This window comes from Tasmannia lanceolata, unplaced genomic scaffold (genome assembly GCF_043159265.1).
Source record: "Tasmannia lanceolata isolate RefF3 unplaced genomic scaffold, GAP_Taslan_0.1 ptg000015l, whole genome shotgun sequence".
Lineage (NCBI taxonomy): Eukaryota > Viridiplantae > Streptophyta > Magnoliopsida > Canellales > Winteraceae > Tasmannia > Tasmannia lanceolata.
Window position 1 is genome coordinate 25,916,399 of NW_027518692.1, and position 105,497 is coordinate 26,021,895.

Genomic DNA, 105,497 nt, shown 5'->3' on the forward strand with positions numbered 1-105,497 from the left:
ACCGTTTGGGTAACTGATGGGACATAAATACGGCGCTGCTCTCAAAATCTCGCCACGTGTCGCTCATGCACCAGTAGTGCCTAACCATCATGAAGAAAGGTGATGGGAAACGCCAAGACCGTACGAGCACGACACGTGTCACTTCTCGCCGCCCAAACATCATCATCACAAATCACTTTCGACCCCTCCCCACCTAATGAAAGGGAAGGGTCCGGAGGTGGGAAACCGAGCAGAGAAATCCAACCTCAATTTCACTAGAGGAAAAACGCGCCCCGGCCCAGAGCCCCGGTACGAGGCCACGACACACAAACACAACAGGCGGAGGAAACTAAACGCGCTAGGAAAAGGCTTGGAATCCCGCACAGGTTCGAACATAACGCCACAATTCCTCGCAACTAATTTATGCCAGACACAGTGGAAAAGCAACCAGACAGATGGAAAAAGCAACATAAGAAACACGGCACAAGTTCATAAAAACCGTCCATCCACATCCTCTTGGCCCACAGGCCTACAAAAGGGGGGGGGATAAGAAACCGAACGTAGGGCACGCAGGCTCCAAAAATCCCCGACAAAGAAGAAGAAAAAACAACAACCGGGAAACAGGTGAAACCAGAAACTAATCGGAAGAAGACTCCTCTCCCGAAGGATTCCCCTCCTCCTCCCAGGAACTCTCCAGCAAGGGGTTCATCTCGTACTCAAGCAGCTTCTCATTGAGAGAGTGAACCTTTCTCTGCAACGCCTCGTTCTCCCGCTTCAAATCCTCGATCTCCTTACCCATCTTCGAAACCCGGCCGTGCAGTTCCATCCCCTGGTGATAGGCCCGGGAGAAAAAAGACCATTCCCTGGCAACACTGGAACGAGACGACTTGTCCTTCCTAGGCAAGGAGGAAAGACGAAGGGGGGAAAAGCCCGAGAAAGGGCGCGAATCCATCCTAGCCCTTTTCCGGCGGGCCGTAAGGTCCTCCTCCGAGTCAGAAGATAGGTCAGGGTCACTCAACGATTCCTGGGAAAGAGGGGCTTTGCCCCTAACTCGCGAAGGGGAACCGGACATGTTGTTGAAAAAATGCGCGGAGAAACTCCTATCTCAGAAAAAAAAGAAGAGGCAATAACAGAGCGCCGGGGTAGTCCTCCTTTTCAAGCTCGAGGAAGAAAACTTTGTATCTCGAAACAAGACGACCCATAATAACGCTACCATTTCCCAGGGATAACCGCCGGATGAAACGTCACGTTTCCTCGTACTGCGGAGCCCTCATAAATGCCCTCACCAAGGCGTCGCTTGACCAGACATTACTCCCTTGGCCCATTAAATGGACCTTAATGGACCAAAGGCGTAAGGGGGTGTTATGATGGGACATAAATACGGCGCTGCTCTCATAATCTCGCCACGTGTCGCCCATGCGCCGATGTCATGAAGAAAGGCGTTGGAAAACGGCAAGACCGTACGATTACGACACGTGTCCCCTTCTCGCCGCGTAAACCTCATCATCACAAATCATGAAAGGGATTATCCAGCGAAACCACACGCGCCGTCCAGACAGGGGAGCGGCCCAATTCCGCCAAGGAAGATTTTCTCTCCATAATGATGAAAAGGTCCGTGCGCCGTCCAGGCAGGGGAGCGGCCCAATTCCGTCAAGGAAGATTTTCTCTCCATAATGATGAAAAGGTCCGCTCGCCGTCCAGGCAGGGGAACGTCTCAATCCCGCCAAGGAAGATTTTCTCTTCATAATGATGAAAAGGTCCGCGCGCCACCCTTTAAAAAGGAAGAGATGGGAAGAAGAGAAGGATCGATCATTTTTTCTCAGCTCCCGCAAAACAACCGGAAAAAAGAGGCAATGCAACAACAGAGGAGATTAGGAACTTAATCCCACTCTCCCTGTTAGTCTCCTCCGACCCATCCATCCGAACACCCAGAAAAGAACCTGCGCCTTGGCCCTAGTAAACCTGATCGAACCCTCTCCTCTTCTCGCTGTCCTTTATATTGATTGGTCGAAGGATCTGACTTGGGTGTCGAAGTGGTCGTCCGTGACCTACCCCGGACCCCCTTTGTTTGTGATTGCAGACCCCGCGGAGGCCCTCTACCGACCGCGCGATCGCAAACCCGGATTCAGACGCCATCAGTAACCACTCAAATTCACCCATGGTCTCCCGTTCGAGAGATAGGAGATAGGGAATATAAAGATACAATATTGGGATGAAAATCCTTGCAAGATCATCATCATCAAATCCAATATTGCACAAAAAGAAGAAGAGAGAAAGGAATATAAATCTATATACACCCATTTTTGGACACGTGTGATCATGGAGACCGAATGATGACTTAATTAGACCGAGTGCAAGAAGTTACGTGCCATGTCAGAATTCAATGGAACGAGGAGGATGTGCGAATAGTGGAGTCTAAAACTGGACACCTGTTAAGTTAAGGTTCCCTCCTATCTACACCTGCTTTTGAGTTCGATCGGTCAAGCCGGACTGAGTTATTAAATGATGACTCGGTTGGGCTGGGTCAGAGGAGTGACACGCCAGCTGCCACTTGATGAAACTCGGGGTGGCAACCATTTGGAAGAAAGGAGGACGTTCAAGTAATGGGTCCTAAAAGAGGAAGTTATGGGAGGAGTTCCCTCGAGAATGTGGGTAGCTTGGAGCTGTTACCCGAATATAGCTATACATGGAGATGTCTATCTCTGATAAAGGGCTTTTGGAATCAGAAAGAAGTAAGTCAGGTAGTGCGCATGGAGGAATGATTCCCTCTTCAGCAGCCCTTATCTATCTCAGACGGGGGACTGTAACGAGAGAAATTCCTTTCCCTTTAGAGACAGGTTCCTCCACGGCAGGTGATGGGTTCAAATGATCCCTAGCCTCTGACTTTTTATGCAAAGGACTCCCCTATCCATATTTGAGGGGGAGGGTAGCAGAGAATACAGGTAGCGCGGCCACTTCCAAAAGCAGGTAGGGAATCCACATAAAGAGATACGGGGCCATCTAATCCAAAGCATTGATATGCCAATATATAATCAAATATCTGACTCCCTTCTAACGTTTAAGTTTTATCATTTACATCTCCTATACCGTATTTTACTTTTCTTACTTGTAGCTTATCGGATTAAGGAAACAATAAATTCATTTCCCCGGTGAGTCTTTCTTTTTAATTCGATATCCCTCTCACTAGCGTATGCTTTTGTTGTTCTGTTGGTTAGGTAGGTCGAATGGTACGTTGACCTTTAGAGTCGTTTTGCATTATGCGTGCACCAACGACGGCGTTTGCGTGCATCGGTGACGGCGCTTTGATCAAACCTGCGTTTCGTTCAAGTTTCGCGCGTGTCGACATGCTGGCCATATTCTGCGTGTGTCAACATCCCCACATATGGCACCACGTTTGTACTGCAAAAATTCCTTTCCATCTGTGTAAGGGTAGAATATGAACAAGTCTTTTCCAAGGAAGAAGTGTTGTTCCCTCTTCTTCTCAATCGCGCGAAATCCAATCCTAAGGGCAAAAATGTTTCAGTTGTCAGCCCATCAAATTGAGTTTATGATCTTGCCTTTTAGGAGGCTTGCACCCCCGCACATTTCACTCACACGCACACACCTGCCTGCATGGTGGGGGTGGCAAACTGACAGACTGCATTGCAACATTTTAGACCGAACAAGAACTCAGTGCGCATGTACTCGCCATTGTTAGTATGATCCTAGCCCCTTGATTCATGGAGACACATGTACTCTCCATTTTTAAACCTTTTGAGCCTTCCATTTTGGCCAAATGTATTTGAGGGCTAGGATCATCCTATGAAGAAGATTTTTGGGGTACAATGTATCTACGCCGGCTAACTACAAATGCACGAGTAGATCATCTAGATATATGGCCCCACCTCACTTTTTGTTCCCCTTAAATGGAAAAATGCCGATAACGACTACCTGATTTGATTTTGAGAGAAATTACATGGTGCCTGACCATCAAGTGGTACGTCAGACACATCACCCTTGACATTTGATCTCAAGGCAGCCTCTTAAAAAAGTGTGATGCTGTTGGATCAAATATCAATGGTGGTACCGCCTGCTCACGGTACTTGATGGGCCAGTCACCATATAAAATCTCTGGTTTCGACTGTGAATAAAGAAGAAAAATACAGTATTCTTAAAAGACTTATCAGCATATATTTTTCAAACCATAGACTAATCGGCAAAATTCCTACTAGACAATGACTTCAAACTAAATGTAGCATTGTCATTTTGGAAAATTTAACAACAAAATGTAACTATAGTTTATGCTAAAGATCATTTGGTAAGTCTTTTAAAAAAAGAGGGATTAAGTGATCAACGCACCCTGGTGATTTTCACCTAACAGGAGCGCCTGTGAGTTTAGAATACCTCTTTTAGAAATAATACTTTTTGGACAATAGAGATTCACTGAAGATTTGGCATATGTTTTTGGAGAGATTTCTTAGCAAAAATCCCTAAAAGCAAAGAAGATTCACGTGTGGCACGTGTACCAATATCAAACCACATTGACAAGGGGGCCCCGGGCCCGTCCGAATCATTCTTGCAAAATGGACGATTAAAAAAGGGTAACGATATGTTATCCTTATTTCTACTTGACACACCCCCTGTAGTGTAACAGAGGAGTCATGAATACAATACAGGGGGGTGTCCCATGCAAGAAAAGGAGACAAATATATCACTTTCCAGTAATTGTACGGGTGGAAATGGAAAAGAAAGTAGGACTTGCTAGGAAATTTCGGGGAAAGCAAATTTTCCACACGTTTCCTTGGAAATATCGACCTAGAATTATAGAAAAGGCCAACTAATAAGAGGTGATTTTTGGTCTACAGAGGTTTGGTCAAGTGAAAAAGCCAAAGATCGGCCTCTATTTAAGAAGCAGAAAAAGGAGAGAAGAAGAGGAAGGAGAGGAGAACAAATTAGTTGCAGGAGAAAAATGGCTGCTGTTAGAACAGAGGTCGAGATCTTGAAACCCCGTACGGACAAGAGGCAATATCGGAGACTCGTCCTTCCCAACTCTCTCGAGGTTCTCCTCATTAGCGATCCCGAAACTGACAAGGTAAATCAAAAACCCTCTCGCTGAGTAATTCGTGTTTTTAGGGTTTTGTTTTTGATGGATTAATTTGTTTCTATGTGGACTGAAAAATCTCCGAACGAATTTTCATTTCCTGATTTTTCAAGAGGATCCTAAAAAATTATTTTTTTGATTTAGGCGGCTGCTTCCATGGATGTTAGCGTAGGTTCATTTTGCGATCCAGATGGTCTGGAAGGTCTTGCTCACTTTCTTGGTAAGTGGTTGTTCTCATATTGAAGCTTTTTAATGTCTCAAGATTTAGTATATGCGTTTCCAATTCCATGTGTTATTCAGTGACTTTATCACGCTTGAAATGTTAGTAATATTCGTATCACTCGAGCATTGCTACAATAATTATGGCATTGTTGATGAACTAATTGATAAAGCCCCGTTCGTTTAAGATTATGAAAACCGATTTGTGAGTGCCAAACCGATTATTGGAATCAAAATTACATTTAAATTTGAGTCCGATAATTGGTTTAGCACTTACAATTGGTTTTCATAATCTTAAACGACCAGGGCCTAAATTTGCAAAGGTAGAATTGTTCCCCTATCGTGTTGCTAGAAAATCTCTTATACTTGTGAGCTTCAGCTACCTGAATTATTATTGCATGTTAGCACTCTTTCTCTGGTAAGTTTAAATCTTCATTGAGTCTGATTTTAACTCCCAAGGTCTTTGTTTTAGTTTACATCCATTTTTTATATAATTTAAGACCGGTCTCATGGGACCGAATCATTGGCTAGTTATTAATCCGTCAGCATTATGTCAGTTATTCACCAAAGGTCATTTTCTCTATAGAATACGAATATGCACAATTATTCTCAAACGGATTGAAGTTTGAAATTCAAAATGGAAGTTGAGAGTTATGATAGGTTTCCTCACATAGATCAGGAGTAGTTGTGGACAGTTGCATTTGACATCTATATAAAGAGACGGCTGCAACCAAGGAAGAGGTCTCAGAACCAACACAAAACATGTCATACTTTACATTTACCTATACCTCTCTGCACTGTCTTTTACCTTTCCTTAGTTGTAATTTTACTCAAGAACTTGAAGTCTAGAAGGAAAGAATTCAACCACAATGCTGAGTATTTTCTCCTAATTTCTGTTCTATATCCATGCACCGGTTCTGCATGTGTTCATCTTGTCGCTGACTGGCTGAATGCCTATCTGCTTCATCATTGTTTTTTTGCATTTCTGCTATGCGTATTGGGTTGGAACTTTTTTTTTTGGAATGGTATTGGGTTGGAACTTAGAACCTGGAGTTTGAAAAGAGAAAACTACATAAAGAAATACAAGTGTCACGAGTTATTGTACCACTAGCTTAAGCTTGGGTACCAATGGGCTATTTTGTTTTAAAGATTTTAATGAGGTAGCTGCATTCGGATTTGGTGGGCTCAATGTACCCTAATTGTGGAAAGAGATAAGGTGGGTTAGTAATGTTAGAAAGAGATTAGATGGGTTAGTAATGTTGGAAAAATACACAAAAAGTAGCTGGTATATTTGAAGCATTTCATATTTTTGTATGTTTGTTAGATAAGGGGCCATTTGGGTATCACTTTTTTTATCTTTCTATGAAAGAAATTTTTTGCAGAGTATTTATTTTTGCACGGTTTGGGTCCTGCAAAAACCATGTTCAAGGATGCTAAATTTGACATGAAACTCAATGATAATGTTATCCACCCACCCACCCTCCATCCTCCTACAATTACAATTATAATTGTTGTGCTGATGTCTTGTATTCTGGCACTGTAAAGAACCTTGACGGATTAATGTGCACGATTCACACATGGGTCATCATTGCTTATCTGTGAAGATATTTGATGTCTTTTGACGATGACAATGAAATTCCTTGTCAAGATGGTTCCCATTCAAAAGATTTCACTAACCTTTTCTTAACATGACAGAAAAAATTTGCCAACCTTTATAGTTGCCTTATTATGCAAATTGCCTTTGTTTCCTCATATTTGCACATTGGAGACTTACTTTTGATATGCTCACAATTTTCAATGTTTTGCTGCAGAGCACATGCTGTTTTATGCTAGCGAAAAATATCCATTGGAGGACAGTTATTCAAAATACATTATAGAGGTATAGCTTGCTTACCTTTGTAGAGATGCCTACTCTTCTACTTCTTTCACAATTGTTGCTGCTACAACTCAACTAAGCCTCTGTCCCAAACTAGTTGGAGTCGGCTAATGAATCCTTTAGAAAATTTTCATGAAGAAGGTGAAAGGGTCTACCCGGCTCAAATTGACTAAGTCTAATCCTGACACTAGTTGGGTTCGTCTACATGGATCATTTTCTTCCATTCTCTCCTATCCAAGGTCATGTTCTCTGTTATGTTCCTAACCCTCAAGTCTTTCCTCATTGTTTCTACCCAAGTTGTTTTCGGTTTGCCCCTACCTCGTTTTACTCCATCAACTTGGCACGAGTCACTTCTTCTCACGGGAGCATCCAAAGGCCTACGTTGGATATGCCCAAACCATCTTAAGTGGTGCTCTCTCATATTCTCCTCAATTGGTGCCACCTCCACTTTTTTACGGATGTCTTCATTCTTAATTCGATCTAACCTTGTGTGGCCGCACTCATCTAAGCATTTGCATCCCCGTTACACTCATCTTATGCACATCTGCTTCTTGGTGGCCCAACATTATGAGCCGTACAGCATGGCTGGCCTCATAGCTGTCTTATAAAACTTTCCCTTCAACTTGGTATGTATTTTACGGTCGTACAAAACTCTTGAAGCATGCTTCCACTCCAACTAATCTGCTCTTATTCCGTGGTTAACATCCTCTTCAATCTCTCCTTCCTTATGTAAGATTGAACCAAGATAGCGAAAGACAATTGTTGTTGCTAGTTTTTTTTTTTTTTAATGGTACAATTGTTGCTGCTAGTTGTTCTCTATGTTAAATATGTTCCGCAAATGTTGGTTGAACCTCATGCTTTTAAGCTAGAATTGATTTCACGTCCAATGACTCTCAATAATGTCATATCTCGGAGTTCCTTATTGCATCTGAAATCCGAACTAAGTAACCTTAGTTCGATTTAGGTGCTCTGTACTATCGACTTAGTAACCTTATCCAAGATTCTAAATTTCGGTTTCAGTTTCGATTTCACTCACTATGGAAATGGAAAATGTTACTTTTTCAGTTGGAATTTCGGTGGAGATCCTGTAAAAGTACAGAAACATATGAAAACAAATGCAAATGATAGAATCTTAAGATGGAACTTGAAGAAATGCTAGACTGAGCACATATACACACTCTGAAACCACCACATAAGCAAGACAACGATCAATAATGGCCTAACAACATCGCACACCTAGTGATATACGCTGTAGTGCATGTCTTAGAATTCAGTACAAACCATGTAATTCGTATAAATATTAATACATAATAGTAATACATGCATCACATTTCACATGCAATTCATATGAATATAATTATGTAAGCCATGCTGTTATAATGTACCACTATTACACTTACAGTTTTAATTTTGGCATGTGTTTCGATTTCGGTATGTGTTTTGGTTGGCATGAAAACTGAAACATTTCATTTGTTTTGTGTTGATTTTGGTGGAAAATTTAAAACCATGACACTTTATCCATAGAAAGAGCAACCTAATTGGTGTTTGAACCATCTTTTCACTTTAGGCGTTATAATGATGTTATAAAGCACTCTTTCATCTTGCTCTTTACTTGTCAATTTATTTTATTGCACAGCGATGTTAAATGATACTTAGCTTGTTTTCATAACCCTTGATGTGCTGCTTGATAAGAACATCAAATCTTTAGGGGTGCATTCAGCTTTTATTTTTCCGTGAAATAAATTTCTTCTAATGAAATCCTAACTGATTGTTCTGCTTGTTTCCTTTCGACCATGTTATCCATATAAGATACCTCATTTATGGTGTTAATTTTCTTTCTCTATATGGTGTCTCGGACGGTGCTCAGCATGGTGGCAGCACAAATGCTTTTACATCTTCTGAGCATACCAACTACTATTTTGATGTTAACACTGATTATTTTGAAGAGGCATTGGATAGGTATGATATTGTTTTACCCTTTCTATTTATTACTTATTCTTTATCTCTTCTTTTCTTTTATGCGCGTCAATGCTTTCACGTGGTTCACCATCCAGGTTTGCACAGTTCTTTATTAAGCCATTGATGTCTCCTGATGCTACCTTGAGGGAAATAAAAGCTGTTGACTCTGGTATAGTATTCTGTTTTGGACATTTTATCAGCAATGAATTTCCAAAATATTTTAAATTATCATTGTTAAGCAACTAGTCTGATTTTTGTTCTTGTCCTTATCCAGAGAATAAAAAAAATTTATTGTCAGATGGCTGGCGTATGTCTCAGGTATTGGTTATTTCAACATTTACTGCTTTCAAACCTTGCTTATAAAGGTTGCAATTTAATTTATTATAGTGCTACAAATTTTTGTAAAGATCCCAGTATTATGAAATGTAATTAATCTTAAACAATTGTTCATGGTCAGACATTCAATACCTACCAAAAAAAAAAAGACATTCAATGCTGTCTTGTGTATTATAGTAGCAATACAAAACGAATGGCTATTAATTTGTCATTCTACTATGGATTTAGTTTAGAATAAATTGTGTACCATGTACTGTTATGTTCTCACTCGAATTATTCAAGTCGCATTGGTAGGCTGTCATGCAGAAGTATTATCAATCTATCATGGACCATTGTGGTAATGTGATATGTTATAATTTTCTATTAAAAAGTAGTTAGTGTGGTGCTCCCACTCTACTTTAGATAAGTGTTATTAAATACTTAAAGGGGTATATTTGTAAATATGATAATTTATTAATTTAAGAGGTGTTGGTCCACCATGGGTGTCATTATCTAATTTTCTCCATTATGTCTTCTTCTCGTCCCTCCTCTCCTCTTCTCTTTTCTCTAACCCCAATACCATATTCTAACATGGTATCAGAGCACTAAACCATTGATTTGTACTCTTGAGTTCATTTCTCTTTCTTTTCTATTCTCACCTATCTCCTTTGTTCTTTCCCTTTTCCTTGTTTGGACCTAATAAAACCCTAGAGGACTGATCAAGCCCACAACCCTTGTTTTTTTTCTTTTCTTGTGTACCTTCCGTGCAACTACTTTTTTCTTTCCTTCTGTTTTGAATGGTGAGAATTTGGATTAAAGAAGGGAGAAGAAATCCCAAAGACCGAGGTGGTCAAGAACAAGGGAGGAAAACAGCCATGCAGCTACCTTTCTGGTTAGCTTTGTGATCCTTGTGGTGTGTTTCTCTTCACGAGGAATATATGAGGGGCTGCTATGTGCATCGTGCTGCTGGTTTTGTGCACTGTGTTGGCTATCGGACGGTGTTAGTCCGTGTTGCAAGGATTCGGATTCTTGTGTCAGGATCCAACACTTGAGGTGTCAGATTCGGCAAACCACAAAAAGTAGGATTCGTAGATTCAGTAATTTTTATTAAATAAAATAAAAAAATTTAAATTTAAATAAATACTCATGTACACACACACACACACACACACATATATACATATGAGGAAAATGATTGTGAGCTTGAAGCTCATATAGCTTATATGAGCTTGAGGGCCCAAACACATGGGTCCCACATTTTTTGTGGTGATCCAAACCATTCATTTGCAAGGCCCCATCATAGATAGGGTGTGTACCAAAAGTCAGCTCCATTGGATCATCCTAACCCCTTGAAAAGCAGAGGGCAAAAATGGGCAGATTTGTGGCAAACGGCGTCTGTCCATTTTGCCATCCACTTTTTGATGGGTCAGGATGATCCAATGGAGCTGATTTTTCGTACACACCCTATCTATGTAAGGGCCTGTCAAATGAATGCTTTGGATCATCATAACAATGTGGGCCCACATGTATTTGGCCCTCAAGCTCATATAAGCTATATGAGCTTCAAGCTCACAATCATTTTCCTCTATATATATATATATTTATGAAAATTTTGAGGGTGGAGGGTTGAGACCATGGTTTCAAATTTCGGTTTTGGAACGAGTTTCGTTCCTTACCGAAATTTCTGAAATTTCGAAATTTCAGACGAAATCTAACGAAATCAAATAAAATAATATTTTATCTCGTACAAAATTTCGAACGAAATTACCGAAATTTCGCCGTAATTTCGGCTGAAATTTTGGGAAAATATTAAATAAAGAATAAAATCCAGATTTTTTGGAGATTTTCCTTAAATTTCAGGAAAAACGAAATTTCGACCAAAAATTCGGTCGAAATTTCGTAACGTTTCGAGTTTCCCAGTTTTGGTTTCGGGGTTGACCGAAACCAGAAATTTCGATCGAAATTTAAAACCTTGGCCGAGACTAGTGTTTAAAAACTTGTTGACTCGACTCGGAACTCGCCTGCGTCGACTCCCTTTTACCTTAGCCGCGTTCTGTGTTGCACCGCATCTACATTCCGCGTTTTGCTTTACAGTCAATAAAAACTCCTTTGACTCTCCCGAGTTATGACCGCATCAAAGGTGTTCTTGGCCGCGTCTGCGCCGAGTCGACAAGGATTTTTCTTGGCCGCGTTCCGTGTTTTTTAAACAGTGGTCGAGACGTTAGGGTTTTCATTGAGAGTTGACGAAGAAAGGAGAATAGGGTCGATGTTCGAGGGTGGAAGGTCGAGGCTCTAGGTTTTTTATTCAGAGAATGGGCTGTGCTTTTATAAAAAAAGTTAAGACAGAAGCGTGTTTAAAGGAATAATATATATGATTCACATTTTTAAAAGAGACAATGATGTGTCGACTTCACTTGAAAGAATAGGTTTCATGTGGGACACAGCTACAACAAGAATCTGGACGTGTCCCGCCCGAATCCATGTCCGATTCACGCGTTGAACATGTCGACACGGATTCGGCATAGGGTGCACATTTTTAAAAGAGACAATGATGTGTCGACTTCACTTGAAAGAACAGGTTTCATGTGGGACACAGCTACAACAAGAATCTGGACGTGTCCCACGCGAATCCATGTCCGATTCACGCGTTGAACATGTCGACACGGATTCGGCATAGGGGGCAAATAATCGATGCAACACAGGTGTTAGTGCTGTGTTGATCGTGCTGGCAATGTGTGATATGTTGTTGCATGTGTTAGAAATGGAGGATAAGGTAAGAGAGGAAGAAGAAGAGGAATGGAGAAGATGGTGAGTCTCCACTAAGGAGCTCCCTGATGTATATATAGGCCCAACTAGGGCAACATGTGTACACAGCTTCCAGATAGGAACTGGCCAATCCATGGGTATACCATGAAGTTACAAAAGTTGTACCTGTGAACCAAGCCCCACTACATTACGCCTAACAATACAAGTAATGACTAAACTACCCTACAACACTCTTCAACAGCATGTAGATGCGCTGTGTGATGTGTTGGTGCAGTAGAAGTGTTCGTTGAAATGCTTGTTTGATGAGCTGCTGCAGTAGAAGTGTTTGTAGAAATGCTTGTGTGATATGCTGCTGCCATACAAGTGTTCGTGAAAATGCTGGTGTGATATGCCGATGCCATAGAACTGTTCTTGTGTGTACAAAGCATAGTTTAAAACACCCCACCCCCCAACGTCATCGTGGACTTGCCACTTCTCATAGCTGGGATACAAATTGATTCATTTCTTTTATGCATCCAATTATATATCCCATTTTTCCTTTTCCATCAATGAAAATCCGGGCAGATTGTGCCCATTCGAAATAGTTAATTCCGTGAAAAATCACCATTTTAATATGCAGCCCTGGGTTTTTCTCTCCATGACTTCCCATATGTGATGCGCTAACCACTACACTGGAGACAGCGGGAGATTCTCCAACAACACTACTATCAAACATATTGCTGATTTACTAGAGCCAAAACTCTCGTTACTAAGAATGAATAAAAACTATACAGCTTATATTGCTTATAATGGTTTGATTTCTTCTAATGTTTCTTTTTGTATATACATTTTTCATGTTGTTTGGTACATAGTACTACTAATTGTAAGCATGGATTTAAATTTCGGTTTCGGCCTTGGCCGAAACCGAAATTTCGGCTGAAATCCGGTAAAAAAAGAAATAATTAATTATTTCGGTAATTTTGGCCAAAATTACTGAAAATACTAAATTTTTGGAAAAAAATTTGTATTTCTCGAAATTTCGGATTTTTTGAAATTTCTGTTTCGGTCCCAACTGAAATCTGAAATTTCGGATTTCAAACGAAATTTAAAACCATGGTTGTAAGCATGGTTTTAAATTTCGGCCAAAACAAAACTAAATGACTGAAATATTTCGGTTTCAGCCATTGCCGAAACGAAATTTACATGAAGTTGTTTCTTTACAAGATTTCAGTGAAATTTCACCGAGATTTGACTGAAATTTCGCCAAAATGTCGCAGAAATTTCAGTTGAAATTCCGTTTTTAGCCATTTTTACAAAATTTCCAACGAAATTTATGAAATTTCCACCAAAATAGCCGAAATTTTAGACATTTCGGCCGAAAAAAAATGCAATCATTATCATAATTTTTACATGATTTCAGTCGAAACCGAAATATTTCGGTTTCAGTGGTGGCCAAAACCGACACCAAAACCGAAATTTAAAACCTTGGTTGTAAGTACTAGCTGTAAAGTTGTAACTGTGAGGAAAAAGTTATTTTTTTTGTTCATTTTTTATTTTATTACCTTACAGAAGTATTTCTTATCATAACTTACCCAAAATAAGGTCATTCTTATCTCTGAGTTGTAACTTTTGCTGCTGTTTCAAATTGGTTATGCTTTTCAGCTTCAGAAACATTTATGTGCAAAAGGTCACCCATTTCACAAGTTCAGTACGGGTGAGAATTTTGAAATTCTAATTGTTGTTTTGGGGATTTTGGTTGCTGGATTAATTGACATGGCTATTAACGGTTCAGTAAAATTGAAGAGTTTTTGCATCCTTATCCTATGATGGGGTCCATTGAGGGCACATTATCTTGACATGAAATAATTTTTCATTATTCGCTCTGGGCCTGATAGTCTGACCATAATAATATAACATATGAAAGCATTAATTCAATTATTCACTTTCTGGATAATCATTGCCTTTTGAATTATTCACTTATGATTGTAAGAGACTACATTATATCGATGTTTGACTTCATAATTACGGTTAGGACAGAAAAGTTGTTCACAACATATAGTTAGGAAGAAAAGTTGCTCACATTGGGCCTTATTTTAGTAAGTTTGTTTCACTAGTTTAAGAAAAGAAAATGAACAGAAGTGGTCATTTGAATGGTGAAGTTACTTATGTTTCCTTAGTTTCTAATCCACTGACCTATCTGCCGTGACAGAAAAGTAAAAAAGGAAACCAAGGATTTTTGTTAGGCAATCCATAACTGTAATGAAAACTTATGTTTCCCTACTTACTGATCCACTGACCTATCTTCCATGAACCAAGTGATGCAGATCATAAGCTAATAAGTGGCATATTTGCCCATTAGGATTTCTAGGCATTTATTTTCCATGTTATTTAGTTTTTAGGCTTTTATTTTTCATGTTATTAGAATTAGGAAGTTTAGTCTTTTAGGAATTCATATTTTAGTAGGTTTCTATCTTTTGTTGTTAATTGCCTATTTATAGGCCTCTTTACAACTTATTTTGTAACTTTTGATGATTATTGATATTGAATAAAGATTCTTCTCCCTCTAATTCTGGTCTTCTTCTTCTCTCTTCTGATTTCTTCTCCTCTCCCTAAATTCGTCTATTCTTCTGGTTATTTTTGTCTCTTCTTCCCCTATTCTTCTAATTCTATCCCCTTTCGTCTATTTCTCTCCCATTTCTTCAAATTTTCTTCACGGTGCTACATCAATTTGGTATCAAAGCCAAAGATCTAAGAGCTCTCCGACAAAATCCATCGTTCGCAACCACTAATTTCCAAAGCCACTTGCAACCAAATCCATCTCCCAGCCACCATCTCCACTAAAACCGGTCCCAAACCAATATCTTTCAGATCTGTCACCAGCATCCAACCCATAACACCCGAGAGTCCCTCTTTATTTTCAAAATCTAAACAGGCAATCACTTTAATCCCTGTTTTCTATTCCTAAACCAGTTCCTAGACCTGCACCAACAGCGGATTGAAGACCATCTTTGCAAGCATGCAACTTTCCGAAAATAGATACGAATAAAAAAGAGGAAAGATCAGAAGTTTCGGCAATTCAAGATCTGGTTTTTGGGTAGCTGATTGCCATCTTTTGCACTCAGATTTCATCCTCGTAGGAGTTTCAGACGTACTCTAGGTCCAACATGAAGGAAGCCCCAAGATAGTGCCCAAATACCCTTAAATCCATCTTTGTCTCAGCCATAAACCTACAATTCTCGCTAATCCCAACCATTCCCTTAATCTAGCCCTTAAACCCCCTTTTCTGCACCTTGTTTTCAAGCTTCTTTAAAACCTTCAAATCAGCCCTTGCTTTCACCCACCCAAACCGAGCCCAACCTTCAAATCACCCTGCTGATTGCAGCCCTTTGAACCCTAATTAAACCCTAAACTACCCACTCACAGCCACCTCTAGAAGCCCTAACCTTCCCTGTACTTCAGCCATATTTCACCCAGGTTTCAGCCAACCCAAAATAACTTAGTCATTAACCACCTTTTGATGGCCCAAAGTTGCAGCCTTGTTTTTTTTCCAACAAACCCAACCAAAGAATGCAGCCAACCTCAAGCCAATCCATTCAGTTCCAACACCCGAAGTCTCCGGCTGTGGCCTTGCTGTATGAAACTAATCCGAAAATTCCCGTACGTTACCCTATCTTCTGTGTTGTATTGGAGAATCGTATTGGAGGAGATTTTTTTTTCACATAAGGTAAGTTTGCACTATTTAGGCAACAGATAAGTATCAGCCATACAATTCCTTTTTGAAAGGGAAGTTGTAGTGCTGTGACTTGCAGGAGAAGTTATCACACAGTAAAAAAAAGGCAAGTCACGTGTCCACCCAATCAGTATAATTTTGGGTTGACAAAGTTGCACAGTGAGTTTCCAAGGCAAGTGATATAAAGGGAAAGTTGCAGTTACTTGGTTAGCAAGCTATCTTTGCCTAGCACCTTATCTTATTAGGTAACCTGCTATATCCTCTTCTTTCAAAAAGTAACCTGCTTTTTATATCCACTATATCCACTTCTTTCAAAAAGTAACCTGCTTTTTATTTACATTATAATATAGAGAAATTATACAAGTCTCTGCCAAAAAGTAAGTTGTTATCTTTATTCAACACCCCTCCTTTTTCACCTTGGACACCCCCCTATTTACTTTAAGTTTCACGTGACAATCTGTCCCGTGAGTTAAAAAAAGGGGACCTTTCACACAACCCCTTTCTTCCTTTCGGCACCCCCCTCATAGTAGTACCACAAGATTTAACCCCCTCCTGTTTCCTTCAGGCACCCCTCCCCCACCCCCCCAAAAAAAAAAAAAGAAAAGAAAAGGAGAGAAAATTCCCTCTCTATCTCATCACATTTTCTCCTCACCCGAGCTATTTCTGCTCAAAATTGGCCCTCGACCTCAACACGAAAGTTGTTCGTGATAACTTTTAGAGCGCATTCAACCTATTTTCAGCAGCGGACAACAGTCTTCAACACAGTTTCAGGAGCCATCTCAGCCGTTGATCGCGCCCCTTCTTCCGATCATCAGCTTTCACTCATCCGATTTCAGATCCGCGACAGACATTGTGCTTCTTTCGATATGCCAGACAGATCAGACAGTTGATTTCCGTTTTCGACATCGATCCCTATGCCTCCACCATTTATTCCATATTTTGATAGGTACGTCGAAAGCTATTGGAATGGACGCACTCTCTTTAGCTATTATGACGATGCATGTTTGCAGTGGATTGATGCTCTAGACGCATATCATGAGTACAATGGCCATGATCACCAAGCGACAATCTACTGGGCTAAATAAACTGTGCGATGACAAGCCCGATGCTCATGGGACCACATGGAAACGTACCGTCGTAGAAGCAGCGAGCTTCCTATCTGTCGTTGGAAGGATGTTCGTGATTTTTTATGACTCTTTATACGCTCCACTATTTACGGAGATTGAAGCGTGAAGAAACCGCTCGACGAGAAGAAGCAGCTTGCCGTGAACAAGAAGCAGCAGCCCGTCGTGCACGCGAAGCTAAAATTGAAGCTGAGAATTTAGAGCGTCGCATGCGTGAGTCGGATTTGCAGAGCTGCTTCACTACTTCATCCGTCTTACCCGTTACTGATATTCTTACGGGTCCAGATGCTAGTATTGATGAGATCATTAATGTTGAGCCTTTGATTCCATCAGATTCAGACTCTGAGATGGACGATCCAGAGTTAGAGACTCAATTGATTGCTGATATCGACATCATTGCGCATGATGCTTCTGAGATTTCTGCTGCACCGATTGCCGATCATTTAGAGAGTGACCTTTACTCTTCTGAGGCAGATATTGTGACAGATCCACGTGAGGCTGATCCATTACCTGAGTCCGAGCCGAGTTACCAAATCGTTGAGGCATTACCAGAGCATACACAACACAACTGATCATTGAGGATGCCGATTCCATATCATTACATGAGCACACTGATAGCATTGCTTCTCTTGTAGATGCCCTGATCGAGATGATTATGGAGGTTGAGCCCACCGATTTCAGTGCACAAGATGACCATCTTGATGCTGATCATGGATTAATACTGCCCATAGCTGTTTGGCCGATCTAGGAGGAGTACGTTGCGATCTTCCCAGCTAGTTTACTTCATCGTCACAGATTCTGTTCGCATGAGTCTACATGGGCACTTTCTTCCCTCTTCTTCCACCTACCTTGCAGATGCTTCTCCCGATTGTCTCGCGCGTTAGACATCATGATTGCTTCTGCCGGATTACGCGTTCTACTACTACAGTGGATTGTTTACATCTTTGACCCAGGTGGACTAAAACTCGAGGGCGAATTCTTTTTCAACCGGGGGAGAATGATGCAGATCGTAGGCCAATAACTGGCATATTTGCCCATTAGGATTTCTAGGCTTTTATTTTTCATGTTATTTAGAATTAGGAAGTTTAGTTTTTTAGGAATTCTTATTTTAGTAGGTTTCTATCTTTTAGGTTGTTAATTGCCTATTTATAGGCCTCTTTACAGCTTATTTTGTAACTTTTGATGATTATTGATATTGAATAAAGATTCTTCTCCCTCTAATTCTGGTCTTCTTCTTTTCTCTTCCGATTTCTTCTCTTCTCTCCCTAAATTCGTCTATTCTTCTGGTTATTTTCGTCTCTTCTTCCCATATTCTTCTAATTCTATCCATTTTCGTCTATTTCTCTGCCCTTTCCTTGATTTTTCTTCACGGTGCTGCATCACCGAGGATTTGTGTTAGGCAATCCGTAACTGTCGTGAATCGTTCTTTTTCCCATGAAGGGAAATTTGAGATTCAAATAGGTCTTATTTCTCCGCAGTATGTTTTACATGGAATTAAATGCTTATAACCTCCAAAGGCTGGTGTATACCACAAAGTAAGCCAAAATTTTACTCATTATATAAGTTTAGTAATTGGAAGAATAAACCCAATGTGGTTATGTTACACCCACGCGCACAAAAATCTGAAAAAACACAAGACAGACATACACACACTTAGTCTAAATCGCTAAGGTTCTGTTCTCGTGGGATGAAATCCCTCCGGAATGACATGCCAATAAGAAAAAGAAAAGGAAAATAATATAAAAAGTGTTATTTGCAAAACGAAAAAAACAAGACAATGAAAAGAGGGCTATTCATCGATAGGGGGAGGAGAAGAGAGGGAACAACGGGTGGGCTAGGGTGGCGGGCAGGCTAGGGGTAGCAACGGCGGGTGAGGCGGCGAGTCGAGCTTTCCGTGGGAGAGAGTGCTTTCTGTTTTCTGTTTTCCACCAATTCTCCGCTTGCAAAAGATGGAAAACCGACAGAAGCGACGTCAGACGATTCGGAAAACGGTCAGAATCCACGCTGGCATGCGGAAGACATCTGGACATGCAGTCAATAGAGGTTTGGTGGATTTTAACCCCCCTTTCCCGACCTTTTCCGTGGCAAGTGCCACAACCAAATGGGCCGTAATGGAACTTCTCATAAGTCATTTTGATTGGCTTCCATGCTTCGAGCATGCCCCTCTAGATAATGGAACCCTAAACTCTCATCTCCCTCAAACTGTCTTGTACTTACAAAGGACGATTTTGTGTTAATGGACCTCCTCCACACTTCCAAAATCATATGGGAGCCTTATTCATCATCCTCAACCTTGCATGATCTAAGGCACTGCTATTCGTCGATTTACACTCTTTCAAATCCATACGATGCTTAATCTTTTTTCCCTCTCTCTCCCTTCCCAAAGAAAAATATCCCGCTATTCGTTGATTTACACTCTCCAATCCATACGATGCTTAATCTTTTTTCCCTCTTCTCTCCCTTCCTAAAGAAAACATCCCAATCTTTTATCTATCTTGCTGAGGATCTTATAATATAGTATAAAGAAAGAGTAAAAATTTGCAAGAGATGCCTGGCTAGTGTGATTCTACTTCCCAAACACCTTAACTTTTCTTTCAATGCCAGGTTCTTTCCAACCATTCCAATACACACATACCCCCTCCCTATTGTCAATTACTTTTGGAGGCTTGCTGAATAGATGAAGGCATACAATCTGCTTTGCACTTCATAAGGCTAGCTAGTTCTTCCCCCCTATGGTCGTCCATATTGATACCTATCAACGAGCTTCAACAATGTTCTCTGTAACATTGGAAACCACTTGAAAAGATTAGCCATTTGATCCACTATCTGGATCATGGTGAAAAAGAATCCCATCAAGGGTTTAAGGAGAAGCCCACATTTTACCACAGCTGGAGATGTAGTAGATCGATGGATGACCCATTTCATCGATCAATGCAATTATTCATATGTCGAGGGTTTTGACCATCAACAAACAAACCTAGCCATTGAATGAGAGTCTACGCATAACAGTTTTAGAATTTTTTTTAGCATATTTTTGTTTTGTTTTGTTTTTCTGTACAAATTTGAGTCGGTTTAGGCTTCATGTTACGCATAGGTGCTGCTACTATAAAAGCATGCATGAATTTGGGTTTTGGGATTAGTTTTGTTATGATTTTTTTTATTCCTAGATCCAATTTCATGCCTGATCAACTCCACTGCATCAAATTTTCTCCAGTTGCAAATGTTCATGTTCCTGTATGGAACTAATTGTTGCATTATATTTTCCTCCATCTCGTGCTATCTGTCAATTTTTCCTTGGACGACACTGCTATTTGAGATTGTTTTGATTTCCAAGATGCTTTTCTATGTCTAATGAGTGATCTGTGAAGACCCTAAATGGTGAATGTGGAAACTGCACAAGCCAGTAGTCTATATTGGAACTTCCTTTTCTGGCAAGATGTTTAATCTTCTCCTTAAACCTTCTCCCACCAAACGATAGGCCAACACACATATTTTGGAACCCTATAGTTTCTCTAGTTGTTTTTGGTTATTATGCTGGATGTCTCTCATTTCTTGTTCTTATATACTACAAATGTGTCAATTTTAGGAAATTGGGATACTCTGGAGGTTTGTCCTAAAAGAAATGGGTTGGATACACGGCAGGAACTGATTAAATTCTATGAAGAGAACTATTCTGCAAACCTTATGCATCTTGTTGTTTATGGGAAAGGTACTGGAAGTTTCTGCACTGTTGTTCATTCTTATCTGATGGTCCATGTATGGAAATTAGTCACTGTTAGAACTATCTCATCTTGGTTAATTGCAGAGAGCCTTGATGAAATTCAAAAACTGGTGCAACATAAGTTCCATGAAATTCGAAATACTGAACGAAGCTGTTTTCGTTTTCTGGGTCAGCCTTGTACATCTGAACATCTTCAGGTATTTCTGGATACTAATGGTATACTCCATGTTACATGGATTCTTCTAAATGGGCGAAGAATCCGTGTTGGAAACGTCACGGATTCCAATACTTAGGATTCTCTGAGACACTTCTATATCTCTTTTATCTGTTTTTTCTGCATACCACTACCACAACTTTACAATTACCTCATGTTTTGAGTTTTTCCTATCCTACTAGTAAGTTTCGTAAATATAAATAAAATATTATATTTACTTAAACGATTAAATTTTTCAATATATTTCTTGTTATAACCATATTATTAAGTAAGAAAACAAAACTTGAAACTCAAAGCATGAGGTAATTATAATGGTATTTCTGGATACTAATAATATACTGACCTATGGCTCAATAAAACCTAGATGCAGGTGTTGTTCCTCCGGAATGCCTCTTGAAACTTCTCTATTTATTGGCATATGAATCATTTTTTATAGTAAAAAAGTACGGAGTTTTAAAGACTTCATTCTTATTTATTTCTTATTGCAGATTCTTGTCAAAGCTTTGCCAATTAAGCAAGGTGACAAATTGAGGATTATATGGCCCATCACTCCAGGCATACGCCATTACAAAGAAGGACCATGTAGGTATCTTGGTCACCTTATTGGGCATGAAGGAGAGGGCTCTCTGTTTTCCATTTTGAAAACATTAGGTGAGTTACACATACATGCCCCATTTTTAGATTTTCTTTTGAGGCACCCATGGTTAGAAACATTAGGTGAGTTCTGCATACATATCTCATTTTAAGATTTTCCTTGAGGCATCCACGGTATTAAAATTAGAGAAATGTGCTTCATGTTTTATAACTTTGAATTTCCTTTTTATTGATACTCATGCTTGAAATCAATGAATTGAGTTGGCAACTAAATATTGTTTAAGTGATGCCAGATCTGCTCCTAATGTTCATGGTGACATCTTGTTTTTCTGCGGTGTTTTGAGTGTCTTATATTGGTCGAAGCACGGGGCATATAGTCATGTTTATTCTTCTTCATCTTTTTATCTGAATTTTTTTTATTTGCCTTTTTATTTGAATATTATGTGATTTTCTTCACAACATGGGTCCTACTTCCCTAACCTTCTGTAGCACTTGGGAAACATTTTTCTCTAATTTGTGGCAAGATTTGCAAAATTGTTTACTCGAATCGATATTTTTAACTGAGTATTTTGGAAATAGATTGCTTGTGTTAATCATGTATCATATGTTGGGGAAAGTATTTTGGATCTGGGAATTAAAAAAAATGAATCCTTAACGTTCCCTCTCTTACACGAAACAACTTGATTTTGACTCATTTGAGGATGTTGAAAACACTCAATGATTCCAGTGCATGTCCTACACCTTTTACTTCATTTTAGTTAAGTTGGTTCTAGTTAGTGTTCTTCAAGGTTTTAAATGTCAGTTTCGGCCACAACCACCGAAATTTCGCTGTAAATCTTAAAATTTCGTTGTTGGTCCCGACCGAAATCCGAAATTTCGGTATTTCGGCAGAAATTTAAAACCATGGCATTCTTTTTGTAACCTTTTTTTTTCTTCGAAGCTGGCATCAAATCTTTGACCTCAAGGTTGAAGGCCAAAGCCTTTACCATTGAGCTAGAGGCTCGATCCCATTCTTGTTGTAACCTATCCCTAGGCTAGCTCAATCTTATTATCTCTTTATTAATGCCCATTTATATATTATACCCTTTTCTTGTATTCTAGGAATTATTGCAATCTCTTCTATTGTTTGGCTGAACATGTTCGATTTCTTTTTTATCAGTTATTTATTTAAACCATTAAAAAAGCAGTTATTTATCCAACAACAGACCCTTTGTTGCATGTTATCAAAAGTTCATATGTATTACTATGTTCTTATGTATTACTGTCGTGTCTCCAGTTTCCACATGGTAAATATATAGCCATGTTCATATAAAACATTTACAGGCCTCTGTACAAACAAAAGGTTAAATCTTATCACATTGCTTTATACTTGAAAAATGTTGCTAATATGAAATTGGTTTGATGTATTTGTCTTCGTATATGGCTCCTTCAGCAACATGAGATTAGATTAATTTTATGTTCATCTTTTTCATACTGTTGGCATTATTACTGTAATTTTCACCCGCCTTATTTGTTTACAATGCAAAGGTCTCCTAATGTTGACGGTTAGTAAAACATTGCAGGGTGGGCTACAAGTTTGGGTGCTGGTGAGGGGGATTGGACCTATGAGTTTTCTTTCTTTACAGTAGTTATTGATCTCACTGATGCGGGTCACGGTTAGTTCTGTTTCTAATGCTTTGCTTGTATTTCATGGTCCTTATCAAGTTCTTCCAGTGTTCTTTTCATTTGTGATCAAACTCTGTGTCAAGCAACATTTTTGTTCTTGTCTTGGGAATGAGGTGTCTGATTGCTTTCAGATTCTTTTGTTCTAGAATCTGACTAGATTACTTGAAATGTATTGCAGAACACATGGAAGATATTGTCGGATTGTTATTCAAATACATTCTCCTCTTACAGAAATCCGGGGTCCACCAATGGATTTTTGATGAGGTATGGGGATTTTGTTTTATTTTTATCCTGAAAAGTAGCATTATTAATGAAAAGAGGAATAAAATAGGGGGAATGCCAAGATGCCACTTCATCCCTACCATTATAAGAAAGGAAGAGAAAAACAAAATCTTGACTCAGCTTGAGGGTACACATTAGAGATAAGGAGTGCCAAGCTTCACTCCGCTAGAGGGTAAATATTAGAGGTAAGGGGAGACCTTGTACTGTATCCTCTTTTATCAGGGTCATCGTCAACCAAATTCGTCAGACGAGGAATAAGAGAGGGAAATGCCCATCTGGGGGAGCTGATATCTCTAATATGAGAGAAGCAATTTTCTAGTCTCCAGAGCCCCAAACTCCTACCAGACACTCATACGATAGCACTAGCAGAGAATCCCCTTCCACCAAAAGGTGACGACCTGGATCATCCATGACCAGTTTTACTCCTTTTTGCAATTTTGCAGTTTCCATCTCCCTAGAATCTGCCACAATCTGCCACAAGGCCCACACCAATTGGAATTGACCATGCCAATCTAACCACTTCAATGTTCTCTTTTATAACACCACCGCTACCAGCTGGTCCTGGGTTGCCATTAGAATTTCCAGAAAATTTGATCTTTGTGATGTCAGGAAGTGGTGGAAGCCACATGCAGATGACGTCTCTTCGAATTTTCTACACCAACGTGATCTTCGAGTTTCTCATCACATCTGCGAGAGATTAAGCCCAGTGACACTTGTAGAAGAAACCCAAATAATAATAGGAGCTTGATTATAAGTATCTATGAATCAAAGCCTACTTCTTTTTCATCAAATAATCTGGCATTGCATTCTTTCCATATGCCCCACATAATAGCAAAGTAAGTTATATGCCATAGGTACCTTCCTTTCTCACGAAGTGATGCAATGTGCCATCCCTACACCAACTCACCTACCAATCTTGGAATAGACCATGACCCCCTGAAATAGTCAATGGTCGAATACCAAACCCCAACAAGCATCTTGGAATGAATAAAAATATGATGGTTGGTTACTCCACTTCTTTACACAAGGTACAATGGTTTGTAATGCAGACACATCTTGCAAACGTGGAGAGTCCTCTGCCAAATTTCTAGCATGAAAGGAATCTTAGGAAACCTAGCTATCTTAGTGCTTTTCTTTCTTAATTTTTTTGTTTTTATCTTCAGTTAGCAATCTGTTAGTTGCGAGATTTAAGGAGTTCTTACTTTTGTGGTCCTATGGTTTAGTAGTTGTCAGTGTTTAGGAGTTTTTATGAAGAAAGATTCTTGTCTTGTCTAGGAAATAACGATTGAGAAAGAAAGAAAGAAAAGAAAAAGGAATGCGATATATGCAAATTTCTTTCTTTCTTCTTTTGGGGCTATTTGATGCAGACATTTCCAGAGAAGCCGAAAATGAGGTAGCTGGGTCTGGTTTTCTCAGCCGTGGATGCAGGGCTGGGAACGATGTCCCTATCCAACGATCTTGTGAGCGAGAAAAAGGGAATGCAAGCCATATATGTAAACCGGAGGAGCGTAGTAACCAGTTCAGAGAAAGAGAGACCCAAGGAAAAATCGTGTAGGCAGGAATTTAGGAAGTTAATGTGCGTAGGCGGGAAATTAAAAATCGTGTCTAAACCAAATTAGCAGGCACAAAATGTAATTAATAATGGGCAAAACCGAATTAGTAGTGGAAAACCACGTTATCCAGACACACACACACACACACACATACACACACACACACACACACAAAACCAACTTTCAAGGGGAAAAACTTTTCAAAAAAAAAAAAATCTTGTAGAAAAGATGAATGATATATAACAATTTTGCTCAAGTCTTTTTGTACCTATTCGTTTCCTTGGAAAACTACTGCGTCCTTGAAATTCTCTTCATTTGCCCAGTGTACCCATTATTTCTCTTAATTGTTAGCTGTAGCAATTGTCTTGAGTAGTTCTTGCTTCGAAGACTGAATATTCTAAGACATGTTTTTCTTACAAAGCTTTCAGCCATTTGTGAGACGGGATTCCACTATCAAGATAAATTTCCACCTATTGATTATGTGGTTGGTGTTGCATCCAACATGCAGGTAAGTTAATCAAATTTAGTAATGATGTGTTGGTTTGGACTTTCTTGTATAAATTTTAGTTGCCTGTTTAAAAGGAAAAAAGTGTTTACTTTTACATTTTGTTCATTAATTAAAAATTTTGACTCTCTTGATTGGGATGCAAAAGTAATTGCTTTACTGCTTGTAAAGTTATATTTTTATGTTTCATGCCTATCTCTTTGATATATCAATTTCATGTTTCAAATTTAAAGGTACCATTACTTGAACTACAGCTCCATGATTGACTCTGGATCCAAGTCATGCTTGCACTAGGAGTTTGAGCAAGCATGAACATGTGCATTGTGCATGAATTTGTTGTTGAAAACTATTAATCTCTTTCCAAGCAACGTAGATTGCAGCACTGGATTTGGTGCTTAGTTTCCTTTCCAAATCTTGAAAAAAATAACAAGCATAAGGTTTGGCCTATTTTACTTTGAACATAAATAATGTTTTGATGGGGGCCATCTTTCACTATAACTAAGGACTTGACTAGGAAGATGGGGCTCATCAAGAGGGTTAAAATAGCCTTTTACTTAGTCTTGTAGTGTTATTTGAGTCATTTCAAGTCATAACGGGGTACTATAATCTTGAGATTTTATATGGTTGGCCCCTCTATAGATTGGAGAGTTACGCTCATCTTATGGAGATGATTTATAGCATACAACCTATTTATGTTGTGGTCCAACAAATGATCTGTCTGATCATCATATGAAGTGGGCCCCACTGTACTTTTTGAAAAAATATTGGACTTTACGCCCACACACCATATAATATCTCCTATTATCTTTTTGTTATAAAATCACTTGAGTGAATTACTTAAGTGACTACCTCATAAAATTGGGGCTCATCATGTATTACAAAAATTTTAAGTGGGAGAGAGTCCTTGTTATGTTTAGCCAATTAAAGAGTTCAAATTTTTAGTGAATTAGAGTCCTAGTTAGTCTTAATTAGCCTTTGGCTCATTTTTGATATATTTTGAATGATATGAATGGAAACCCCTTTGCTTTGTGCAAGCTTTGGATGAGTGGTTCTCCAATCGATCTCGGTAGGATTCCTTGATCAACCTAATGTGTGATGCCTTAAGATACCTCGGTGTGAATGTGTGATACCCTGGTAACTTCTATCCTACGTAAGTTTCTCCTTCCCTTGATCTTAATCTCTTCTGTACATCTGTTTTCTTAGTTTTTATTTCTGCAACTAGTTCTAACTGTGCAATCCTAGCCGTTGATCCAACGGCTTGATCTGCTTCAAACTCCAGTTTTCTTCCTTTCCAACACTGTCCAGACATATCCAAGTTTTAGGCTGATCTAACGATGGGATGTGAAATTAAGATCAGATCTAGATGGTCGATCATTGATTTTTATCGATCTGTGAATTTTGCCCAGATCAATGATCGGTTAGATCTACTTGATCTATTCAAACACTTGTTTGAATTTCAGACTGATCCAACACTCATATTCGAAATCATTTTTAGATCAAATATTCAAATTTATGGATTCTCCAGATTTCTTGTTTTTGCTTAGATCGAAGATCGGATGAGGATTATTATGTTGGACAACATCATCCTCTCAACCTATTCTACCATAGAGCTAAATTCGAGGGCACCCTGCAAAAAATCAGCTGAAAGGGCGCCCTCATTGGCTTCACGTCACCTAAGTGCATTCAATACTCTTTGACTTGCAGTCATTATAAATGCACTTTGGCGACGTACAGCCAATGGGAGCACCCTTTTGGCAGCTTTTTTGCATAGGGGTACAACTCTGGTCGGGTTGGATCGGATTGAGGCCAACCCTAGCCCAACCCGAGGTAGCATTCCCTCAACCCTAACCCGACCCAACCCAACCCGAGCCTTGGGTTGAGGATGGTCAACCCTAACCCAACCCCGCTCTAAATCTCTCTACCCTAACCCAACCCATCTAGCCCGAAATCGGGCCGGGTTGAGTCGGATTGGGTACGGGTTCACCTAGGGTCAAATAGAAAAGTACAAGAAAAAAACATAACCCAAAGAAAATCAAGATAAAATTAGAGGACAGAGGTTGGGTTCAGGTCAGTCGGGTTGCCAAGGTCTCAACCCTAACCCAACCCAACCCAACCCGAGCCAAAATCAGGTTGAACCGTCGGGTTCAGTTTGAGCCCGACCCAAGTTGCACTTCTATTTTTGCAAGGGTGCCCTTGTGTTTAGCATTCCTCTCTAACCATATACCTTAAATTTGAGAAGATCCAAGTATCCAACAATCAGATCTTTACCGATCCTTTGGGTCAGTTACTAATTTTAGTATTCTTTTCTGTTCCAAAGTTTCAAAGTCTATAGGAGTTCTAAAACTAAACTACGGCCTCCAAAACTGAACTTCGATGGATCTAGGTACCTACTGGAGTAGGAGGTCTTCCGAGGGATGATCAGGGAGCTAACAGGTGGGCTTTTTTCAGGCCCCATTGGAATAGCGGATTTGAATGAAACAAATGTGAGAGTAGTATTACAGGGCATGAGATTATTAGAGAGGCCAACCATGGATAGCCTCGTTGTAGAGGGCAATTCCTTGAACGTCATTAGGGGGGGGGAGTTCCCCTCACCCATGGAAGTTCGTGCACTGGTTTGATGAGATTCATGAGAGAGCAGAAAGTGTCCCTATATCCTTTAGGCACGTGAGAAGATCTGTCAATGGCAAGGCCAATAGATTAGCCAGGGCGGGTTCTGCCTGAGCGCCATTGGAGTTATTCGATTTCCTTTCTCCTTGAGCTTTTTCATCCTTTTCTCTTCTCTTTGTTCCTTTGTTGTTTTTTTCCCCTTTCTCTGTATTGACCATCTCGGTCCTCGGGTGTATTCCTCATTTTTCTTTAAAAAAAAGCTGTCATTAAAAAAAAGTTTCTTAAAGTCCGTTTGATTTTTCTTATTGAGCCTTTTACTTGGATTCCATCAGGATCATCCTGGATAACTGTTTATATTTTTTCTACCCTCCATTTCATCCCTTCCTTAGATCTGTCCTGTATCATTTGGTATCAAAGCTGCAATATCTTGTTTTCTTCCCTTTTGGTCCTGCAACATATATCTAAGCTCTAAGACAAAAGTTTCTTTTATACAAGTTCCTTATTTGTCACTTTGAACAAAAAATTAGGAGCAACTTTAAGTACCAAAGTACCCTCAAACGAATAATGATGAAAACGCATATGAAAAGCATTTTCTGGAAGCATGTTATTTAATTGCAAAACATTTCTTCAGATCAGATATGGTTATTTACCTCAAACAAGTCTCAGGAAAGAGAGAGAATAAGAACAGATGCAGCAAGATTGAACCTCTATGATGTCAATAAATAATGTCTAAACCTAGGTTGTTTACTTTGTTATATTTTCTGAAAATACCCTTCTACTGTTGCCTTTTTGTCCTTGAGAATCATGCTAATTCTGTATAAACACGATTTGGGACTCGGTCAATAGCTTGAAGTTACCTTCATCCCATGCTAAGAGATATCCAAGTGCTGTATTAGCCCGCTAAAGTAAGATGTGGCGAGGATGTTGAAAACATATAAGTCATCTGTAAACCCTAGGTGAGGAAAATGAAGATAGTTGTTGGGTCATGAAACATTCTTTCTTGCTGTTTTCACCCAAATGTGAAAACAAAATAAAATGACTAATCTATCCGTATGCTAATTAATATATCGTACCAAAAAACGAAACAAATACAGCAAACAATGTATCCAAAATGATCAAGTTGAAGAGGAAGAGAAATAGGGTAAACTATAGTTGTCTCATTAGGAAAGAAAACATTAGCCAAGAAAATTTTCATCTCTCTCTCTCTACCTTATATTTAAAGCCCTTGGTTTGATGCCCTCCTTACAAATTTGAGTGCAAATAAATAAGCTAAAATTCCTAACCTTTCCCAATAAGTTGTTTAGAGGAAAATATCCGCTATCTGTTGTAATTTACAAACTGGTCTTTTACTTACCAAAACCATACAAACGTGAACCGTTTCACACTAAATTTGAACCACAGCTAACTGACATTAGGTCAAGGAGCATGTAAATTCAACCTCCACAGCTTATCTCTGTTGGATCATTGCTGGATACATGCTGTGTTTCATTCTTTTTTCATTAAATGAAGCCAGAAACAAAAGTTGCTGGATTAGTTTGCTGGATACGTGCTGTCTCAGATGGTCTTGTGGGTAATTTATGATGGCCCGACATTATTTTGTGTGAGGCCTACTGTTAGCATTGATTTTCAACAAATTGAAGCACACCATCACTCTAATGTAATTGACTATTGTATCTTTCAAGTTTCAAGACGCAAGTGGTGATCCTTAATCTTGGAATATGAATGGCAAAATGGTTCCGAGTGTAATCTGTTGTTTTTCTTTCATTGCTCTGTTAAAATGGGTATATACTCAACAAACTAGATGTGATGAGTAAACTGATTCCAAAAAATAAATATGACTAATCTACTGATTCCAAAAAATAAAGATGACTAATCTACCTCATTGTATGACAATTTGATAACTATCCTTTTCAGCTATATGCGCCAGAAGATTGGCTAGTGGCATCATCCTTGCCTTCTAAGTTCGCTCCTGGAACTATTCAAAAGATAGTGGATGAACTCTCTGCAAACAATGTCAGGTAACCAAGTAGTGTATGTCTAACTGGTGTCAGGTAACCTTGTAGTGTTTGTGTAACTAGTGTAGAATAAGCTTATTGATAACAATAAAAGATCACATTTCATGTTTACTTTTGTATATATTTGAACCTTGACGGTGAAGCGTGTGAAGAATGAGACAACCGCATGGGTGTCCCAATCTTTTACATTAGTTCATGACTTTTTCCTTTTTCCTTTTTGTGCGTATGAGCTGGCATTTTTTGCTATTATTTTCTTTGGAAGTATTGTATACACTATTTATTTTTATCATGTTTCAGGAAAAAAACAGTATATGTTGGTTTTTTGATTGACTTTTGGTTTAGTCCTGGTGAGTAGGGATGGCATACTATAACAATTTTTAATTATTGTATCATATAAAAGGAAAATGATATCAGCAGTCCATTTTTGATAATGGCACTCTTCACTGATTAAACTCTTTTCTAGTCAATTGCTGAAGCTGATAGATTTTTGGGAACTGTAAGTCTTTAGGGGCTACTTTGAAAAGTGTAAAATGAAGACAGAAGTGCCATTATTAAAACAAGGGAGTGCACGTATTACCCGATGTAAAGTATAAACTGTTTTCTTTGGTAACCTAAGCACCAGGCCAACTGAGTTTGTTTAAAGCATCAGAGTTGTCAGGAGAAGAAAGCAAAAAATAAATTTTTATAATGTAAATAATTTTATGCACTGAAGTGCAATATGAGTCACAGATTTTTTTTATCTTTCAACAAAAAAACAAGAATGTTTTAGCTTTGCTGATTCATCATAGTTTTGTTGCAATCTTCTGCCCTGTAAGTTCATTAAATTTAATCCTTATAACTGTAAAATATTATATATTTCTGCCCTCTATCCTATGATACCAAGATACTTGTAGTGTCCTAATGTATGCTGTCCAACCTGACACGACACTGATACTCGTACAGGATACTTCACATATACTTTTGTCCCTCAAAATCAAAATAGTTTTCACAATTCTAACATGTCACTCTTTTAATTGACAATTTTGTTTTCTGCTTTTTAGCACTACATGTTTGCAATTACAATTGTTAGTATTTGTCTTACATATCCTATCCATTGTCTAAATTAGATTTAGTTAAGTTATTTGGTGTTTTATTTATAGATGTCTTTTTTCTTACTATCTCATGGCATGGGATACCCCTATCCATATCTGTATCCTTCATTTTGAAAAATTCTGAGTTGTATCTCCATTCCCATATCTGTGTCCGTATCTGTATCCGTATCTAGGTATCATTTCTTTTATCCATCTGGAATAAATGATACTTTATATTAAGAGGTTTGGCTATATACTTTGTCAATGATGAGATCATTTCATTGCTGATGAAAAGAAATAAAACTTCCCAGCTCTTTATGTTTCATTCTCTGACATGTTAAAAGGTCCCAGCTTTGAAATTAAAATTACAGAATACATATTCAGTGTTGACTTGTTACGTTTTAATGCTACTACTGTGATAGAAAGTATTTGATTACAGCTTAGTACCTGTTTATTTTAGATTATGACAACCAATTGTTGAGTCTCCAACCTATTATTGGACTCAACATTAGCATAATTTTTGGTACCATAATCAGTTGGGACTCCAAAATCGGTTGTCATAATCTAAAACAAACAAGGCCTTAGTTTTTGAAATACCGATGTTTCATTTTATATGGTGCTGCAACAATAGATTTTTGGAGTTATGCTGGCCCTTTCAAGTTTTTTCCCCAAGGTAATCATAATGCCTAAGGTAGCGTAGGTGACAGTTTCCCGTGGTCTCGTAAATGGTTTCACAACAACTGAAATAGAAGAAAAATGTTTGGTCAAGTATACGTCTTAATTGTATATATGATAATATTTTAGATAGTGTGATGATTTGTTTATACAATTAGTACTAAAAATAATGTAAAGTATAATTGTATTAAAGTTTTAACTCTTAAATTTTTGTCATATCATTTTCATTAATTATATTGCTTTATATAGTTTGGTTGGTAAAAGGGAACAAGAATGGATATTTTCTAGGGTTTATGGGTTTGAGAAACCTGGATGTACAGTCGTTTTACCTTTCCTGAGGAGAAAGTGGTGTTTGTCTTTCTTTGGATGACACTTTCCGCCCCAATTCCCAGCTAATTGTTAGGTGTGTGTTTTTTCTTGTTGTTTCTTTGTGGTTAGATTCTCATTTGCTAGATTCACGTGTTCACTCCTTACCTATGTCTTACCTATGTCTTTAAATTGTTCTTCTAGAGTTAGAAGTTTGTTCTAGTCATAGATTTACCTTTTCTTTGTTTCTTACTTCTAAATCACTTCTATTCTAAGCACAAAATAGTTGAATCATGAAATCCAGTTTTCCTTTTATAAATTTAAAGAGACCGTCATTAAATGAAGTCCAATCTTATACTTTCTTCAAACCTGGGTCAAGTCATCGCATAAGCACTGTACCCTTTCTGGATTGCTTGCCTCACATACAGGATACAATAAACTCTTCATCAGTTTTATATTGATTATCTCTATATTCTTTGCTTCCGTTAAGTCTTACATCTCCTAACATAATCATTGCAACCTTACAATTACTTTGCACTAAAATATTAGTATGTTTAAACTTTAGAACATGTTTCGTATTTAACAGAATTTTTTGGGAGTCGAAGAAGTTTGAAGGATCTACAGACATGGTTGAGCCATGGTACGGAACTGCATATTCTGTTAAAAAAATAACTGGTGCTATGATACAGGTTTGTTTATGGTCAATGCTATCCTTGTGGTGATTGATTTAGAAATTAATGTTGTTCTAGAGTTATTTGCCTTACTGTGTAAACATGTTATTTCATTGCTATTTTGGTTCATGCTTGTTGATAGGTAAATTCCAGTTAGGGTTCACTATGTGCAGAAACTTGGCTAGCTATTGAAATTTAATATTTTTTTTCAGCAATGGATGGAGGCAGCTCCTGATAAACATTTAGATCTACCAAAGCCAAATATATTCATTCCCACTGATTTGGCACTTAAAGATGTGCAGGAGAAGGTACATTCAAAATAATGACATATCCTACATTTCTACTGCATTAATTTTTCAATAGCAATTTTTTTTTGGAAAATATCTCCTAAAATTTTTCTTTCAATCAGGCTAAATTTCCGGTTCTACGACGGAAGTCTTCCTTTTCGAGATTATGGTATAAACCAGATACCATGTTCTTCACCCCTAAGGCTTATGTCAAGATAGATTTCAGTTGCCCTCATTCAAGTTGCTCCCCTGAAACTGAAGTTCTTACTGATATATTCACAAGGTTATTAATGGATTACTTGAATGAATATGGTAAGCCAAAGGACTATATTTGTCTTTTTTTTTTAAAGTTATGCATTATTTATTCTTATCTTGTAAGTTACTTGTTTTGTATTGTTTTCCTCAATTGTGTCTTTTACAGTGCGAGTTAAGCATTGCCTTGTTTTCTTCAAGGGAGGCCCTTTAGCAGTTCATGGCCCTACATAATTCTAGTTGGCATAATTAAGTTTTTTTTTGGGCCTAAGTAGCGTGTAGATAATATAGAAGTTTTCTTAGGCTTACCCTTGGGGGGGCCCTTTAGCAGTTCATGGCCCTAGGGAATTCTAGTTGGCATAAATAAGCCCGTTGAAGGTTTTTTGGGCCTAAGCAGCGTGTAGATAATATATAATATTTCTTAGGCTTACCCTTGTAAGACCTATAATGTATGGTCCATGACCTAATTCTTCTGCCTTGCGTCATTGTTTTAATCCTGACTAGGTTATCTTCAACTATAGAACTAATCTTTTTCTTTTTTTTTCTTTTTTTTTGAATGGCAACTATAGAACTAATCTTGTTATGCACATATGTTTCTCTTGTCTTGTTTCATCACACTAACAAATGGAGATTCCAGTAAAAAATCAATTCATTATTTTTCAATAAAAAAGAAATGACTCTTTCTTGGTATCTAGATTTTTCAAAAGAAAGCAAGATATTTAGAGTTCTTCAAACCAAGAAACTATGAACATAATGTTTGTTAGAGTATGTAATATGCCTAAGGGCATAATAGACTTTGTACCTATGCCTCTTTAGTATAAATATACGAGTGACGGGGGGATCCTCTTTCTCTCAAACATGGTATCGGAGCCCTAGGGTTAGCGTGCCCTAGGGACCTCCATTGAAGACCACCTGTATTCTCCTTCTCTTCGCCGCCACCTGCACATGCCCTAAACATCTTCCTCTCTCTCTCTCTCTCTCTCTCTCTCTCAGCCCCTCCTCCACACCCCAGCCCCCCTCGCACCCCCTCACCGCTCCTTCCACTCTCCACCCTGCCCCTTCTCCCCCTCTTTCGCCCCTCCCCCCCCCCCTGGCACACTCTAATTCTAATTTTGTCTCATACGATAATCTCACCACTACCTTCAAAAGCTTTGTGTCTTCTTTGTCTTCTGTCTCTTTACTGCAGTTTGTGGCTGAGGCTCTAGCACATTCTGGCTAGCATGAGGCTATGGACCTGGAGATGGGTGCCCTTCACACCAATGAGACATGGGATCTGGTTCCTTTACCCTCTGGTGCTCGCCCTGTTGATTGTAGATGGGTGTTCTCCATTAAATACTTGCCCGATGACACTGTTGAGCACTTGAAGGCGCGCCTGGTTGCGAAAGGGTATACTCAGACCTTTGGTGTTGACTACATTGAGACGTTCTCTCCAGTTGCTAAGATTTCATCTGTTCAAGTTGTTAAAAGTATAAAAGATAAATAAAGCCTTTCTCCAACAGCTTAAGCTTTTGGAGAAGTTTGTAAGTTAACTTGGTATTAGAGCCAATGTCTTGAGTTCAAACCTCCCGGATAGCAAAAATCCACATACGATGGTCGGCCAAAGTGGGACCACATGTGCCACGTGTTTTCCAAGTGGGCCCACGTGAGGGGGAGTGTTAAAAGTATAAAAGATAAATAACGCCTTTCTCCAATAGCTTAAGCTTCTGGAGAAGTTGGTAAGTTAACACGAGTACTTCTTTCCCAGCTGTAAATGGTGGTTGGGCCCTACATCAGTTAGATGTAGGGTTGCAAGTTTGTAACTCAGGTCGAGCGGGTCGGGTCGGGTTTTTTTTTAAAAAACCCGAGATTCCTAAACCCGACCCTACCCAAGACAGTTTCTCGGGTCGGGTCGGGTTTTTCTACATTATCGACGCACGCACAATAAATTTTGTTCCACCGAGAGGAAGGATCTAAACTCATTAGTGGCTATGGCCACTCAGCTCTCTAAACTGGTTAACAATATGTGGGACTCTGACTCGTGAAGGAAAGGAGGGTACCCCATTTTTGCTGAATTACAGTAATACATTCACTTCTAAAAAGAATTTGGTAATAGTACAGGAATTTCAATTCAATCTTCCCCTTAAAAACCAACTCTCTTGATTTATTAAAATTGCTAAAGACCAAATGGAATCAGAATAAAGAGAAAAGAAGGAAACAATTCAACATTTCAACCTATATGCATTTGTGGAACAGTAAATGCTTTAAGGCTCCCAAAACCTGTAGTGAGCTAAAAACTAAGACACACCCCGTGTCAAATATGTCAATATATGGTTGAGCCAAATTTCATGCATAGATTAGAACATGCTTTCAAAATAACTTCTTACTATTAATCCAGGTCTGAATTAATACATCTTAATCACAAGTTGGGAATTCTGATCATCTTTTGAAAACAATTAGTCAGAAGAAAAATCTAGGGTCTTCTTACTCCCAAGTTCTATCTGGAGTAGACTCAGGCGAGTGCCAACCCGATTTTATTATTATTCAAATAGGGAAGGGCGTTTATCATCTGTTACTGTTTGTTTCTGCAGAGTTGCAGAAGCTATAGTAATTTCAGCATTGTCAAGACTCAAGATTCAAGTTTTTTCTATATCATAGGGGGGATGATCTTGTTGATTTACCTTTGTCTAAGATTTGTTTATGCTCTTCAATTCGGAAAAACTGGGAAGGAATTTTGAATGGGGAGTCTATCAATTTCGAGTCCTTTGTTCAAAGTTCAAAATCCCTAATTTTTATTTCTATTAGCTGCAAACACAAAATCTGAACTCACGACAAAAACCTACAAACCTTGAAACAGAAATATATGAAACGGTGACGAGATTGCAACCAAAAGTTCCACAAAGGAAATAGAGCCAAGAGCTTCAAGCAAAGATGGGGTGCTCCTCTTCAATATTCAGCAGAGAAACCCCATAAAAATATTGGATTCTACGAAGCCAAGAGCTTTGACAAGATGCTATTTGCTGACATTGCAGATCGAAGAGGAGAACAAAGCTATTGATTTCTGGGGGCTGGTGACAAATCTGCTATGCTCGAACCCAAACCCTAACCCTAGAAGAAGATGATTGGGTGGGGAAGAGACTGATTTCCAGATGTAAATCATTTTGATCCATGAAATCTCTCTCGACAGAGATTGTGAAGGTGAGGAGAAAAGAGAAATTGAGAAATACAGTGAGATAGGAGAGAGGGTGGAGGAGAGAACAAGATTGTGATGGGAGGAGTTCGTAAGTTTCGGAAATAAATCCTGAAAAGTTGGAATTTTCCGTAAAACTTATAAACTTATTGAATTAATTTCGGGTTTGAGATCGGGTCGGGTTTTTTACCTTTAAACCCAGACCGACCCGAGATTTTGTTGGGTTTTTCAAATTGAAACCCTACCCAACCCGAGACCCAAGGTTTTTGAACCCGACCTAGGGTTTTTTAGGGTCGGGTAGAACCCGACCCAAGTTACAACCCTAGTTAGATGTGAAGAATGCCTTTCTTCATGGCGATCTCACTGAGGAGGTGTATATGGAGCAACCTCCAGCGTATGTTGCTCAAGGGGAGGTCTTCCTCTGCGTGTCGCCTACAGAAATCACTCTATGGCCTCAAGCAGTTTCCGCGCGCATGGTTTGGGAGGTTCAGTGAGGCAGTCATGCGCTTTGGCATGAAACAATGTGCAGTGGACCACTCAGTGTTTAGTAATCACTCCTCAGCTGGTTGCATTTTGTTGATCGTGTATGTCGATGACATCATCATCACAGGTAGTAATTCAGGAGGGATACAACAATTGAAGACCTTACAGAAAGAATTTTCCACTAAGGATTTGGGTTGTCTCAGGTACTTCCTTGGAATAGAGGTAGCAGGCTCTTCTAAAGGGCTTTCTCTATCACAAAGAAGTATGTTTTGGATTTACTGGAAGAGATAGGCAACCTTGGGGCCAAGCCAGCATCTGTACCCATGAATCTTAATGTGAAGCTTGTTCCATAAGGTGACTTGTCGGAGGACCCTGGTAGATATAGAAAATTGGTGGGTAAGCTCATATATCTTACAGTTACTCAGCTAGACATATCATATTCTTTAGGGGGGGGGGGGGGGGGGGTCAGTGAATACATGAGCTCTCCACGTACCTCTCACTCACTGGGCTGCAATAGTCCAAATTCTCAAGTACCTGAAAGGCACTCCAGGAAAGGGTCTGTTGTTTAAAAGGCATGGTCATATGAAAATTGAAGGTTTCTTTGATGCAGATTGGGCTGGATCTCCTGCAGATAGTAGGTCAACCACTGGGTATTGTACCTTTGTAGGAGGTAACCTGGTGTCGTGGAGAAGCAAGAAGCAAGATGTCATAGCCAAGTCTATTGCAGAAGCATAGTACAAAGCAATGGCACATACAAGTACTGAACTCATTTGGTTGCGCTCACTTCTATCTGAGATTGGTTTTGGTCCATCCTCTCCTTCGCAGTTGTATTGTGATAACAAGGCTGCGATACACATTGCTAGCAATCCAGTTTTCCATGAGCGCGCCAAACACATTGAGGTAGACTTTCATTTTATCTGTCAAAGAATTCAGAAAGGGGAAATAAGGACTGAGTTTACTACTTCAGTGGATTAGTTGGCTGATATGTTTACAAAGTCGTTAAGCAAAGCTAAATTGAGTGATATTTGTAACAAGCTAGGAATGTATGATATATACATTCCAACACCCGGTGGCGGAGATTTCCCACTTTTGATCTCTATCTTCACCAATTATTTTAACTCACGTTTTTTTCCGACGGATCAGTGTACGGAGATTAGCCACAACCTCCGGCGAGCCATCTTTGGCCTTGATTATCGTTCAGAGGGACTAAACTTTGCAGGAAAGTTGATCACACTTACACAATTACACAGCTATTATTGAGAAGGAGATAATGGGGAGAAGCCAATTTCTGACAAGAGAGAGCGTAACCAAATGAGCTCTCCACCTGTGTGTGCCATAGCTCTATATTCTGCCTCTGAACTAGATTTGGAGATAACATCATGTTTCTTACTCCGCCATGACACAAGGTTACCTCCTACAAATGTGCAGTAACTTATGGTAGATCTCCTATAAGTTGAAAACCCTGCCCAATCTGCATTTGTGTAACCTTCAATTTTATGATGTCTATGTTTCTTGAAGAACAACCCTCTAACTGGAGCACTCTAAGTAACGAAGAATCTGAAGAACTGCTGCCCAATGTGAAGTACGAGGCGAACTCATATATTGGTTGACTGCACCAACAACGAAGGAGATATCTGGGCGCGTGACAGTAAGGTAGATAAGTTTACCAACCATCCTCCTGTATCTGCCTGGGTCATCTAACATATCCCCTTCTTCAGGTATTAACCTCACATTTAGATCCATGGGAACGGAAGCCGATTTCACTCCAAGAAAACTTGCCTCCTCAAGTAAATCTAAGACATATTTCCTCTGTGGAATCTTCGCTACAGGAGAAAATGTCTCACAACAAGCGTGCCTTAAAGCACTCAACAGATCCATCGGGCAAATATTTGACCGTATATGCCCAACGACATCCAACAGGGCGTGCACTAGGAGGTAGAGGAACGAGATCCCATGTTTGATTGGCTTGAAGGGCAGCCATCTCAAGGTCCATAGCAGAGCGCCACCCCGGGTGATCAATGCTGCAGCCAAGGACTCTGGCAAAGAAACAGAAGAGAGAGAAGACACAAAACTGCGGAAATGAGGCGTGAGAGCATCATATGAAAGACAGAAGAAATAGGATGAGCTGTAGTGTGAGAACGAGTGCGGGATGCAATAGGAGAGTCGATAGGTACCTCAAACGTGGAAGGAAGGAGCTCCTGATGGGCTGGCGATGGCGCTGCCAGAGATGGATGAGTGGCCTTGTTATGACGCCGCTGATAGGTCTTCTGAACAACTGGAGCTGGGGGCCGAGGAGGTACTGGTAATGGAATAGAGGTCTCGGGAACAGGAGACACGGTAGGTGAAGTTGATAAAGACGAGGAAGAGGGACGGTCCACCGCAGGAAGAACAGGAATCGGTAAAGGTAGATCTGAAGAACGGGAGAGAGGCATCGTATCTGGAGGGCTCTGAAAGAAGAGCTTAGTCTCGAAGAATGTGACATCTGCAGAGACATAGGAACGGCGTAACCGAGGGCTATAACAACGATAACCCTTCTAGGTTCGTGAGTAACCCAGGAAAAGGCATCGTTCAGATCTAGGATCTAATTTATCCAAGCCAGGCCCAAGGTTATGGGCAAAGCAGACACACCCGAATACCCGAGGAGGGAGAGGAAATGGCTCATGATGAGGACGCAAAATGGAGAAATGGGAAGACCCACCTAAAACAGAAGAAGGAAGTCTATTGGCCAGATAGTTAGCAGTCAGAACTGCATCACCCCAATACGACTTGGGAACTCGCATCTGGAATAGAAGAGTGCGAGCTCCATCCAATAATGATCCCATTTTCCTTTCAGCAACACCGTTATGTTGAGATGTGTGAGCACATGGATGGATTCAGGGGGGCAAGGGGGGGCGAATGCCCCCCTAAAAAATATGAATTTTTTTTTCTCATATTAGTTTAAATTCCTAAAACACCCTATGATTTTGCAATGAATGGGGAAGTTGCCCCTTTCAACTTTTTGCTAAATCGTATCTTTGCTTTTTACAAAAACCGATTCATGCCTTTTTTGTTGGCGTGTGATACATCCACTCCTTTTTTACACGGGACAGCCCCATACAGTGTAAAAGAGTAGTCATAAATTCACTAGAGAGGGCTGTTCTAAGTAAAAACAGGGGGCTAATTTATCACTTGCCTTTTTTTGTGCAAAACTGAAAACGTGTTTTACTTAAAAACGAATTCTAATTTATCACTTGCCCTTTTTTTTCAAAACTAAAAACGTGTTTTACTTAAAAACGAATTCTCCCCTTTTTATTTGCGCAAAACCCTTAATTTCGAGAAAGAACTTCGATTAGGGTTTCATTCTCCCATCTTCAATCTCGAGACGATTTTTGGGGTTATTGTTTATTCCATGTTCGGATATTCAACTGCGGAGGTATGTTTATATCCTTCTGTTTCTCAATCTTTCTCTCTTTATCTCTCAACCTTTCCATCCTCGTTTCAATCTTTTTTTAACTATCAGAGTGTGAATAACTTTAAAATTCTCTCTCTCTCTCTCTCTCTCTGATTTTTTAGTAATGAATTGGTTTATTGGATTTAAACTTCTCAAAACATGAAAACTCGCCGAGGAGAGTTGAGCAAACTTTCCTTAGGCTTGAAAAAATAGTTGTAATTGATTTTTTTAATTGAAATCAGTTAAATTTATTGTTTGTGTTATCTTTTACTTTTTAATACTTTATAAAGATTTATTAATTATTATATAACAATCTTTGTTCGCCCCCCCCGGATGCAATTTCCTGAATCCGTCCCTGTGTGACCACATGAAGATTGGTGCAGGATACTACGAGTGGAAAGGAATTCCTCAAAACCATTTGATTTCGAGAAGTATTCCCTAGCATTATCAGTGCGAAGACATTTAAGAGTGCAATTAAATTGATTAGTAACTTCTGAATGAAAAGTTCGAAAAACAGAGAACACTTCTGAACTATCTTTCAATAAATAAAGCCAATACATACGTGAATAATCATCAATAAAAACGACAAAATAACGATGTCCAAACACAGGGTGTCCGCGAGGGACCCGACACATCGGAATGCACTAAATCAAAAGGGTGTGAAGCCCGATTAACAGGCCTAGACTGGAATGACACCCTATGATGTCCCAAGTTCACAGGCCTCGCACGAAAAAGGTTCAACAGAGAAGGAACAATAGATGTTCGTCGTAAGCGATCAAGGTTGGGATGTCCAAGACGGCTGTGCCACGGATATGCGTTCGCTGGAGCTGTGTAAAATCGTACGAGGAGGGCTACAGTCCAGACGGTACAACCCATCAATCTCACGGCCTGAGCCAGTCGTTCTCCCAGTCAAGAGATCCTGAAATAAGCAATAAGAAGGATAAAATGAGACAGAGCAGTTGAGATTTTTAGTAATCTGACTAACTGAGAGCAAACTAAAAGGGGACTTTGGCACACAGAGAACAAAGGATAATGTGAGACCAAGACGAGGAGAAGTATCACCAACACTAGAGATAGGAGTGGAACTCCCATCAGCAAGTGTGATGGACTGATTAACCAGGGGACGAAATGAACTCAGGGAAGAAGAAGTACTTGTCATGTGGTTGGAGGCTCTAGAATCAATGATCCAGGAGTTGGAGCTAGTAAGAAAGGATGCAGGGGAGCTACCTGGCTGAGCAAAAGTCGCAGTCTGTGGGTGGCTGGTAGACCTGAGACGCTGTAACGCATCAAAGTCGGCATGAGACATAAGGACCCCATCACCTTGTGGGCCAGTGCCGGGTGGAACGGAAGCAGAGGAGGTCTCGGAAGCATCCGGTGCAGCAAGATGTGCGGTACGGCCAAAACGAGTCTCAGAGGAAGGACGGAGCTCAGGGTGTAGTACATAGCAAGTCTCCATATAATGGCCGTCACGACGACAATGCGAGCAATATGGGCATGGGCGGCCGTCACGGCTTGTAGGAATATCACGGCCGCCACCACGACCACGGCCACGGCCAAAGGTGCCTCCACCACGTGTAGCACGATCACCTACACCGTAGGCAGCAGTAGCACTAATATCGGCGGAAGGAGCCAAAACAGAGTCACTCAGTACACTGCTGGGCACGTAAGTAAACCTCCTGAAGAGAGGGCATCATGCCAGACCCAAAAATCTGATCTGCTCCACCTATTCTAAGTGGATGAATTTCCGTTGCGGCGACACTCCTCCCTCGACTTACTACAATCAGTTTGTTTCACATTGGCAACAGTTAGATGTTCTTATGCCTCTTACCACTGTTTTGATTGAGGCCGCTCAGCAACATGATCAGATACGAGTCGTTCAGTTCCTTGAAACTTTGGGCCCTGAGTACATGCACCTTCGTCGTTGCCCTTTCCCGGAGAAAGTAGTAGCAGTATGATCCCAAACCTGGCGAGAAGTGGGAAGGTGAATCATGGTCCCGGCAATCTCAGGAGACATACTCTGCCAGAGAAGGGTACGAATAAGGGCATCATCCTATTCCCACTTCTCATAAGTGGGATCAGTAGAAGGAGGGGGGTCACGACGAAGAATAGAGATCTTCCCCCTGGCAATCAGATATGTTTCCACAGCCACTTTCCAACTCATGTAATTGGATCCATCAAGCCGCACTGTGGTTATAGGAGGAAAAAAGCCATCCATCGAAGAAGACGAGGGAATGTAGGATGAAGATGATGGGTGAGTCGAAGAAATAGTAGTCCCAGAGGGCTGTATGCGAGTGGGATCCTCAATGACTGGGCTATCCATAAGTAAATAGGCGAAGGTAGGAAATTGACAGACGAAAAAGTAAATATGCTGGGAGGAAATAAAAAAAGAGAAGTCAATAAAGGAGATGGTGGCTCCTGAGGGAGACTAATGAGAAATAGGGCATGCGAGAAACCCTTGATGTCATGAAGAAGAAACGTGATAGAGAGAAATGAGATAGGAGCCGCAAAGAATAAGAAGAAAGAGAATAGCGTAGTAGTTTAAGCCATGGGAGAAGAGAGGGGACAGAAAGATGACAAATCTAGGTCAAGAAAAAAAGGGGGGGTCAGGGAATTCACAGTTGGTGGGGTGGGGTAGAGGGGAATGGTGTGAGAGTGGGGTTGGGTAGAGGGGAATTTCATGCGGGGGGGATGAGATTTCTAGGGTATAGAAATGGGGGGGGGGGGGGGGGGAGATTTCTATGGCATAGAAATGGGTTTTTTTTCTTTTCTCTTTGGTACTGTAGCGGGTTACCGTAGCAGTATTGTAGCAGGGAATGGAGGGGAAAGGGAAGAAGGGCAGTGGGAGGAGGAGGAGAAGGGAAGGGAAAGGAAGAGGGCGGGGTGGGAGGGATGGAGAAGATGGAGGTTAGGGTTGATGGAGAAGAGAGGATCAGAAACCCTAAGGCTCTGATACCATGTTAGAAGAGATTGAGATGAGGAGAAGTGAGTTAGGGCATCTCCCATCACTTATGTATTTATATAATAAGAGATGTACAAAAGACCAATATGCCCATAGGCATATACACACACCAACAAATTGCATGTGAAATATAGTGTATGCATTATGTATAAAATTTATATAAATTACATGTGAAATGTGGTAGCTACTGAATTATCAGACATGCACGGCGGCGTATGTCAGTATGTGTTTGATGTTGTTAAACCATTACGGATAGTTTTTTTTCTTATGTGATGATTTTGAGTGTATTTGTGCTTATTGTAGCACTTCCTGAAACTTCATCTTAAATGTCCATTTTCATATGTTTTCATTAGTTTTTGTGATTCTAAATGGTTTCCACCAAGATATCCATATGAAACTGAGATTTTTTCATTTTCGTCATGATCTAATACGTACTAAAACCGAAAACTATAACCTTGGCTGCCACCTTGTTCTTTTCATGGTTTTAAATTTCCCCGAAATTTTCCCAAAACGGCCGAAATGTTTTCATTCCCATCCCCAACGAAATGAAATCTACATGAATTCCTTCCACATCATTATTTCCCTGAAATTTCAACCGAAATTCCTTAAATTTGAAAATAATGGTCGGACAACACAAAAATGGTAAGATGTTATGATTTGCATTTCATTTCATTAATGTAGAGAATGATATTTGGTAGGCAATCATTGAATTGCTTAGCAAAGTAACCATAGAATGCATGGGATGTCTGATCGGCATGAGACCAATAATAGCTTATAACTCTATGTAGTACTGACATAGAGTTGGGGTCCTTACAGGGGAGACTGGTCATTATACTTTCTTATACTTCATTAAATTGTACTTTTTTATTGACTTTATTGTTCCAGACATGTGTGACAACACATGTCACTAGGTGTTCGATGTGATTATGCCATTACAGACGAATTTCTTGCTTATGTGATGGTTTCTAAGTATGTATTTGTGCTTAGTCTAGCATTTCCTAAAGTTTCATCATAAAATTTCATCATTTGTATGTTTCCATACGTTTCCGTGATTTCACAAGGTTTCCTCCGAAGCCGAAGTGTTTCTATTTCCATGCTGACCAAAACCAAAATTTAAAACCTTGGTTGTTGTTGAGTGTAGTGGAAAACTGCAAGAACCTCAACCCATCTACAATGCTCCTAGTTGAACATGTACATAGCTGCCAATGACTCTTCAAACCCCTGTTCTCTATAGCAGCCATGCTTCTAAGAGCTGATCAAATAGATCATCAAACAAGAGATGAAGCTTAATAATTCATCCAAAGGTAAAAAAAAAAAAAATGTACCAATGGAATCCCAATTTATTTTATAAAACATCCGCAGTCTTTTTGTTTGATGGGAGTGATGCGACATCCTTGATGATACAAGTTACATAAATTACAGTACTGCCATTAATGAAGTAACACTCTAGAGCTTGTGTATGCACTATATTCAATCCATGCGACTTGTGTATTATTTCTAAAATGTTAGTCTTTCATCAATAACTTTTTTAATTGTATATTTTTAGGGGTCCTGTGATCAGAGTGAGGAAGATTGGAATTCTCCCTACAGTTTTCTTTTTTCGCGTCCCAACGAACTTTGTGTGTTTCATGAGTTTTGCTCTTAGCAAGTTTTACCTTGTATAAATATTTATTTCCAGTGTCTAAAGTAGGTTAACATGTTTCTTGCACGGGCTGATTAGCAGTAAGCTTATTTTTTTAGCATTACTTATATTCATTATTTTCTCATAAACGACTCATATAATCCTTGAAATGAAGAGCTAACGTTATCGTGTCAAACTTTCAGCTTACGATGCTCAAGTTGCTGGTCTTTATTATGGGATAAATACTACTGAAGCCGGATTTCAGGTTATGCATTTTGCTTTTCTTTAAATGCTATATAGATAGATATTATGCATTATGTTATTTAATAAGAACTATGGGAAGGAAGCAAAATAAGATTTACTTTTGATCACTAAATATGATTGTGAATGCAAATGTAAAGAAGTCCAATTTGCATGCATTATATTGAATGCATGGTTTAGACATATGATTTTGCCCCAAAATATAAATAAAGCATCATGCATTTCCAACTTTACGAGGCTGTGCCAGAGAGCCGTGGTGTATCTCGTGTTTAAACAAGAGAACCATGGGTTTTCATTTTTTTTTGGTATAAAAAAACAGCATTTTTGGTCTCCATCTAAATGATATTATATATTTTAGATGCTGTGTTTTCCGAGTAACATTTTGTTTGCCTGAATTTTGAAATCACGTTAAGAATTGTTGCCAGCACTAATTGTAAATTAACTACTTGATTATTTTTAATGGTAAAAAATAACTACTTGATTAGGATCCTATAACTATAAGATAGATTCTTCCACTTAAGGAGGAATACATCTCTCGGTCCACACGTCCACACTCTTGGTATGAGAGCTTGAATGATTAGTGAATCTGCTTCAATGGATTCCTGAATCTTTAGTGAAAGTTTCACATAGAAAATGATAGAAAAAGATGATTTGATTGTTTTCTTGTCATGATATGATTTGTTTTGTATTTTAGTAGCACAATTCCAAAGATAATGTGAACTGCTAACTAATTTATATGAATTTAACTATAAATATAAGAATATTTTTATGAGGAAATGGTTTGTGAGCAGTTGCTTAGATAAGCTTATCTGAGCAGAGCTCACAAACCATAGGGGGCCCACATTTTGGGGGTGATCCTAAGCATTCAATTGGAAGGCCCCATCATGGATGGGGTGTGTACCAAAAATCAGCTTCATTGGATCATCCTAACCCTTCCATTTGTGGAGGGAAAAAATGGGCAGATTTGTGGACAAACAGTATCTGTTTCTGGCATTGTTGATTTATGTGCAAATTTCTACTTGTTATTTGCTTCATTAATTTTGTATGTGTACTAACCTATTGCTTTTCTTCATATAGGTTACTGTGGTTGGCTACAGCCACAAAATGAGTATTCTATTGGAAACAATAATTGGAAAAATTGTGGAATTTGAAGTAAAAGCTGACAGGTTTTCTGTGATCAAGGTAATTAATTGGGCTGTCTTGCTTCTTAGAATGGTTCAAAATTTTGTAGTCGTATTGTTGTCCTTTCCATATGAATCGGAATGAAAGCTTCCAGTAAAGTCAGAGGAAAAGAACTTTAAGCAAAAGATCACCACCCCCGCTTCAGAAAAGAAAAACACTAATGTCTGGTTAACACATATCCTTTATGCGGGTGGGTGGGAGGGATTTGCTAGGGTCCATTGCAAAAGGCATTTCACAGAATATCTGTCGCATGAGAGAGCAGCCACATAGGCTCACTTTTCAACAGATTTTGTCATTATTCATGAGGTGGCTGCTCTATTATACCACATCAAGTCCCTTCATGATCAGGTGGTGCATTGTAGAAAGCTACTTTTGAAGTTGGAGATTTTGTGTGGGTTGTTCTATCAAAGTGGCATAATTATGCTATGGTGTTAGACACCTGATCCATGCAACTTAATAAGCTTGTTGCTATGAATAACCTCATCTATTGGGCTGTTCTATCAAAGTGGCATAATTATGCTATGGTGTTAGACACCTGATCCGTGCAACTTAATAAGCTTGTTGCTTTGAATTACCTCATCTATTTTCTCAAAGGAAAAAAACACTTTGTTCTCAGTTCACTGCATGATAATTTTTCTTTTGCTATTTATTTGAATTGCTATCCTTGATTAGTACCACAATAGATTGATCATAATTCTCACCAACCAGAAAATGGAAGTCATAATCACTGGCTTTGAAGACTTTTTAGTATTTTGCAAATTGAGTTTGTAGAAGTTTTGTAACTGAGATTTTTTAATGTTTATAAATCAGGAAACACTAACAAAGGACTACCAAAATTTCAAGTTTCAACAACCATATCAGCAAGCTATGTACTATTGCTCATTAATACTTGAGGATCACTCATGGCCTTGGAGTGAACAACTTGAAGTTCTTCCTCATCTTGAAGCTGATGATCTTGCAAAATTTTCACCTCGCCTACTCTCGCAGGCTTTCTTAGAGTTTTATGTGGCAGGTTCACAACAATCTGACTGGTTTATATTAATATATTGTGAAATCTAATGATTTGCCTTCATTTTTGTTGTAACGCTAAAATTATTTTCCAGGAAACATAAAACCAGAGGAGGCAGAGTCGATGGTTGAGCACATTGAAGGTGTTTTTATTAATGGGCCCCAACCCACATGCAAGCCTTTATTCCCATCTCAGCATTTGACAAATAGAATTGTTAAACTTGAAAGAGGCATGCATTATTTTTATCCTGTCGAGTGCTTAAATCAGAATGATGATAATTCTGCTCTAGTCCACTATATTCAAGTAAGTTACTCCGTAGATAATTTTTTAAATCTTTCATAACATATCTGGAAGAGAAAATGACTACATCAGGGTTAACCAATTTTTTAGTGTACTTTCAGTCTGTAAGATAATATGATGCCCGATTATGGTATGAATTATAGTCACAAAATTCAGGGTTTAATTGAAAAGTTCCATTAAATTGATGACCTCCATGACACAATTTCAACTTTAAAATCTTGAATATTTCAATAGTGTGCACACATGTCAAATAAAATGTGAAATTGATGAATTAATAATATTTTTTTAATAAATTCTTGAGAAATGCTTTAACTCAACTCAACTCAACTCAACAAAGCCTTTGTCCCAAACTAGTTGGGGTGTGCTAAATGAATCCTTTAGCAAAATTTCATGAAGAAGGAATCTACCCGGCTCTAATCCTGGCTCTAGTTGGGTTCTTCTACCTGGATCATTTTCTTCCATTCTATCCTATCCAAGGTCATGTTCTTTGTTATGTTCCTAGCTATCATGTCTTTCCTCACTGTTTCTACTCAAGTTGTTTTCGATCTGCCCATACCTCTTTTTACTCCATCAATTTGGCACTAGTCGTCTCTTCTCACCGGAGCATCCAAAGGCCAACGTTGTATATGTCCAAACCATCTTAAGTGGTGCTCTCTCATCTTCTCCTCAATTGGTGCCACACCCACGTTTTTACGTCTGTCTTCATTTTTAATTCTATCTAACCTTGTGTGGCCGCACATCCATCTAAGCATTCGCATCTCCGCTACACTCATCTTATGCACATGCTGCTTCTTGGTGGCCCAACATTCTAAGCCGTACAGCATGACTGGCCTCACAGCTGCTTTAAAACCTTAAAAAAAATTAATATATCCTGAGATTTTCCCTTGCCGAGAAATTCCCGAGAACAATATTTGTGACATAGGTGCTGATATATGTTTGTTGAAATCTTTCAAGGTTCATCAAGATGATTTTAGATTGAACGTGAAACTTCAGCTCTTTGCTCTTATTGCAAAGCAACCAGCTTTCCATCAGCTTCGATCAGTTGAGCAACTTGGGTACATTACTGTGCTTATGCAGAGGTGCGCAGAAGTTTCTTTACTCAAATTTATCACATAATGATTTCACCCTTTGTGATAAGTTTCAAAACTGCCCAAATGCAGGAATGATTCAGGAATTCGAGGAGTGCAATTTATTATCCAATCCACAGTAAAGGTACCTAGAATTATGCTTTTCTTTACATATGTTTCAATTCCATTTCTCTAATACAATATTTGGATTGCACTTGACAGGATCCAGCACAACTTGATTTGAGAGTAGAGGCATTTCTTAAGGTGTTTGAAAGTAAACTTTATGAAATGACCCATGAAGAGTACATGGTAATTGCTTTAAATGCTGAAAACCTGAAATCTATCTTTTGTTGCTCTGAAATGTTCTAACTACTAAATTGATTATGGCCCACAGAGCAATGTGAACGCGCTTATTGATATGAAACTCGAGAAGCACAAGAATTTAGGGGAGGAATCTTCATTTTTCTGGCGTGAAATTTCCGATGGTACCCTTAAGTTTGATAGGAGAGAATCTGAGGTATGGATCTTTCTCAGATACATTGATGCAAATGAATATTTTGATTTTCCTTTCAAGAAGGATGATCATGGGAATTATATGTAATTTTGCTTCAATTTTTTATATAAAACTCGTAGCTCATTGACAATAATGGAACAGGTTGCGGCGCTAAGGGAGCTTACTCAACAGGAATTGATAGACTTCTTCAATGACAATATCAAAGTAGGCGCACCTCAAAGAAAGACGCTCAGCCTACAAGTCTATGGGGGGCTACATTCTGCTGAATTCAAAGCAGCGAAATCTGAAATTAACCAACCTCAATCTGTTCAAATCAAGGATATTTTCAGCTTCAGGAATTCACTGCCTCTGTATGGTTCTTTCAGGGGAGGATTTGTTAACATGAAGCTGTGATTTTAAACCATTTAGAGTGGAGTGATTTTGCTCCACAGTTAGTTCTTGTGTTCATTGCATTGTAAAATGAAAGCTCTTAAACAAATATAGGGCTATTTAGACAAACTGAGGATTGCAAGCATATTTGCCATTTTTATTGTTATTTTTCAGGAACATTGTATCCTTTTAACCCTATGTGGGGACTTTATATGATATAAGGCTTGTCTTTCTGTTGAAATACACCCGCCTCCAAAAAGTTCAGTGGGGTCCATTTTCTGGTAGATAAGGTGTGCCCAAAAAATCTTCTCTGATGATCTTAATCCTCCTTCGATTCGTGTAATTTATGTAAGCTCTCTGGGCCATCTATTTTACATCAAATATACTGGAGGATTAGGATTATCTTATGCAGAAAATGATATTTCCACCCCTCTTGTTTGTATTTTTTCAAAAAATGGCTGCATTTCTGCTTCCTTCTGTTCTTATTCCCTGAAAACAAAATCAATTTCAAGAAAGAAGAAACAAAAAGGGTGGAAATTATTCGATGAAATACTAGGGGAGAAGTTGGCCCGCATGATCATGGACTTCAGTGACCCACAGTCCGGGAGTCCCCAGGGGATTTTAAATCCTGCACAACTCACCCCCGAGAATGATTAAGGACTACAAAATCAGGAATTTAGCCATTATTGGAGCCATAAATGAGGGTTGATGGATCAAGGTTTTCTCAGCAGCATCTGACCAAACTAATGGTTGCTGTTAGGATAAACGCATCTGATCACATATGAGGTCGAAGTGGGTTCCAATAAGAGCCACATTCTTCTTCCCAATTAGTTGAGACATACTTGAAGTCCGATTTAAAGAATGACTCAAGTCAAATTTCTTCAATTTAAACTAAAACTCAGAGTGACAAGACTTTTGTTCTAGATTTTGAGAACGAATTGTGACTTGTGAGTCCAAAACTGATTGTTGGATAATTTGAGTCCAATAATCAGTTTTGAACCCACAATCTGTTCTCAAAATCCAAAAAAAGCAGGGCCTAAAGTCCGTTGCAACAAAGATATAGTCCGTCACAAAAGTGAAAAGGGATTCTCTTTTTATTAATCTCAGCTTGCATGGGCTATTGGCTAATTTTGATGCAATGGAGAGTCAACCCAGTGAAGCTCAGACTACGCCGTGAAACTCGAAGTATGTATGGATTAGGCCAAACACTGCATATAGAAACCAAACTGAAATCGATTATTGGAGGGAAGTGATTAATTCGACCCTTTTGATTACTTGGGACACCCGGCGGACATATCACTTCCCTTATTGGACTCAAAATCACGTTTAATTTTGAGTCCAATAATTGGCTTTAATCAGTTGTCATAATATTATAGCTTCAAGGGATTTTGAATCCAATAATTGGTTTTGGACTCACATTCAGTTGTCATAATCTTAAAGCTTCAATGTAAATTGATTTAGGCCCTCTTTGTTTTAGATTTTGAGAAGCGATTATGAGTCCAAAACTGATTATTTGATTCAATGTTATGTTTAATTTTAGGAAATTGACCCCCAATATTATTCGTTAAGTTTTAAAGGCAAAGGAAAACGCTAAAGGGGGTGAATTTATCCTCAAGTAGTGAACCCTTCTCTCAGAAACCATCTAGGGGGGATATCATTTCCCTAATTTTAAGTCCAATAATAAGTTTTGGACTCGCAATCAGTTTTCAAAATCCAAAGCCAACAGGGCCTTAGATAAAAACCCAGACTGGAAAACCAATCAACATAAGACAAATACAGATATTTTTTTTTCGTTGCAGTTTACAAAGCAAACAACACCTGATGAATCAAATACAAGATTTTCATAGCTACAAAGGCCGACTTTGCTTCAAATATAATGGGGGAACCAAGCTTACAAACCTCATGTAGCTTGTACAGCAAGTGAAGTAGCATCAACCCTCCGAATGGGGCTTCCGAGCCAAGAAGAAGTACATGGGTGTGAAGATCTCCTTCCTGGGGAATACATTATGAAATAATTATCAGTCACTAACATTTATCCAGTAGCCCCCCCCCCCCCCCTTTAACAGCCGAAATTTCGGCAGTTTTGATTGGACACATGTGTGGACCACTCACATGACACCAAATGCGTTGTTAATTGTGAGTGGGCCCTGATGCAGAGAGCCAATCAGAGACTATTTGAGGAGTGCTACATACATAGACGCAATGTTTGTATATGCAGCTCAAACATGCAGGCATGTGTTTAATGGAAAACAGTGTGTTTTGAAACAGGAGTTGTGAAAAATGTGGTGGTGTATTTAGGTTGATGTGAGAATTATGGTCAATTAAAACGGGATTTTCAAAACTAAGTACTGTTCCTTGAGTTCATAGATTTTGCCAACGCAGGACAAAAAGGACGTAATCAACTAATAATCAAGAGATTCTGAAGCAAGAGTAGGAGTACACCGCATAACAAGAAGTCTAGTCCACAAGAAGACATGAGGAACAGTCCCACATCTGGGATTGTTCAAGCACAAGGGCCGTGACAGTTACTTCATGGGTTTCCTTCCTACTGGTACTCACCAAAAAGAAAGAAAAGTCCTTGGGAAAGAATTATTTGTCCCTCTGTGATGGTTTACCAAAAGAGCTACAGTTTTTAGGTAGTGCTTACACCTTATTGCTACTGAATACAAATTTTATTTCACTTAAAGATGTGTGTGTGTGTGTATCAATATATGTATATATGTATCGATATCAGCGATGTGGTTGTTTATGTGCACGCACTCACCTCCCGCCTTCAACTAGCCCCTCTGCAGCTTTCTCCAGGAAAGATGAAACTCGCTGACTTCCTTTCGGTGCAAGACCCACAAATTCTAAGACCTGGACCTATAAAAGTAAAAGCCTCAATCAATAGCTGTGTCTAAGATATGTAAAAAGGAAAAATAATGGCACCCTCAAATGCAATTCTTCAAACTTCAAAATAATATCCAGAAAGAGAGGAGCATAGGAATCTCAAGTACCATGTTTCTTGTGAACCAACGTCCAACAGTTGTCAAACGGAAGCTAGTCAGAGAGAAGTTACTTGAATCCAAAGGCTGATACCAAGGTACAGGTGAACCCACGGCGAGATCCTTCTCCAATACAACCTTAAAAAATAGTAGGAAAAAGCAATTAGTGGAAACACCAAAGAAAGTACATTGCTTGACCAAATCCAGCTATCTTTCATCACATCTTTGGATGCCACGAAAATTGGTTTAACTTAGTCTTATTTGCAAATGGGACATTAAGACCTCGTTGGATACTACCAAAATTGGTCTTATTTAGTCTTATTTGCAAATAGGACATTAAGCCCTCTTTGGAAGCAATTAACTATATCATTTCTAAAACCATTATAACGATTAGTTGAAAATCATCATTTTTGACTACAAAACCATTTGCTTATAAGATTATATGAAAATAATTTTCTGAGGTATCCAAAGAGGCCATAGGCTTCTTACCTCAAACCCAGCAAGCTTCAAAGCTTCAAGGCACTGTCTTGTCGTTCTTATGTCCGGAAGGCCATCACCAAGCTCAATTTCTGCCTGTTTCCATGGAAAGTTCATGTTACTCACACTGAGAGAGAGAGAGAGAGAGAGAGAGAGAGAGATGTTATCATGTTCTAGGCTATGACCTTGATTTTCTGGTGGCCTTCGTTCTGAGGATCAAAAGAATCGGTCATACACCATTCATATGCAGCAAAACACTGACCAGGCTTTAACACTCTATAAATCTCTTTGTAGCATCCAAGCTGTTTCAACCATAAAATAAAGATCACATGGAAGTTCTAAAACATATATAGGATTTGTAAACTAAACCATTATCTGGAGGTATTGCCAAGTAATAACTAAAGTGCCAAAATCTAAATCACAAACCGCATCTGGGGCATGGCAAGTAGCTTCTATTGCATATATTGCGTCAAAAGTGTTATCAGAAATTGGCATTTTCATGAAGTCAGCCTACCATGGAGGAAAAAAGAGGGGTACATCAAGGAGTTGACTAGTTATGAAATAAGATATATTTTATAAAAGACTAATGACTAAAACAAACATTAACACAGTAGAAAGAATTTACTTAGTGTACAGAAAAAACAAATAGAAAAGAAGAAAACTTACCTTCAGAAAGTTGCAGGACTTCTCCAAACCTGCTAAGCGGTTGAGTTCCTATCGTGCAAAATTTGTCAGTGCAAATTCTATAAAAATTAAATAGGACATTAATATTTTTAATGGTTCAGAAAATGGAAAACAGGAACCCAATAAAAAAAGAACCGAAGTTGTGCGAAGAAACTCGTGTCTTAGTATGCATTTCCTCACACAAAGAAATAAAACACTTACTGTTCCTCTTGATATCTGGTATTCATTATTGTTCAATCCCGTAATGGATGTTGAGCTGCAATCAAACCATACAAAAAGCCATTAACCAGTTGTCTGCGGAAAATATATTGCAATAATAAGCAACCGGATTATATAATTGATTTTACCTTTAAAATTTTTGCCAAAAGCTGCATTTGAATGGGAACAACATTTTCCCTTTTAGATCCTGTTTAGATTGTAGGAATTTACTGGAAAAGTTTGGAAAGGAAAAATATTTCTAAAAGTTCTTTTTTTTTAAATACAAAAAAAGATAACTTGAACCAACCCTATACAATTTTTACTTCGGGGGGGGGGGGGGGGGGAGCCTTCAACCTATCATAATATTCCTCTAAATTAACCTTAATCATATCATATTGCTCTAAATTGTGGAAAGAAAAAAATCAATAAAAAATTTCCGTCAGAAATATTTTTCTTGCAATCCAAACAGGGTAGTTCAAAATTATAAATTACATGATTTCCTTTATTTCGGTTTTCATGAATAAGTTGAGATTGTATTGGAAATGGGATTGATTTGAAATAGTCTTCTTTTCCAGGAGATTTCTGAAGCCGATGAACTAAAATAAAAACATTCTCTGATCAATCATTTTAACCAATGTACTGATATGTAACACCTGATGATATTTGATGCAAGAAAATGAGAATATCAAAGAGAAACATCTTCAGGAGTAACACATTATCTGATGAATGGATAATAATGAATAGGTCTTCTTCATTCATAACATAATCCTTGTAACTGTTTATGCTCAAAATGCCAAATTGATGGTAATTTTATATCTGCTGGACAGTTAAGGTAAATGAAGTACACAGGAACAAAAAAGACGTGCTTGAAAAGAAATTTAGCCTTACTAAGCTCTTTTGGAGGGAAACTAAAAGGTGCACTAGATGGCCCTTTCGATATAACGGCTAGATGGCCCTTTCGATATAACGGCTAAGGTTAAGAGGTTGTGCTGTGAAACGTAAGAAGCAAGCATAATGAAGTTACACTTCTTATTAAAGCATGAAGTTTAGTTTTGGTAAGAGCATGTAACACGGCGAACAAGATCTCAAAATTAGTTTTAAGATGGAGCAAATTGTCTCTGATTCTCGAAAGACCCAGGGGTTGGACAGTCTTCCACCAAGCAGTTACCATTTGCATTAATCAATTACTTGCAATTGAATTTTGGTGAGTTATTGGGATCAGGTCTTCTTGGATTGGAATGTAATTCAGTAGCACACCAGTTTTATTAATTATTGTAATTAATCGTATGATTTTTAAAACTCCATACATAACCATGAAAACAAGTTGAAACTTGAAAGCATGGTTTTAACCTGATAGTGACTACTATTGTGTGTAAGAATGCCCCCATCAATTTTTTTTCATAATCAACAGAAGTTTTGCAGTTTGAGGATAAGAAGAACTAGTTGTGAGAAGTGAGAACTCACCTAAATCTAGCAATTTCTCGTAGTGGTCCACCGATCCCACATCCAACATCCAACACCTACAGTGAAAAGCCAGAAACTCAACGTTACCAGTTTGAACAGAATCAAAACTGAACTTAAATTTTATCGCTGTCATTTTGTGCTTCATAAAGCAAGGGATGCCTGGTAAAACCTTCATTCCGTGTTTCACACTTAGTTGTAAAGCAAGAAAGTGCTCATGCCGCTTGATGCTTTCTCGAAGTGACTCCCCTTTCCATCTGCAAGATTAAAATAAACTCTTGTTAATTCATCTACATTTGTGTGATTGCAAAGATGTTCTGCAGGTTAGCATAAAATGCATATACAAGTTTCAATTAGGTAATGGTTACCTGGGTGCAAAATGAAAAGACTCTCCCCAGCCGAATTCATAGAAGCTGGTCACAAGATCATAGTATTTATTTACCTGAGAACCACATTAGATAGATATTGCTAATTAGAATATACTTTGTTAGAATAATATGTCAAAATAAGTAAACTGTTTAAATGTCAAATAAGAAGTATGTCCCACGCCACTTAAATCCTCAAAGTCAAGATGTCCCATATGCTCATCCATTGTCTAGGAAACTTAATAACATATTCATTCCACAAAGCCAATGCATGCATGTTTTACATTATTATAAGCCTAGAAACATAAAAAAGCTAAAGTAATATCATTTTGAGGATTGCTGGGACGTGAAGCTCTTTGTTCAGGTCTTTATCTATATGCAGAACATCAAGAGTGATCATACCCAAATTAAGTTTCCGCGCAACATTCATGCGTGTAGACAACATTTACTTGCTATTTGAACTTCTTGAGTGAAGAGACATGACATGACATTTTGATTGATCTCGTTAAATTAGTCAGCAGATAATGATTGGCAATCCGTACATCTATCCACAACCAGAACTTGATAGTTTCTTGTTACATCAAACGTCTAGGATGCAATCATTCAGGATGAGAATATAATCAGTGTAAAAACTGAATGGACAATTAAGCTTAGGTAACAACTGAACTCAGATGGAAAGAAAACCAGCTCTATTTGGCATGAACGGAATGAAATCAGTATCATGATGTCACATTTGGGCAGATTTGCATAGACCAAAGATTGCAATAGACTTCCTCTCTTAATTCTGCATCAAATGCACTTCACACTAAGAATGTTTTCCTAAAATAAGCTTCCATAAGAACATGCCAACTATCAGATAGTTGAAGTAAAATAAAATAAATTTACCCATATGTGTCTAAGAGGAGAAGCCATATATGGAAGTCAGGTGTAATAAAAACTCAGAAAAAGAAAACTATAATATTAAAAATTGCATACCATGTCCGCGTAGTTAGCTTTTCTGGCTTCTTCTTCCCCTCCAAAACAGACATGATACTTCTCATACCTATATTATTTTACAAAAAAATCTCATTACCAAAATCAACAACATAATGTTGAATGATAACCAGCACACAAATATAAACATCTCCACAAAATTGTTGACTTGTTGATTATCACCATGCTATTGTCACCAAATTTTGTAAGTAATAATAAATTCACATTTTATTCATGAACCTTTTGTAGGAAATTTTTTGACAAAAAATTAATGAATAATTAAGAAATTCATAAAAAATTTCAATAATTCTGAATTTTCAATTTAATTGCAAGTTTGTGAATAATTCACATATAGTCCAAATATATTGAGAGAATTTGAGAAAAAAAACTTATAAAGGTGAACAAGGACAGCTGTAACTATGATCCCTATAATGTAAAGGATTTACTTAACCGACAAGCTAAAAAATCACTCGAGTTAATAAATACAATTCAATATATGTATATGTTAACTTACCAACTTCTCCAAAAGCTTAAGCTGTTGGAGAAAGGCGTTATTTATCATTTATACTTTAACAGGTGACACCTTAGGAACTCTATTCTCATATATAAACACATGTGCTTTAATTTGAAAGCACGCGAATCTTTACAAAGTTTTCCTGATCTTTTCCCACTTCTTTTGAACTTTTCCGAACATTTCTGTCGCGAAATTATTCCTGAATCCAAACTTGCTGACTACGATCATTACAATGATCATGAAAGCAACATTTAAAATACTAAAAATCATCATACTTTGCACGATCAGTTCCAATATAATTTGGGCATGAGTATGCAACTAGACTCTCGACTTAGAAACAAAACATGTGGGTAATTGCATATTTTTTTTATATGATATGTGGACACAGATACATGAGTCGAGTGTTGACATGGATACAAAGTATCTTAAAATTCTAGAAACGGGGGCACATACATACATATAAGATTCGTATTACTAATCATAATTTGCAGCAAGGTAAATATGGCATTCATTTAAGTCTAAAACAAGGATGAGATAGTCAAATAATAATGCATTCATCAATTTAATCTAGTTCTCTTCAATCTCCAACATGAGCAAGAAAGTGAGAACAATAGAGTACAATGAATATAATAATGGAGGAAGAGTTTGTTTAGGGTTTTAGGTTTAGAGGAGGGGATGATAGCAAACATTAGTTAAAGAATAGTGAATAATAAAATAAGAGTTAATAATAAAAGAGGTAAACACAATACTCGATAATAAAACAGTAAGTCACATTTGACACGGAAGAATAATGTGTCAATATGCCCCCATTAAGGGTGGCACTTCTAGCAGTACTTTTGCAAGTGTCGAAAGGAGTGTCGATACGTGTCAACACAAACGTCAGTGTTGACACGCATGTTAACAGTAAATTCAAATTGTCGGCTATATCATAGTAACAAGAAGATAACTAGATGCGGTAGTTTACATCACTAGGAAGCATTAACATATCAAAATTTGCACTCATCTATTCATGTGGCATCACTACACTGATTTGGTATAGAAGATATTTACATGCCTCAAGTGACAGAGATAGCCGATTGTGAATACCTCTACAAAGGCATCATTGCAATGGATCATTCACAATGCAAGTTAAGGTAAAATATGAGAATGTAATAGCATGCAAAGGAAGTGTTAGATCGCTATTTTCCAGCTCTTACCCACCATCATGCCTTGAACAGTTGAAGCAAAGATCATGCAATGAATTAATTCACTTCGGTAGCCTGAAAGGAATATTTGCTCAGCCTGAAGGCTACCTGAACATTAAGAGGGAAACCAACATAAAAAGGCATTGATGGGTGATTGTATTGAACATTATACAAAGGTCCCAGGATTTTTAAGTCAAGTTCCTCCACTTTCAGATCTTGAGCAGGGTACAGTCAATAAATACAATCCCAATAGGCACACTATGCTTCCATCTTGATTTGCTAAATGAGTATGAAATGGGAAGATATTCAGGATAAAAGCTCCAAGATGTTCATTTGTGATTTCTTTGAGGAGACTAAGAGACTGATGGTTCACTTCAGATGCTGAGATGGAGTGAATTAGGACTGGGTTGGGCAAAGCATCAGCAAGCTCTTCAAAACCAAGACATACTTTCAAGAATTGCATCTTAAGGATTTTTCTAGGCAACCCTTTCACTCTATAGGACAGTCCAGGGATCCAGGGAGAACTCCTGTCGATGAAACTTAGCACCCAACCATCTCGAGGATGACAGCATTTAAGCAGCTCATGCAAAATAAGGAATTTTGATCAAAGAGTATATGATGCATAAAGGGTTTCACAAGCAAAGAAGAAACATCAATTGTCATAGTTTGAACTTAACCCTGTATATTTTTTGGTTTCACTCCTAGTCCCATAGCCATGTATTTCGATAAGTAGCTCAACTCAACCTCTGATGCTATTCATGCTGTACTTCAGTCACAGAATCTATATCTATTTCTTGACACAGCTGAAGCAGCAAATTGTAGGATCACAATATTAACTTAGAAGCTACAAAGAGGTCCAGATCGCCTTCCTGCTTTGCAATCCTGACAGCAATCAATCCCAGTCTACATCAATAAACCTCTTGGTTCAATTTTCAATCTTTTCTTGTACTTCTCTAAATCTAAAATTACTCTGCCAAATCCAGTGGTTATAACTGCTGAAATTTCAAAGACACTCGAACTTTTGAAACAACTGTTTTCTTGAACTTATTTCACATCAGTACGCCTACATTCTTCAGAAAGTACAGCTTAGCCATGCTTTCAATAATGATGATAATGTGTTGTTGATAGAATCGACATCCATTTCTTGACAGCATCTTTAGCAGAAAATCGTAGAAATCCTCTGATTGAATTAACAGCTGCACAGATCAAAACAATTTGCCTTGTTTCAATCCATATGTTGTTCCAAGTTTCAACCTTTTCTTGTAATTTCTACAGATCTAAAATTCTCTGCCAAGCTTGAATGTCTAAGATTGCCAAAATTGTACTGAAACTTTTGGAACATAGAGATCTATTGCTTGAACGCATCATAGAATGACATTCTTACATTCTTCATAAATGTATGGTGATATGTACTCTTCCACAAACTATCTTGGATCTTCATTTTTCACTGAAGCATAGAGATTTATAACTCACTATGATGATGGGTATGGACAAGGGTGTAGGAATCTGACATTGGCATCGAGTGTTGGATTTGTCTAACTTGAAGAAAAAAAAGGGATTCGTTGATTCCACTAAATTTGATTCTTTAACATGATAATGCAGTCGTGTGTTGGGAATTTTGGTAGGTTAAGTAAATATAATGTTTTATTTCAATATTAAAAACTTACTATTAGGATAGATAAAACTCAAAACATGTGACAAAGGTAAATTTTGTATTTAGAAAAAAAAAAAAGATTAAAAGAGATCTAGAAGCGTTGCAGTGAATCCTAAAGTATTGGAATCCGACACGTTGGACACGACTATTTCGACAATACAGAAGAATCCATGTAACATAGATTACTTAACTCATCTCAGATCGATATGCTTATCCTCTTTAGAAAACTACATCCAAATGTATTCTTCCATAAATTATCGAGGATCTTCAGTTTTCACCAATGTCGCATATTTTTCTTATAATTAAGGTTTCACTGGTCCCATCTATATATTGAAGAAGCACAAAAAATGCAGAATCAACTGATTGGCTTTAACAGCAACTAAGGTCAAAACCATTTTCCCTTAGTCATTTTAATCCTCACTGTTTCAAGTTTCAACTTAGTCCATTAAATCCTGACTGTTTCAAGTTTCAACCCTTACTTGCAGTGTCTCCAGATCTAAAAATCTCTGTCAATCTTGAAGGTTAAAATTAATATCAGATTGATAGGCTTAAATTCCTCTGAAATCAACATCCATGTACATTCTTCCATTAATTGCAAGGGATCTTCAGTTTTCCATCTTAAGATTATATTACTCTTATACTTATAGATGATATTCTAGGAAAATGAAACTAACACAAGTTGAAACATTGAATGAAAAAAAAAAAAAAAAACAGATCTACAAGTCATTTTCTAAGAGCAATGACGAGATCAGTCAGTCGATTCAGGAAAAGCAGAAAAAAAGAAGTAAAGCAGCACTTCATTCATAGTTCACATTCAAGTACTCATAAATACATTCATTTGTATTTAAAGGAAGGAAAATAAGGAATCTAAACGTACTGATCAACGGCTGAGAGAACTTCCTTCTTATCGATCTTTCCTCCGAGACCAGATGCTAGATCCATAGCTCCAGGTTTCGACATCTGCACATTCCAAATCAAAAATCATCAAGATCATCATTTTGTTCACGATCTTCTCAACAAAAATCACATTCCAAATCCAAAAATCATCAAAATAGTTGCTTTTTCACGATTTTCTCAACAAAAATACTAATTTATCTCTAAGAAGAGAACAAAAACAGATCATCAAACAGAAACCGAGCGGAAAAATGAAAATTAAATATAAAACCTAACTGTTCTGCCTCATCCACAAGATCAGAGAGAGAGAGAGAGAGAGTGAAAGAAAACTTACATTGTAAGATTCGCAAAAACCTAAGCTGGTTTTGGAGGAAAAGAAAGGAGAGAGGAAAGAAAAAGAAAAACTGAATACAGACAATGTAATGTGGCGTATGCGAAATGATAAAAGCAGTTTCAGCAGTTAATTTATCTATATATAGTGGGACTGAGAAGAGAATAATAGCAACGAGACCCGTTCTTTCGTTTTCTTCTCTCGAGAAGAGATACGAGCAGGTACAAGCCACGTCAGCATCGGCGATGTGTCGCGTATTGCTGAGTTGGCACATTCAACGGTCCTCACTAGTTTTCGGATCAGTAGGTGGGAGGCTGGGGGGAATCTAAAATAGACAGACGGTGTGAATTACGTTACATTGTTTTCTCAGCCATTAAGAGCAGATTTATTGGTGTGGGCCCCGGTCCTATGTTCTCAGCCATTATTTAAGACGAGATATGTTGGTGTGGGACCGGGTCCTATGTTGCCATCAGGGAGTCGAGGCTTCCGTGGGACCCCTAGTGTGGACGTACATGTCTGATTGTCTGGCCTGTGACAATATGCTAAGGTTAAGAATTGAAGGCAGGTCAATTCTACCGTGCGCTGGTGCGTACATATGCACATGGTGGGGCCACTGCGTGACTTATGCCACTATCATCCATCGTGTTGTTGCCCCAGGTTGAATGAGGTATCAATGGTCCCCCCCCCCCCCCCCCCCCCCGATAGCTCCATAGGCCTGTCTATGTTTAGGATTCCCAGCAATATTGATCGGCAAATTACAGATAATCCTTTTGTATGGTTTAGTATAAAGAAAAAAGGAAATTAAAGCACTTGAATGTTTAAGTATAAATGATTAAATAACACCAACCCCTACTAAAGCTTTTGGAGTATTTGGTTGTTTCACATGGTACCAAAAGCTATTGCCTCACGACTTTCAAAACTCAACACCAACTCCTACTGATAGATTACAGGGCACCCTTGCAAAAATGGGCTGAAAGGGCGCCCCAATTGGCTGCACGTCACCATTCTGCATTTTATAATGGTTGCAATTCAAAGAGAAGAGAATGCGCAATGGTGTCGTGCAGCCCATTTTTCAAGGGTGCCCTTGAGTTTAGCATTCCAGAGTGTATTTTCATAATACAATATATTAAAATCAGATTTAGGACTGTCTGACTGTCTTTTGTTGGTTGTCTTAGATCCGTTCGGTAATAATTTCAGATCCTATGATAGTGTTATGAAATGTGTCCAAGCAGCATGGTTATGTGTCTAGGTTCTGTCCGTATAAGCTCAGATTCTGATTTGGATGGTCCATTAGGTCCATTGAGACCCTTACTCAAGACAAGGGGTCCAAACGGACATAAGTGGATCCGTTGACACTTGGTAGCTTCCTAAAACCCTCCACATTATTCCACTTACCCATCCACATCTCAATGACCATTTTTATAACAAAAATACACTTATATATTTGACAAAATAATAAGGGAAATGATAAACACACATCACGTGACCCGGTCCGCTTAATGCCATTCCCGTGAATTTTTCCAAATCCAAGGGCATATTCTTAACTTGCAAGAGCAGTTCAAATTTCAAACGAGACCAATCCCCAACCGCTCGATCATCCCAAACCCATCCCAACCCTCCATTTCCCAGTCCGCCCAATTCAAATTCAAACCACTAGACCGTTCTCCTTCAAAACCCTAACTCATCCACTCTATTTCCTCTCTCGCTCTCTCTCTCATTTTCTTCCTCTTGTACACAATCTCTGTGTCTTTCCCTTTCTCCCCCACAATGACAACCCTCGAAAAAACTCTCCCCTTACAAACCAGCAACAACTTCAATGGCCGCCCCGCAAAAACCATTGAAGAAACCTACCAGAAAAAAACCCAGCTCGAACACATCCTTCTCCGTCCCGACACATATATCGGCTCAATCGAAAAACACACACAAAGCCTGTGGATCTACGAAAACTCCGAAATGGTCTATCGCCAGGTCACCTATGTACCCGGCCTGTACAAAATCTTTGACGAAATCCTTGTCAATGCGGCTGATAACAAGCAAAGAGACCCATCAATGGATTCGATGAAGGTCGATATTGATGTTGAACAGAATAGTATAAGTGTTTATAACAATGGAGATGGGGTTCCTGTTGAGATGCACCAGGAGGAAAGGGTTTATGTGCCAGAAATGATTTTTGGGCATTTGTTGACTAGTAGTAATTACGATGATACGCAGAAGAAAACAACAGGGGGGAGGAATGGGTATGGTGCGAAACTTACGAATATATTTTCGACTGAGTTTGTTATTCAGACTGCAGATGGGAAGAGGCTGAAGAAGTATAAACAGGTAATGAGATCTTTGTTAATTGTATTTGGGGCTATTTGAATTTGGTTCTTTCCTAATTTTAGGGTTTGGTTCTTTCCTGTTCCTAACTTTTCTTTGCTTCTTTCTTGTTTTTTCATTTAATTGTTAGGGTTTGGCTGGTTTTTCTTGCTTCTGTTTGTCTTGTTTGTTCTCATGTTTTTTATTGATCTTGTTCATCTGATTCTTGGGCAAGATCTAGTTTCTTTGTCGGATTCTTTGGTAGATCTGGTTTTCTTGTCCATTTCTTATTATGTGATTTGTTTTTTTTTTTTCCGGTTTACGATTTCTGTGACTGATTCTTGGGTTTATGTGATCATTTGTTGGGATTAACGATGATTTAGGATTGGTGCTGCTGTATTTCTATGTTACTTTGATAGATCTCATTTTTTTTATGATATTTTTATTAATCTGATTTCTTTTTATTGTTGTTCTAGGTCTTACCACTTTTTTCTCTTTTTGAGTATTATGTACACATATCTGTTTACTTATCTTTTGATGTAAAAAATGAGAAGAGCAATACAGGATGCATGTTTCTTTTCACTGTTGGAGTGATTTATAATCTCTAATTTCAGCTCTGTTTCCAAGGGCATAATTTTCATTTGGTATACCAGCAAAATGACTCATTTTTCCATGTAAATTATATTAATTTTCAAGAAGTCCCTCCGCATTAGACGTGTTTTGCTAGTCAGTTCTACAATCTTTCTTTATTACCTTTTTTCGATCTTTTGATTCTATAATCTTGTTTACTTTTACTGGTTTGCCTTGTTTACATTACTTCGAATTTTTTTTCTCATATGAAGGTGTTCGCGAACAACATGGGAACTAAATCAGAGCCTTCCATTACGAAGTGCAAGGAAGGTGAAAACTGGACAAGGGTTACATTTAAGCCTGACTTGGCTAAGTTCAACATGACCCATCTGGAAGAAGATGTGGTCGCATTAATGAAGAAACGAGTGGTTGACTTAGCAGGTTGCCTTGGGAAAACAGTCAAGGTCGAGTTAAACGGACAACGAATACCCATAAAATCATTCATGGATTATGTTAATCTCTACCTTAAATCCGTTAACAAGTCCAGGCCAGAAGAACTCCCAAGGTTTGTATCCAAAAATTTTCAATTGTAAGACACATCATTTTTTTCTTAATTTCAGAAACTGATTTTCTCCTCTGTTCATAATTTTGAACAGGATTGTTGAGAAAGTTAATGACAGGTGGGAAATTTGTGCCAGTCTAAGTGATGGCCATTTTCAACAGGTGTCCATGTTGATCATTTTTCACCAATTATTATTGCATCTTGTTTATCATTTTTCATTAGTACTTATTCTTTTTGTTGGTGTTTTATCAGGTCAGCTTTGTGAATTCGATCGCCACCATTAAGGGCGGTACCCATGTTGATTATGTTACTAACCAGATAGCAAACCATGTTGTGGCCATTGTAAATAAGAAAAACAAAAATGCCAACTTGAAGCCCCATTCAGTAAGGAACCATCTGTGGATTTTCGTCAATGCGCTCATTGACAACCCAGCATTTGATTCACAGACAAAAGAGACCTTGACAACTCGTCAAGGAAGTTTTGGTTCAAAATGTGATGTATCACAAGAGTTCCTAAAGAAGGGTAAGTCCTCCTCTACTTCCCTATCCTCCTTTTTCATTCCTATTTCTTCATGGACAAATAAATTAAAACACTTCAACTTTAATAAGTCTGCTTATTTAAATCATTCTCATTTCAGTGGCTAAATCTGGAATAGTGGAAAGTCTTTTATCGTGGGCGGATTTCAAACAGAGTAAGGAACTGAAAAAAACTGATGGTAGTAAGCGACAGCGGATTAGCAATGAAAAGCTCAAAGATGCTAATGAGGCCGGCGGAAAGAATTCCGAAAAATGCACCTTGATTTTGACGGAAGGAGACTCGGCTAAGGCTCTTGCTGTAAGTTGTTTCATAAGTACATTCACTTATTATAAATTTATTGAGTTCCTAGAGACAGTAATAGAAGTCGGTTTTGGGAGAGCCTGGCCCTTGGGTTCCTAAAACTTAATTTGATGGTTCTAGTCTTGGAAATCCGGGCTCGGCTGGTACTAGGGGGAGTCCTAAGAGATGAGACAGGGTGCAATGAAGTGGGCCATTGCTGGGCCATTGGAGTGGCCGATTCAAGTGACGCGGAAGTGTGTGCTGTCCGCCAAGGCATCAAAATGTTAGTGGAGAAGACTTAGACAGGGTGGTAGTAGAAGTGGATTCCCTCAACTTTGTCCGATGGTTAAGCGGATCTCATGTATTCCTGTGGAGATTCACAGAGTTATCTGAGGAAATTAAAGACATTTTGGGCACCTCATGTATCCCCTTCCGCCGTATCAGGAGGTCCGCCAATGGGGTGGTGGATAAGCTTGCCAAGGATGGGGTTCGTTTGGTGGCTCTTGTGCAGTCAGAGTTTCTACAGCCTTTAATTTTCCACGTTTCGTTTTATGTATTTTCCTTGTCTTTTTTCGCTTGCATTTGACCATCTTGGGTCCTCTTCCTTAATGAAATTTCGACCAATCAAAAAAAAGTAATAGAAGTGGGTTTTCTTTTCTGGTCTATATCTGTGCAGCTTGCAGGGATTTCTGTTGTGGGCAGTGACTATTATGGTGTGTTCCCATTGAGAGGCAAACTGCTTAATGTGAGAGAAGCAACCCATAAGCAACTCATGGAGAATGCTGAAATTCAGAACATCAAGCAAATTCTTGGCTTACAACAGAATAAGCAGTATGAAAGTGTCAAGTCCTTGAGATATGGCCATCTCATGATAATGACTGATCAGGTTATATCCGTGTACTTTTCTTGGTTCATTCCAAAAATCTTTGTTGGCTACCTTATTCTAATAATAAAAATGTCATGGCTTGATGATACAGGATCATGATGGCTCCCACATCAAAGGTCTGCTGATAAATTTCTTCCATTCCTGCTGGCCGTCACTGCTCAAAATTCCTTCATTCTTAGTGGAGTTCATAACGCCTATTGTGAAGGTTTGTGTCTATTAAGTAGCTACAGCTAAAATTTCTTAAGAGCTAGGTAAATGAATGTGAAGGTTTATCAGCAGACCTTTGATGGCCCCCACATCAAAGGTCTGCTGATAAATTTCTTCCATTCCTGCTGGCCGTCACTGCTCAAAATTCCTTCATTCTTAGTGGAGTTCATAGCGTCTGTTGTGAAGGTTTGTGTCTATTAAGTAGCTACAGCTAAAATTTCTGAAGTGGAAGTTAGGTAAATGAATGAAAAGTTAAAAACAACAAAAGATCAAAGAAGAATACCAAGTGAAAAATGGCATTCCAATTTTTGTGTGTTTCCGTAATGCCTTGAACATCATGAAACATTGGGGATCTCTTTTGGCATGTGTTAGAAACATTGGGGATTACACATGTGGTCCCACCTTGGGCCGACCATTGCATGTGGATTTTGTTTTGACGTCGGGGAGGTTTGAACTCGAGACCTTTGGCTCTGATACCATGTTAGAAACTTACTGACTTCTCCAAAAGCTTTAGCTGTTGGAGAAGGGCAGTATTTAATATTTTATACTTTAATAGCATGCATCTAATCCTTTTAGTTGTTGGTTTTTTTTTGTAGGCGACTAATAATAAAACTAAAAAGATCTTGTCGTTCTACACAATGCCTGAGTATGAATCATGGAAGGAAAGTTTGGGAGGAAATGCCAAAGGCTGGTCTATCAAGTACTATAAGGTTTGTTGTGCGAAGTATTCATGACATGTTGCTGACCTCAATATAATTACATTTTTTTGTTCATTACGTTCAACTTTGGGTAATCCTCATTGTCAAGTTCCACAATCATCATCTGGCAGGGGTTGGGTACTAATACAGATGAAGAAGGAAAGGAATATTTCAGAGATATTGCCAAACACAAGAAAGATTTTATGTGGGTCGATGATGAAGATGGGGAGGCAATCGAACTGGCATTCAGCAAGAAAAAGATTGAGGCAAGGAAGAGCTGGCTCCGTCAATTTGAGGTAAGACTACCATCTACTCTATGTCACAATTATCTCTGATATTTTCAAAATATCACGTTTTTATCCCGACATTTTGATAAAACGGTAAAATCCTGAAATTATCCTGAGATTTTTAAAACAAATTTTTTCTCATCATTTACCCGATATAAACCAAAAAAAAAAATATCCCGAGATTTTCCCTTGCTGAGTAATTCCCGAGAAGGATATTTGTGACATAGCATATACTTGGCTATATTTCAAATTTGAAGATCCACTCCTTATTGGATTTCTGAGTCCACCTTCTCCTCTGTCTTTGCAGCCAGGGACTCACCTAGATCAGAAACAAAAGCTCATCAAATACAGTGACTTTGTCAACAAGGAGCTTATATTGTTTTCTATGGCGGATTTGCAACGGTCGATCCCCTCTATGGTTGATGGCCTAAAACCTGGCCAAAGGAAGATCCTTTTTAGTTCTTTCAAGCGAAACTTCATTAAAGAGATCAAGGTATGTTAATTGTCACTATCCAAATATTATAGAAATTCCTTTGGATGTGGAGAGGACTACTAAATATCATCTTGTTATCTTTTTTCCGTGCAGGTTTCCCAGTTCTCTGGTTTTGTATCTGAGCACTCAGCTTATCATCATGGTGAGCAGAGTCTTGCTAGTACCATAATTGGTATGGCACAAAATTTTGTGGGTAGCAATAACATAAATATTTTGCTACCAAACGGACAGTTCGGCACCCGTCACCAGGTAATAGCATGAACAAAGGAATAACCGACAATACAATGCACTATATATATATATATATATATATATATATATATATATATATATATAGAGAGAGAGAGAGAGAGAGAGAGAGAGAGAGAGGAAATGGTCTCGAGCGCAGATAAGCTCATCTGCGCTCAAGCACAGAAACAGGGTGGGGCCACATTTTTTATAGGATCCAAAGCATTCATTTGATGGGCCCTTTCATGCATAGGGTGTCCACCAAAAAACAGCTCCATTGGATCACCATAGGGTGTCAAAAATGGACAGATTTGTGGACAAACAGTATCTGTCCTTTTTTGGCCCCATAAATGGACACTTTATGGTGATCTAATGGAGCTGATTTTTGTAGGCCCCTCATCCATGATGGGGCCTTCCAAATGAATGGTTTGGATCACCCCTCCCCCCCCCCCCCCCCAATGCCCCCTCCCCCATGTTTCCAGCACCTTAGAGCAGATAAGCTATCTGCGCCCAAACGCAGGAACCCTTTCCTCAAATATATATCCATCATAATCTATCTCTGATTTTTTTCTTTTTTTTTGTTCTAATAGGGGGGCAAAGATCATGCGAGTGCCAGGTACATTTACACTTGTCTATCACCTGTAACAAGATTTTTGTTCCCCAAAGATGATGATATGCTTCTCGACTATTTGAATGAAGATGGACAATCTATTGAACCCACATGGTAAAATTTCTTAAACCAAAGAAACTATAAGCATTATGACCTCTATTTTGGTGTCTAGAAGTCAAGATCGCCTCACATTCTTGTTTAATGCAATTCAGGTACATGCCAATCCTACCTATGGTTCTCGTTAATGGAAGTGAAGGAATCGGAACTGGTTGGAGCTCCTACATTCCGAATTACAACCCACGAGATATTGTTGCAAATTTGAAAAGGTTGTTAAATGGCGAGCCAATGCAGCCCATGTATCCATGGTACAAAGGATTCAAGGTCACCCTCCCTTTTCCTAGACTAATTTCTTCAGTAGTTAAGTTTCGACAATATTTTTTTCATGTTAAACAGTAGAATGTTTTGACACAAATCAGGGAACAATTGAGAAATCGACAACAAAGGAATCTTACACCATCACTGGGATCATTGAGGAAGCTGACGAGACAACGTTGAGGGTTACAGAACTGCCAATCCGTAGATGGACACAGGATTACAAGGAATTCTTGGAATCTTTGGTGTCAGGGAATGATAAAGTTAAGGACCCATTCATCAAGGTAAAAATACAAAGCACTAATTTATATATGGGGCCATAAAAATTGTTATAGAAATGGATTAAGCCTCATAGGAGAATTCTCATGGATACAGGACTACAAAGAGTACAATGGTGTCACTACAGTTCATTTTGAGGTTATCCTCTCTGAGGAGAACATGAAAATTGCTAAGCAGGAAGGGTTGACGAAAAAATTTAAGCTCACTGTCTCCATAAGCACTACCAACATGCACTTATTTGATTCTAGAGGGGTGATTAAAAAATATGACAACCCAGAACAGAGTAAGTAGATTTCGTTATTTTTGCTTAGGACATATTTACCCATACAACTGGTGTTGACTATTTTCTTTTTTCTTGCAGTTCTAGAGGAGTTCTTTCCTATAAGACTCGAATTTTACTCAAAAAGAAAGGTGGGAGTCTTAGAGAATTCTTTGTCCTGTTTTCTTCATTCCTCTTTTTTTTTTTTGGAAATTTATTGATCTCGTTAATATCTCGTGCAGAAAGTGCTGCTGGATAATCTTGAATCAGAAATGCTTAAAATGGATAACAAGGTTAGGTTCATCCTTGGAGTGGTGAGAGAAGAGATAATTGTGAACAATAGGAAGAGAGCAGAATTGTTTCTTGAGTTAAAGCAGAAAGGCTTCACTCCACTCCCAAACAAGCCCAAGAGTGTTGTTGCTGCGGACAGTGAGGAGACTCTTGAAACAGAAGAAAATGAAGAAGACTTGGAAGTTGCAAGAGGAGTGAAAGCAAGCGATTATGAGTATTTATTGTCGATGCCAATTGGAACCTTGACTTTGGAAAAGGTACAAGAGCTATTAGCACAGAAGGAAAAGTTAGCAAATGAGGTGGAGGAATTGAAAAAAGTGACACCAGAGTCTCTATGGAGGAAAGATCTTGATGCTTTTATGGTGGAACTTGATGTACGTATTAATTAGACCTCGACTGCCAAACATGAATTTGTCTTAAGTTGTTACAATTTTTGCTTGTTTGGGTTTCATTGGGATTTTCTTGTCTGATTTTCGATTAATGCAGAAACAAGATAAGAAAGATTCTGAAGTGGAAGCCGAGGTGGCGGTGAAGGGAATGGGGGGTAATGCTGGTAAAGTTTCTAAACAAGTGGCAAAAAATCCAAGAAAGAATAACACCAAGAAGGCCAACAATCCAGAGACAATCGCTGAATCCGCGACAGTTAGTGCTGTATCTGAAATGGGTGAGCTGAAGATACCTTGTTTAATTAAATTTTATTTGTTGGATTTCTGGTTTTGTAAATTTGATGTGTTAATTTTACCTGTTGCAGAAAATAATGCTGAGGTGGTCAAACAAAATGCTCAAGGAGGAGGACGTCAAAAGAAAGCTCCTGCTAAAAAGGTGTGGCCAAATCAAATTCTCAAGTCCATTTCTGTTTCCTTTTATTCTGTCATGGAGTTTCTCTATATATGTGAATTGTGGTTCTGGTTTTGCAGCAAGGAAAGCCAACTAAAGTTGACAGTGATGAAGATGACGAAGAGCTACTTGAGCTGAAAGAACGACTGGCCGCCTATAACATTGATTCTCCTTCAGATCAAACTGGTATGTTATGGACTATAATCCCATTTATCATTTTTCCTAATTCATTCTCTAACAGCTTATTTACTGCTAAATTGCTGACTAGGGAGGGATTTTATGCTAATCTTGTTGTTTGTTCTACAGCCATGGATACTGAATTAGTAACCAAAGAACCAAGGAAGAAAGAGACTAGCAAGAGAGCTGCTGCGAAAAAGGCTCAATCTTCCTTCACAGAGATTTCAGATGATAGTGAAAATGAGCCAATGCAGACAATTTCAGAAGAGAAAGACGACGATGAGGATGATGATTTTGAGATAGAAGAACCCATAGTCCCCGCTCCAAAAGGAGGAAAGAAAGGTGGTGGCAAGAAGCCTGCAAATTCCAATCCAACAGTGAGAAAGAGAGGAAATGCAGGGCCAAACAAGCCAATTATAAGTCAAAAACTCATGACAGAAATGCTACAGCCTGTTGAGAAGGTGGTAATCTCGCCTGAGAAGAAGGTGAGAAAGATGAGGGCCTCTCCATTCAACAAGAAGAGTGGTTCTGCGTTCGATAAAATCAATGAGAAGAAAGGGAAGGAAAGCTCTTCTGAATCAGGCTCTCCTGAAGAGGGGAGTGAGGCTATGGCACCAAGGGCCAGACTGCAGAGAGCAAACCGAGGGAAGGCAACATATGTGTTGAGTGACTCTGAGAGTGAAGAAGTTCCTACTGATGATTCTGAATTTGATCAGGAAGATTAGATTAGTTGTTGACTTCTCTACTTAGCAATTCCTTTGTAACGGCTACTTGATTCTAACTGAGATTTGAAATGAAAGGAGCATTTTTTTTTCGATCAATGATGTTGAATTTCAATAGATTGAACAACTAGAGCTTGGGTTGGGGATTTAATATCTGATTAACTGTGAACAATGCTCTGAAATGCATTTATTAGGGGTGTTAATGGATCCAGAAGGTCCGATGGATTCGAAGGATCCTAATGTAGATTGACAAAATTTGTGCACACCAAATGGAACTGAACCCTGTTAAATGGATTCATATCTTAAGGCCTGAAATTATTTGGGATTGTGAGCCAGGCGTAGCCACAAAATCCGATGAAGCGTTCTTGATCTAAATCAAGGACACCAATCTATAAAAATGCCCCCCATTTAGTAGGGATATTTTCGTAACGGCAACTTGATTCGCAACATAAGTAATGACCAAGCTTGAACCCACAAAATAAGTAATGACCTAGAACTCTTCGACGGACAATCCAATTTGAAATGGAGAGTGGCCTAGATTTAGAAAGTAGGACTCAAAAAAGCAGTCCAAAAGGGATTTGACTGATAAGGGGTCCGAATGAATCATGAAGAAGACGTGGGTGGTTCCGATCCGAAGTGGATCTGGTGACACTCCCTACATGTTGTGTGTGTTCCTCATGAATTGTGAAATGTGTGGTTGTATGGGAAATTTTGTTGTAGATTGGATGGAAATTCTTTCAATTGGATTGCTTAAATTATATTTACACTCCTTTGTTTAAATAATGTGAATCCTCACTTTATTAAATTCTATTTTAAAGATGAAATATTAGCAAGGTATATCTATTTTATTAGAGGTTGAATTGATCATGAGAAGAAGAATTAGGTCAAAACTTAGGATACATTATGGGAAAATGAAACTTCCATATAAGAGATGCAAATTAAACGCTTTCATAAAAAATCCATAAAAATTCTTGTAGCAAGGAGAATGAAGTTTTCAAAGAGCATATACCAAATCATGAACTTTCGATATTTGGAATGAGATATTTATGGAGTCCCCATGAATAGGATCAAACCTCATTCCATGTTATTTTACTCTCAATATGGGTTACTGCGAAATTGCTGAGATAATCCCATTTACACTAATTCTAAGGATGGTATAGTCCTAATCCCTAATTAAATAGCAAATAGAACTAATTCCAGAATAAAGTAGTGTTAACCAAACAAGAGACATAGCTAGTTCCAAGATACCAAATAACATCGGCAAAAGTAGGATGTGACCACGTGGAACGCTGGACTCTTCTTTCCTCTTTTTTTTTTTTTTTTTTTGAAATGTCTCTTCTTTCCTCTTCTCGAGCTGAACCTTTCCAGTAAGTCCCAAAATTCCGATTTCTTATTTAATTTTTCTGTGCCAATATGGATATCCTGCTTTCTTTAGGGTTTAGTTTTTGTTATATCTGATTTGGGTTTTGATTGAATAAGATTATATCTTTGTATGTTGATTTCTGCTGCTCAGAGACTTCCATATCTTTCTTGATTTTGAAGCATAGAAATTATTTGCTAGGTCTTTTCTTTCTTTTTTTTCATGCTGATATAATTTCCATTCTTCTGTAATCTTTGTGGGTTTCCATGATAATTTTTCAATCTTATCCGAGCTTCATGGTTGATGAGATGGTGACTATGGCATGGTTTGAGATGAACCCATTAGGGTAGAGGGCTAGTGGCTGAACTATTGATGGATTCATCCTCATTTTAGTCTTTTGTAAAACAAAGGATAGACATACTCTGGATCATAGTTTCAAAACTGCCTCACGTCATCGTAGGTTTTCCCGAGTCTGACTCACTTTTACCCTGGCCGCAATTCCCTTTTAAAGAGAGATGGATTTCGCAACACTTGGAAAATCCACTTCTCAAATAGTGAAACTGAGGTTTACACTAGCCCAAGATCCACAGCAGAAATAGAAGAACAATGACCAACAAGATGTATTCCAATATAGGATGGAACAACAACATAAGATAAGAACAATACAATTAAGAAAGCTTTAAAAAATAGAAAAAAAGGGGCAAGTTGGCTCTTTGCTTCACATCACAAGCTTGCACATAAGAGAGCTTCAATGGAGGTCTTCTTAGTGGAGAATCTCCACAAAAATGATTAAATGGAGATTTGCTTAGTCAATGGGAAATGGAGAATTAATGACTTGGGTAAGTAGTGGTGAGTATGGAAAAGTGGAGACCTAAGTGCTTAGGGAAGCGGTGGTGGGTTTAGAGTTTCAACTAGAGGGTTTAAATTTGAAATACAAAGGAAGGAGGAAGAGAAAAGATGGAGCAAACATGTCTGGCTCACACATGTGAAACTTAGGCAAGATGACCATAATGCCCTTAAACAGAAAATTACTTTTTTGCCCTAAATACATCTCTCAAAATTAATATAAAATAAAAATAAACTAAACAAAATGTGTTTCCAAATGCACTTTAAATTTAACACCTTTTTATCTTGGCCGCGTTCTTGCCTGAGTCCGTTTTGCCCTACAATGTCAATCAAAACTTTTTGACTCTCCTGAGTTATGACAGTGTCAAACAAGTACTCAGCCGTATCAACCGAGTATTGATCACACTTCATCTGAGTCAACTACGATTTGATTTGGTTCGCATATGCATTTTGAAACACTGCTATGATATCGTTGCGTCATTTGTAGAGAAAAAAGGGTACCTTTTTTATAAATCAAATGAAGTTGAGTCCACACACAATTTTAAGCAATGTGAACTCTGTGTCTGGTGCCACCCCAACTAGTTTGGGACAAAGGCTTAATTGAGTTGAGTTGAACTCTGTGTCTGATGGTGGAAGTACTTTTTGGTGTTTTGGTAGGTGGAACTTCTTCTCCCAGGTTTTGCTCTGGACCTGATCTTGTGAAGTTCACAGTAAATAGGAACACTGTTAGTTACTTTTCAAAACTGGCTGGAATCTGAATAATTGTGAGCCATTTGGTTTGCTCAGATGTTGCAATTACTAATATATGTTACAGAGATTCTTCTAAATAGGCAAAGGCTCTAAATATACAAAGTACCTATGCCGGAGCTGTTTCGGATTCCAATACAACAATACTTTATGCTCTGTTTGGTTGCTCATTTTGGGGGGATTGTAGGAGTTTCAAATGCTCGAGATCTTCCAAAGATCTCCCCAAAGCATGTTTGGTTGTCATGTAGACGTTTGACCACTAGACAACTTCTAGACATCATTATTGCATTTTATCCTAGGTGGCGCCTATGTGGCGGAGATGTTCCCCCCATAATCTTCTCTCATTTTTTCATCAAAATGGAGAAATTTGTGTGGGGAACTAGGAGAAGATTCTTGTCTTATTCTTTTTCTCTCTCCCACCCTATATTTTGATAACGACACCCAACATTTTCCGCTAGTTTTCTCGCGCAACCAAACACTACTCACAAATCTTCCTCCTAATCTTCTCCCCATCTTCCATGCTTGTCTAATTCTGTTTGAATTCTTCTTCTCCTAATCTCCCAGCCATCAACAACCAACCAAACAGAGCTCAGATACATCTTGATTTTATGTGGTTTTTCTTTCTGAATATAATACCGCAACTTAACAATTACCATATGGTTGAACTTTTATCCATCCTAATATTAAGTTTTTATACATAAATAAACTAATGTATTTGTATAACTTATATAAGTTTTCAATATATTTGTTGTTATAAACATGTTACTTAAAAAAAATTGAAATTTAAAAATGATTACAGTATTTTGGTGAATCCACCAATCTTTCCTTTTTAGGTTTGCTGAATTTGCACTCGATATCCGTGTTGGATTCACCACAATCCAAATCAACTTCCCAAAATTAGTCCAATTTGGAAATTGCTCATTTGATTTTTAGGTTCATGTTGGCTGAATCAATGAGAAATATTCCTTGGGCTCTGTTTCTTTCGGCCTAAACCAATTTTTACATCGAAAATGGGCGTAAAATTTCTTTTAAGCCCATTTCAAGCCGAAATAGAGAGTATTAGCGAACAGAATGATCGTCCAAACAGTTTTCTGGGTGGCTAGTGAAGGGAAGCATTTGCTAGCATGTAAGATGCAATCTGTAATGTTGAGGACTAGTTTGGGTGCTTGAAGGATTTGAACGGAACGTATGGCGTGGGTCCTCTCTAGTTCGGCCATGTGTTTTTTTCCTTTTCTTTGTATTTTGTGAACCTTCTCGGTTCCTTCCATCAATATATTAATATTTCAAAAATAATAATAATATATCCATCTCAATAATTTTGCAACTGGAGAGGAAATTCACATAGTCCTCGTGAAGGAGCAATCCAAGCGACAATGACTGATAAAAGTGAAGTGTCCAACAAGAGAAGAAACAGATATGATCTCATCATCAAAACAAAAAGATTCCCATCTCCAAACAAATTTCAATGAAAACAAAAGCCACTCAAATCTTATCCAATTTGCAACCCACAACTCTGCCGACAAGAAAAACTAGAAAAGAAAAGAAGAAAAACTCATACGTGACAATGCTATACTCTAGACAGAGACAGAGACAGAGACAGAGGGCATTAAAGAAAATCAGTATTCATTATCCACATCAAGAACACTCCATTAAATTCCACTGTGATACTATTCTGCCATCATCGGTTATCACAAAAGCAGAAATTTCAGTACTTTTTGAGTGAAAAGAGATGGAGAATGATAAACAACAGAAAGGAAGGGAACAAGCTCTTACTGTAACATGTGGGAAAAGCAAGTATTTCTCAGCAAAGACAGATCTCAAGGGAACCCAAAATGAAACCATGAAAGAAGATGGGACTCGTGATAGCCGACGCGGCGAAAGTCTGAATGGGGGCATTAGTTTCAGGGCGGAGCAATGGAGCCCAGGTCATAGAAATGAGTGGGAAATGCTCGGTCTTTATCTCCATAGATTCTAATGGCCAATCTCATATTAGGGAAGCGGGAGTTTCAATGATATATTTTGTATTCATATGTAGTTCAAGTATAGTTGCTGCTCAACTGAATGTATCAGCATAGTAAACATAGTTTAGGCATTGCATTTCAGGTAAATCCTGCCAACAGAAGCTCCAAAAATGTTCTGTTAGGTCCACGTCACTGTAGAAACATGGATTCAATCCATTGTGAAATGTTCACTCCGAGGCTGAAGTTGGGTTTCGATGCATGTTAAGTAGAAGTAGAAGAAAAGTAGATGATGGTCATTTTACAAGATAAAACAAAGTAGTAGTAAAAACATGTTTACTTTCCCTTGCCTCAAAAGGTGAGATGATGTTGGATCAAATATCAAGGATGGGGTGATGAGCAAGTGTTTATACGGCCATTCATCATATAAATTCTCATGTTAGCAGTAGACAAGTAGAGTGAACAGGGCATGGCAACCAAACATTCCTGGGAAAGGGGAAATGACATCATTTTACTTTATTTACTTCATTTTACCAGACACTCCTTCCTGCAGAGACCCAAAAGACTTCTTGAACTGCCCACAAGGCGATTATTTAGGCCTAAACATGTTAGATATGTCCTTTTAGGAGAAAAGGAAGAGTAACATGGAGAATATCAAATATTTAAATGAAGAGAGATCACAACTGTAATAATGGACAGACAAATCTTTAAAGAAAAATGGACATATTAGCTTGTACAATTTTCAGATCATCTCCCTCAATTATAGTAGGAAAAAATGTTGACAATTCACAGGGAGTATCTGCAAGCTTGATTCGTATCTGCAAGCTTGACGAGTATTTCAACCTTATAGATGGGAAATATCTGAGCCATATTTTTCTTCTAACCTTTCAAACATCATTTAAATGATGAAATTGACCTAAATACAGAACGATGAGACAACAAGCAGTCCAAACTCTTGAAGGACAACCCCTATAAAAGAACAGGATCCTACTGAACACATGTTTAACACTACCCATCAGGATGAAGTCTCGTTGCTAAACATGTCACTTTTGAAAATTTCAGAACTTCAGTAGGAGCACTTGCAGGAGATTGTGTCTAGTTTCATTTCAATCCTAAATATTAGCCTTAGAACTTTTCAGTAACACACACAATTATAGGAACAACTCAAGCAATGCATCTAAACCAGTAGAGGATTTCAGGTTATTTAAATATCCAGCCAAATCAACATCCTAAAAGACCTCGTGAACTACTATCCGTGACAATCATAAGAATACATCTACCATTTTCTTTGCACTTTTGTTATCTCAAAGACCTGCTTGATAGTTCAAAATGTGCTCCTTCAGGTTTTGCATATTATAAAAACAACTGGTTGATTCAATCCAAGGTATTGTCTGGCCCCATAAAACGTTAGATTGTGCAGTTCCCTCCCTACATTACTGAAACATAATGGGATTCGGGTAGTGAACGGCTCATCCTTCACACAATTTGAACTGTTCTTAACAAGTTTGCCTCTAGGTTCTCTACAAATGTGGATACTGGCCCATGCAGAGATCATCTTATCCAGAACAAGAGAAGAAAGACAATAAGAGCACATGAATCTTAAAATAAGTTATCCCAAAGATTTTTCCAGTTACAGATAAATAAGGTAAACTATCCTAGTGAATTTTTAAATTACAGTGATCATAGTACCCCAAAATTTTCTTGTATAGTCTGGCATCTTTTTTTGTTTAACTTATGCCTGTGAGAAATGTTGCAGTGGTTAAAACTTGACAAACCATAAAGTCAAACAAGTCTTCAACAGGCCAATATACTTTGTCATGTTGCTGATAGGGTGGCCTCCACAAGTAATCCTCAATGAACAATCACAGCCATGTGCATGAAAGTGGATGAACATTGATAGAAGCTTTATTTGGAATAATTCAAGGAATGAATATAATGCAGATAGTAGATGCACAAACCAAGCTTCAAACAACAGTAAGAAAACTATATTATACTTTTCACAAAAAAATAAAAAATAAAAAAACAATTAGAAGGAACCAGAATCCTTTTTTCCCTTTTTTTGAAGAGAGAAACCAACATCTTAAAAGGTAGGGTCTAGGGGCAGGAAGGAACCATGAACATAAGGCCAAAATCAATTCACCAAATTCATATAGTAATTGTGGACTCGTACAAGTATATTGAGAAAACAGTTGAGCTACGTGCCAGGTGCATGGAGAACTGCCTTCGGTCCCCCAAACTGACTTAAGGAAACATTCGGCCGCCCAACGACCTATAATGCTAGTCACCTTCCACAGGGGCTACAAAGTAAGCCCATTAGATAGAACATATAAATTACATAAATAAGCCTTAATATTTCAAAACTACTATACACTCACATGTGTGTATAGCCGCTTCTGCACCCTGCCAAATTTGCAGGGTGCTTTAGCATGTTGTGACAACCATCTCACAATAACCATAAATCTTGCCTATGTTTTAGGTGATGTGGTGGTTACAAGTAACATAAACACACTGTAAAATTGCAGGATGGATTATCATTTGCACTTTGTAGATGAGTTATTTTTATTTTAAACAGGGTCTGCACCTATAATGCTAAGATACAGATATGAATATGGACATGGATAGGAAGAGCGGAGATATAATTTGGCATTTCTTGAAATCCTGGTGATGAATATATATACAGTATACCATGCTGAGATACAACAAGGCATGAATAAAAATTATAAAACATAACTACGTTCAACTCAGAAAAATGAATTTGTTATATATTGATTATGGCAACAAAATTTAAGTTGGAAATCTGCAACAATTGACAAACAAGAAGCATGATGTTTTTAGATTTATGATGTATCAATGCGAAATAAGGGTTCAAAGTTCACAATTGCCAATGAAAAAAATGTCAGAACTATTGAACAAAGCTCCATCGGTTCCAAATTCAAGACTTTATCGGTGATCTTAACTATCTCCATATTTGAAGAATCGGGAAAAAAACATAGACATTTAAAAGTGAAACTAGATGATATACACAAAAAATAGACATATTTGTGGATGAGATAAAGGAAGAGTAAGCGAGTCCTCTTGTTTAAAAAACAAAACAAAAAAAAGAGTAAGCAAGCTTCAGTGATGTTAGAAGTGTATATGTGTCTAAGGGCATTTTGGTCCTTGTACTCTTTTATCTTTTATATAAATACATAGGTGAGGGAAGCTAATCCTCAACCCACCTTCTCTCATTCTTTTCTCTTCACTTTCTCTCACACAACAAGTGAGATAAAAAGAAAAAGAATGTGGAGCTGTACAATTAAACCATGAAATATCTACCATATAGAAAACCAATGAAGGCTACAAATCTCTTATTATGGTCGCTTACCAGTGATTTGATCACAATTGCAACTCAACCAAGAGTAATCACCATCACAACTGGAAGGAGGCAACCTTATATGGAAACCATTATCTTCAAAAGCATATATTTAAAAATTTCAGCTAAGATGATCTTATAGTAGTCCTAAATTGTCATCAGTGAGACAAGAAATTATATACAACATTCAGCATCCCTGTCAATGAATTAATTGAAACTGTGGAGAATTTATTTTTATTTTTTTTTGGGAGAATTGATATACAAATGGCCCCAACACCTTCCCCTTCAATTGGCAATTTCCGCTACCTGTTGAGTAAATACCACAACCTATTGAGTAAATATATATATATATATATATATATATTTTAATGGTAGCAATTTTCATTAAAAAAAAGGGGGGGAAGACCGAGGTGGTCAATCCAAGAAAGATACAGAACCAACATACATAAAACATAAAAAGGCAAAGAAAACGCTCTAGGGGGGAGATAGTCAAATATCTCAAGGCCCTCCTTGTGGACACCCACTCTCGCTAATCTGTCCGCCACTGCATTAGAGGACCTCCTGTTATGGATAAATGCTATCAAAGTGCCACCCACTATATCCCTAATCTCATTAAAAAAAAACCTGAGTGAATCTCCAAAAGGAAACAAACCAGCAAGAAAACGGCTTTCGCGCTATGGAGCTACTGGATTCACCTCAATGAAAAGCATGCTTAAAGTAATGTCTTTCTCCCCTAGAACAGTACGGTGATACAGTACACTTCACACCACGCCAATCTCTCTCGAGGCTGCAAGACTGTTAAAAGAAAGAGTGAAAAGAGTGAATGCCTAAACCCGTATAAGCCCGAGTCCTTATAGAGTTTACAGTTAATAAATGAAGAAGGCTTTGAGCTTGGCTTTTTCAGACCCAAAATAAGCGCTTTGATGCGTGGACTGTAAGCCATAGTTGGAGTTCAGTCCCTTCCAATATGAGTGTCAGACTTGCACTTCGGGCAACCGTTCCAAAGATCCAAAGCTAATACAAACTTAAAGCAGGGAAGAGTTTTCACCCAAGATATAGTTAGAGCAATGAGTTTCACAAGTAGGAAAGAAGAAGATTTAGATACTCATCAAAGATTCTGGCATTTCTTTCTTTCCAAAGCACCCATAATGTGGCAAGGAAAGATACATTCCAGATAATCTTGCATTTCTTCTTCCAAGGCACCAACGACCAACCTTCCAAGAGATATGGGAGAGAAGAGGGCAGACCCAACTCACGAAACCTACGAAGGATGCTACTCCAACCTCCCTAGCTAAAGCACAGTGCAAGAAAATATTTACTCAACTGCCCCCTTCTCAAGAAGGGGTAGTTGAGTAAATATTAATTGTGGAATGCTTAGGCTAATCACACAATTTTAAGAAGGCTTTTTCTAGTCTTTGACCTACCATCACATGGCATGTACATGTGGTGATCACGACCATTGATCTGTTGAGAGAAGTTCAAGACATAGAGGGATCCCACACACTTGGTCTAGGCCTGCAAATATCAGCCATCAGAATTATTTTGGACATCCTGAAAATAACTCTTCTAACCGAGAGGACATAGGATTGTCTGTTTGGCATAGAATCAGGTACAGTTGTATGGTTTGGTGATAGCCCAATGAAGTAATCTTAATTACCACAAACATGCCACATGTATCATGGGCCTGGGACTAGAAACAGAAGGCAAGTTGGGCGACTAGCCTTAGCAATAGTCATATTATACACCAGTGTTTGGAATTGTACTAGTTATGATTAGTATCCATTCCTTGGATAAACAATACTTCCATGTCAACTAAGGCCACTAGTTAAGAAAAGAAATGCCTATTCTTAAAAGAAGACATTAACTTTCAACTGTGTACAGACAGACTAAAGTTGAAAGGTACTGACTTATGCCTTACCTAACTTGATTCAGAGGGACTGCAAATGACAGGTTTGCTTTTCTTCATTTTTTAACAATATTAAATGGAAAAGGGAAAGGCCTCTTAAAAGCAAATAGTACTGCAAGTTCATTAGAGATAAAGAACATCAAACCACAAAATCACCCGAGGAAGTGCCACACCAAGAAAGGGGACCAAATGGAACATTGTCAATAATAAAATCAGTAACGTTATGACAGTGAAGTCTAGTTGTATGCAGAACGAAGTGAAGTCTAGTTGTATGCGGAACAAAGGTGAAGCACTCAAACCGATGACATGATTGGTGAATCTATATTTCTCATTCAATTTGATTCCATAAATGGAACCCAACTGTAGCACAAGAGATGGAGCGTTCTCTGTACAAACCCCAGTTAGATAGACATAAGATAAGAAAAATAAAATAAAAGGCTAATCTGGTGAGCTAATTGTACAACATATAAACTCTAAACTGCATGATAGCAAATGAAAAAAACTAAAACCTACAATCTGGCAGATGAAGTTCGAACCCAAAAGGTGCCCTACAAAGTACAATTACCTGAGATTGATGTCAGGTCATTGAGACCCCATATATGTTTCATAACTTTCATTTTTTTTTTTCGAAAGCCACATCATGTACTAAGATTACGTTTTGTAGCCTCCATTTTCAGCAACAGATCTTTAATATCTGCTTCCATTCTAATCTTCATATTGAAGTACTCACGGTGTGCCCTTTCCAAAACCTGGAGCTCTTCAAGCTTTTGTCTTCGTCTTTCCTCAACCTCAACCAAACGTAACTTTGCGATCCGGGTTGTATATTCTTCATCAATCTTTTCATTCTTGGCAACTGCAATGCGTTTTAGGCCTTCAGCTTCTCTTCTAGCATCATCAGCACGCACTTGGAACATTTTAGCTTCTGCCTGTTTGATCCTCACAATGCTTTCCAGCTCATCCACGACAGGTTTCTTTTTAATGTTCAATGGCAAATCTGGGACCTCGGTTCTTGTACCTACTCGATCCCAATCCAATCTGGGAAGAACACCACTGGCATTGTCCATGCGAGGAGCTTTCTCCATGGAAACAGATCTAAGCCACATCGCGTCTTGGCTTGGACCAACCATCCCATTACTTCCTTCTCCAGGGTTCTTCTGGGATAGCTCCTTCACTGAAAAAGAAGGAGCCTTGACAAGCTTGGAATCACTTTCTGAAATTAGAAAAGAGTACAAAGGGAAATAAACTCATGGTTATGTTCCAGAACTCAATAGCTTAACAATACAACATATAAATTCAAGTATGCATACAGAAGTGTTTATGGGAGAAGGTAGATAGCTTACCAGTCAGGAATGCCATAAGGCAAGTATAGACCTCGGAAAGATTGGACTTCTTTTCCAGTTTCTCCAGCATCCGAGCAGCCACATCATGCAGTTGCTTCCCCCTAGCATCATCACTGTCACGAAAGATCCTCCTCACATATTCAAGTTCCTTGTAAAGGGTTTCTGCCTTCCAATCCTTTGCACATGTTTTGAACACTTCTTTCACAAAGCCAAACATCTCAGAAGGATGATCACAGGCAACACAGTGAAACTGCATTTCTGTTGTCCCTTGAGCCCCAGTGACACTCCGCCCATTCCTAATATGAGAATCCCTCAAAGCACAATCCGTATGGCACCAATGAACACATACATCACAGCCAACCCAGCTACACGTGTTAGACGCCATATCAAACTTTGAACAAACAATGCACATGCATGCACTACAGAACCCGTTCTTCTGACTGCAAACCTTGCAATCACATTCATCCACAGGCAAAATACTCCGACAAGTAAGATTCCTGCACTTCAAATTTAGAAAGATCTCAGATAAATCAGAAGAAGGGATATTATTTGTCTGCCGAAGAAAATCTTGACGCCCAGTCTTAAGAGCCACCAAGATCTCCAACTGAACCCGGTGAGCGCTCGTCAGTGTCTCTAATGCAAGGTCAGATCTTCTTCGAAGTGCTTCCTGTAATGCACGTAGAAGTCCATTCTTATCTTCACTCTCTATCATCTCACAGATGCTCTCCTTTAGATATGCGATGGACTGTTCTGCCGTTTCTTGAATTCTCCTAGACATCATATGTATTGGTTCTGAGACTATCTTGGCAACAAATCTCTCAACGACACCAATGCCACCTAGGGCAAGTTGTTCCATCTCCCTTTGACCACTCTTAAGTAAACTACCGTTGTTTCTTTCTCTCATGACCCGTTTCTTATCCTTACTATGTTCCGACCTAGTTTCACGAGAGCCAACACTGTGAGTGGGGGACCTGACTTCATCGTACCTCAGCTGTCCTGACAACTGCCGAGAGAGACTTGACTGTCGTTCTAGGCCATTGGGTATTCCAGAACTTCCTTCGGATGCTCTAAGATATTGTTGTCCTTGGACGGCTTGACCATTTAAAACACCTTGTGAAGATTGAGATGCATGAAGAACCCCATTTCCATTCTGTAATATTCTTTGATACAAGGGAACTTCCTTGCGTTTCGGCTCGTTTGAAGACTGTCCTGGCCAACTGCCATGAGAAACTTGATCAACTCCCTGAAATATAGGATGACTACCAACTGAATGTTCATAATTTTCAAAGGAGTTTTGTGTGAGATAGCAGCTAGGATTGTGGATGAATGGCTGAGAACCTGGAAAGGAGCCAGACGCAGTAAAACCATCCGAGTTGGTCCGAAATGTGGTAGCTAAAGAGTGAACACTCCTCCCGCGACTTGGGGAGTTGGGGTCTTGTTGGCTTTGATCATGGGAAAGGGACAATGAAATATTGGGCAAGCCAAGAGAAAGGTCAAGTGGCTCCATTTTCAGCTTCTCTTCTTTCTGCTTATTTTCACCCGTATTGTTTATCTTCTCTGTCTTTGCAACATCAGAACGAAAGAACAACTCAAAACCCCTACTGCTCGGTCCTTCCATAGTATCGACTCTGCCAGCCCGTGTATCTCTTCCCATCCACCCACCATCTTCCATACGATTCTCCTCAGTGGAGAGCGAAACAGCCAGGCTTTTACCTTTGTCCTTGCTATTTTCAGTTAATTTATCTGTCAAGAACTTCAGTGTTACTTCAGGTGTGCTATTTTGTTCCCGAATTTCCTTATTAGACTCAGGAAAACCAGTGCCCTCTGCTTCTGCCTCAAGGTTTATATCTTTGTTCTGTTCACCATTCAACGCAGAGGACTTCTCAGCCACTGTTTCCTCAATGGGTTCCTCTTTTCCCCTGAATTCTGGTTCATGGTCAGGGGAAGGTAGACATTTTCGTTCTTCCTCCAACAATTTTCCCTTCTCTCCACCTCCATTAGCTTCCAAATCTTCTTCCTTGCCACCCAACTCATTCACATCACACTCTGGACAATCTGCCACCTCATCAACTTCCTCAACAGTATCTGAAACTCGCTCCAATGTCCCACCATCCAGTTTTTCATCACAAACATCGTCTTTAGCCACTTTATTGAGCTCTAACTTTTCTTCCTCCAATGATTTCACTTCCTTCTCTGAATTCATTTCCGTCTCAACCCGACAATTAATTTCAGACTCCTTGCAATCCTCAGCATTCACACTTACAACCTGTTCCAAATCACGTTCGGGCTCAAGCTCCCCCTCTTCCATTTCACTACTACTGCTCTCTTCAGTCTTCTTCAACTCAACACTCTTTGTTTGCTCACTACCAGAGTCCTTAGAAGACGGAGGCGACTTAACAACATCTCTAGACCCCTGTGGAGATCTTGTAATTGGAGATATCGTAATTCCTCTATCCTCAGATCCAACTCGATTCGCTCTATCCTCCGAACCAACTCGATTCCCTCTCCCCGAATCGAATCCAAACCTCAGATCCTCCTCCCCATCTTTGCTACTAAATCTCCGCCACGCTGACACACTCTCCTCTCTCCTTGACCTATCCCTCTCAGATCTAAACCCTTTAGGGATCTCTCTCCTCGAAGACGAAAAACTCTCAGATCGATGAATCCTCTCACCACTATATAGATTACGCGGCGAAGACAGAGGGATCTGACGATCGGCAAAATCTCTGTACCGATCAAAACCCTTCCTACGCTCAAAACCATCAGATTCGTGGTCAAATCGCTTCCGAGAAGGCTCAAAACCATCAGATTCATGGTCAAATCGCTTCCTAGAAGTTCTCGAAACCTCACGTTCTTCATCTAGGGACCGATCATACGCCTTTCGACTGTTCTCCGATTTCGTATAAAGCCTACGATGAGACGATGAACGGTCCAGATCTTGATCTCTCCTTCCCCAATCTTTACAAACCCCCTTTTCACCTACAGATTCCAGATCTTCACCATGCGATCTCGGCCGCTTCATAGTCGGAGATAAAATTCAAAGAAAAACAAACTAATGACTAGAATCTAGCTGCGAAGCCCTAGTTTTTTGAAGAGTTGAAGTTTCAAACCCTAAGAAACGAGGAAACGAGAAAAATCCAAGGGTAAAGAGAGGTACCTGCTATAGCCGGTGATTTTCCAGACGGAGATGAACTCCGACGAAAGGATTCCGGTCGGGTTTTCCCGGCGAGAAAGAGGGAAGTTACAGGTCTTATTATCCATGGAGAGGAAATAAAACGTAAAAAAAGAGAGAGCAAAGAAAGAAAACCATTGCATGTAGTGAACAGAACCTTTTATTAGAAAATGCGTGTACATATATTCAGTCAACGCAGTTAATGTGCTCAGTGTTGAATGCTAATATGCGCTGAAGTGCGTAGTACGCACCTACTCGCTTTCGGGTTGGCGAAAGGGGAAAATCTTGGGGGTGTGTAGGTAGATCTTGGGGGTGCGTAGTGCGCACGTCTCGTTGACAGTTTCGTTTGGCCGATAGCGTTTCGTTGAAGACAGCTCACCGTCTTAGATTCCGTGTCGGGGCAAGTTTTTTTGACTCTTTTGACAGTATTTTGACGCCTAGATATTATCGAAGCTTTTGCTTTTTGACTCTCTGCACCCGCTAAGCTTTTTATATTCAAGGAAAAGACTTATAAAACGGGATTTGGTTTGGAAAATTCAAATTGATTTTTTTTTGGGGAAAATTCTAAAAATATTATGATTGTTATCTGAAAATCTAAAAAAAAAAAAGAAAAAAAGGTAAAGTTAGCTAATTTCTCAAAAAAGGGGTGAAACTCATTCCAATAAGTGTTTTAAGGACAAAAATGCCCTTCTGTTGGCTTTCCCTCCAAGAAAGTAAACAATTGATCACAGTGCATTCCACCTAACATCTTTAATTTTTTATCGTCTTCTTCTCCATGCCCAAATGAAACTCCATTATTTGTTTTAAAATTCCATTGCAGAGAGGTAAAACTCTATCTCCTAAAATCTAGCATTGGATCTCTTTATTTTTCTTTGGCTATCAAACCTATAAGCTTCTCTGGTAGGTCCATTGTGATTAAGGGTGTCAATTTTGGCTCGGGCTCGGAAGCTCGCTCGAGCTCGGCTCGAATCCTTAACGAGCCGAGCCGAGCAGGCTCGTTAAGCTTAACGAGCCGAGCCCGATTTAGGCCAGGCTCGGCTCGGCTCGTTAAGGCTCGTTAAGAATTTAATATATTTAAATATATATATTATATATTAATATATACACTAAAAGGGTTGTCCAGGGAGTGAAAGGGGGCGGCAAAATATGTCACTTCATTTTAGGAACCCAATTTGTTACTTGGACCACCCCCCATAATGTAAAAAAAGTAGTGAAATTACACTATATAGGGCTGTCCAGGGAAGATGAGGGGTGTGAACTTAATATAATCCAAGCTCGGTAAGGCTCGCGAGCCTGACCGAGCCGAGCCGAGCCCGAGCCGAGCTTTTGAGCTTAACGAGCCGAGCCGAGCCAAGCTCGGCTCGGCTTGTTTACACCCCTAATTGTGATACATTTGCATAGGTTTAACATGTTCATTACAATGCTATGGTGTATTGTCATCATCTTGGTTATTTGTTAGGAATTTGTTATGGTTTTGTTAGGAATTTGTTATTGTCATCATCATCTTTACAATGCTATGATGTATTGTCATAATCTCTTTATCTCTCTATTGCCCTTTAAGTTTATATGTAGATGAAGTCTATACAATTCAACCACTATTTAAATGTGTAGAAGCAATATTTTATTCTCGGAACCACTGTTGATATCTGGGAACCAATACTTAAACACTCAAAAGCAGCAATTATACCTAAGAACTACTATTTACCACTATATAGTGGTTCCGATGGAGGAATAGTAATTCCAAGGTATAAATAGTGGTTCCAGAGTAGAAATAGTAGTTCCAGAGTAGAAATATTGCTTAACACAATCTGATTGGGTGTCAATGTTGCAATGAATTTATGAACAATGGGTTAAATAGTTTTCTAAACACTCAGATGTTATTGTGGTTCATAGTTTAGATGGCCTAATACTTGTGAGAATGACTATATTTATAGTGTTTTAAACACTCATTATACCTAGGAACCAATAATTATACTTAACAACCACTATTTATCATTATGTAGTGGTTCCAAGCTATAAATAGTGGTTCCAAGGTATAAATAGTGGTTCTAGAGTAGAAATATTACTTCACACAATCTAATAGTACTTCATTGGGTGTCAATATTGCAATGAATTTATGAACAATGGGTTAAATAGTTTTCTAAACACTCGGATATTATGGTGGTTCATAATTTAGATGGCATAATATTTGTGAGAACAACTGTATTTATAGGGTTTTAAACACTCAGAAACACTCACTATACCTAGGAACCACTAATTATACCTAAGAACCACTATTTACCATTATGTAGTGGTTCCAAGCTATAAATAGTGGTTCCAAGGTATAAATAGTGGTTCTAGAGTAGAAATATTGCTTCACACAATCTAATAGTACTCCATTGGGTGTCAATGTTGCAATGAATTTATGAACAATGGGTTAAATAGTTTTCTAAACACTCGGATGCTATGGTGGTTCATAGTTTAGATGGCCTAACACTTATGAGAATGACCGTATTTATAAAGTTTTAAACACTCAGAAGCACTCACTATACCTAGGAACCACTAATTATACATAGGAACCACTAATTATACGTAGGAACCACTATTTACCATTATGTAGTGGTTCCAAGCTATAAATAGTGGTTCTAAGGTATAAATAGTGGTTCTAGAGTAGAAATTGGGGTGGGGGTGAGGAGGTGTGGAATTGATCTTTATGGGGAGTGGTGTCCGCAAACGACGTTTGGGTTTTTTTTCTTCTTTAAATCGCGTCGAACCGGTCGACCCCTTTTCACTTGTTTTACACCTGTCTGACGGAATGGTAGAAAGGTCGACTTGCAGGTCGACTTGTAATTGGTCTTCCTACCTATTTGGTCAAATGGTGAAAATGTCAACCTGTCCTGTAGGTCGATCTATCCAGGCAAATTCTCACATGTTTGTACATATGCTACAAAGGTCGACACTCATTAAGCCAATTTGGCACCTGTTTGCGAAGAATGTAAAACGAACGACCTTCAGGCGAAAATCTTGTCTTCTCCGGCTAAGAGCTCGTCGTTTCAAGAGGAGGGGGATTTCAGTTTTAAAAAAGAGTAAAAAACAAGAGAGATAAGGAGGAAGGTAAGAAGATGGTAGGTGAAAAGTCCACAAAGGGCATTTTCGTCCAAAAACACTCATGGGATGCGTTTCCCCCTCTTTTCAGAAATTAGCCAACTTAACCATTTTTTGAGAATTTCGTATAAAAATCATATTTTTTTAGAATTTTTCCTTTTTGTTTTTTTGGTCGGGAGGGTCGCACCTTCTTTGTGGGGACCGCAAGTCTTACTTTCTTTTAGTAGGTGGCTCCACGCACGAGCATTGGATAACAGTCACCGTACGATTGAACATTGACATGTGTAGGAGGATGATCTGGTCTGTGGTATATTATTGTCATAACAAATATAGCGTACATTTCTCGGTCCCACTCTAATAGGATGATTCTAGACAATTGATCAAGCATGATGAAAAAATAAGTTATTTAAGATGCTTTTAAGCCGTTGATATTTTCAATTCGTAATCTTATTAACGAGATCTTTGTTCAGTGTCGGATTTAGACTCACTTATTCTTCATGCAATGGCCTATCAAATCAACGGTCCAGATCATAAATCATATAAGCCAATTGAAACCTATCCTGATCATTATCGTTCTTTAAGAAAAGGATTGTCTTGCTAGTCAATCTCAATTTCTTAAACTAGTCGTTCATTCGAATCTCGACTCGACAAGAGTCATCGAGAAGTGCATGGCCGATATTTAATATTTTTTGAAAAAAAAAGTCATATATTTTATTAGAATTTTTTTTAAAAAAAAATGCAGGCTTTGTTAGGCTCCTTGCTAACATACACTCTTTGGGCCCCACTTCCACTTGTTTAGATGATCTGATTCGTTGATCTGAACGGCAACTAGGGGCATGTTCGGCAACACTTCTCATTCTCGCCTAAATAATCGAGCGGAAACGGAGTGATGTGAAATTCTAGAAACGGTTATTTATCTCTTCAAGGAATCCTATTTTTTAGTTGACAAAGTAATAAATTTTTTGGAAACGGACCTTAGCGGGTCACGCAGCCGAACATGATTTTTGAGATTTTTTTTGGCTTTCGTCATTCTCCGCCCCCAAAAAAGGGGAAAATCCCGTAAAAGAATAGTTGCCGGACACACCCTAGATGTCTGGATAAATTGAGATTGACTAGTTTATATAGTAGTTCTGCTTTGAGGAGACAATGTTCTTTCTTTTAACTCCACTTGGAGCTCAAGTAGGAAATGCACCATCCCAAGTAACGTGAAGTGGTTAGGAGGTTTATATGGTCCAAATGTTATGTTCTATAGTTTTTGTTTCCTCTTATTCAATTTTCAAATAACCCCTTTTGGCTTTGTTTGGATTACGGGAATTATCCAGAGAGAGAGCTTCAATGTTTTCCCAGAAAAAAATTCCACCAGAAATATTTCTTTAGTGTATGTGATTCTAATGGGATACACATCTACATTCATAGGAGCCATTCATAAAATAGCCACATCATGGATGGGCTCTAGCAGACAAATCATATTGGTCAAAACTATCCTAATCATCAAAGAGTTCTTCAGTCCTAAAGGGCCCGTTCACTGTGGGGATAGCTACCCGGGCTTTATTTTATATCCTTGGATAGACTTGCCATCGTCTATTTGAGTGAACCTTTCTTCTTGGATAAAATGTTACCATAACAGAGTTGGGGTATAGCAGAGAAGATAATTTCAAGATAAAACTTATCCAAGAAGGATAGCTAATCCAAGAATCTCAATCCCTACAGTAAACAGCTTAAGAAAGTCCACTAGGGATGGTTAAGATGGTCTTGTATAAGAGGGCAAAATATGTAGACAGTATTAGTAACACCCACAAAGAGATCATACACGATTTCACATACACAATGGAAATAAGAACACTGCTTTCTTTGTAACTTCATGGATTGGTCTAAAGTGAAAAAGGCCAAGTTGGAAAACATAACTCGGCTGCTTTTTCCCGTAGAATTTGTTTTCTACTAGTTGACGTGTAAGACTTGAATTCATGGAGAGCGACGTTTAGTAATACAAAAATAGTGGAAGATGTTCTTTTGATAGTGAAACTGGAGTTTTTATATGGTGTGAGGCTTTACAACTATACGGTGGAGGTACCACCCATGATATTCGATTCAACAGCAGCTGTTGGATCAAATATCAAGGGTGGTACCAAGGAATTATAACTGTAAGGCCTTAAAACTAATAAACAAAAGGAAAAGAAAATTAACAAACTATGCCCTGCATCAGAAACCATTGAACATGTGATAACACAAGGATGCTGTTGGTGGGTTCTCACGAAGAGCCTCACGGGTGTCTGTCTGTGGCAAAGTAAAAGAAAGTATTTGATATCCATTGTTGCTCTGTCTTTTTCCATTGTTTATTACCCTCTGTTTTTTCTTTTCTTTTTTCCTTGGTCTCTACGTTAAGGAAGGTACCAATGCTTAGCTTGTGGAACGAGTCTCATAAAATATCCGAGAATTTTATATGAATATTGCCTAAAACAAAATAATGAACGGGAGGGACACAAAAGTAGTGGATCTGATTGCGTCCATTGGTTCGATATCCTGAGGTCCAAAATTATTTCAGATTTCCACCCCATTCTTATGAGATGAGAAATTATATGATGAACCGTCTAAGTCACGTTGCTTGTGGTACTTCAAAAGTACTTCACTGTCCTGGACATTATTATTGCAACTTAAATTACATTGATAGCCGAACTACCCTACCAGCCCATTTTATTCTACATCAAAAATGGTATCAGAGCTACTGAGGGCAGATGGCCCGCCCTTGTACATCCCTGATCGGGCACCATGTAATTTCTCTGGTTGCTGAAGTCATTGCCATTTGCATGCTGAATGCTCATTTGCTAGGACTATAGACAGACAAGCCGAGCATTGCCTGTCAAGTTCACTTTGAATTCAAAGGACAACCACTGATCTCTGTTGTAGTTGTTGTTTGAGTTTTCACTCTTTTGACCACTTGGGCTGTGTTTGTTTGGGGATTTGAGATCCGATTGTGTCCAAAACTGGTTATTGGGCTCAAGGGCCTTTTTGTTTTAGATTATGACAAGCGATTGTGGAGTCCCCAACAGATTACTGGACCGAGAATTTACTTTTTGACTCACAATCGGTTCTCAAAATCGAAAACAATCAGGGCCTTGAGAAAGTTTTTTAACAATCAATTTGAAGACTTATCGATTGGACGGTTAGGATCAGCAACCAATGATTTTTGACAGTCCAGATTAACCGACGAAAAGCCTGCATTTACAGTGGCTATGCGCAATGAACCACCACAAGTTGATCCTGATGATCCAAAAAAACAGATTACTCGTAGGCAATGTGAAGGCATTTTGTAGCTTCCAAATCCATGTCCCAAGTTTACAGAAAACACCAAAATGACACTGCTTCAAAACATAGTTTTGAAAACAGTACCTGGGCTCCCTACCAGATTTCTTAACATACTTTTTTACTCTCTAGCACACTAACTAGACTCCCTAGTATATTTCTTAACATAAACTGGACTCCCCTACTACATTTCTTAACAGTCTTTTCAACACAGTAACTGGACTCGCTATATTTCTTTTGCTTTTCCAGCTCCGCCATAAGCCGGTACCTTCTTTTGAAGCAAATGAACAAGAACACTACAGGAAACATCATTCCTTTTCCATCGCCCTCCTAGTAGTCTCTGCTATGCTTCTTCATTTCATCCTGCGAATTGAAAGTCAATAATATGTGTTAATCCAGAATCACACAGATTAACAATATCTAATGCAATGATTTGAATGAAAAAGAAAATGTTTTAATCTCTGCATGACATGTCAAGAAGGAATTTACATGTTCGTTTTTTTCTACTCGAAATACGTCGAAAGCATAGTTCACCTTAGAGAACCAGTTGGAGTATTATAGGTTGAAAGATTTTGATACTATAGGAAAATGTGGAGAAAACCCAATACTCTCGGGTGCCTTAAACCTTTTGCATATATTTACATAGGCCTTTGCAAGCGATTTACATGAAAACATAAGAAACATGAGCACAAAAAAAACTACCTAAAATTATCCATGTTTAAAATTAAAAACACCACCCTACAATCCAATGGTCAGATCGATGGGCAGAGCTCGCAGGGTGGTGAGGATTAGTGAGTCAAAAGAAATGATTTTCATAAATTTCCAAGGGCATAAATCAACACGTGGCCGGCTAAAAAAGAAGGTATTTCTAGCAATTTTTTTTTTTTTTTAATTTACATTTATTACCCAGAAGAGATTACAAGTAGGGGACAAGAAGTCCCCAAAGATAGAAGGATAGAGTTCCGCTATGGAAATTTGCAAGTGAGGATTAGTGAATCAAAAGAATTGATTTTCATAAATTTCCAAGGGCATATATTAACTAAATCAACACATGACCGGCTAAAAAAGAAGGTATTTCTGGCAAGTTTTTATTTTAAAAAAAATTGACATTTATTACCCAGAAGAGATTACAAGTAGGGGACAAGAAGTCCCCAAAGATAGCAGGATAGAGTTCCACTATGGAAACTTGCAATGAAGCACGAGTTTGAATTAAGAAAAAAAAAAGAAAAGTCTAATCATCCCTTACGCCTTCAGCCTCGGCACATAGAAAAACTGAAATAGAATCCAGTAACACTCCTTTAGCACGAGTGTGAATTAAGAAAAAAAACAAAGTATAATCATTCCTAACGCCTTCAGCCTCGGCAGATAGAAAAACTGAAATAGAATCCAGTAATACTCCTTTAGCCAGACCATCCGCCATTTCATTAGCCGATCTCCTTCGATGCTGGATTTCCGGGCGGATTACACATATCAAGTCTCTAATTTCCGAAATGTAAGATTGAAGTTTCCAAGGTCAGTTAGACAGTTAGACTTTCGTGTAGCCCATGCAATTGCAATCGTCGAATCGCCTTCCATGATGAGAGGTCCCAGATTGTTTGCAGAGAACAGATCTAAGCCCAAATAGAAATGCTCTAATTTCAGCTTCATTAGCATCACAAGTTCCAACTGGTCCCGAGTATGACATCAGTACATTACCATTCGCATCTCGAACTACACCACCTATTCCAGCCTTTCATGGATTGCCTATCGAGCTACCATCAAAGTTTAGCTTGCACTTACAAATCGGCGGTGGTATCCAGTTAGTAGTTATCTTAGTGAGAAACTTCTTTTCCTTAATTACTACACTCCGGTTTCAAAATATGTCGCCAAGACCGTAGGTGAGGCATCTCTTTGCTTTTACCCATGCGATAAGTTCCATTTTGGCTTCAAGTGCTACACGATCCGCCCTTTTTGTCTTTCCTTCAAATATTCGATTGTTCCTTTCCTTCCAGATGTTCCATACAATGGAATATGGAAGGAGTTTCCACAAAGCTTGACCAATGTCACCAAAAGCACCACCAATCCAATTAATCAGTACCATCCTGATTCCTTTTTTGGAAGACCCAAGCAACACCAAATGATCGCACCATGCTTCGACCAAATCTGGTAAGAGAAGGGACAATGCAGGAGAACGTGATCCAAAGTTTCCTCCGATTGCTTACATAGAACGCACCAACTTGCCAAAAGAAATTTTCTCCTCTTCAGCCTTTCACCGCTGATGATACTTTTATGTACCACAGCCCACACAAAAGCCACCACTCTTGGGGGAGCAGTGGATTTCCAGAGCTGTGCATTGTGTTATCGCTCTTCTTCTTCCATTATTTAATGAAGAAAAGAATGATTTGACATAGAAGCCGCCATGTGTTCCCGGTATCCAAGGCAGGGAAAATTCTGAGGAGACTCACTCGTCTAGTTTCTATTCGGACACTTTGGAAAGAGAGGAATGACCGGCTATTCAAGAGTGAGTCCAAAAGAATTGATTTTGTGTATACGAAGATTATTTCTCTTATCATATCCTGGGCGACTACCTGCTTCAGTCTTTACCAGTATTTAAAATAGCAGATGTGGCGCGGAGCGCGGCCCAAGAAAATCCTAGTCGACTCGGCACAACGCGGTCGAGTACTCGGTTGGCTCGGTCATAATTCGGAGAATCAAAGGAGTTTTTATTGACTTGTAGGTAAAAACGCAGAATGCGGATGCGGCGCAACACGGAAAGCGTAAAAGGGAGTCGAATCGGACGTGGGGGAGTTTTAAAACTACAGTCTTTACTATAGCTCGAATATAAGGCGATGCTGGCAAGAGTTGTGTTGTTCTCCACAAAGGAGGGGGCGTATTTACTCCTAGATGGTCTCCCCCTGATCCAGGCTGGCTCAAGCTTAACTTCGATGGTTCCAGCTTTTGAAATCCAGGCCCGGTCAACATTGGTGGTCTCCTTAGAGATGGGTCAGGTGTCACTAGATGCGCCTTCTCCAGCCCTATTGGTATTAAGGATTCTAACGAGGCAGAAGTCATGGCACCATTGCAAGGAATCCAGATCACGGATAGGGCGGACTTGGACCATCCATCAATCGAGGGAGATTCCCTCAATGGCATTAAATGGTTGGGATGGTTCGCATCCACTGCCGTGGAGGTTTGCAAAGATTTTCGACAAGATTCAAGACCGCCTTGCCGATTACCCAGTGAGGTGTTTGACCATACTAGTAGATCGACAAATAGTGAGGCAGACCACGAGGCCGGTGCAGGACTTAATCGGGCCACTTTGGAGATTTTCGATTATCTTCCACCTTGACTTTTTATATTCATATTGCCTTTTTCTTCTTGTATTTATTCATGCTGTATAAGATCAACCTCATCGGTCAGGCACCCCTTTTCTTTTATTAATAAATCTTTGCCATTAAAAAAAGTAGTTTTCCTTAAATTTATCATTGGATCTGGCATAGTGAAGAATGTTGATGCATTATTTAATTTTTTTTATTCCATAGGTTTAGAAGTAGGTCCCGATAACATCAAGCAATTTATATCTGATAGTGAGTGTAGTTATAAATCTGCAGGAAAATGTTAAAAATTAAAAAACAAATCTTCTATTTGACCCCACGTGCAACCCGATGTATAGATCTTATGTTAGAACAACTAGTCAAACCTGATGAGATTCCTATCATAGCAAACACGGTTGAAAAACCTGGAAAATAACACGATTTATTTTTATTTTTTTTTGAATAAATTAGAATAAAAATAACACGATTTATCTATAACAATGGAGCGTTGTTGCATTAGATACAAAAAAATTCACATAAGGGAGAGCATTAAAAATCAAAACCGGGAAAGATTTGTGTCATCCTGCTTGGACATTATTCTTCTATTTGACCCCACGTGCGACCCGATGTATAGATCTTATGTTAGAACAACTAATCAAACCTGATGAGATTCCTATCATAGCAAACACGGTTGAAAAACCTGGAAAATAACACGATTTATTTTATTTTATTTTTGAATAAATTAGAATAAAAATAACACGATTTATCTATAACAATGGAGCGTTGTTGCATTCGATACGAAAAAATTCACATAAGGGAGAGCATTAAAAATCAAAACCGGGAAAGATTTGTGTCATCCTGCTTGGACATTATTTGCAACAAATATCTTATGTTACATAAGAAAGTTCTGCAACAGATGTTTGTGCCTAACAAATATTCTGCTAGTAGGTATGTCAAATATCTGTCGAATCAAAAAATTAGTTAGACCTTGTTGTTGAACAATTCTTTTAGGTACATTGTAGATTCAGTGAGAGTGATACCCTTAGTAGACCAACAAGACAAACCTACAATGGGATATTTGTAAGAGGCCATCGTTAAGGCCACTGAAGCTATAAAGGAGAGTTTGAATAATAATAAAAAATCAGATTACATACCCATCCGGGGAGTTATTAATCACATACGGGGTAACCCAGCTTCACAGTCCCGTTCATTGATGTGATCCGGGCTTGATGGCTAGACAACTTAGGGGGCATTTTATTTATAGTTTCTATTTTTTCTTTGGTAAACACTTTCTATTTTGTTATTTTTGCTAATATGGTCCACATCACCTAGGGCCCACACTACCTCACACCCCCACTTCATTGCATACTTGGACCATATTAGCGTTGTTGAGTAGTATTTAGCTCTGACTTAAGTAAGGGTATTAAAGTCATTTATCAATGATTTATGACTTAAAAACTATTATATCCTATTGGTTATTGATAGGACCACTCACTTAAAGCAAATCTCACCTATAAATATATTTTTTACAGACCTGATTGGAGCATCATTGGAAAAAACATGAATACCAGCCCAAGGTTGGGGTTTCTTCCTCCTTCCTCCTTCCTCCTAACTTTCTCATTCTTCCTCCTCTATTTCTCCACTATACTCCTCCCTTTCTTCCCTTCTTACTTTCCTCTCTTCTCTCCCTCCTCTTTCCCTCTTTCTCTTCTTGTTGTCCCAGCCCTTGCTGCTGTCTATTACGGTCATCGACTATCCCCACAGCCAACAATCCTCTTTCTCCTCTTCTCCATCTTTCTCCCTCACTGCTTTGTTGGTCAGCCGCATCTCTACACCCTAGTTTAGCCGAAAGCACTTTTTCTCCCTCCTATTCTCTCTTAGATTAGCACTTGGATGATCTGCTACTTTCTTTTTTCCCTGCGTAACATCCAGTCATCTTGGTTGTTGTTTCATCTTTTCTCTTGAATGTCCTTCATCACTTACAACAAATCTAGCCCTAATTTCCCCTTCCTACAAGTCCCTTACTGTCCTCGTTCTCTTTTGTTGAAACTACAGTTGTAGCAGTTCTTTCACACTATCTTCTCCTTCGGGCTCTTGTCTTGCTGCTCATGTTGCTTCCTTGCCATTTTCAACCACTTTCCCCTTCATTCTACATCACATCGGTGGATGGTGCAGTCGTTGGACAAATCATGGTTGTAGCTATTTCTCCTCCTCTCGGACCTCCTACATCGCAGGATGTGAGAATAATGTGCACACCATCGGGTGAAATCAGTCCTATTTTATTTTAGTTGCCTTTATTGACTACATTTTGTTGCCTTCACCACATGACCAGCCATCCTTTCGCCCATGTTTTTAGTGGAGACTATCCTACTCTAGCAAGGTGATATTTGGGTTGTGGTGTTTATCATTTTCTTTATTTCCATATGGTAATCAGATATTTGAGTCTTTGTTGCCCTTATCTATGGATTTGCTATCTTGCGATGTGAGATTATTGGCATGTTTGGAATGAATTAAGGTTATTGATGAATTATCTCTAAAGCTAACATATAAGTGAAAACACTAGTAAGATTTGATCAATTTCTGAATGTTTAATCTGATTTTAAGGACTGGTTTGGGTTATCTTACTTCTAAAACTAACTCATTAACCTCCTAGGTTCTCCGGGATTACCCACGAACCTCCGAGTTTGCACCATTCATTCAGCGTGATAATTTTCTAACTGAATTTTGTTTTTTAGTCCTACCTCCTCCCAATGGATGTTGATGGTTTTGGAGGAATTTTAACATCCTTTAATAGCTAATTAGAAAGGTGTAAAAGAAAAGAGTGGCATTATCAACTATTGGAGTGAGGATATACTTTCCCTGTGGTTGTGTGTATGTGGGGAATGCTAATATATTGGTCTTCAAGGACATATTAGCACCGTGTCATAGCTTGTTTCCCTGTGGTTGTGTCTTAGCTTGTCTGACCAAAATTATCCCTTTAGTTGCAGTTTTATATACAAAAGAGAACGGTCTTTTGGTCATTTCACTCTTTCTAGCATACTTCCTCTCGTTGTTGTCTCTCGATCTTTCCCTCCATCCCTCAAACCTTCATTTTTCCTCACTGCCTGCGTTATTGCCAAGATTTTATCATAATTCTGTTGGATCTTGGTTGAGGAAGGAGAAGAAAAAGAGCGGGCTTCCTTTGTGTAGACACGGAATGGAAAATTTCTTGATGGACACTGAATCGTGTTCAAGAATAGGGGAATCAAAGAATTAGAGGAAGAAATATGTCTACGGAAAGAAGGCATTCTTTTGTCAAGGGTATTGATGTTCTTCACAAGAATAGGGGAATTTAATGTCGCGGATGGTAGGAGAGAATGTAAAGTGTGAGCCTCTAACAAGGAAAATGCAAGAAAATGTTATGATTTCCAAGAGAATTCAACTAACCCTCTCCCAGTCCAAAATGGAGAGTAAGAGAGCCATTTTTTATGATGAAAACCAATAATTATACTTGCGTTGTAGTCGCAAAAACATCACTATCATCTCTCTCTACGCCCAAAGGTTCCCATGGAAGTTGGGACCCTTCTCTTTCTCTTGTGGCCATGAAAATGCAGATATTAAAAAAAGGCTTGTCTTTACCCAAACATGTTCCAAAATTCCTTGTTATAAGGTCTTACAGTGTAAGATGGGTCATTTCTAATCCTTCAAAACCTCTCTTTTTTATCGTAGCTCAAATGTGTCCTTAGATTTTCTTGTTATAGGGGATGATTAACAGTGTGCTTCCGTGCCTAAAAACACTGTTTTGACATGTTGTCTGCCAATCAAAGGTGGGAAACTCGTCTCCCCTAAAACGCGTTCTGGAAAGGTCGGAAACTTGTTTCCCCTAAAAGTTGGGAAATTCTTTTCCGAAATGCATGAGAAACATATAAGAAACTTATATGAAACATATGAGAAACGTATGGAGAACTTGTAGAAACGTATCTGAAACATGTGGGAAATATGTGCGAAACTTAAGGAAATCATTTAAAAAAAACACAAAAAAATTGTGGAATAGATATTAAAAAGGAAAACACCAGCGTATACCGCAATAAAAACTAAAAGTAAGAAGTATCCAAATAGAAATTTAGACTTAACAAAATTTAAATCTACAAAACCATATATTACATGTTTTCCTTGTGTTTCACATGTGTTTTCATTAACGTTTCTCTATTGTTTCTAAAACGTTTCGAATGTGTTTCCTAGGACGTTTCGAATGTGTTTTTTTATCATTTCTCGTTTCTCGTTTCTCCTGTATTTTTTTTCTTGCATTTCCAGTTTCCATTTCTCATTTAACTTCCCGAATCTGTTTCCCACTCTGGTAACAGTGGTTTTTGAGGCAATGTTGGAAACGCCGTAACCAGAAAAAAGGATTATTCCTGAGTAACATTGAAATTTAGCTTTTGAGGCATGTTGGAAGGCTGTCCGCTAATGTTATCCAAATACTACTGATATCTATCACGCATTCACTTCAATCATGGTTATGAAGCGTTTAACCAGGCTTATGGCAGAGGAGCAACAAGTAAGTCTGGTACACTTCAGTATAGCCTTTTAGGGTAGACCACGGCAACCAGTAGGTAATGTAAAGAAATGAGGTTAGACCGTGGCAACAAATAAACAATGTAACCTAAAAAGGATAATTCCTGAGAGTAATGTAGAAATTAAGTTTTTGAGGCATGTTGGAAGGATGCTCACTAATGTTACCCAAATCATTCAAACAAAAAAAAATCAACTCTTCCACCCGGTATTTCTGTTAATTCAACCATGGTCAATATAAATTGAAAAATAACCATCTCCCTAAATTTTGCACAAGTTCAGCTTCCATATAGTAACTTAAGAATGGAAACAAAAAAAAACGAAAGAAAGAACATCAAACCGCAAAGCCACTCTTCAAGTGATTGAGCTCCTTGTCCAGATCATTGATGCTTTGTTTGTATGCTTGCGTTGGCGAAGAACGGCTAGTCGTGTGTATCTGTTAAACCCATCAAATCTTTCAAAACATTCCAAATACTAAAAACCCTTAATACCATTCATTAGATGAATCTTCATCCCCATATTATAATATAAATATATGCAAAATAAAAACAAGTTTTGTGACCAAAATAAAACATAAAGAACACAAAAAGGTGCACATTCCGAATCATTCTATGTTATTAACCACACAAAAAATATATATATAAAGTAAAAACTAACCCTGACTATGATTTTGTACTGGAGAGGGTGAGGGAGCTTGTAACCAGCAAAAAGGACATCTGGGTCCCTGTGTAATTGCCTGTATAACCCCATAAAATAAAATAAAAATAATGACATATATAGGGATTAAAAAAAAAAAAGGAGAAATGAGTAGTGGTTTGTTACATGCGAAGGATGTTGCCAACGGTGTGATCTTCCCTTTCGATTGTGAAGGAAGCTGCGTTGATGATTTTGGTGTCTCTTTCGTATGAAACCCTAAAAAGAAAGCAGTAGGGTTTTGAAAAATAGGGATTTATAAAGAACCGTGTTAAAAACGAGGGAGAATCAAGAGAGATAGAAAAGGGAAGAGGGGAAATGAAAAAATAGTCTTACTTTTTTGTGCCTTCGGGGACAACGAAACGCTCGTAACGATCTGGGGCATTCATGGCTCCGCCTCTGCAATCTCTCTCTCTCTCTCTCTCTCTCTCTCTGGTTTTAGTGCGCTTTTATATGAATGAACCCGTAAAACGAAGAACACCCTCTGTTTTTACTAGAAACACCCCTTAGGAAAGGGAGATGATAAATTTGCACCCCATTCGTACCCCTTGTAGGATGATTCGCACCGCTCTTAAGGTGACTTGTGGCAGACTTTAACGCTTTTCTGCTTGTAACAGGGGCGCGAATCATCCTACTGGGGGTGCGAATTTATCATTGCCCCTGGGGGTCAAGAAGGCGGGTTGCTCAAAGCTCTGGATCCATACTGGGAGGGAAATGATAAAAGCACAACCATGGTTTTATAATAGCACTAGTCATCTTCTCATTTATTATTTAAAGAGTACAAACCAACTAAAAAGAAGAGGACAAACTGTAATTGTGCAATTATTAAAGGTTGGTTGTGCAATCATTTTCCTTGAATTAATTGGCTTTTGTAGCAACTTGGAAAAATGACCCAAATATCAGTTCAAATAGTGAAAAATGAAGTGGCAACTAATATCGGAGTTGATTACAAGGAACAACTACCTAGGATCTATTCATAAAATAGGGAAAAACAGTATTACTTTACCTTTTACCGAAATTTTAATCTGAAACCGAAACGTCCACATTTCCAAGACGATCGAAACTTAAATTGAAATTTAAAATCTTGGAAATCCAAATCCGGTCAACCCGAAATGGTATGAAATTTCTAACGAAATCTTGTTTTGCCTCGGAATTTTGTTCCAAAATTTAACCGAATTTTCAAAATTTCGATCGAAATTTCATTTCCCCCCGAAACCCCGTTCCGAAATTTAAAGAATATCCCAAAAAATATGGATTTTATCCCTTATTTAATATTATCTTGAAATTTCTGCCAAAATCACTGAAATTTGGACCGAGTTAAAGTATCTTTTAAATTGATTTTTATAAATTTCACATGAAATCCGACTAAAGCAATGAATGATTATTTTTCTCGTATAGAATTTTGACCGAAATTTCGGGATAATATTAAATAATTATTAATATTATTTAATATTATCCTAGCCCTCCAATCGATGTAGGCTGATCCTAGCCCTCCAATCAATAGAGGTTTCCATAATTGTTGTTCCTCTTCAGTAATTATTAATATTATTTAATATTATCCTAGCCCTCCAATCGATATAGGCTGATCCTAGCCCTCCAATCGATAGAGGTTTCCATAATTGTTGTTCCTCTTGAGGTGCCCGGAATCCGTCAATATTTTGCAAGTGTCTTGCATGAGTAATATAAAGTAGTTGTTTCGTCATTGTCATATGTCTCTACCTCTTCTTGGTATTTTTTTTCGTAATTGTCATAAACAGGTACCTGTGTCAGTACTTTTCGTATGTAGATTACGATTTTACCCTAAGGAAAGTAGTTAATATCATAACTTATTATTAAAGAGAATAGGCATAATGTAGCTGGGATATAGATGGGATTTTTGGCAAAGGGTGGAAGAACTTCACCCACAATTCCGCCTTTATATATAGTAGTTAGATTATAATAGATTGATCCGGTAAAGTGATCCTACTCGTCGGGTTAAAAACAGTGGGGCCCACATTGTTTGGGTGATCCAAACCATTCATTTGAAAGGCCTTTACCTAGATAGGGTGTCCACAAAAAAACAGATCCATAGGATCATCCTAACCCATCAAAAAATGGAGGGAAAAATGGGCAGCTTCGTGACAAACAATGTATGTCAATTTCCCCCTCCATTTTAGATGGGTTAGGATAATCCTATGGATATGATTGGCCTTTCAAATGAATGGTTTGGATCACCCAAACAATATGGGCCCCCACTGTTTTTAACCCAACCGAGTAGATAAGCTTATCTACTCGACCGAGTATGATCTCTTTTCCGTTGTTGATTAATTATTGTCGAAGTCATTATGTAAATGAAGGTTTTTGCTATAAAGCGTTGTGAGGTTATCTACTCGACCGAGTATGATCTCTTTTCCGTTGTTGATTAATTATTGTCGAAGTCATTATGTAAATGAAGGTTTTTGCTATAAAGCGTTGTGAGGTAACAGTGAGCCCATCCATTGCTATGCATTGTGTAACATGCTGGGACCCACACATCAAAACATGAGGTGTAAAATGGTGGGTCTCACCCATTGCACAGGTCTGGGTGGAGATAGACCTGGCAAAAAGTGACCCGGACCCGCGGGTCCACCAAGCTCGCGGTTGGTGGACCAGCGTACCAAGCTTATGGTACGCTTAGACAAGGAAGGAGTTAGTTTTTGTTTTTAATATACATGCGTGTGTGTGTGTGTATGTGTGTGTGTGTGTGTGAGAGAGAGAGAGAGAGGAAAAGGATTGTACGCTCGAGCGTACCGAGCTTATAGTACGCTCGAGTGCCCAATCACATATGGGCCCACTTTGTTAGGATGATCCAGAGCATTCATTTGAAAGGCCCTATCATAGATAGGGTGTGTACCAAAAATCAGCTCCATAGGATCATCCTAACACATCCATTTGTGGAGGGCAAAATGGACAGACCACAAATCTGCCCATTTTTGCCCTCCACTTTTGGAGGGGTTAGGATGATTCAATGGAGCAGATTTTTGGTACACACCCTATCTATAATAGGGCCTTGCAAATGAATGCTTTGGATCACCACAAAAAATGGGGCACTCGAGCGTACCATAAGCTTGGTACGCTCGAGTGTACAATCCTTTTCGTCTATATATATATATATATATATATATGTGTGTGTGTGTGTGTGTGTGTGTGTGTGTGTGTGTGTGTGTGTGTGTGTGAGTGTGAAATGGCATAATGATATCATTAAAAAAGGGAGCGGGCCGAGGATGACCACACCCGGAAGTATAATAGAAAAAACAACAGTACAACAATAAAAACAGAAAACCTCTCAAGGAGGGAGGAAGTCAAACCACTCTAAATCCAAATGACTAACCCCACACCTAGCCAAATGATCTGCCTCCCCATTAGCAGATCTCCGCACGTGATTGAAAACAATCGCAGAGCCCGATGTTAGATAATTAATTTCATAAAAAATAATAGAAAATCTCCAAGGAGGCACCCCCCCCCCCCTCAACCAACGAATCACATTAAGAAAATCACCACAATAAAGCAATCCATGCTATTTCTATCAATTCTTTTAATGCCATGATATACCACATTCACATTGGCCTCCGAAGCATCACAAACCCCAAGAGTGCCGAATAAGCCCACACAATTTCACTACAATCATCTCGACACAAACCGCCTATCCCGGTCGAGCCCGAGTTCCAAAAAAGTTAATATATTATAATATGATGATGGTGATGTATATCATTACTTTATTCAAGAATGAGAAGAAAAGAATAAAATATTGAAATGCATGT

At 38.6% G+C, this 105,497-nt stretch overlaps 5 protein-coding genes across 7 annotated transcripts; 2 read left to right on the forward strand and 3 right to left on the reverse strand.

The window, feature by feature from the left end:
- The first annotated feature begins 4,809 nt into the window (after positions 1 to 4,809).
- On the forward strand, positions 4,810 to 50,048 carry LOC143845764 (Insulinase (Peptidase family M16) family protein). Its single transcript, XM_077354179.1, has 26 exons — positions 4,810 to 5,050; positions 5,204 to 5,279; positions 7,090 to 7,157; positions 9,022 to 9,113; positions 9,209 to 9,282; positions 9,388 to 9,431; positions 13,836 to 13,887; positions 20,614 to 20,736; positions 20,833 to 20,945; positions 21,451 to 21,613; positions 23,119 to 23,211; positions 23,400 to 23,485; positions 25,478 to 25,564; positions 30,083 to 30,186; positions 32,821 to 32,923; positions 33,118 to 33,213; positions 33,315 to 33,504; positions 45,307 to 45,368; positions 46,442 to 46,546; positions 47,357 to 47,558; positions 47,650 to 47,858; positions 48,810 to 48,934; positions 49,016 to 49,067; positions 49,145 to 49,231; positions 49,317 to 49,439; positions 49,578 to 50,048. The coding sequence occupies exons 1-26, from the start codon at positions 4,928 to 4,930 to the stop codon at positions 49,827 to 49,829; spliced, it is 2,904 nt and encodes a 967-aa protein (XP_077210294.1). The 5' UTR covers positions 4,810 to 4,927; the 3' UTR covers positions 49,830 to 50,048.
- Positions 50,049 to 51,570: 1,522 nt separating this feature from the next.
- Positions 51,571 to 61,778, reverse strand: LOC143845424 (cycloartenol-C-24-methyltransferase-like). 3 transcript variants are annotated; one of them, XM_077353754.1, is made up of 14 exons: positions 61,704 to 61,778; positions 61,176 to 61,258; positions 56,950 to 57,016; positions 55,978 to 56,051; positions 55,782 to 55,866; positions 55,613 to 55,668; positions 54,152 to 54,206; positions 53,933 to 53,980; positions 53,693 to 53,776; positions 53,452 to 53,568; positions 53,279 to 53,362; positions 52,802 to 52,927; positions 52,570 to 52,667; positions 51,571 to 51,797 (listed from the first exon to the last, which is right to left on the reverse strand). In XM_077353754.1, the coding sequence occupies exons 1-14, from the start codon at positions 61,761 to 61,763 to the stop codon at positions 51,737 to 51,739; spliced, it is 1,098 nt and encodes a 365-aa protein (XP_077209869.1). In that variant the 5' UTR covers positions 61,764 to 61,778; the 3' UTR covers positions 51,571 to 51,736. The 3 variants fall into 3 exon arrangements, with proteins under 3 accessions (XP_077209869.1, XP_077209870.1, XP_077209871.1); XM_077353755.1 differs by lacking the exon at positions 61,704 to 61,778 and adding an exon at positions 61,527 to 61,680; XM_077353756.1 differs by lacking the exon at positions 61,704 to 61,778 and adding an exon at positions 61,469 to 61,502.
- Positions 61,779 to 63,187: 1,409 nt separating this feature from the next.
- Positions 63,188 to 72,267, forward strand: LOC143846471 (DNA topoisomerase 2-like). Its single transcript, XM_077354906.1, has 21 exons — positions 63,188 to 63,845; positions 64,664 to 64,956; positions 65,048 to 65,114; positions 65,206 to 65,476; positions 65,592 to 65,788; positions 66,447 to 66,656; positions 66,748 to 66,861; positions 67,460 to 67,573; positions 67,693 to 67,857; positions 68,156 to 68,341; positions 68,435 to 68,590; positions 69,160 to 69,293; positions 69,392 to 69,560; positions 69,656 to 69,835; positions 69,927 to 70,113; positions 70,192 to 70,241; positions 70,332 to 70,754; positions 70,867 to 71,044; positions 71,132 to 71,202; positions 71,298 to 71,403; positions 71,524 to 72,267. Exons 1-21 carry the CDS (start codon positions 63,291 to 63,293, stop codon positions 72,117 to 72,119), a joined length of 4,422 nt encoding a protein of 1,473 aa, XP_077211021.1. The 5' UTR covers positions 63,188 to 63,290; the 3' UTR covers positions 72,120 to 72,267.
- A 10,325-nt stretch (positions 72,268 to 82,592) lies between these two features.
- TTA2 (fibronectin type III domain protein (DUF1423)) lies at positions 82,593 to 86,953 on the reverse strand. The gene is made up of 2 exons (XM_077354184.1): positions 83,626 to 86,953; positions 82,593 to 83,495 (listed from the first exon to the last, which is right to left on the reverse strand). The coding sequence occupies exons 1-2, from the start codon at positions 86,645 to 86,647 to the stop codon at positions 82,924 to 82,926; spliced, it is 3,594 nt and encodes a 1,197-aa protein (XP_077210299.1). The 5' UTR covers positions 86,648 to 86,953; the 3' UTR covers positions 82,593 to 82,923.
- Positions 86,954 to 93,167: 6,214 nt separating this feature from the next.
- Positions 93,168 to 102,308, reverse strand: NRPB11 (DNA-directed RNA polymerase, RBP11-like protein). The gene is made up of 5 exons (XM_077354187.1): positions 102,055 to 102,308; positions 101,848 to 101,937; positions 101,683 to 101,761; positions 101,366 to 101,461; positions 93,168 to 93,544 (listed from the first exon to the last, which is right to left on the reverse strand). The coding sequence occupies exons 1-5, from the start codon at positions 102,105 to 102,107 to the stop codon at positions 93,512 to 93,514; spliced, it is 351 nt and encodes a 116-aa protein (XP_077210302.1). The 5' UTR covers positions 102,108 to 102,308; the 3' UTR covers positions 93,168 to 93,511.
- Positions 102,309 to 105,497: the final 3,189 nt, after the last annotated feature.

What these genes read in the sequence shown, in the direction of transcription:
- LOC143845764 (XM_077354179.1), top strand. Translation starts at nt 4,928, where the DNA reads ATGGCTGCTGTTAGAACAGAGGTCGAGATCTTGAAACCCCGTACGGAC. An exon ending in AGGTCTTGCTCACTTTCTTG is followed by an intron (nt 5,280 to 7,089) that starts GTAAGTGGTTGT and finishes GTTTTGCTGCAG; the next exon opens with AGCACATGCTGTTTTATGCT. An exon ending in TCTCACTGATGCGGGTCACG is followed by an intron (nt 23,212 to 23,399) that starts GTTAGTTCTGTT and finishes AATGTATTGCAG; the next exon opens with AACACATGGAAGATATTGTC.
- LOC143845424 (XM_077353754.1), bottom strand. Translation starts at nt 61,763, where the DNA reads ATGCTGACGTGGCTTGTACCTGCTCGTATCTCTTCTCGAGAGAAGAAA. An exon ending in AGTCCTGCAACTTTCTGAAG is followed by an intron (nt 53,777 to 53,932) that starts GTAAGTTTTCTT and finishes CCTCCATGGTAG; the next exon opens with GCTGACTTCATGAAAATGCC. An exon ending in CTTGCCATGCCCCAGATGCG is followed by an intron (nt 53,569 to 53,692) that starts GTTTGTGATTTA and finishes TGGTTGAAACAG; the next exon opens with CTTGGATGCTACAAAGAGAT.
- LOC143846471 (XM_077354906.1), top strand. Translation starts at nt 63,291, where the DNA reads ATGACAACCCTCGAAAAAACTCTCCCCTTACAAACCAGCAACAACTTC. An exon ending in ACTCGGCTAAGGCTCTTGCT is followed by an intron (nt 65,789 to 66,446) that starts GTAAGTTGTTTC and finishes ATATCTGTGCAG; the next exon opens with CTTGCAGGGATTTCTGTTGT. An exon ending in TCATAACGCCTATTGTGAAG is followed by an intron (nt 66,862 to 67,459) that starts GTTTGTGTCTAT and finishes TTTTTTTTGTAG; the next exon opens with GCGACTAATAATAAAACTAA.
- TTA2 (XM_077354184.1), bottom strand. Translation starts at nt 86,647, where the DNA reads ATGAAGCGGCCGAGATCGCATGGTGAAGATCTGGAATCTGTAGGTGAA. An exon ending in CCTTATGGCATTCCTGACTG is followed by an intron (nt 83,496 to 83,625) that starts GTAAGCTATCTA and finishes TTCTAATTTCAG; the next exon opens with AAAGTGATTCCAAGCTTGTC.
- NRPB11 (XM_077354187.1), bottom strand. Translation starts at nt 102,107, where the DNA reads ATGAATGCCCCAGATCGTTACGAGCGTTTCGTTGTCCCCGAAGGCACA. An exon ending in GTTGGCAACATCCTTCGCAT is followed by an intron (nt 101,762 to 101,847) that starts GTAACAAACCAC and finishes GGGGTTATACAG; the next exon opens with GCAATTACACAGGGACCCAG. An exon ending in ACTTGAAGAGTGGCTTTGCG is followed by an intron (nt 93,545 to 101,365) that starts GTTTGATGTTCT and finishes TTCAATTCGCAG; the next exon opens with GATGAAATGAAGAAGCATAG.